Raw genomic sequence first — 144,179 nt, 5'->3', positions numbered from 1 at the left:
TTTAAAGTGTGTGTATAGGATGTGCCTGTATGACTAACCAAGAGAAGTAACTAGTGGTTGGCAGAACTTGGCACCTAGTAAAAGCATATGAGACTTTGATGTTGGAGTTCGGTGTTTCCACAACAGAGAAAATGACAAGGTGTTGTGTCAGTCTTAATATGTGGCATTTCAAACGGTGTTTCCACAACAGAGAAAATGACAAGGTGTTGTGTCAGTCTTAATATGTGGCATTTCAAACAGAACGGTAACAAAACACAACTGGCAACCTGTAGAGCGCAGGAACCACTTCAGAGTCACCTACATGAATGTGTTGACTGGTGTGTTTGCACAAGACTATGCAGGTTCAGTACGAGTCCATGCGTGCATCCCAAATGGCACCCTATTCCCTACATAGTGCACTACTTTGACCAGGGCTCACAGTAACATGTGGCTCCTCTACACAACATAATAATCGCTAAATGTATGAGTGAGGAGCTGTTCACAATACAATATTTATTGTGGGTCTCTTACTCTTCCTGGGGTCCAGCAAAATTGAGGCAGTTCTACAATTTTAAAAACATTAGAATACATTTCACAACACATTAAGTGTGTCCTCAGGCCACTATTCTACTACCACACATCTACAGTGCATTCAGAAAGTACTCAAGACCTGGACTTTTTCTAAATTTTATTACATTGCAGGCTTATTATGAAAATGTTTTTTTTAAACCCATCATTCTGGGCTCCCGAGTGGCGCAGAGGTTTAAGGCACTGCATCATAGTGCTAGAGGTGTCACTACAGACCCTGGTTCGATCCCGGGCTGTATCACAACCGGCCGTGATCGGGAGTCCCATAGGGCGGCACACAATTGGCCCAGCATCGTCCGGGCCAATCATTGTAAATAAGAAATTGTTCTTAACTGACTTGCCTAGTTAAATAAAATACATTTTAAAAATCTACACACAATACCCCATAATGACAAAGTGAAAACAGGTTTTTAGAAATGTTTGCAAATATATTACAAATAAAAAAAATAAAATACAAATTTACAAGTATTCAGACCCTTTGCTATGAGACTCGAAATTGAGCTCAGGTGCATCCGGTTTCCAGTGATCATCCTTGAGATGTTTCTACAACTTGATTGGAGTTCACCTGTGGTAAATTCAATTGATTGGACATGATTTGGAAAAGCACAGACCTGTCTATATAAGGRCCCWCAGTTGACAGTGCCTGTCAGAGCAAAAACCAAGCCATGAGGTTGAAMGAATTGTCCGTAGAGCACCGAGACAGGATTGTGTTGAGGCACAGATCTGGGGAAGGGTACCAAAACATTTCTGCAGCATTGAAGGTCCCCAAGAACACAGTGGCCTCCATCATTCTTAAATGGAAGAAGTTTGGAACCACCAAGACTCTTCCTAGAGCTGGCCGCCCGGTCAAACTGAGCAATCGGGGGAGAAGGGCCTTGGTCAGAGAGGTGACCAAGAACCCGAAGGTTACTCTGACAGAGCTCCAGAGTTCCCCTGTGGAGATGGGAGAACCTTCCAGAAGGACAACCAGCAATCAGCAATCCTGCAGCAATCCACCAATCAGGGCTTTATGGTAGAGTGGCCAGATGGAAGCCCACTTGGAGTTTCCCAAAAGGCACCTAAAGGACTCTGACCATAAGAAACATAATTCTCTGGTCTGATGAAAGGGAGATTGAACTCTTTGGCCTGAATGCCGTCTGGAGGAAACCTGGCACCATCCCTACGGTGAAGCGTGGTGGCAGTATCATGCTGGAGGGAATGTTTTTCAGTGGCAGGGACTGGGGGACTAGTCAGGATAGATGAACGGAGTGCAGTAGAGAGAGATCCTTCCAACAGGACAACGACTCTAAGCACACAGCCAAGACAGGTGTGCCAAGCTTGTAGTGTCATACCGAAGACAAAGCTGTAATTGCTGCCAAAGGTTCTTCGACGAAGTACTGAGTAAAGGGTCTGAATACTTGTGTAAATGTGATATATTGTTTTATTAGTAATACATTTGCTCAAAATTCTAAAAACCTGTTTTTGCTTTGTCGTTATGGGGTATTGTGTGTAGACGAGAAATAATACATTTTAGAATAAGGCTGCAATGTAAAAATGTGGCAAAAGTCAATGGTCTGAATACTTTCCAAATGCACTGTATAACAGAAATCTGTGTGTGCATGCTATAGTGCTATGCTATAGGGTTAACCTTACAGAAACCTTAAGGTCAGTGTCTGAGACAGGATGCAGTTTGACCACTATGTAACTAATATGTGTCATTAATTCAATTGATTAATTCTGCATTAAATAAMTAAGTCATGTAATATCATATGTATTCATATAGAGCAGCATGGTATTTTACACCCTAATCTCTCACCCAGAACGTCATGAGACTATTTTCTCCCTAACATGCAGTAAAATACACACTGCAAACAGATAAATCTGCTGGGATTGGGTTTGTCAGAGGGCCAGTTCTCCATTTCCCTTTGCTCATTAGTGGTTCTGCGTTTTAAGGTGCTTACAGGCACACACACACGCCTGCTTTTTACCTGCAGCGCATCCACCTCACTAGACTTACAGAAAACATTTAAAAGGCACTCAAACACTTAACACACACCTCAGTCCACCCCTCCAACCCAACCCATCATACACAGTCACACACTTGAATAGCTAACTTTTTATTTAACCTTTATTTAACTAGGCAAGTCAGTTAAGAACAAATTCTTATTTACAATGACGGCCTACCGGGAAACAGTGGGTTAACTGCCTTGTTCAGGGMCAGAACGACATATTTTTACCTTGTCAGCTTGGCGATTCGATCCAGCCACCTTTCGGTTACCGAAGTTCATTGGCTGAAACTCYAATTGCTATGGGGCTGGCCCGCGTGGGGGAAAAATGGCGCCACACAGCTACCAGAAAACAGTCGCTGTAAAACTAGGGATTTCGTGGCTAATTGAGGTAAGACACTAATTCTGCTCATACACTATGCATGTATAAACTACACAGACACATCCAGCCCAAAGCAGGAGGTTTACTAGTCGCCAAAGTTCAGGACCATGTCTTTAAAGCCCAATTATACCAGGCCTGGTTGTCCCAGTTGAATTACAGCCACAATTAGAACTGATCGTAGGGTGTGGCGTTACACAATAAGGACAGATGGTTGTTTACTCATGGGCCACAGCTACGGGCAGAGCAGAGGGATGAAGGTCCAGTCCTCAGGGGTAAATCACAGAAAAATGAGTTCCCCTCATTGTGTTTCAGAAAACCCCTGGCTTTGTTACACAATACAAACAAAGGCAGTGTACGTCATCTTTTGGATCGTGTTCTTGTTTGATATAAGAAATTATATTAGATACTACTAGACAGTACTGTACTAGTAGTACACCTCACCCATCTAGTTGCTCTCGGTTCTTGGTCAGAATCACATAGAAAGAAAACATATTCCAGCATACATTTCACTGGTAAACAACTATAGTTTATATGCCAACATTCAGTACCAAGTTTGTACATTGCAGGTTTTATCTTTATTTTGACTATTTTCTACATTGTAGAATAATAGTGAATACATCAAAACTATGAACCAACACATATGGAATCATGTAGTAACCAAATAAAGTGTTAAATCTTATTTTTTGTATTTGAGATTCTTCAAAGTAGCCACCCTTTGCCTTGACTGCTTTGCCCACTCTTGCCATTTTTAATAACATTTTTGGGGGGATTTGTTTAACACTTTTTTGGTTACTACATGATTCCATAGTTGATGTCTTCACTATTATTCTACAATGTAGAAAATAGTCAAAATAAAGAAAAACCCTTGAATGAGTAGGTGTGTCCAAACGTTTGACTGGTGCTGTATATGCGGGAGGGGGTTGTCACGGGTGTAGGCCAAATGTATCCTGAACACTAAGAAAAACAAGCAAGCAGCCCCCACCCTGCAGCACAAACACTGGCCCTATGGCCCCTTTATCCTGTGTTGCGTGTTTAGACACACTGGGGGGCGATTGAAACTAGCCGGAGGGAGACAGGAAAAGTGGTTACTGCCCCTACCCAGGACCCAGCCCATGCACACACTCTGGCACACAACACACACTCTGTGCTCAATAACCCTTCATTTACCTCCAATAAGACTCAACTGGGATTCATTCATTAGGAACTGAAATGGAAAAAAGGTTTTACTACCATGTAGCCTAATGAATACAACCCAACACTAAACAGTCAAACATGTCACCAGACAGCTAATAATCATTCGAAACACTGTCGGTTCATTCACATGGGGAAAACCAAATCTATGGATAACACACACACACACACAAGTCCGACTTCCAGTGAAATCATAAGAGAAACTGAAAACAAACAAGTTTGACATGATAGTTCTGAGGAAGTGGTTTAACGTGTAAATATGCATGCCCCACCCAACCCATCTCTTAACATTTACATTTAAGTCATTTAGCAGACGCTCTTATCCAGAGCGACTTACAAAGAGGGCAACAGGGATACAGCATTACAGTCTTTATCCATCTACATGTGTAGTAGCCCTGGCTTGCCTTGGCTGCAGAATATAAAACCATAACTCAAGTTTTAATACGATTTAATATGCTTGGACCAGGGCTCGACTTGGCCCACTCTGCTTTCGACATACTTGAATAATTGTCTCAATGCAGTCCAGACAACAGATTGGAGCTGAACACAGCGGCTAGCTACATGACATGTAGAATTCCCCCCCCTCGTCTCTAGATGTTCATAGAAGCCTACTGTGTGGTTGGTGAGGTACATGCTTTCGGGTGCCTGTGATGCTCTGGGCAAACCCTACGTAGACAACAAAGGCTAGAAACACACTATTACTCCCATGACAGCTGTTATTAAATAGGGCCATGATATTGACATGGTAATTCTAGGGTGCCCATCTGAAATGGCACACTATTCCCTATATAGTGCACTACTTTTGACCAGGGTCCACATAGGGTGCACTATATAGGGAATAGGGTGCCATTTCAGATGCGGGCCTCCTGTCTCATGCCCAACACTGTGATCCCTTCAAAGTTTGTCTCTCATACTAGGCAAGTCCGATCACTTCAGGACTTCAGAGTAACAGTGTGTCCCCCAAAATGGCACCCCATTCCATCTACAGTGCAATACCTTTGACCAGGGCCCATAGGAATTAGGTGCACCCAGAGTGCTGTGATTCAGGGCATGGCACCACTTCGGTTACGTTTACACAGGCAGCTCAACTCTGATCTTTATTCCACTAATTGGTATTTTGACCAAGCACATCAGATACTTTTCAGAACCGGTCTGATTGATCAAAAAAACAATTATTGAAAAATATATCAGAATTGGGCTGCCTGTGTAAACAAAGCCTTAGTCCCTACTGCTACCATTATACCAAGCAGAAACACCATTACCAGTCCCACAAAACAGATCAAGGCCTACAGAGAGAGGAAAGAGAGCTCTGAAAAGCCATCTTTTCCTGTGTTGATGAGAATTGGGAGGACAATGAGTGAAATGGAGCTAGTGAGAAAGAACACAGACTATTTGAAAGGAAGACCACCCAGGCAGGGCCACACCTGAGCCTGAGTAGGGGACTGTTCCTACCCAAGCAGGGGTAAGAAACAGATAGAGGGGGAATTTGAAAGAGTCTCTTTCAGAGGAGACCCCACCCAGAGAAGCAGGGGTCTGTTCAAACTGGTATTACAGTATTACTTATTTCCCCCAGCACAAGGTGCACCTGTGTAGTGATCATGCTATTTAATCAGCTTCTTGATATGCCACACCTGTCAGGTGGATGGATTATCTTGGCAAATGACAAATGCTCACTAACAGGGATGTAAACACWTTTGTGCACAACATTTGGGAGAAATAGCTTTTTGTGAATATGGAACATTTCTGGGATCTTTTATTTCAGCTCATAAAACCAACACTTTACATTTTTATTCAGTGTTTAACATTAATGTGTGGAAAATTACTAAATTGCTTACACAGTTAACACACAGCACTGACACACACACACTTACCCCACCAGACATGCCACCAACTTGTTACAGTCCCCAAATCCAGAATGAATTGAAGGAAACACAGTATTATATAGAGCCATGATAGCCATGATTGCATGCAACATCTCGTATTGCTCAGGTAACCAGATTATTTTCTTCAGTATTGAGTCAGTACCGAACCTTTGAGTAGTTCTGTCCTTGAGCTGTTCTAGTTTAATGTTCTGTATGATGTCATGTTTCACGTGGACCCCAAGAAGAGAAGCTGCTGCTTATCGCAACAGCTAATGGGGATCCTAATAAAATACCAAATACCCAAGGGGTGAACCAGATCTGGGAGAGATACCGTCAAGCATCCGTAGATCTCTTCGCACGAAAACACGCACTAKCCGCTATTCTTCACGCAAGCTGGAGACAACTCCGGTTGAATTTGCTGGCACACGCTTGGCAGAGGGTGTTGCGTTATACCTTTACTCCCCTCAGCCCCAATCTAGCCAGAGTGAGGGAAGAAGGCTCATCCCTCAACTTGGTAGCCCCTCGATGGCCAGGCAAGCTCTGCATAGCGGAGCTCATTTTCCTGCTGTACGTCGAGCCCTGGCAACTGCCATTACGCAGGGATCTGCTGACCCAAGCAAATTTTACAACCTTACCCAGACACCATGGCCCTCTGGGCCTGGCCCGWMAGAGATTAAATCTGGATGCGACAGGCCTGCCCTCTCAGAGTCATTGAGACTATCCAGAGGGCTCCTTCTACACGCCCTCTGTATGGAATCAAGTGGTGCATTTCTGAGAAGTGGTGTGACCAGAAACACATCATTCCTGACCAATGCTTTGTATTTTTATACTTTTTTGAACGGAGGTAACGCTTTCTCCACTGATAAGGTCTATCTAGCCGCCTTCTCGGCCTGTCACATAGGCTTCGACAATAACACGGTGGGGAAACACCACTTGTTAATGCGTTTCATAAAAKAATTATAAAAAAATAAAATAAAAATTGACCCTTTAACTAGGCAAGTCAGTTAAGAACAAATTTTTATTTACAATGATGGCCTACCCCAGCCAAACCCGGACGACGCCGGGCCAATTGTGTGCCGCCCTATGGGACTCCCAATCACAGCTTGATGTGATATAGCCTGGATTTGAACCAGGGGACTGTAGTGACGTCTCTTGCACTGAGATGCAGTGCCTTAGACCGCTGTACTACTCGAGAGCCATGGAGGGGGCGCGTCGCTTACGGCCAGTTCCAAAGCCTTTAGTCCAGTAATGGGATTTGTCTGTTGTGCTCGAGGCCATTTCACAGCAGCCTTTTGCGCTGCTGGAAAGTGTGGAGATGACATATCCCTGCTTTAAGACTGCTTTATTGGTCGCCCTTATGACCGCAAAGCGAGAGATTCATGCCTACAGTTGGCACAGGGCTTTTCCAAGGTTACCTTATTGCCCAACCCTGRCTTTATGCCTAAAGGTCAGCGGCAATTACAATTCTCGCCTTGGACCTTGTGGCTTTCCATCCGCCGCCTTTCCCTTCTACAGAGGAGTGACTCCACCGTTTTTGTCCAGTATGAGCGGATTGAACGAGAGCTTTGCACAAGAGCGACCAACTCTGTCATGGGTGCCTCCCTGCAAGGGCATAACCCGACAACGGGTATCACATTGGATGGTAGAAGCTATTATATTGGCCTATAATAGTAAAGCGTTCCAGTCTCCGGAAGGCCTCACTCCACCAGAGAGAGGTATGGCTACTTATTGGGCACTGTTCAATTCTCCTGCAAGGAGATGCCCTTGCGATGCAGCTTGTTGGACATTCCCTCATACTTTTAGGAGGTTCTACCAGCTAGACGTCATTGCACATTCTTTGGTGCATATGGTCCTTAGTGTCGGGGCCTCTGAGGGTTGATATGTTGCAGTTACCGGGCTTCGGAGAGCATGTTGCAACACGGGAGTTGGCCATATCCCTCATTTGAGATATTGAAACTAATAATGGAAAGATGACTTTAGGTTACTTGTGTAACCCTGATATTATGAGTGAGATCTCACCGTATTCCCCTACTCACAAGAGTGTGAGGACGTTCGGCATGTTCGAGAATGACCAGAAGGCGGGTGAGTGGCTCTTTAGTTTGAGAGGAGAGGCTGAACTAATTTGCCACTCGACCTGTACGTCTCCGACAGATGTGTGTGATTGGTTCTTTGAGCTTATAAGATTCTTGTGAATCCCTCATGTGAGATACAGTATCTAACTCATATCAGAGAACTGATGTTATGCAAGTAACCTTACGTTTTCTCAGGAGGAGAGTTCAATTCCTCCTTCCATCTGTACTCTCAGAGAAACAGTCAACAAATCCTCAGTAGACAGACAGACCTCAAATACACACCAGCTGCCTGACTCACATCCATCATGGACACTGACCACTCAAGAGGTTTAGCTAAGGCCGTGACTCAACACACCTGCTGTAAGTACTGTATGGTGTTAGCATCACCTATTCACAATACATTCAAATTAAACAAGGTTAACTAAATGTAACTAAGTCCTCAAGGAGGTAGAGCCAGCTCCATAGTGTTCCTCTCACCTGTGGTGGCCCTCCACACATCATGTCCCAGGTGCCGTAGTGTCCCTGAGCCTGCCTGTGGAGCCGCACAGCATCCGTGAAGGCAGGGGTCTGCACCCTGCATTCTTCTGACAGACCTGGAGGGGGCAGGCAAGAGCACACAGTTACGATAGGCTGGAGCTTCTGTGGTGGAAGTGATTGTGACGTTTGAAATGTTTCAGTATGAACACTGAGGTCGAGTCTCAAATGGTACCCTATTCCCTATATAGTGCACTGTTTTTGACCAGGTCCCATAAGGCTCTGGTCATAAGTGCACTATATACGGAATATGATGCCATTTGGGAAGGCCCTGAGAGATACAGTTTGTTTGGAAGACACAAAACAGGCGTATCAACTGTACTGAGTGACCAGCTATCAAACTATTCAGGTAATAGAACAATTTGAAAAATCTATTTGCTCAAGGAAATTGCTAGAACATTATCAACGACCTCTTGGCCCTTCATAAACCAGCCATGTTCCACCACAGCGGCTATTCGTTAATAATAGTAACTTGACCGTGGGACAACAGGAATCACAGCCCTCGTCAGGCAGTGGAGTCATGCCCAAAACAGGAAGTGACAGAGGCGGTGTAGTTACTATGGTAACGGCCCCTCCCAGTAGCAGCAGGGACAATGGTAGGCAGCTGAAGAGGAGTCAGCACACACATGTTCATAGGGCTATTTCACTTTCAGGAAGTCAGCACTCATGTGGGTTTGCATATGTGGTGAAAATACACCAGCCTTCAAGGTCAGGGTATTCTGAAATAAGTCTGAAATCTGTTTCTCTCAAGGTCACTGTATTGAAACACTGTCTAGTAGGTAGTGTGTTAAGAGGTATGGACATTAATTGAATAGCAAGCAAGCAGATGTGCCTGCCAGATGGCTGGATAGGACAGAGCTCCACAGCATGCATACAAAGAACACACAATGTGCCAACATGTGCATACAAATCACTATGCCAGGTAAACAGAATGGTGAGGAGCCATTGATTGCGCCAACGTACAGATGCGACCTAACGACTACAACCCTCCACAGAATCAGTAGAGGACAGCACTCAGCTTAGTCGAAGTCAAGCAACCTACTGAGAAAATACTATGTAGGAGACCCCTGCTAAATATAAATGTTTGGGGGAAAATACTCTTACATAACAGAATCGCATGTCACTTCATGACTCCACAAGAGTTAAGCGTACAGGAAAGACCCACTTGAGTGTGTCTGTGATGTAGTCTAGTCATGTGGAAATGTGTGCGCGTGCTCATGTGTCTATCCTGCATGCCTCGGCTGTGGGTTTGACAAAGAGAGGAAATTAAATGGAGAAGGTTGGGGGAGGGTTAGACAGACAGGAAGCCCTCCCTCTACCCCCATGCCAACTCTGGGCTGATGGGTGAGGGTGAAATGGGGCTAGTCTGTCTTGGCATTCATGAGAACACAGACATACAGGTCAGCTGGCCATGGCTGTATCCAAAATGGCACCCTATTCCATATATATCTATATAGTGTACTTCCCTATATGACGTGATCTTCCTGTCTGGGTTGGCGCCCGCCCTTGGTTTGTGCCGTGGCGGAGATCTTTGTGGGCTATACTCGGCCTTGTCTCAGAATTGTAAGTTGGTGGTTGAAGATATCCCTCTAGTGGTGCGGGGGCTGTGCTTTGGCAAAGTGGGTGGGGTTATATCCTTCCTGTTTGGCCCTGACCGGGGGTATCATCGGATGGGGCCACAGTGTCTCCTGACCCCTCCTGTCTCAGCCTCCAGTATTTATGCTGCAGTAGTTTATGTGTCGGGGGGCTAGGGTCAGTTTGTTATATCTGGAATACTTCTCCTGTCTTATCTGGTGTCCTGTGTGAATTTAAGTATGCTCTCTAATTCTCTCTTTCTCTCGGAGGACCTGAGCCCTAGGACCATGCGTCAGGACTACCGGGCATGATGACTCCTCCCCAGTCCACCTGGCCTTGCTGCTGTTCCAGTTTCAACTGTTCTGCCTGCGGCTATGGAACCCTGACCTGTCCACCGGACGTGCTACCTGTCCCAGACCTGCTGTTTTCAACTCTCTAGAGACCGCAGGAGCGGTAGAGATACTCTTAATGATCGGCTATGAAAAGCCAACTGACATTTACTCCTGAGGTGCTGACTTGCTACACCCTCGATAACTATTGTGATTATTATTATTTGACCATGCTGGTCATTTATGAACATTTGAACATCTTGGCCATGTTCTGTTATAATCTCCACCCGACACAGCCAGAAGAGGACTGGCCACCCCTCATAGCCTGGTTTCTTCCTAGGTTTTGGCCTTTAAGAAGTTTTTCCTAGCCACCGTGCTTCTACATCTGCATTGCTTGCTGTTTGGGGTTTTAGGCTGGGTTTCTGTACAGCACTTCAAGATATTAGCTGATGTACGAAGGGCTATATAAATACATTTGATTTGAAATTTGATTTGGTGCACTCAAAAGTAGTGCACTACATAGGGAGTAGAGCGTCACACAGCAAGAAAAATGTGTCACCAGGGACGGACCCCTTTTAAAACAGGATTGCCCTTCATAAAAATAACAATCTCTGTTATTTCGGTGTGAACTTTTACTAAACTACATGTAAACTCTAAAACTAAAAGCATTGTAAACTCAGCAAAAAAAGAGACATCTTTTTCAGGACTCTGTCACAAATCTTCATTGTAAAGGGTTTAAACACCGTTTCCCACAATTAATGAACATGCACCTGTGGAACTGTCTTTAAGACACTGACAGCTTACAGACGGTAGGCAATTAAGGTCACAGTTATGAAAATGTAGGACACTAAAGAGGCCTTTCTACTGACTCTGAAAAACACCAAAAGAAAGATGACCTGCTCATCTGCGTGAACGTGCCTTATGCATGCTGCAAGGAGGCATGAGGACTGCAGATGTGGCCAGGGCAATAAATTGCAATGTCCATACTGTGAGACGCCTAAGACAGCACTACAGGGAGACAGGACAGACAGCTGATCGTCCTCATAGTGGCAGACCACGTGTAACACCTGCACAGGATCGGTACATGCAAACATCACACCTGCAGGACAGGTACAGTACGGCAACAACAGCTTCTGAGTTACACCAGGAAAGCAGAATCCCTCCATCTGTGCTCAGACTGTCCGCAATAGGCTGAGAGAGAGAGGCTGGACTGGAGGGCTTGTAGGCTTGTTGTAAGGCAGGTCCTCACCAGACATCACCAGCAACAACGTCACCTATGGGCACAACCCCACCGTCGGTGGACCAGACAGGACTGGCAAAAAGTGCTCTTCACTGACGAGTCGCGGTTTTGTCTCACCTTGGTGATGGCCAGATTTGCGTTTATTGTCGAAGGAATGAGCGTTACACTGAGGCCTGTACTTTGGAGCGGCATCGATTTGGAGGGTCCGTCATGGTCTGGGGCAGTGTGTCACAGCATCATCGGACTGAGCTTGTTGTCATTGCAGGCAATCTCAACACTGTGCGTTACAGGGAAGACATCCTCCTCCCTCATGTGGTACCCTTCCTGCAGGTTCATCCTGACATGACCCTCCAGCATGACAATGCCACCAGCCATACTGCTCGTTCTGCATGTGATTTCCTGCAAGACAGGAATGTCAGTGATCTGCCATGGCCAACGAAGAGCCTGGATCTCAATCCCATTGAGCACATCTGGGACCTGTTGGATCGGAGGGTGAGGGCTAGGGCCATATTCCCCAGAAATATCCGGGAACTTGCAGGTGCCTTGGTGGAAGAGTGGGGTAACATCTCACAGCAAGAACTGGCAAATCTGGTGCAGTCAATGAGGAGATGCACTGCAGTACTTAATGCAGCTGGTGGCCACACCAGCTACTGACTAACTTTTGATTTTGACCCCCCGCTTTGTTCAGGGACACATAATTCCATTTGTTAGTCACATGTCTGTGGAACTTGTTCAGTTTGTCTCAGTTGTTGAATCTTATGTTCATACAAATATTTACACATGTTAAGTTTGCTGAAAATAAACACAGTTGACAGTGAGAGGACATTTATATACCCCCCTTTGCCTCCAGAACAGCCCAAATTCTTCAGGGCGTGGAAACGTTGTTCAATCGGTATAAAAAGGACCTAACTGGACCTCATTTTTCGTGAACAGGGTGGTGTACCTATTAAACTGGCCACTAAGTATCTCTCAACACAAATGAACTCCCACACATGGGAAGCATATCTTAGTGCTTGGAGGCAATACCCTGGAAAAGGGAATAATGTTTAATTCACAAAAAGGCTTGTTGGAAACCTTTACTTATACCAAGATAAGGGAACAGATTGCATCCAGAGTAGCAGCAGACATGAGAAAGTGTGTGTTTTGTAAAAATAGAACATGTGGTAGCATTTACCAATGTCTCTTTATTTGAGGCATTTCCGTCTCCCTCTCTGCACTACTGTGGTTGGCGTGACTCCCGAGTCCTACCACAGCCAGATCCCAGTTCCCAGGCCTTCACATCCAGCCTGTCTCTCTCTCTGTGTGTATGCACAATTGTAAACAGACCCCACCATGGCAGAAATATGGCCCACTCAGTCTGCTCAAGGTTAAAGCTGTGAAGTGGTGGTGTGGTGATCAGGCCAGGAGGGCTATACTACAACACTAGATATTTTCTGGATTTTATCAAGTTAGCCAGTGTCAGCTAGCGTCACATTCCAGCTCAGGCTTTATCCATGATATGAAGGGGGATATTGATCCTGTACCTGTCGCTCAATCAAGCCGGGCTCGTAACTGTGGGCATGTTGCTTGTCGAACACCGAACTCTTCATTGAGACAACGCTGAAACAGCAATTCATGGGGGAGTCAGTGGGGTACTGTGTGTATGTGTTAGTGATGAAAAAAAATAACACATCGATATACACACCGTTCAAAACTTTGGGGTCACTTAGAAATGTTGTTTTTTGAAAGAAAAGCACATTTTGTTCATTAAAATAACATCACATTGATCAGAAATACAGTGTAGACATTGTTAATGTTGTAAATGACTATTGTAGCTGGAAACAGCTGATTTTTTATGGAATATCTACATAGGCATCCAGAGGCCCATTATCAGCAACCATCACTCCTGTGTTCCAATGGCACGTTGTGTTAGCTAATCCAAGTTTATCATTTTAAACGGCTAATTGATCATTAGAAAACCCTTTTGCAATTATGTTAGCACAGCTGAAAACTGTTGTTCTGATTAAAGAATCAATAAAACTGGCTTTCTTTAGACTAGTTGAGTATCTGGAGCGTCAGTATTTGTGGGTTTGATTATAGGAGCAAAATGTCCAGAAACAAAGAACTTTCTTCTGAAACTCGTCAGTCTATTCTTGTTCTGAGAAATGAAGGATATTCCTTGCGAGAAATTGCCAAGAAACTGAATCTCGTACAATGCTGTGTACAACTCCCTTCACAGAACAGCTCAAACTGGCTTTAACCAGAATAGAAAAAGGAGTGGGAGGCCCCGGTGCACAACTGAGCAAGAGGACAAGTATATTAGAGTGTCTAGTTTGAGAAACAGACGCCTCACAAGTCCTCAACTGGCAGCTTCATTAAATAGTCCCCGCAAAACACCAGTCTCAACGTCAACAGCGAAGAGGCAACAGAAATGCAAAGAAAAGCCATCTCAGACTGGCCAATAAAAATCGAATATTAAGATGGGCAAAACAGACACTGGACAGAGTAGCTGCCTAGAAGTCCAGCATCCCTGAGTCACCTCTTCACTGTTGACGTGGAGACTGGTGTTTTGTGGATACTATTTTATGAAACTGCCAATGGGCCTCTGTTTTAATGGAATATCTGCATAGGTGTACAATCTGCCGTTTCCAGCTACAATAGTCATTTACAACATTAACAATGTCTACACTGTATTTCTGATCTATTTTAAATGGACAACATTTTTTGCTTTTCTTAAAAAAAAAAAGACATTTCTAAGCGACCCCAAACTTTTGAACGGTTGTATAAATGTATGTATCAATGCATGTGTATTAGTGCAGTCGGAAAGTATTCAGACCTTCCCTTTTTCCACATTTTATTACGTTACAGGCTTATTTCAACAACAAAAATCCCCCTCAATCTACACCCAATACCCTTTAAATGACAATGCGAAAACAGGTTATACATTTTTGCAAATGTATTACAAATAAAAAAACTGATGTCAAAGCTAGCAGTATTCAGACCCTTTGCTATGAGTCTCGAAATTAAGCTCAAGTGCATCCTGTTTCCATTGATCATCCCTGAGATGTTTCTACAACTTGAGTGGAGTCCACCTTCGGTAAATTCAATTGATTGGACATGATTTGGAAAGGCACACACACACACACACACACACACACACACACACACACCTGTCTATATAATGTCCCACAGCTGACAGTGCAATCAGATCAAAAACCAAGCAGTTCGGTCAAAAGAAATGTCCGTAGAGCTCCTAGACAGGATTGTGTCGAGGCACAGAAACGGGGAAAGGTACCAAAACATTTCTGCAGATTGAAGGTCCAAGAACAGAGGTCTCCATCATTCGTAACCTCTCTGGTACAAGTCCCACCTCGACAACAGGGCACCAAATTCAAAATAAAAATTCCTCAGACAAGAATTATCCACCATTTTAAAGATAAACTTCTTGTAAATCCAACCAGTGTCCGATTTCAAAAAGGCTTTACTGCGAAAGCACACCATGCGATTATGTTAGGTCAGCACTTAGTCACAGAAAACCATACAGCCATTTTTCCAGCCAAAGAGTGTCACAAAAGTCAGAAATAGCATCAAAATGAATCACTTAATTGTATTCAGATGACTCATAGGACTTCATGTTACACAATACATGTATGTTTTGTTCGATAAAGTTCATACTTATATCCAAACATCTGTTTACATTGGCGCGTTATGGTCAGAAATGCATTGTCTCAAACAAACATCCGGTGAAAGTGCAGAGAGCCACATCAAATTACAGAAATACTCATCATAAACGATACAAGTGTTAAAAATACAACTTCTCCTTAATGCAACCGCTGTGTCCGATTTCAAAAAAGGCTTTACTGCGAAAGCACACCATGCGATTATGTTAGGTCTGCACCTAGCCACAGAAACCCATACAGCCATTTTCCAGCCAAGGAGAGTGTCGCAAAAGTCAGAAATAGCATTAAAATTATTCACTTACCTTTGATGATCTTCATCTGGTGGCACTCCCAGGTCTCCATGTTAGACAATAAATGTTTGTTTTGTTCGATAATGTCCCTCTTTATGACCAAAAACCTCCTTTTTGTTTGCGTGTTTTGTCCAGTAATCCAAATGCTTACACACTACTTTACTGTTTTCTATCCAAATCTACTAATTATATGCACATCCTATCTTCTGGGCCTGAGTAGCAGGCAGTTTAATTTGGGCACGCTTTTCATCCAAAATTGCAAATGCTGCCCCCTACCCTAGTGACGTTAAATGGAAGAAGTTTGGAACCACCAAGAAACTCTAGCTTGAGCCGGCCGCCTGGCCAAACTGAGCAATCTGGGGGGGGCTTGTTTAGGGAGGTGACCAGGAACCTGATGGTCACTCTCCAGAGTTCCTCTGTGGAGATGGGAGAACTTTCCAGAAGGACAACCATCTCTGCAGCACTCCACCAAGCAGGCCTTTATGATACAGAGGCCAGACGGAAGCCACTCCATAAAAAGGCACGACAGCTCGCTTGAAGTTCGCCAAAAAGGCACCTAAAAAGGACTCAGACCATGAGAAACAAGATTCTCTGGTCTGATGAAACCAAGATTAAACTCTTTGGCCTGAATGCCAAGCTGCACATCTGGAGGAAACCTGGCACCATCCCTAAGGTAAAGCAGGTTGGTGGCAGCATCATGCTGTTGGGATGTTTTTCAGTGGCAGGTACTGGCAGACTAGTCAGGATCGAGGGAAAGCAAAAGTACAGAGAAATACTTGATGAAAACCTGCTCCAGAATGCTCAGGAACCTTGGAAGGTGAACCACAGCCAAGACAATGCAGGAGAGGCTTCGGGACAAGTCTCTGAATGTCCTTGAGTGTCACAGCCAGAGCCCGGACTGGAACCCGATTGAACATCTCCGGAGAGACCTGAAAATAGCTGTGCAGCAACGCTCTCCATCCATCCTGACAGAGCTTGAGAGGATCTGCAGAGAAGAATGGGAGAAACTCCCAAAATGCAGATGTGCCAAGCTTGTAGCGTCATACCCAAGAAGACTCGACTGAAGCACCTTTTGGCAGTGATTTACAGAGTCCTGAATAAATACTTATGAATACTTAAGTAAATGTATTATGTTTATTTTTAATACATTTGCTTTGTTAATAGGGGGTATTGTGTGTAGACGATTAATGCCCATGATCCTCTCAAGCTCAGTCATGGGCATTAATATAGAGTTGGTCCTCTCTTTGCTGCTATAACAGCCTCCACTCTTCAGGGAAGGCTTTTCAACATTGCTGCGTGGACTTGCTTCCATTCAACCACAAGAGCATTAGCGAGGTCGAGCACTGATGTTGGGGGATTAGGCCTGGCTCTCAGTTGGCGTTCCAATTTATCCCAAAGGTGTTTGATGGGGTTCAGGTAAGGGCTGTGTGCAGGCCAGGCAAGTTCTTTCACACCGATCTCGACAAACCATTTCTGTATGGACCTCGCTTTGTACACAGGGTCTTCCCTAAACTGATGCCACAAAGTTGGAAGCACAGATTTGTCATGAATGTATACTGTAGTGTTAAGATTTCCCTTCACTGGAACGAAGGGGCCTAACCCAAACCAGAAAAAAAAAATTGGTCCGTCAGATTGCCAGATGGTGAAGTGTGATTCATCACTCCAGAGAAATCGTTTCCACTGCTCCAGTGTCCAATGGCGGTGAGCAGCAAAGGAGCGACCAACTCCATATTAATGCTCATGATTTTGGAATGAGATGTTTGACGAGCAGGTGTCCACATACTTTAGGTCATGTAGTGTACTTCCCTAAACCTTTAGGTGTATGGGTAATGAAGATGTCATCAAGTGATAATACCATCACCTGCCACAGGTGAAGCCACAGGAACAAGTGGTTGTCATGGACACCAGGTATAACAGCCAAGAACAGCAACAAAGCCACAGTGACAACTGCCTGTGACTACTCTATAACTCTACGAAAGGGAAAAATAGAGAACTCAGCCATTTTCTTCAAATTCACACCATGGCACCCTATTCCCTATATAGTGCACTACTTTTGAAAAAGCAGAGCACTATAAATAAGGGAATAGGGTGCCATTTCAGATGAAGCCTTAGAAGTCAGTCCTACCCCAGCAAACAATCCATCCTCTGAATGTGATGCAAATCACTTTTATTGGACTGCACTTTATGATAACCAATTCCCCTGCGAGCCCAGAATATGCAGCAAGCCACACAATGTGTTTGTATCTGTGGTTAGAGACTTATGAGGGAAGACTAAATGGCGTTTCTGTACTGGTCAGACTATATCGTCTTGCAGCATCTTCACTGTGTAAATGCTCTGGTTAGCACTTAACCACTATTCAAAGCAGTTCTTTGAGCGCAGGCATTATGCTCCCTGCAACTTATCTTTAGTGATATTCTAAGTAACAAGAGGCACTATACACTGAACCATACAGTCCTAGAAAGAAAGAGTGAAATACTAAAGGAGAATTCTGACCAACACAATTCCTCTAACGACTACTTCCAGTTCTGCTAACTACTACTTCTCAAATACAGTTGAGCACACCTGCAGGAAATGACATGCATGACAACATGCACATGACTCATGTTATGTTGCCCTTCTAGTTACGTACATGAGTACTGTCCTAAATGTGTTATATTTACTCACATGCACGGATGCATAGAAACAGACACACCCCATCTAAACACGGAGGGCCTATAAGAGGAGTGAAACCTCACCTAGTACACTACAGACCCAAGAGAAAGGGGCTGAGGACAAACCGAATAGGCCAATAATTTTTTTCTTTTCTTTTTTTAAACACACCATCCCAGCATTTCCCCTTCAATTCAATTACTATCAGTTGTAACTATTTCCAGCTCAGCGTTCTTAACAGCCATGAGCAGAAGAGAAGACAGTTAAACTGCTAATGAGCACTGTCACTGCTCCTTCACTGCAGTGGAAGGAAGCGCACAGCAGGAATGTTGTGTCTTTAGAGGAGTGACTGGAGGGCTAGCAGGCCTGGACAGGTAGGGGCTGTACCATGGCTCTGCTTGGCTCCAGAGAGCGGTGAAGATTCTGGAGCTTTTTCATGTTTGTAAAGAAAGTTGAAGACACTAGTCAATGTGCAGCTGGGTGTGTTAAGCCCACCCAATGTGGTGTGTACGTGTTACTCATAAATAGACTATAAATAGGCAAATGATGGGTCTGAGAGAGAAATGTGCTTGTACTTCTGGTAACGATACACTGTATGGCTCTAATACAACCAACTTGAGAATGCTTTACATCAAATCAGCGGAATAATTATGAGAAGACCTCTTCAAAGGAGTTAGTCTAAAATGGACACAAACATTGTCAGAACCATTGTGTGTGTGTGTGTGTGTCTGTGTCTGTCTGTGTGTGAGCGCGCTTTGATCCCAAGTAAACACGGGTCAGATCCTCCCAGGAGGTGGGTTGTTAATGGTCCAGACTCAAGAGTGTGTTTATTTAAAAAGGGCATTATGAGAAGGTGCTGAGGTAAAATCTGAGGACCATCAGTTGATGATAACAGTGCAGTGATCACCATGTTATTGTTTAGCTGCTTCGGCCACCTGTGGAACCAAACATGTCTGTTCATGTGATTTCATCGGCGTGCTCTACTTCACTCAATAAATAATCACTGTTATTGTTTCACCTTTCTGTGAAAGTGACCAAACCAGCCCCGTGCGTGCGTCCACCATCGTGCGCATGTTGAGTTTGTCTATCCTCACCAGACGCAAATCAGGACACACAAGTTGAAATATCAAAACAAACTCAACCAAATATATTAATTTGGAGAAAGGTCAAAACAAGAAAACATTCACGAACATTTAGCTAGCTAGCTGTTGCGAGCTAATTTGTCCTGGGATAAACATTGCTGTTATTTTACCTGAAATGCACAAGGTCCTCTACTAGAAACTAACTAGCTTTCCCCTTTTTATCTGTGGATTAATTGTCGGAGTAATCTCTCCTTGTTCAGTCTTCTTCGGACTTCATATGGTGGTTGACAACCAACTTTAAAGGTGCATTACTGCCACCAACTGGACTGGAGTCTGGACCTCAGTTCATCATTCAAATCTCCCACGCCCCGAAGCTACCCTTGAGCCAGGCCGATCTCCCGGCCTGCTCAGTGGACCCTATGATCACTCGGCTACACAGCTGATGCCTCCCGGACTCTTCACTAACACGACTAGAAGAAACTACGTCACCGGATTCCTGCCGTAAGCTCTGGACCTTTGCACAGGACGCACCGAAGTGGCTATAGTGGCTAACGCCCTTGTCCCGAAGCTAGCACCAGTTAGCCTCGAGCCAGGCGCATCTCCCGGCTAGCAAACAAAATTACTCCAGCTACAATACCGCTTTTGCTAATTTGGCCTGGACCCTTTGTCGACAAGGAGCCCCGCCGATCCATCACGACTGGTCTGCCGACGTAATTAAGTCTGATGTCCGGTTGAGGGCACGTCGGTAACACCCTTGTCCCAGAGCAAGCACCAGTTAGCCTCGAGCCAGGCGCATCTCCCAGCTAGGGTAGTAACAACTACATTACGGCTGCCCCGTTTCATCTATTGCTGTTCACTGAACCCTATGATCACTTGGCTACATAGCTGATGCCTGCTGGACTGTTCATTAATCACGGTACTCCATTTTGTTCATCTGTCGGTCCCCAGCCTCGAACTCAGGCCCTGTGTGTAGTTAACTGACCCTCTCTGCCCATTCATCGCCATTTTACCTGTTGTCTTAGCTGATTAGCTGTTGTCTTACCCATTGTGGTCTTAGCTAGCTCTCCCAATCAACACCTGTGATTGCTTTATGCCTCGCTTGGTCTCTCTCTAATGTCAATATGCCTTGTATACTGTTGTTTAGGGTAGTTATCATTGTTTTATTTTACTGCGGCGCCCCTAGTCCCACTCAATATGCCTTAAATAGCTCTTTTGTCCCACCCACACACGCGGTGACCTCACCTAGCATAACTAGTGCCTCTAGATGCAACCTCTTATCGTCAGTCAATGCCTAGGTTTACCTCCACTCTACCTGCACCCTACCAAACCCTGTCTGTACATTATGCACTGAATCTATCCTACCACGCCCAGAAATCTGCTCCTTTTATTCTCTGTTCCCAACGCACTAGACGACCAGTTCTGATAGCCTTTAGCTGTACCCTCATCCTACTCCTCTGTTCCTCGCGTGATGTAGAGGTTAACCCAGGCCCTGTGTGTCCCCAGGTACTCATTTGTTGACTTCTGTAACCGTAAAAGCCTTGGTTTCATGCATGTTAACATCAGAAGCCTCCTCCCTAAGTTTGTTTTACTCACTGCTTTAGCACACTCCCCCAACCCTGATGTCCTTGCTGTGTTTGAATCCTGGCTTAGGAAGGCCATCAACAATTCTGAAATGTATCCCCAAATACAACATTGTCCGTCAAGATAGAACTGCCAAAGGGGGAGGAGTTGCAATCTATTGCAGAGATAAACTTTGCAGGCTGTCATACATTCCAGGTCTATGCCCAAACAGTTCGAGCTTCTAATTTAAAAAAATGAAACCCTCAGCTCCCAGCTGTGCCCTGGACACCATATGTGAATTGATTGCCCCCCATCTATCGTCAGAGTTCGTTCTATTAGGTGACCTAAACTGGGATATGCTTAACACCCAGGCCGTCCTACAATTTAAGCTAGATGCCCTCAATCTCACCAGGTGGGTTCCTAATCCCTAAATCCGTAAACATGGGCACCCTCATATTATCCTGACCAACTTGCCCTCCAAATACACCTCTGCTGTTTTCAAATCAGGATCTCTGATCACTGCCTCATTGCCTGCATCCGTTACGGGTCCGCGGTCAAACAACCACCCCTCATCACTGTCAAACGCTCCCTAAAAAACACTTGAGCAAGCAGGCCTTTCTAATCGACCTGGCCTGAGTATCCTGGAAGGATATTGACCTCATCCCGTCAGTACAGGATGTCTGGTTGTTCTTTAAAAGTAATTTCCTCACCATCTTAAATAAGCATGCCCCTTTCAAAAAATTTAACACTAAGAACAGATATAGCCCTTGGTTCACTCCAGACCTGACCGCCCTCGACCAGCACAAAAACATCCTATGCAACTTTTCAGGGAAGTCAGGAACCAATACACACAGTCACTTAGGAAAGCAAAGGCTAGCTTTTTCAAACAAATTTACATCCTGTAGCTCTAACTCCAAAAAGTTTTGGGACACTAAAGTCCATGGAGAATAAGAGCATCTCCTCCCAGCTGCCCACTGCACTGAGGCTAAGAAACACAGTCACCACTGATAAATCCTCGATAAATTGAGAATTTCAATAAGCAATCTCTACGGCTGGCCATGCTTTCCTCCTGGCTACCCCAATCCCGGCCAACAGCTCTGCACCCACCGCAGCTACTTGCCCAAGCCTCCCCAGTTTCTCCTTCACCCAAATCCAGATGTCTGATGTTCTAAAAGAGCTGCAAAACCTGGACCCATACAAATCAGCTGGGCTAGACAATCTGGACCCTCTCTAAAAGTATCTGCCGCCATTGTTGCAACCCCTATTACTAGTCTGTTCAACCTCTTTCGTATCGTCCGAGATTCCCAAAGATTGGAAAGCCCCCTCTTCAAAAGGGGTGACACTCTAGACCCAAACTGTTACAGACCTATATCCATCCTGCCCTGCCTTTCTAAAAAGTCTTCGAAAGCCAAGTTAAACAGATCACTGACCATTTCAAATTCCACCGTACCTTCTCAGGTGTGCAATCCGGTTTCCGAGCATCACTACTCTGGACGGTTCTGATTTAGGTATTTGTAGTTGGCCACATATTCTAGGTGTCTGGCTAGACTGTAAACTCTCCTTCCAGACTCATTAAGCATCTCCAGTCAAAAATGTTATCTAAAATCGGCTTCCTATTAAGCAACAAAGCCTCCTTCACAAACATACCCTCGTTAAACTGACTATCCTACCGATCCTCAACTTCGGCGATGTCATTTACAAAATAGCCTCAAACACTCTACTCAGACTGCATCCAGTTTGCTATCACAGTGCCATCCATTTTGTCACCAAAGCCCCATATATCCCCCACCACTGAGACCTGTATGCTCTCGTCGGCTGGCCCTCGCTACATATTCGTCACCAAACCCACTGGCTCCAGGTCATCTATAAGTCTTTGCAAGGTAAAGTTCCGCCTTATCTCAGCTCACTGGTCACCATAGCAACACTCTCCCGTAGCACGCGCTCCAGCAGGTATATCTCACTGGTCATCCCCAAAGCCAATACCTGCTTTGGCCGCCTTTCCTTCCAGTTCTCTGCTGCCAATGACTGGAACAAATCGCTGAAGTTGTAGACATATCTCCCTCACTAACTTTAAGCATCAGCTATCTGAGCAGCTTACCGATCGCTGCAGCTATACACAGCCCATCTGTAAATAGCCCATCCAACTACCTACATCATCCCCATATTGTTTTTATTTACTTTTTTTGCACACCAGTATTTCTACTTGCACATCATCTGCACATCTATCACTCGTGTTAATTTGCTAAATTGTAATTACTTGCTACTATGGCCTATTTATTGCCTTACCTCCTTACTCTATTTGCACACACTGTATATAGATATTTCATTTGTGTTGACTGTACGTTTGTTTATCCCATGTGTAACTGTTGTTGTTTTTGTTGCACTGCTTTGCTTTATCTTGGCCAGGTCGCAGTTGTAAATGATTATTTAACCAGGTAGGCCAGTTGAAAACAAGTAAAGGTGAAATAATTTATATTTATTTATTCTTTTAAACGTGGGTATATGCTCATAAAGACCAATGAGGAGATGGGAGACACAGGACTTGTAGCATGTCAAGTGTCTAAAATAGAACCAAGTTCTATTTTAACACCTGACTACGCAGACACTCATTGACGTTTGTATGAAATGATTGCAAAAAATAAATGTACACTTTATTCAACGCTCACGCTCGCAATGCGGCTGGTGTGGTCAGCATGTAATTCAATTTCTCACGTCTCCATGGTTTTGTCTCAAATGGACCCCTATTGCCTATAGAGAGCCCTATGTAGGGAATAGGGTGCCATTTGGTAGGCATCCCATATTGACTACATTCCTGTTCAGGCTCTACGTCTTCATCACGGCAAACTCACTCAGTAATTCTGATGTCACAAAGGACAATCAACCGACTAGAGTTATTTTGACATGGAATGTCAGAATTTTTTTAAACGGAACAATGGTAAGAATACAACTCCTGTCAAAGCAAGACCGATGCACGTCTTTTTGTAGCTTATATTAGCACTTCATGGAACACACTGCCTAGAAAATGACTTTTTTATTTTAAGCTAGTGCTGCTAGCTGTGGCTTAACATTATCGCTACCGATGGTGATCCAATGGATATCAATGGCCATTGACTGTCCAATGCTACTGCTGTGACATGTTCACTAACCAAAACGGGACAGAGTGGAAGTGCCATTGGTGTGACTGCGTGATATCGGGTGGCTACAGAAGGACGTTTGCCGGCTATCCGATGAGCTGAATAAGAGCCTTATTGATGAGTTCACCAATGTAGCTATAGCCCAGGCTAAAAATAGCTCTGCACATCTCACCCAGGGTGGTGGAGAGTTGGGCGAAGTTGATCTGTCCCACTTCGGAGAAGGTGGCTTGTTCAAATCCACCACAGAGACTGGGCCGAGATGGTTACACGAAAGGGCACAAGCGAGCCGCGACTTGGAGGATCCATTCCACCTGGCAAACAGATTTGCGCCGCTGGAAGTGTATTATCTGACCCCAGGAGCCCACTCTGGTCCTGGAGACCCCGATGCCAGGCAAGTGGCATCGTCAACATCAGTCCCTCCATGTCCACTTTCAGCTGGCAGCCAGAATGTGTCCTCTGTCCCAAACAGGGGACCACCTCACCGCTGGGTTTCCACGACATCGGAGCACCGAATCAACGGAGGCTCTCGTCACCCCCCTTTCTCCCACGGCGCTCCTCGCTGCACCGTGCAGCCCCTCGATTGTTGGGGGAAACCACTTTGGAACAGGATAAATTATATAAAAACTGATTGTAAAAAGCGCTGGAGTACCTTAAATGAAATTCTAGGCTATAAAGCTAACTCGGCTCCATCCTTCATAAGAGCAGATCGCAATGAAAACCCTTTGATATTGCCAACCACTTGAATTGCTTTTTTGTTGACAAGATTAGCGAACTTCGTCTTCATATTCATGCATATCGGACAAAATAATGAAAGGCAAGCACTGTAGTTGAGTTCGGCAATTTGGGTGTGGAAGAGGTGAAAAAATCTGGATGGTCAATTCCTGAGGTCGGTACTGGAATACATTGCAACTCCTGTTTCCAACATCTTGAATTTAAGCCTAGAAGACGGTATATGCCCTCAGGCCTGGAGAAAGGCAATGGTCATTCCACTGCCCAAGAATAACAAAGCACCCTTTAAATAGTTCAAACAGCTGACTATAAAATCGGCCTGTTACCGATACATAGAAAACTTCAATTAAAAGACAAAATACATGTTATTTTACATTAAACAAATTGGCAAAGGACTTTCATCAAGGTTATAGGGAAGGACACAACATTCTCGGTACTTACACAAATGACTGATGATTGGCTGAAATTGATAAGAGGCTTGTGGGAGCTGTTTTGCTAAGACTTCAGTGCAGCTTTTGATATCATTGATCATAACCTATTGCTGAGAAAAAACAACTAGATGTTACGGATTTACATCCTCTGCTTTATCATAAATTGAGAGTTACATACAGTGCCTTTGGAAAGTATTCAGACCCCTTGACTTTAACCACATTTTGTTACGTCACATCCTTATTCTAAAATTTGTAAAAAATACCCCCCCCCCCTCTCAATCTACACACAATACCCCATAATGACAAAGTAAAAACCAGTTTAGACATTTTTGCTATTTTATAAAAAAATCTACTGAAAACGAATTGACATAAGTATTCAGACCCTTTACTCATTGCTGTTAAATGTGCTTTAACAAAGTACTTACAGCCTCGAGTCTTCTTGGGAATGACACCACAAGCTTGGCACACCTGTATTTGGGGCGTTTCTCCATTCTTCTCTGCAGATCTTCTCAAGCTCTGTCAGGTTGGATGGGGAGCGTTGCCGCACAGCTATTTTCAGGTCTCTCCAGAGATGCTCGATCAGGTTTCGTCAGACCAGAGAATCTTGTTTCTCATGGTCTGAGAGTCTTTAGGTGCCTTTTGTTAAACTCCAAGCGGGCTTTCGTCTGGCTACTCTACCATAAAGGCCTGATTGGTGGAGTGCTGCAGAGATAGTTGTCCTTCTGGAAGGTTCTCCTACCTCCACAGAGGAATTCTAGAGCTCTGACAGTGACCATCAGGTTCCTGGTCACCTCCCTGACCAAGGCCCTACTGGCCCTTGTTGCACCTGGACTTGTGTGGTCATGTGCAGCAGAGGAGGATGTAGGCAAATTGCAGTTGCTCCAGAACAGAGTAGCACATACTGCACTTAGATGTACACGGAGCACGAATCTCAATGGCATGCATGTCAATCTCTCCTAGCTCAGAAGTTGAGAGATTAACTGCGTCACTATTGGTCTTTGTGTGAGGTGTCGAAGGTACTGGTCAAACAGCTAGCACACAGTTCGGACACTCATGAGTACCACACAAGACATGCAACCAGAGGTCTCTTCACAGTCCCCAGGTCCAAAACAGAGGCTGGGAAACACACAGTATTAAATAGAGCCATGACTACATGGAACTCTGCCACTCAAGCTAGCAATAAAAAATGATAAAAAAATACATAAATAAATAAAACAAACACACCTTACAGCAGGACGGGAACGAGAGACATTTTTATTAGGGCTGTCAAAGTTAAAACATTTTTTTGACGCCATTAACACATTGTTAGTTTGATCCCCTGAACCATCCATAGTTCAAATTCAAGCCCATGCAGCTGATGTGCTAGTTTGACAACCACTTTACTGGCTAGCCACTTGTATGCCTGAATGATAGGGAATGGTAGTAAGGGGCTTTTAATATGCCAAATTCAATTTGAATCCCTCCCAGGTGGCTCTCTGGATAAAACTCTGTAATTTGCATCTACCGCAAGGCTGAATTTGTTTATCACCGAAATGCATCGAGTCCTCATTATCATTTACAAGCGAAACACACCGTTGATGCTGGCAATACAAGTAACGTTACCAGTAACAATGGAGGACATCTTCGGCAGGCTCAGCTAGAAGAGTGTGAGCGCGGGAGACCGATGGACAAGTCGACGAGCAGCAAGCTAACACAAGCAATAGCACTGGACTTCGGTGAGTAACCACAACTACCCTGGGGTTACTGCGCACCATAAAAATCAGTGAAAAACAGCATTCACACGCGCACAGAAGAGATGCACTATGCTGAAACACGCACCGAGCAGGTCATGGATGTAGCAAAGCAGTTGAACATTGAAAACAAAGTTACCACACTTTGCACAGACCGTGCACAGAACATGACCGCAGCTGAGAGACATCTGCCTTTTGAACACCTGCCCTGCGCAGTCTCCAAAGGTCCATCAGTGTCCCTACAGCACAGCAGGTTCGACAATGCCCTTGCTAGCCAAACGCTGAAAAATTGTTGGCCATTTCAAAACACAGCCCACCAAAAAAGGTGCAGAGCTAGGACATTAGCAAGTTGCAAATGGGCAAAAGGAGTCACTCGCACAAGATGTCAAAACAAGATGGATTTCCACTCTGGAAATGGTAAGCTTGTCCACAGAGATGCTCTGGCCCAACAGAAAACATCATGCCAAACACAGCTCAACTGGAGAAACTGCAGAGGCTGTGGGCACTACTGGGCCCTGCAGGTAATCTGCTCTATCACACCATTAGTGTTATAATACAAGTGTGTGAGTGAGAGAGTAGTGTGTAAATTGTGTATGTGTCTGAGTATAACAAGTCTCTCAATTGACTGAAGTGATTTTGAATGATCTTCCACTGCAGGTACTTGACTGAACTTGCTCAGTGGTGTTGCCTGCTTTGTGCCATCTCCTTCAGGTGATGGAAAGCTCTGATGACCTGCCTATGTGGTAAGATTCAAGCTGAAGTTCAAAACAAATTTTATTGGACACATACACATGGTTAGCAGATGTTAATGCGAGTGTAGCGAAATGCTTGTGCTTCTAGTTCCGACAGTGCAGTAATATCTAACAATTCCCCAACACACAAATCAAAAAAAAAGGGGTGAATGAGAATATGTACATAAACTCAGCAAAACTTCAGCAAACTTAACATGTGTAAATATTTATATGAACATAACAAGATTTAACAACTGAGACATAATCTGAACAAGTTCCACAGACATGTGACTAACATAAATGGAATAATGTGTCCCTGAACAAAGGGTGGGACAAAATCAAAAGTCAGTCAGTATCTGGTGTGGCCACCAGCTGCATTAAGTACTGCAGTGCATCTCCTCCTCGTGGACTGCACCAGATTTGCCAGTTCTTGCTGTGAGATGTTACCACACTTCTCCACCAAGGCACCTGCAAGTTCCCGGACATTTCTGGGGGGAAATGGTCCTAGCCCTCAGCCTTCGATCCAACATGTCCCAGATGTGCTCAATGGGATTGAGATCCGGGCTCTTTGCTGGCCATGGAAGAACACTGCATTCCCGCCTTGTAGGAAATCACACCCAGAACAGGCAGTATGGCTGGTGGCATTGTCATGCTGGAGGGTCATGTCAGAATGACCCTGCAGGAATGGTACCACATGAGGGAGGATGTCTTCCCTGTAATGCACAGCGTTGAGATTGTCATTGCAGGCAACAAGCTCAGTCCGATGATGCTGTGACACACTACCCCAGACCATGACGAACCCTCCACCTCCAAATTGAGTAATGTAAGATATGTAAACATTATTAAATAGACATTGTTTAAAGTGACTAGTGATCCATTTATTAAAGTGGCCAGTGATTGGGTTTCAATGTAGGCAGCAGCCTCAGAGTTAGTGACTGCTGTTTAGGAGTCTGATGGCCTTGAGATAGACACAAGCTGTTTTTCACTCCGTCCCTGCTTTGATGCACCTGGACTGACCTCGCCTTCAGGATGGTAGCGGTGTGAACAGGCAGTGGTTTGGGGGTTGTGGTTTGTTGTCCTTGATCTTTTGGGCCTTCCTGTGACATCGGGTGCTGTAGGTGTCATGGAGGGCAGGTAGTTTGGTGGTGTGTTGGACAGACCACACCACCCTCTGGAGAGCCTTGCAGTTGAGGGCGGTGCAGTTGCCGTACCAGGCTGTGATACAGCCCGACAGGATGCTCTCGATTGAGCATCTGTAAAAGTTTGTCAGGGTTTTGGGTGACAAGACAAATTGTCAGCCTCCTGAGGTTGAAGAGGCCCTGTTGCGCTGCCTTCACCACACTATCTGTGTGGATGAACCATTTTAGTTCATCCACCGTGTACTCCGAGGAAACTATAAACTTTCCACCTTCTCCACTGCTGTCCCACCGATGTGGATAGGGGGGTGCTCCCTCTGCTGTTTCCTGAAGTCCACAATCATCTCCTTTGTTTTGTTGACGTTGAGTGAGAGGTTGTTTTCCTGACACCACACTGAGTGCCCTCACCTCCCTGCAGGCTGTCTTGTCATTGTTGGTAATCAAGCCCACTACTGTTGTGTCATCTGCAAACTTGATGATTGAGTTGGAGGCGTGCATGGCCACACAGACGTGGGTGAACAGGGAGTACAGCAAGGGGCTGAGCACACACTCTTGTGGGGCCCCAGTGTTGAGGGTCAGCGAAGTAGAGATGTTTCCTACCTTCACCACCTGGGGGTGGCCTGTCAGAAAGTTCAGGACCCAATTGCACAGGGCGGGGTTGAGACCCAGGGCCTCCAGCTTGATGAGCACTATGGTGTTGAATGCTGAGCTGTAGTCAATGAACAGCATTCTTACATAGTTATTCCTCTTGTCCAGATGGGATAAGGCAGTGTGCAATGTGATGGTGATTGTGTCATCTGTGGACCTGTTGAGGCGGTATGCAAACTGAAGTGGGTCTAGGGTGGCCGGTAAGGTGGAGGTGATATGATCCTTGACTAGCCTCTCAAAAGCACTTCATGATGACAGAAGTGAGTGTTACAGGGCGGTAGTCATTTAGTTCAGTTGTCTTTGCCTTCTTGGGTACAGGAACAATGGTAACCATCTTCAAGCATGTGGGGACAACAGACTTGGATAGGGAGCGATTGAATATGTCCGTAAACACACCAGCCAGCTGGTCTGCGCATGCTCTGAGGACGTGGTTTGAGATGCTATCTGGGCCAGCAGCCTTGCGAGGGTTGACACATTTAAATGTTTTACTCACGTCAGCCACTGTTGAGGTGGGGGGGGGGTGCGCAGTCCTTGTTAGCGAGCCGCGACGGTGGCACTGTATTATCCTCAAAGCGGGCAAAGGTGTTTAGTTTGTCTGGAAGAGTGATGTCGGTGTCTGACGTGGCTGGTTCTTTTTGTTGTCCATTATTTCCTGTAGATCCTGCCACATACGCCTTATGTCTGAGCCGTTGAAATGCAACTCCACCTTGTCCCTGTACCGGCATTTTGCTTGTTTGATTGCCTTGGAGGGAATAACTACACTGTTTATATTCAGCCATATTTCCAGGCCTCTTTTCATGATTAAATGCGGTGGTTCGCGCTTTCAGTTTTGCACGAATGCTGCCATCCATCCACGGTTTCTGGTTAGGGTAGGTTTTAGTCACAGTGGGTACAACATCTCCAAAGCACTTCTTTATAAACTCATTCACAGAGTCAGCGTATAGGTCGATGTTCTGAGGCTGGCCGGAACATATTCCAGTCCTCGTGATCAAAACAATCTTGAACCGTGGCTTCCGATTGGTCAGACCAGATGCCTATAAGACGGTAGGAGCAAGATGGCGTCGTGGTCGGATTAGCCGAAGGGAAGGCGAGAGGGCTTTGTATGCATCGCGGAAGTTAGAGTAGCAGTGGTCAAGAGTATTACCCCTGCGCATGGTGCAATCAATATGCTGATAGAATGTAGGTAGCCTTGTTCTCAAATTTGCTTTGGTAAAATCCCCAGCTACAATAAATGCAGCCTCAGGATATATGGTTTCCAGTTTACATCGAGTCCAGTGAAGTTCCTTGAGGGCCGTACTGGTGTCTGCTTGAGGAGGATTGTACACAACTGACGAGAATTATCTTGGTAGGTAAAATGGCCGACATTTGATTGTAAGGAATTCTAGGTCAGTTTAGCAGAAGAACTTGAGTTCCTGTACGCTGTTATGATTACACCATGAGTTGTTAGTCAAAGCATACACCCCCGCCCTTCCTCTTCCCAGAGAGGTGTTTATCTCGGTCAGCGCGATGCATGGAGAAGCCCGGTGGCTGAACCAATTCCGACAACATATCCCGAGAGAGCCATGTTTCCATGAAACAGAGAATGCTACAATCTCTGATGTCTCTCTGGAAGGCAACCCTTGCTCGAATTTCATCTACCTTGTTGTCAAGAGACTGGACATTGGCTAGTAGTATACGTGGGAGCGGTGGGTGATGTGCACGTCTACGGAGCCTGACCAAGTAGCCGCTCCGTCTGCGGCATCGTTGTTGTGGGTCGGCTACTGTGATTAGATCCATTGTCCTGGGTGGTGGTCTGAACAGAGGATCCGCTTTGGGAAAGTTGTATTCCTGGTCGTAATGTTGGCAAGTTGACGTTGCTCTTATATCCAATAGTTCTTCCCGGCTGTATGTAATAAGACTTAAAATTTCCTGGGGTAGCAATGTAAGAAATAATACATGAAAATAAAAACTGCATAGTTTCCTAAGAACTCAAAGTGAGGCGACCATCTCTCATCTTATAGACCTGGAGAAACCAAAGGAAAACACCAACCTCACATGGCTGAAGATCGCCACAGCATTCGACCCAAGGTTTAATTAAAACTTCAGGATTAGTGGGTCCCCTGCGGGACGGTTGAGCTAATGTAGGCTAATGCGATCAGCATGAGGTTGTAAGTAACAAGAACATTTCCCAGGACATAGACATATCTGATATTGGCAGAAAGCTTAAATTCTTGTTAATCTAACTGCACTGTCCAATTTACAGTAGCTATTAGTGAATACCATGATATTGTTTGAGGGGAGTGCACAGTTTTGAACATGAAGTTATTAATAAACAAATTAGGCACATTTGGGCAGTCTTGATACAACATAAATGCAATGGTTCATTGGATCAGTCTAACTTTGCACATACACTACTGCCGTCTAGTGGCCAAAATCTAAATTGTACCTTGGCTGGAATGATACATTATGGCCTCTCTTGCATTTCAAACATAGTACAATTTGTTTTTTCTTTGTATCATCTTTTACCAGATCTAATGTGTTATATTCTCCTACATTCCTTTCACATTTCCACAAACTTCAAAGTGTTTCCTTTCAAATGGTAACAAGAATATGCATATCCGTGCTTCAGGGCCTGAGCTACAGGCAGTTAGATTTGGGTATGTCATTTTAGGCAAAAATTGAAAAAGAAAAAGGGGCCAATCCTTAAGGACCTGAAGTGCTTTCCCAGACCTGAGAGGGGTGAGGTGTGGGCTTTGGTTAGCAACTTGCTGAAGAAAGAGAGGCCTGCACAGCAACCTGATAAAGCAACCTGTCAGAGCCACCAAAGAAAGCCGCCCTCTTGTTGAGTTCTTCTGAGTCTGATGAAGAGGAGTCCATTGAGAAAATGTGTGTTACAAATCAGAGCCCAGCATCAACATGGAGGACTGTCCACTACATTGGTGGTCACAGCATGCAGGGGCACACACACACCAGGCTGGCCTGCATTGCACAAATCTACCTGGCGACGCCTGCCTGAGAGGTTGTTTTCACTCTCTGGGCATATCATACAGAAGAAAAGAGCAGCTTCATTATCTGAAAATGACAACAGGCTTGTTTGTCTTAGCAACTGGCTCAGTGAAAAGAAATGAGAATGACTGATGTCTATGGTCATAGGCTTATGTGTGGAATTCATGACATTGTTGGACAGGTTTATGCCCTTTGTTCTTTGTATCCATAGAGACAGTTATTTTTTTTCTTATAGCCAACCCTCCAATTAGTAATTGATAGAACAATCATTTGGAATGGCTGAAACTTTAACTGTGTGTGTGTGTGTGTGTGTGTGTGTGTGTGTGAACTTCAAGAAAATGTATGAGGGAGTAGCCCTACTGTGTGCATTAGTAACTTACAGGACTTTTGTATTGCTTGTTGTTTATGGTGAATATGCCATTAAAAACATGCTTATAACTCAATACATAAAGATTTGTCCATAAAAATAAAAGTTACTTAGCACCATATTCATCAGAATTATTTTAATTGTTTGACAGCCCTCATTTTTATATATTCTGTATAGTATTATGCATTTCATTGTATTCTGTATTACATTTGTTATATTTTGTTCCCTGCAGCAGCTAATTGGAGATCCTAATGAAATACTAAACAAATATAAAAGTCTCTTTATATGCTCCGCAAGGTAGGGGAATACACAAACACACTCCACATTTACTACTGTCATTGTGGGGAGGGGAGTTTCACCTCATCCAACACCAATGTTTACTGTGTAGCACCCTGCACTCACCACACCAGGCTGTATTCATCTGGTGTGTGTGTGCCAGTACAGATCAAATGGCTGATTGGTTAATGGAGCCTCCTGTCTGGGCGGTTTACTTGTAGATGCATCGAGCTAGAGAAAAAAAGAAGATAGGTTCCTGCACTATGGCTGGTTCTGGATAAAGAATTAGGCCACACCCTGCCACTCACATGCCCTCCAGGACTCAGAGTAGAGGAACACCACTCCAGACTATCATAACCAAGTCATAACTTTTAAAAAACATTCCTGCCTGGCTGCATTTCACTCTCACTGATAGACCAGCTCATTGAGATGGTATGCAAACACTCACATAGCGACACATACACACCCTGGTCTGTGTTGTGAACAATGGCAGTAAGGCAGAAGAGCAATAATTGGCCAGGGTGGAGCTGAGGGAGAGTCTCTGTGTTGTTCCCTACCTGTCATCCCCTTCCTGTCATCCAGAACCACCAAATGGCTGTGTGTGTACACTGTGTGTGTTAACTGTGTCATGTTCACACAGCTCCTCACCATTGTTGCTGTGCCTGACACAGTCCTGGAGCACAGCGTGCCACTTCGTCTGCTCCTTCTCTGTCAGCACACAGAAGTAGTGGTGGCGGGCGTACGGGTGCCACAGGATCAGGGGGAACTGGGTGGCACCCTTGACAAACGGACCGCTGCCCACCTTAGCCTTTACACCTGAAAACACACACATTTATAGTGTTCATAGCTTCTTCATCAGGGTTGTATTCACTAGTCACTAAATGGAAGAAAACAGACTGATTGCTAAATTTTTGCTACAGTGTGCCCTAGGGCTCTATTCAAAATCGGTATCACGGAAGTTCAGAGTTACAGCGCGATTGAAATTCAAAGGCAATGTCCCCGCATTAGCCGAGAACGCATTTAGGGAAACGTAACGCTTTAGCAAACCAGATTGAATAGAGCCCCTAATGAATACGACCCAGCGAGCCACTGAGGACTTGATCTCACATTGGATGAAGTCCTGGTTCAACGACAATCCAACAGTGTTTCTCATGATCGGCCGTTTATTATACACAATCAGCGGCCGTTACCAAATCGCCTCTCTCACCTGGCAGGCTGGTGTTGACCAGATCCAGGTACTCTTCCATGGAGGTCAGAGCTTTGTATCCGGCACAGTTGATGGTTCCTTTAGGGTGCAAGCCCCTCTCGTGAGCCTATCAGAGAGCACGGAGTGAGAAGGGGGTAGTTAAGGAGAGGGTGAAAGAAAAATGAAAAAGTACAAGCCGTTCAGAACCATCAGCCCACAGCTAAAGTTGTGACCCAAATGATTCAGACTAGCTGACATTGAAGTTTGGTTATGAAGGTAAACGTAAAACAAGCAGAAAATATATATAGTTTCAGTTTTTCCGACTGCCCTCACCACTTTGTTCTCGTAGAAGCTAACGTCGTATGTGTCGGCCACGAAGACAAAGCGGTTTCTCCATTTCTTGTTCCCCTCCAAGTACTGGAACAGACTCCCAGAGAAGATAGAGTGGTCTTCTAGAGGATTCTACCACAACACAACAGACACAGTTAGCGATAGGGCTATAGGGCTTTTGGTCAAAAGCAGTGCACTATATAGGGACTAGGGTGCTATTTGAGAGTCATCCATACAGTAATGTCAGGCCTAATTCTATTTTACACGCTGGAGGCGATTGAGACCGGAGGGCTAAAGTGAGAGCACACAAGTTTCGGATAGTGTTTACACAACCACACTTCGTTTTTACATTTCCTGTTGTAGATCAAATACTGGAACTCAAACAGCTTAATGCCAGCAGAGGAAGGCCAGAAATAAGGGGATGGAGAGAAGCTGGAGAAGAGAGGTTGTGTGTGCTTGGAAGGTACTGACTGGCAGTGCTCTGTAAAATGTGGTGCCTGTGTGTTATTCAGAAATATTTTTTGGAGTGTAAATAAAATGGTGTGTTTCGGTGTGTGTGACTACCCGGGGCATCACTCAGGGAGTGAGGAGAAGAGACGAGGGAGACAACATTCTTAGCACCATCCCCTTTTGTTCATGTGTGAATTCTGCTCCACTTTCCCTCCAGTGACTCGATGGCGGAGACTAACACAGAACTCCCCAAGCACTGAAGTGGAGATGGCTACAGTAAGCGTTTCCTATCTGTGTCCATCGCTTTTGACTGTCGAGTTTAAACACACACGGCCTTGCACTCAGAGATAAAACCTTGAGACTCAGAGGAGGATAGTGAGGAAGAGATAAAAAAGGGGGGATAAAGAGGTAAGGAGGTTGAGAAGGAGATAGTTGCAGATGGTGTGGGAATACAGTGAGAGAGAGGAACTGAATAAAATGAAGAGAGCTGGAGCGAGAAAAGAGAGAATGGGGGGGGGGGTGGCAACCCCCCCCGGCAAAACAGAGGGGGGAACGAGTGCAACAGACAGTCGTCCCCAGGCCGGCCTGGCCGCTTGCCTTGCGGTGCAGGAGCTGTGACTGGGGCCCTCCTCCCCCCTCGATCTCAAAGCGGACACTGTTAAAGAGGGCCACAGCATACTGCTCCTTGTACACATGGCCAAACTCCTCCATCACCTGCCTGGCACGAGCTGTGGGAAGAAAGACAGAATATACAGTTGGAGTCTAACACAGTCACAGGATAGACAACACAATTGAAGAGCACAAACACAACTGGCAACAGACCGTAAACACAGCTGGCAACACCGATAGAATAAATTCATGAGAAGGAAATATCCTGCCTGTTTGGCCCTGTCCGGGGGTATCGTCGGACGGGGCCAGTGTCTCCTTGACCCCTCCTGTCTCAGCCTCCAGTATTTGTGCTGCAGTAGTTTGTGTCGGGGGGCTAGGGTCAGTCTGTTGTATCTGGACTATTTCTCCTGTCTTATCCGGTGTCCTGTGTCAATTTAAGTATGCTCTCTAATTCTATTGCTCTCTCTCGGAGGACCTGAGCCCTAGGACCATGCCTCAGGACTACCTGGCCTGATGACTCCTTGCTGTCCCCAGTCCACCTGGCCGTGATGCTGCTACAGTTTCAACTGTTCTGCCTGCGGCTATGGAACCCTGACCTGTTCACCGGACGTGCTACCTGTCCCAGACCTGCTGTTTTCAACTCTCTAGAGACAGCAGGAGCAGTAGAGATACTCTGAATGATCGGCTATGAAAAGGCAACTGACCTGTTGCACCTTCGACAACCATTAGCCCTGCTGGTCATCTATGAACATCTTGGCTATGTTCTGTTATAATCTCCACCCGGCACAGCCAGAAGAGGACTGGCCACCCCTCATAGCCTGGTTCCCCTCTAGGTTTATTCATAGGTTCTGGCCTCTAGGGAGTTTTTCCTAGCCACCGTGCTTCTACACCTGCATTGCTTGCTGTTTGGGGTTTTAGGCTGGGTTTCTGTACAGCACTTTGTGACATCAGCTGATGTAAGAAGGGCTTTATAAATACATTTGATTTATAACCCATTATGTAAATCGGAAATGACAACAGGTTACCCAAACGTCACAGTCAAAACATGAACACAGTCAACAGTCACAGAAAAACAGCCACAGAGACAGCGAGAGCACAGCTAGGCCAGTCCCAGAAACAGTCTCAGCTGGCAGCAGAGCCAGAAAAGCGTGACACGTCAGTAATGTGACTCGGTAGATCAGAGGATTTAGCTAAGAGCTTGGTGTAGAAGAGAAGCCGTTAGTATGAGACTACCGAGGCGGGCATTGAGAACAGGCGTGTGGAGGGCTATAAGGTGATTTAACTAGGCTTGGACTCAGACAGGAAAAGCAGAGAGAGGCTGGAAGAGAGGGCATTAACCCTCCAGTATCTTTACCACCTTTCTATCTGCCTTATATGAAAAGGTCCAAGCAGTAAAATAAAAATTGCTCACCATGTCTTTATAAGGAAAGTTAGCAAGTCAGGAGCTACATCAGATTTCACTGAGAAAACACTACATAATGGTGGTACAATAACTTCATTCTCAATTGGAACAGATATTGAAGATTACTTTTGCATACCTTTTGTTACAGTCAAGGCGCATAAGAGCCTAGAATAGGATTGTGCCAAATGTATTGTATTTGTAGCAGGCGACAGACACCCTATCTGGAGTAAGGTTGCAAAACTCCAGTTATTTCCGCCCAAATTCTCATAAAACCTGGACATTTAAAAGCTACCAGAATTTTACAACCCTAATACGGACAATAAGCATCATGATGTTGAATGGTAACATACCATGGTCTAACCAGAGTCATTCTTGAAAGGACTTCCTCAACAACAACAAAATTGCTCACAGTCCATTTAGGCTTGGCTTGTGGTGGTTCAGTGTTCTCAGCCCAACGTGACACCAGTCTATGAGATGTTTATGGCAAAGGCGCCACAGGAAAGAGAAAGGAGCCTTTGCGTAGGAGGGCAGGAAGGAAAGACCTGACAACAAGATAAGAACCAGTGGAATAGCCAAGGAGGGAACAGAGACAAGTAATCAGGGTTTATCCTGTAAACTCAAACACACATTTAGTCACTTTCTGAAATGCACTGTATAAAAAAACATGAGGGATCTAAACAGAATAGATACTGAAAAAGTTTAACAGATGTTTCATGCTGGTCTAGGGTTGCAAAATTCAGCGAACTCTCAAAACTCCCAGAAATTCTGGTTGAACGATTCCCAGATTTCTGGCTTATACCCTTCAGATTCCAGGAATCTTCCAACCTGGAAAGTTAGTGAAATTTTGCAAACATAAAATCTAGACAGTTCCATCAACATAATCAATTCTTGCTGGTCTAACAGAGGATTTACATTTTGCGTTTTAGTCATTTAGTAGACGCTCTTATCCAGAGCAACTTATAGGAGCAATTAGGGTTAAGTGAGTTGTTCAGAGGCACAGACCTATTTTTCACCTAGTCGGCTCTGGGAATTCAAACCAGCGACCTTTCGGTTACTGACCCAACACACTTATCCACTAGGCTACCTGACGCCCCAATGATAGCCTCGGTGCGTCTTCATTCAAGAGAGTCTCCAATCAGGTACTTGGAAAGCTGAAATATTATATGGCTAAGCAGAGACATGGCTGGATGACTATCTAAGTAGGACTCAGTGGTTTCCTCCGTGCAACGGCACGATCGGACAAAGGAGGGCTCGGGCAAGTCCAAAGGGGGAGGGGTGTGTCTTCATAAACAACCAGCGCAATGCTTCCAGTGTGAAGGAAATGTCAAACTTTTGCTCATCTGATATAGAACACCTCATGGTATGCTGCAGACACTATTCTACAAAGAGAAGTTCTCATCCGTAATCATCAGGGCTGTATACATCTCTCCACAAGGCAACACCACTTTTGCACTGAACAAACTGTATAAACAAGAAATCACTCACCCAGCGGCAGCGTTTCTGGTGGGTGTTGACTAATGCGGGGAGACTTAAAACCGTTCTACCTCACTTTTACCAAACACGTGTTCTGCGCCACTAGGGGCGCTAAAACTAGACCACATATAAGGCCCTCCCTCATGCTCCCTGTGGGAAATCTGACCATGACCCTTTCTCCTGCTTACAAACAAAAGCTCAAAAGAGTAAGTACCAGTGGCCCGCGCAATACGGAAATGGTCCGATGAAGCAGACTCAATGCTAAAAGACTTTTGCTAACACAGACTGGGATATGTTCCGGGATTCATCCGATAACATTGAGGAGTTTACCACATCAGTCACGGGCTTCATCATATGTGCATATATGATGTCTCCAGAGTAACTATACGAACGTATCCGAACTAAAAACCAGAGCAACCACTTACAAGAAACAGGACACATACAAGAAAGCCTGCTACGAGACATTGCACATGCAAAAGGACAATATAGCAGTAAGGTGGAATCCTATAACACCGGCTCATATGCTCATCGTATGTGGCTGGGCTTGCAGACGACAACTGATTACAAAGGGAAACCCAGCCATGAGATACCCAGCCATGCCTTTTATTCTCACTGAGGAATATAGAGTCTTGCATGAAAGCACTTGTTGTTCCGGGTGACTGTGTGAGCTCGGTCTGAACAATGTGAGTAAAACTTTTAAAACAGTTTAACACTCACAAGGCCGCCGGGCCAGAGGGAATACCAGGGTGCATTCTCAAAGCTTGTGCTGACCAGCTGGCAAGTGTCTTCATGGACATTTTCAATCTCTGTGTCCCAGTATGTTTCAAGCTGACCACCATTGTCCCTGTTCCCAATTCCAAAATAACCTGCCTAAATTACTAGCGCCATGTAGCACTCACATATGTAATTATGAAGTGTTTGTCCTCTCCCAGCTGGACAAGAGGGGAAATAACTATGTGAGAATGATGTTCAGACTACAGTTCAGCGTTCAACATCATAGTGCCCTCCAAGCTCATCAAGCTGGGGAACCGGCGACTGAACACCTTGCTCTGCAACTAGATCCTGGACTTCCTGACGGGGCGGCCCCAGGTGGTGAGGGTAGGCAACAATATTTCCGCCACACTGACCGTCAACACGGGGGCCCCTCACGTAGGCTTGGGTGGTATACTGAAGTTTAATAAAATGTGAATATTTGTAGCTACTTAAGTAAATACCAACTTGTACAATACGCTAGGAGATAAAGCAGATTGCGTTCTTAATTTCACCGGTCACATTATGAAGCTTAACAGTAGTCCCCATTCACGTTGTTTTGTTTACAAGCACACAACGACGAGAGACCGGAAGCCTTGTAAGTCACACTCACTGTTGTGCAGCATGCGCCAGAAGATTTAGTTACACTATGGAATTCCAAACGTTATTTTTTTTTATTTATTTTTTACATTTGCCAGCTAGATAGCTTAACTATTAAGATAACCGTATAAAATGTGCTAAATGCTCTGCAGATGTGCATTTGGTTTGCTAACTTAGTAGCTAGTTACCTAGCTAGCTAAGTGGTTAGCTTCTCTTGGTAACAGCAGAGAATCCCCTACTGGATCAAGCACCTTGCTGTCTAATATTGTATTTGTGGGTGCAGCAAACTGTGCAGCATTTTATAACTTTATGAGCTGGGATGTCTGTCCTGCAAATAGTTTATGTCAAATACTGCACTCGTTAGCATTTACTATAGCAATTTACATGTACTTGTTAGCATTGCTAACCTGATTAGAGAGGTTCTGTGGAGTTTGGGATGGCACAAGGTCAAAATCAAGATATGCAAAACGCAGCATCATGATGCATTATGAAAGTTTCTGTATTTTGAAACTTACACATCTTGAAAACTTGAATGATGACATTCAAAACATTTTTGGGAATATCTCAACAATGGACTAATGAAACAAATACCAAAAGATAGTTTGTGTGGAGTTTTCCTTTAAGTTTGCTGATGTCATGATGGTGGTAGGCCTAATCACTGATGGCGATGAGACCGCCTACAGGGAGGAGGTCAGAGACTTGGCAGTGTGGTGCCATGACAACAACCTCTCCCTCAACGTCAGTAAGAACAAGGAGCTGATCATGCAATACAGGAGAAATAGGGGAGAGCACGCCCCCATCCGCAGGGGGGCTGTAGTGGAGCGGGTCGAGAGCTTCAAGTTCCTTGGAGTCACATCACTAAGGTCTTAACGTGATCCACACACATCCGCAGTCATGGAAAGGGCACGACAGCACCTCTTTCCCCTCAAGAGGCTGAAAAGATTTGGCATGGCCCTCAGATCCTCAAAAAGTTCTACAGCTACACCATTGAGAGCATCACCGCTTGGTATGGCAAATGCACCACCATCGACCACAAAGCGCAACAGAGGGTGGTGCGGACAGCCCAGTACATTACTGGGGCCGAGCTCCCTGCCATCCTGGACCTCTAGATCAGGCGTCAGAGGAAGGCCCAAAAAATTGCCAAAGACTCCCATCACCCAAGCCATAGACTGTCCAACCAGCTACCGTCCGGCAAACAATACTGGAGCATCGGCTCTCGGACCATCAGGCTCCAAGACAGCTTCTACCCCCAAGTCATAAAACTGATAAATAGCCATAAGATTGCTAAATAGTCCAGGTAACCATTAGTTAACTATCTTGCACTGACTCTATGCATACACACAGTACCAGTCAAAAGTTGACCCACCTACTCATGCAAGTTTTTCCTTTTTTCTACATTGTAGAAGAATAGTTAAGACATTAACACTATGAACACATGGAACCATGTAATCAAAAGTGTAAAACACATTTTTTTATAATTTAGATTCAAAGTAGCCACTTTTGCCTTGATGACAACTTTGCACACTCTTGGCATTCTCTCAAACACCTTCACATGGAATGCTTCTCCAACAGCTGCTTTCCTTCACTCTGCGGTCCAACTCATCCCAAACCATCTCCATTGGGTTGAGGTCAGGTCATGTCATCTGATGCAGCACTGCATCACTCTCCTTCTTGGTCAAATAGCTCTTACACAGCCTGGAGGTGTGTTAGGTCATTGTCCTGTTGAAAAATAAATGATAGTGGGACTAAGCCCACTGGGGCGACAGGTAGCCTAGTGGTTAGAGCGTTGGGCCAGTAACTTAAAAGTTGCTCAATCGAATCACTGAGCTGACAAGGTAAAAATCTGTCGTTCTGCCCCTGAACAAGGCAGTTAACCCACTGTTCCCCGGTAGGCCGTCATTGTAAAGAGTTTGTTCTTAACTGACTTGCCTAGTTAAATAAAAGGTTAAATAAATAAAAAATCTAAATGAAAAATAAGCCCAAACCAGATGGGATGGCATATCCCTGCAGAATACTGTGGTAGCCATGCAGCCTAAGTGTGCCCTGAATTCTAAATAAATCACAGACAGTGTCACCAGCAAAGCACCCACACATCACCACAACCTCCTCCTCCATGCTTCACGGTGGGAACCACACATGCGGAGTTCATCCGTTCACCTACTCAACGTCTCACAAAGACACAGCGGTTGGAACTAAACATCTCAAATTTGGACTCATCAGACCAAAGGACAGCTTTCCACCGGTCTAATGTCCATTGCTCATGTTTCTTGGCCCAAGCATCTCTCTTCTTATTGGTGTCCTTTAGTAGTGGTTTCTTTGCAGAAATTCGACCATGAAGGCCTGATTCATGCAGTCTCCTCTGAATAGTTGAGATGCGTCTGTAACTTGAACTCTGTGAAGCATTTTTTGGGGGCTGCAATCTGAGGTGCAGTTAATTCCCGACTTCTGAGGCTGGTAACTCTAATGAACTTATCCTCTGCAGCTGAAGTAACTCTGGGTCTTCCTTCCCTGTGGCGGTCCTCATGAGAGCCAGTTTCATCATAGCGCTTGATGGTTTTTGCGACTGCACTTGAAGACACTTTCAAAGTCCTTGAACTGCTCCGGATTGACTGACCTTCATTTCTTAAAGTAATGATGGACTGTCATTTCTCATTGCTTATTTGAGCTGTTCTTGCCATAATATGGACTTGGCCTTTTACCAAATAGAGCTATATTCTGCATACCACCCCTACCTTGTCACAACACAACTGAATGGCTCAAATGCATTAAGGAAATAAATTCCACAAATGAACTTAACGCACACCCATTAATTGAAATGCATTCCATTCCAACACCTCATGAAGCTGGTTGAGAGAATGCCAAGCGTGTGCAAAGTGGGGATCAAGCCAAAGGGCGGCTACTTTGAATACATTTTGATTTGATTAACACTTTTTGGTTACTACATGACTCCATGTGTTATTTAATAGTTTATATGTCTTCACTATTATTTAAAATGTAGAAAATAGTACAAATGAAACAAAACACTTGAATGAGTAGGTGTTCAAACTTTTGACTGGTACTGTACACACACCACGCATACCGACAACAAACACGCACATGCTTCTGCTACTCTGTTCTTTATTTTACTCTTATTATCTATCCTGATGCCTAGTCACTTTGCCTTGCCTTCATGTACACATCTACCTCAAACACACACACAATAGTAAGTTTACACCCCTTCAAATTAGTAGATTCGGCTATTTCACCCACAGGATGGCACCGAAGAACCTGGCTGACGTTTTGCATTCTCCCAACCAAATTGTGCATTTCCTTTTTTTGGTGTGTTTCGTGTAACATTTTATTTAAATTGTTTTACTTATTGTCTACATTCCAACTAGTCAGTAGGTCAAATTTATGCCCTGGTAGAGCTGCCACGATCAAATGCAAGTGCTGTTACTGTAAAGTGGAAACGTCTAGAAGTAACAACGGCTCAGCCGCGAAGTTGTAGGCCCACGCAAGCTCACAGAACGGGACCGCCGAGTGCTGAATGGGCAGCACGTAAAAATCATCTGTCCTTGGTTGCAACACTCACTAACGTTAGCACAAGAATGGATCGTCTGGAATTTCATGAAATGGGTTTCCATGGCCGAGCAGCCGAACACAAGCTAAAGATTACTATGCACAATGCCAAGCGATGGCTGGAGTGGTGTAAAGCTTGCCTCCATTGGACTCTGGAGCAGTGGAAACGCATTCTCTGGAGTGATGAATCACGCTTCCCCATCTGGCAGTCCGACGGACGAATCTGAGTTTGGCGGATGCCAGGAGAATGCTACATGCCCAAATGCATAGTGCCAACTGTAAAGCTTGGTGGAGGCGGAATAATGGTCTAGGGCTATTTTTCATGGTTTGGGCTAGGTGACTTAATTCCTGTTTAAGCGTAATAATGCCCTGTGCACAAAAGCAAGGTCTATACAGAAATGGTTTGTCGAGATCGGTGTGGAAGAACTTGACTGGTCTGCACAGAGCCCTGACCTCAACCCCATCAAACACCATGATCATTACATATGTGCACCTTGTGCTGGTGACAAAAGGCCACTAAAATGTGCAGTTGTCACAACACAATGCCACAGATGTCTCAAGTTGAGGGAGCATGCAATTGGCATGCTGACTGCAGGAATGTCCACAAGAGCTGTTGCCAGAGAAGTTAATGTTAATTTCTCCACCATAAGCCACCACCAATGTTGTTTTAGAGAATGTAGTAAGTAGTACGTCCAACTGGCCTCACAAATGCAGACCACGTATGGCGTTGTTTGAGCAAACGGTTTGCTGATGTCAACGTTGTGAACAGAGTGCCCTATGATGGTGGTAGGGTTATGGTATGGGCAGGCATAAGCTACGGACAACGAACACAATTGCATTTTAAATTGATGGCAATTTGAATGCCATTCATCCGCCGCCGCCACCACCACCTCACATTTCAGCATAATGCCCCAGCTCTTCCTAAAAGTCGAGTCATACGTCCTCCAAAACATGACCCCTTCATGTGAAATCCGTTGATTAGGGCCTAATTAATTCATTTAAAATGGACTGATTTCCTCATATGAACTATAACAGTAAAATCTTTTAAATTGTTGCGTTTATATTTTGTTCAGTATATTTCATTCACGTACTGCACTTCCGACAGGCTGGGTTAGTGTGCCAAAGCCACTCTCACAAGGAGTAAGGTCAAATTACACACTTCCCCACTGGAATGAAGGCATGTCTTGACGGACAGTCTGCAGCAGACTAAACTGATGGAGATTTGATTACACTCAAGGCCTAAGTTATGAAACTGTGTGCCCTGTCATCTAGAGTCCAATTCAAACCTGGCTTTGATTGTATCAGATCAAAGGAGCCGTCTGGGGGTTAGATGGACAGCACCCCCACCTACCTCCAGCATACTGGTCTGCAGAGCCCTGACCTCAACCCCATCAAACACCATGACAGCATGGGGGTACTGTACTTCTCATATGTATATATATGAGAGCGAGAAGTACAGTAGTCAGAATGCATTGAACAGTAGCCTCCCTGTTTCTGTTGGTTGCAGACTGTTGAACTCTTTACAGACGGAAAACTAGACTGACTGAAACACTCCTGCAGCTTGAATGGTATGTACTGTCACTGGGTAGGTCTACTGTATTGTATGCATTAGGGGATGAGGGAGTGATGGACTAGGGTCAAGCAGTTCACTGACAACTGATTAACACACGTCTAGGAGTAGGAAAGAAAACAGAAGTGTGTGTGTGTGTGTTGGTGAGAATGTACCTTGACAGCAAATGTGGAGACATCCCCCAGTACAGCTAACTATTCCAAACAGTATACTCCCCATGGACAAGAGCTGACTAACCACTCCTCCCACCCACACAGGACTGTCACCTTTAGCAGTTGGTTGGGTCGTGTTTGTGAAATAGACAAAAGATATAAAATGAAACAGAGATATGAATTAAAAGGCATGTAGAAAGAAAGCCATATAGACAGAATGGGGGGGGGGGGGGGGGGGTTACTTCCCATTCTACTGTGTGAGAACCAGACTGACTTTCTGTTCATTAATACCAAGGCATGTTCCTACCTGCTTTTTCTTTTGTACTTACTTTCCTTCTGAAGCTTTGGACATCTTTAGAAGCTACAGCTACTGTCTGGTTTCTGCCCTCGCTCTTTACCAGACTAAAATACAGTCAGGCTTATCAGTGGAGGAAGGGTTCACTATTATATCAACTGGCTAGGCTTGATTTTTTTAGTATTAGGTAGTGTGTATATTACTATGAACAGTGACGTACTATACTCTTGCAGTAGTAGGAAAATAATTGGCCTACTCTAGCCCGGTTTATACCTGGTGCTAACTAGCATCCTTTGTCCTGATCTTGTCCACGTTGTTAGACATGGAGATCATTAAAAGATGCATTATAATGTGATTGTGATCCGTTCTTCCAGACCACCTCTGGAGGTAGTCAGAGACCTATTGTATCTGGATATCGATCAAGTGTAAAACGATCTGGATGGTCAAACCATTTAAATTCATCATTATACCCGCCTCTAACATCATTGACAGGAGGCACCAATGACTTATGGCATTAATAATTGTCTTAAAACAAATAAATTCATGTTAGTTTGAAATAATATATATCATATTTATATACAGGGAGGTACCTGGAAATCTGGTCACAATGCAGACAAAGTGGACGGATAAGAGACATTTTAATACCATGATCAGATAGTGATTTGATCATATTGATCAGATCAAAAAACCTACATGTTACTGCAAGGTGTAAACGAGGCTCCTTTTGCTTGTGATGACATTCTGATAGCCTCGCTAGAAGTTGCTTGCCGTTTGCGACAGATCTGACTGAAGTAGTAGTGTGAACAGCCCACTTTCACGTCCTCAAGAAGCAGCAGTGTTAGAGTTGATACCTCATGTTACCGGGAAGGACTCCCCTAGGAGAGGTTCCATCCCACATGGAACACTATTTCCTATATAGGGCACTACTTTTGACCAGAGCCCTATGGGTCCTGGTCAAAAGTAGTGAACTGGAGAATAGGGTGCCAATTGGGATTAATCCATTCCATGTGGAGAGACCACAGATATCTGTAAATCTGCCTATTCTCTGGATGACAAGTCTTATAGAAGGCACAAACACTCATGGTGGAGAGAATCAATTGTAATCAGGAATGAGGGTGAGTCTGGGGGGAAAGTGGCATACATTGTTTCCAGCCACAACCAGACACATCCTGGATTCTGAGGTCAGAACCCCAGACTGAGTGGTTAGCTATGGAAAATACAAGATTGGAGTAGCCTGATCAGACCTCACTTCACCCAAGCAAATGTATATCAACAGGATTGAATTGTGGACTGGTTCAGTGAATCACAAGTAGCCCAAATAGGCCTACCCTCATTCCAGCTCTCACCCCTGTTTATCTTTCAGAAGGACACATTTCAACATGAGAAGTTAGCAGACCAATGCTCAAGCAATAGTACATAACTTCTACAAGAGGGAGTGCATTCCTCAAACCTAAATAGTTCAGTCCATGTGCCAGTTTAGCCTACTCTGCTCCCTAAATTGACATAAGAATAATCTGTGGGAGTGAGAGGCTGGGCAATACATGCTTTAAATAGACTTCTTTCTGGATGGGCCAAACTAGTGTACTAACATTATGATCAAGCCGCCTGTCATTGGGAAAGCAGTTATTATCTCTGAGAAATTAGGACTTTCACATTGGGCTTGCTTCAAGCAGGGGGAGGGAGACTGACTGTTCGAAATGTACTTCAGCTGAGGGTTATGCGAGGCAATTTGACATTCTGTAACATTCTGTAACATTCTGTAATTTATTTAAACAATGTAGCCTAACTTTCGAGGGACGCTGACTGTCGAGTACGTTTCCTGTGAGTGTGGAAGGACGTATCGTTTTTAATCAATTGTCTTGTACCCCTCTTCACATTTTACGCAAATTAGGCAGCAACTCAAGAGGGAAATAAGTGGGAAATTCAATTTTATTTCCACGAGTTCAGTTGTCATGAGAAGGGAGAGCTTACCTGTAATCATCTCTCGCTTGCCCTCGTCCAGGTGAGTGGAAATAACATCCCCCATGGCTACACCCCCTTGGTGAACTAACAACAATCCCCGACGAAAGCGACCCCAAGAGAAGGGGCAAGAGAGCCGCGTTGGCCAATATCAAGGACAATATCTGAAACTAGGTGATGAAGAAAAACACTAGCCTACTGCGTAACACTTTGCACTTCCCCGAAACGACCCCACATTCAATGTTTAAAAGCAAGTTGGTCGCTTATCCTCCAGAAAACCTGGGTCGACAGAAAGTTGTGGAAGAGCGTTTCGTGTTGTACCTCGTCTGGATTAAATGTAAAATTAGAGTGTGCTCGTTCATTCTGACAAGACACACCCTCTGAAATGTATAATTGTTCAACGTGTTCAGCCTCCATTCATGGGTGTGGCTTTCAAATTAATCTTCTGGGCCCAGTTTTGTTTTTATTATCTGGATTTCGTCTATCGGATCAGATTAAATGCATAGAAAACTAATGAATAGAACGGATGAATCATTGTCTTGATTAATTATATTTCTATGCGTTTAATCCGATAGTATTACATTTTAGAATTGGGTTTTTCAAAACTGAAATTAGATTCTGATCCTCCGGATAGGTATTTGTGTAACAGTATAACTTTAAACCGTCCCCTCGCCCATACCCGGGCGCGAACCAGGGACCCTCTGCACACATCAACAACTGACACCCACGAAGCATCGTTACCCATCGCTCCATAAAGGCCACGGCCCTTGCAGAGCAAGGGGCAACACTACTAATAGGTTTCAGAGCAAGTGACGTAACTGATTGAAACGCTACTAGCGCGTACTCGCTAACTAGCTAGCCATTTCACATCCGTTACATTTGGATTTAGTAATCCAATCTGATTTCAAATCAAGATTAAATGCTGTTTTTGCGTTTTTCAAATGTGATAAGTATAGTTTTGGTGCCGAAAATCAGGATTATTTTATTCCACTGGAAAGGTGGATTTAGAAAGGTGAAAGGCTCTACAACCAATAACTGTCAATGTAATTAAGGTGACAAGGCATAGAGAACTTTCTTACATCTGAAAACTAAAGGTTAATTATGTTAAATTGACCGCAGTATAGGCATGTGGTCAGTTGTTATATTGAGAAGTGTTAAATAAATGTGTGTACTTACTTATAAATTATATGCAGGCTCTATTACTTTTAATCTAGGTACCTTTATTCATGTAGTTTCGTAATTTCATTTTCCCTATGACAGTGTAGTAGTACCCTAACCTGTCCAGTAGATGGCAAGGTGCAGCCCTGTTCAAAGCACTGAAAATCTGGATTCTGTGATATTGATATGATACAATATAATATTGTTTACACAGGCAACCCAATTCTGATATTTTTTCCACTAATTGGTATTTTGACCAATCACATAAGCTCTTTTTAAGACTTAATATGATTGGTCAAAAGAGCAATTAGTGGAAAAATATCAAAATTGTGTAAACACAACCATATTGTGATATCTTTATCAGAATTATCCTCTCCGATTCTTTGCTCAAAAACTGTCTCAAAGGCAGACAGATCGATCTGATCATGAATTGCAAAAAAAAGGCTGTGTTTCGACAGACAGGCCAATTTGAATATTTTTTTTCACTAAATCAGATCAGCTCTGAAAACGATCTGATGTGAACAGATCTGATGTGATTGGTCAAAAGACAAATTAGTGGGGAAAATACCAGAATTGGGCTGCTTGTCTAAACACAGCCAAAAAGGATTACAGAATCTGGATCATTCTGATTTTGTGTGGTGTTCATAGAATAACCTTTTCTTATTTACAGAAATTATATCTGGCCCAAATTTCAACTTCATTATTGACGTAAGGAAATGTTGCTTTTAGCTTTGGAAAAAAATGTAGGCTAATAATCGTTTTTTAACACTAGTCTAGGATAGACTACAGCCATCTATCATGTTTGATGATGACATGTCATTCTGTTAAATTCGTGTCAATTGTTTGACTTCTGTTTTGGTAAGAAAGTCATCTTTGACACTGACAGTTAACAATGCCATTTTTAGGAAGAGGATGATGAGTGAAAGAGATGGGGATGAGACTGGCCAAAAGAGGTGCACTGCGCCCCCGTGTGGAACGTCGACATTGGCAAACGTTAAAAGGACCAGCACGGACGATTTTCATCCAGTTTTGGCTGAAGAATTTTGGCAAATTCTAAAAAAGGTACAGCCAATTAAAACGCGTCAGTGATTCGTATAGGTTACACAACATATTTGCACTAGAAATGTATTCGACTATTCAAAAGTTAATATGGGCCTATCAATAAAACACATACAGGTGCAAATTGCAAATTAAAATAGAGTTGTGTTTTTTTTTCACATTAAGAGAAAAAACGAAAAAAATATGAACTACTTAATGAATGAAAAAGTAAATATGTAAAACATTATAAACCGTATAATAATGAAATTGGCAAATGTATAAATTAATTGGCTAATGTAGCCACTGATGTGGGGGCGGAGGGATACGGAGTGACGTCTCTATTCGAAGCTCTGCAGTCAGCTGCGATGTGAGGCATGCACATTCGGTCGAGCAGAGAAACGAGAGGAATACTGCAAGGGAGGAAGAGGGAGTCAAAGGGAGAGAATACGGTCAAACACACAATAGCATCATGGCACCCATAGGACTCAAGGCGGTGGTCGGTGAAAGTAAGAATACCTTATTATATTTATACATCCCTTTTGACTATTTGATATGGAATAAACATCAATGGAAACGCATCGATGGGATGCACTGTGCATTTGTCTCGGATGGGGTGGTGAATGTGTGGGTGCGTGTTTTTCCCCAGGATGCGGCAGGTTGTTGTGCGCTGATTTACCATTGTGCAACAGTGGTTATCAGCATGCGTCAGGGACCTATACCTGTGTCATTTGTCCCAGAGGTCCAGCGATGCTGATGCGTATTAATATAAACTGCACATGGTTATTCTTCGCGCGCTGCGGCCAATGATCAATGATAAAAATCGAACTCTGCATGAGAAGGTCGAGAAAGACAGATACACCCATAATATACTTCCAATCGGAAATTAAAATACAAACAGTGCGTCATTGGGGTGACATTAGGACACATCGTCTAAAATCATAGGCTGTTCCAGGCCCATGACTTTTATTTAGGCACAATGTTAACCGCACAATGGAACGTTGTTGGCCTATAACAATTATATAGATGGATTGTAAATTAATATTCTCCATCCGGGAGCGCTGCGTCTACGGGATTCCGCTGTTTCAGCAATGCCTCACCCCTATGATGGATCACCAGTAGCCTACAACACGCTGCGTAGAACGTCATCTTTCAGGTTGAACGGTTCAAACAAGGAAATGTAGGTTGAACAGTCTGATGATAGTCTTGGTCTGCAGTATTAGATGGATAATGGCGGAGGGTGTGTTCTGTCCTCTGTATGGAGCACATAAACCCGGAGATAAATCCGCAGTCGGTATGGTAACACCTTTTAGAAATCGGGTTTTACTGTGCTTTCATCCGCATATACAGGAGGCAATGCGCATAGACCCACTTGGCCCACGATGAAGGCTACAAGCATATTTTATGCAGCATGAGTAGCAGTTGTAAAACAGCATCGGTGTATGGTTTAAAAATAACCATCGGTGGTTGTTTTTAGACGGACCTGCTACTAGGCCTATTGCCCAATCCCCTGAGGTTGAGGTCCGTGGATGTTGTAGGCCATGTAGGGGCTTTTGGACATCTCTCCCTAACTGTTCAAACGAAATAGCAGTAGGCTATTCAGTAGCATCACAAATCACTGGGAAATGGGTGCGCAGCTTAAACATATACCAGATTTATGACGGGGTGAGGAATTTTCCTCGTCCTGAAGGCTCACTAAATATCGGTCATCATATTGTAAGATAAAACATGTTCTTCTCGGATAATGGCAAGTATGCAGCTACCCCCTTGTCGATAACTCCGTTGCTGTTGATTGCACATTTATCTCCAGATGTTATGGATGTATAGGCCTAGGCATAGCCTAGCCGTCAGACCAGTGATAAACGAAGCTTTGGAATACCCATGTCCAGTGGGGGTTCTAGCTTGTATGGCTCCCTGGGCGAGCCCCCCCCCACCCCCAACAAAATAGCACCATTCCGCACTTACTGTTTTTTTTATTCAGACATTTGGAACAACACAAATTATAATCATAACATTTAAAACTATATAAATATATGCAAAAATAAGTAACAAAGACAAATAGAAACAAATGTGTGTTGATTTGGCACTCGAGCATCAATACGTTACCCATCCCCCAACACTGTCAACCAGGAGTCAAGACTAAACCAATTCACCTTGGAGGTTTGCAGACTGGTTTTATATTATAAACGATTTCGCACAAACCAGAAAAAAATGCCACATTATGTCTGTGAAACTATATATTCACAGTATTATGAATGAATTGTGGATTATTTGGTAGCATTTCGCAGTGTGACTGATTTTACTAATTGCATTAGTTCTGTACAAAGTTAGAGGTGCACTATGTGATAGATTCCCCCAGCTCCCCCTACCTCGGGCTTCCAGTGGGGAGACCTGAGGTCAACTTATCCCCGCCCCATCTCGTACTTCTGTGTGGGAGACCTTCCCAGGCAGTAGCCTGCCTAGCTCACAAACTAGAATCAGGGCACCACCCACTCCGACAAGGTTAATTGACCCATAGTCCCACACGGTGACATGATATCATTGACGTGACGTGCAAATGAGCGATAGAAAACCGATTGCGCAAATGTCACCATTCCCAAAAAATGTGTGCAGACGCCCCGTGCCGTCCACGGCAAGATGACATCCTGGGCGGCTGCCCATGTCACCTATACCTAAATCCACTGCCCATGTCACTGATGAACAAGGTATACAAATCGATTACTTCAGTAATGGTAGCGCAATTAGATATGCAAATATTATAAAATAAATTAACCCAACAGCTTGATTCTCAAGAGATCAGGTTAGCCTACGCATTCCAAATATGCAAGTAGGTGTGTATGACCATTACAACCCAAAAGGCCTACCTTGGTTTGGAGTGTGACTATAGTGAGGACAGCTGAGTCATACGTTTTCAATTTATAGTGGTTTTTAAATTGATGTCATAAAGCTGTAATATGTATAGTATGAATGATATCAGCTCAGTAGTAGATCTGGGTAATTTGGCTGCGGATTAGACCTCACCAAAACAAAATCCTTTGTAACATTCCATGAGCTAATGACAGTTATGCAATATGGCTTGTTTAAATACACTACGTTAAATAATAATACACTGGCACATTATGGAACGCCGTTTGGGTCTTTGCGTGTCAAAAAGATACACGTCAAATAACACTATTTGACGCACTTGGCTTGCAAAAACTTAAAAAGCGGTCTCATGTTTTCAAGGTTCGACATGACTTAGTCGTTTGTTGGTGACGAATGAGAAGTTTTTCATATAGTGATTGGCCAACATTTGCATATACATTTACATTTAAGTCATTTAGCAGACGCTCTTATCCAGAGCGACTTACAAATTACATATTGTTATTTGACGCGTCACATAGTGTTATTTGATGTGTATCTTTTTGATGCACATCCCCAAATTAATGTAATTGGTTCAGAGTTTGTTTTGATATTTTAACCTGCGTGTCGTGATCGCGTTTGGTGTGGGGACAAAACAAATTTATGCACGATGGCGCACGCGCGCAGCCGGTTTGGGACAAGAGGGATGTCACACATCCTGTACACACATCATTCAGTTCTCACCCCAGTTATGAGGCTGTATTAATAAAGAGACCGATTTCTTATTTACATGTTGGAAATATGTTGCCTAAAACATCCATTTTAATATTATCACAATGGCGCGGAATTATATGAGAGCCTTTCTGTCAGACTGCGTCTACAGGGTAAGATGTGAGTATTGTATAGTGAGCCTGACACAGCAGAGGAGGGAACAGGGAGTAGGCTAGTCTGTGATCATGACTGTTCATCTAGTGACACGTGCCAGGGAGAGGAACAGCAGACAAACTGGGCCAAGAGTCTGCATCTTACCCGATGATTCATGGTGTTTCTCCTGCTTTGTTATTCCTGCTGCTTGATTGTGTATTTTTAAATCACACAACGTTTTTTTATTGTTTGAATCGCCATGACAGTTCTTCATTCAACTTATTTGACTGGAATCAGTCTTGATTTACAAGATATTAATTCCAGAAGCCAAGGAAATGATGTGTGTGTGTCAGCAAACCACTTTCATTCCATTTCATTCAAACATTCCATGAAATTAACATTTGAAAGCAAAGGGGATTCACGACACATAGCCTAGTAAAAGTATCGCTATTAGACCTTTAAAAGGCACTTATATGAGTAATAAAGTATGTACCTGTTGGTAAAGTGTTGTCCTAGTTTCTTTTCATCTATTTCTGACATCTAGTTCATAAGTCCAGTGAATTCTCTAATGTTTTTCGCACACTAGATTGCCCCTTGCCAGACCAATTTTCTTAATTGCACTAATGGCAACCTCTCAGGATTTGGTATCTAATCAAATTAACAGTTTGATGTCATAAGCAGTATTTCACCAGTATAAAATACATTGATGGTTCATAAAAACATTACTAAATATGTCTAACACTTTACCTAAAGTGACAAGTATAATGACTTACTACTTGTTGTAGTGACTCGTGGTCTACAGTGAGAAATAGCTCAAGAGCACCCCACATCCCCATTGGAACTATGACTCCTGCTAAGATCTTGTTGGGCCATCCTTCCAAATCTCCAACAGAACGTAAAGAAGCCTTGGTTTTCCGAGGCTTGCTAAGCTGTTATTTCAAAGTGAATCAGAAGGACAGATAGGTGACTAGGCAGGGAGAGGAGAGGGATGGAAGGAGGCTGGAAAGGAAGAGAGACACCTCTCCCTGTAGGACTTCAGGGTTGACCAGACTGCAGTATAGTGAGAGAGAGGCAGTTACTGAACATTTCATTAGCCCACCCCCAGCCCAAGCACTCACCAGCTCCACAGCCCAACACCAGGACACACACATGACCGTGCGCGCAAACTTCTCCACTGACCTTGGGAGAGATACTCAGCCTACCTCACACACACTCATCTGAGCTCATTGTGTGACGCAGTGTCTGCAGCCTGCCACTGTAAACACACACAGACAGACCCAACATTTAATCTGTATTCTAATGGCTGACTACACAAGGACTAGCCCACTTGAATGCTAGATTAGAATAGTAATGATTATGAGAATTAATGAGCAGTCATAAAATGTCATTCTCCCTGATTAAGAAGCAGTGCTGCACTCTTGGCATTCTCTCAACCAGCTTCACCTGGAATGACTTTTCCAGCAGTCTTGAAGGAGTTCACACATATGCTGAGCACTTGTTGGCTGCTTTCCCTTCACTCTGCGGTCCAACTCATCTTAAATCATAGCGATGGTTTTTGCAACTGCACTTGAAGAAACTTTAAAAGTTTCCGAATTGACTGACCTTCATGTCTTAAAGTAATGATGGACTGTCTTTTCTCATTGCTTATTTGAGCTGTTCTTGCCATAATATGGACTTGGTCTTTTACCAAATAGGGCTATCTTCTGTATACCAACTCTACCTTGTCACAACACAACTGATTGGCTCAAACGCATTAAGAAGGAAAGAAATTACACAAATTATCTTTTAGCAAGGCACACCTGTTAATTGAAATGCATTCCAGGTGACTACCTCATGAAGCTGGTTGAGAGAATGTGCAAAGCTGTCATCAAGGCAAAGGGTGGCTACTTTGAAAAATCTCAAATATAAAATATATTTTGATTTGTTTAAAACTTTTTTGGGTTAATACATGATTCCATATGTGTTACTTTATAGTTTTGATGTCTTCACTATTATTCTACAATGTATAAAATTGTATAAAATAAAGAAAAACCCTTGAATGAGTAGGTGTGTCCAAACTTTTGACCGGTACTGAATATATGTATGTTTTTTTACACACATTTTCTCCTCTCCTTTGCTCCTGACTACATGTGTTGCTATATCAATCAATCAAATTTATTTATAAAGCCCTTCTTACATCAGCTGATGTCACAAAGTACTGTACAGAAACCCAGCCTAAAACTCCAAACAAACTGCACCTATGTGTACAGAAATACACATGGGTGCATTCATTCTATAGAAATAGAATGAATAGAACGGCCACCCCCATTCAAGTCAATGATGGCATAATGGGTGGGCTGGCAGCCATTGCAAGTGTACACATAGGTGCAGTATATTTTATATTTTGACCCTAGGAGCAAAGCAGGAAGTAAAAGCAGGAAGCAAAAGTAGGAAGATTAGGCATACCTACCATCAATATGTTCTGTGATTTGTTGATTCAACTCAACTGACATAACAAAAAATACATTCCATAATCCCAGTCAGTACTGGATAGAACTTCAAGGCACCCTCCGCTTGTGTGGAAAACAACCGGTGTTTATCTAGGTTAACCCATTGTCTCACAGCAAAAACGTCACCTTTTTCAAACGCAATTTTCTTGTTGTCTGCTTGTTTTAGTCAATTACAAAACAACATTTAAGTAAATACAACATGTCTAAACATGACTTTTCAACATTGCCTGCTACCGAGCGTTCTCACTACTTAGAAAAACATCATATTTTAGGGCTTCCCTCATGCCCCTTTTCATGATGGTGCTAGCAGCTACTTGAGTGAGTGATTGCTAGCTAGCTACCGACCAGAACATTAAGCTAGCCACGACCAACAACACAAGCAACCGAACTATACAGCAGAGGTGTGGACTCGAGTCACATGACTTGGACTCGAGTCAGACTCGAGTCACAAATATAATGACTTGCAACTCGACTTTGACTTTAACACCAATGACTCGTGACTTGAGCCTTATGACTCGACCTGACTTGATACCCTCTCCAAGCCCAAATATTAAAAATGATGCTATTTAAAAAAGTGTGCTGCGCATCAACTCTTCATTTAACAGATTACATTTTGAATCGGACCGGAGCCAATCAAATTGTGCCAGCTGAGAAAAAGTTGTGCGTGGCAGTGCAGATGAACGTCGGCGGGTGAATTCAGATGGAGCCCTTGGAAAGATGATACCCCCCCAAAAAAATGTGGATACAAAGACGACGCTGTATCAACAAAAAACAGATTGCAACGTGCAAAACATGCAGGAAGAAAATTACAGACGGAGGCGCAACAATTTCCAACTTTGTTCGACATTTGAAGCTGCACAAAGAACAGAAAGAACGGTAAGTCGTGGCTAATATAGCCAACAGCTATATATTTTATTACTTTACTAGTGTAGCATGTAGGCTAACGTAATGTTAAATCAATGAGCCTCCACACAGTCCGTGCGGGAACATGATCATTGCAACCAAGATTGAGCTACAACTGGCTAGGCAGTTGGACACCTACACCACCCGATGTCACAGGAAGGCCATAAAGATCATCAAGGACAACAACKACCCGAGCCACTGCCTGTTCACCCCGCTATCATCCAGAAGGCGAGGTCAGTACAGGTGCATCAAAGCTGGGACCAAGAGACTGAAAAACAGATTAAATCTCAGGGCCATCAGACTGTTAAACAGCCACCACTAACATTGCGTGGCTGCTGCCAACATACTGACTCAACTCCAGCCACTTTAATAATGTAAAAAGGTATGTAAAAAATGTATCACTAGCACCTTTAAACAATGCCACTTCATATAATGTTTACATACCCTACATTACTCATCTCATATGTATATACTTACTCTATACCATCACTGCATCTTGCCATCTTGATGTAATACATGTATCACTAGCCACTTTAAACAATGCCACTTTTATATGTTTACATACCCTACATTACTCATCTCATATGTATATGCTGTACTCGATACCATCTACTGCATCTTGCCTATGCTGTTCTGTACCATCACTCATTCATTTACATTACATTTAAGTCATTTAGCAGACGCTCTTATCCAGAGCGACTTACAAATTGGTGCATTCACCTTATGACATCCAGTGGAACGGCCACTACAATAGTGCATCTAAATTTTAAGGGGGGGGGGGGGTGAGAAGGATTACTTTATCCTATCCTAGGTATTCCTTAAAGAGGTGGGGTTTCAGGTGTCTCCGGAAGGTGGTGATTGACTCCGCTCTCTGGCGTCGTGAGGGAGTTTGTTCCACCATTGGGGGCCAGAGCAGCGAACAGTTTTGACTGGGCTGAGCGGGAACTGTACTTCCTCAGTGTAGGGAGGCGAGCAGGCCAGAGGTGGATGAACGCAGTGCCCTTGTTTGGGTGTAGGGCCTGATCAGAGCCTGGAGGTACTGAGGTGCCGTTCCCCTCACAGCTCCGTAGGCAAGCACCATGGTCTTGTAGCGGATGCGAGCTTCAACTGGAAGCCAGTGGAGAGAGCGGAGGAGCGGGGTGACGTGAGAGAACTTGGGAAGGTTGAACACCAGACGGGCTGCGGCGTTCTGGATGAGTTGTAGGGGTTTAATGGCACAGCAGGGAGCCCAGCCAACAGCGAGTTGCAGTAATCCAGACGGGAGATGACAAGTGCCTGGATTAGGACCTGCGCCGCTTCCTGTGTGAGGCAGGGTCGTACTCTGCGGATGTTGTAGAGCATGAACCTACAGGAACGGGCCACCGCCCTTGATGTTAGTTGAGAACGACAGGGTGTTGTCCAGGATCACGCCAAGGTTCTTAGCGCTCTGGGAGGAGGACACAATGGAGTTGTCAACCGTGATGGCGAGATCATGGAACGGGCAGTCCTTCCCCGGGAGGAAGAGCAGCTCCGTCTTGCCGAGGTTCAGCTTGAGGTGGTGATCCGTCATCCACACTGATATGTCTGCCAGACAGCAGAGATGCGATTCGCCACCTGGTCATCAGAAGGGGGAAAGGAGAAGATTAGTTGTGTGTCGTCTGCATAGCAATGATAGGAGAGACCATGTGAGGTTATGACAGAGCCAAGTGACTTGTGTTATAGCGAGAATAGGAGAGGCCTAGAACAGAGCCCTGGGGGACACCAGTGGTGAGAGCACGTGGTGAGGAGACAGATTCTCGCCACGCCACCTGGTAGGAGCGACCTGTCAGGTAGGACGCAATCCAAGCGTGGGCCGCGCCGGAGATGCCCAACTCGGAGAGGGGTGAGAGGAGGATCTGATGGTTCACAGTATCGAAGGCAGCCGATAGGTCATAAGGATGAGAGCAGAGGAGAGAGAGTTAGCTTTAGCAGTGCGGAGCGCCTCCGTGATACAGAGAAGAGCAGTCTCAGTTGAATGACTAGTCTTGAAACCTGACTGATTTGGATCAAGAAGGTCATTCTGAGAGAGATAGGAGAGCTGGCCAAGGACGGCACGTTCAAGAGTTTTGGAGAGAAAAGAAAGAAGGGATACTGGTCTGTAGTTGTTGACATCGGAGGGATCGAGTGTAGGTTTTTTCAGAAGGGTGCAACTCTCGCTCTCTTGAAGACGGAAGGGACGTAGCCAGCGGTCAGGGATGAGTTGATGAGCGAGGTGAGTAAGGGAGAAGGTCTCCGAAATGGTCTGGAGAAGAGAGGAGGGGATAGGGTCAAGCGGGCAGGTTGTTGGGCGGCCGGCCGTCACGAGACGCAAGATTTCATCTGGAGAGAGGGGAGAAAGAGTCAGAGCACAGGGTAGGCAGTGTGAGAGAACCAGCGGTGTCGTTTGACTTAGCAAACGAGGATCGGATGTCGTCGACCTTCTTTTCAAAATGGTTGACGAAGTCATCTGCAGAGAGGGAGGGGGGGGAGGGGGAGGAGGATTCAGGAGGGAGGAGAAGGTGGCAAAGAGCTTCCTGGGTTAGAGGCAGATGCTTGGAATTTAGAGTGGTAGAAAGTGGCTTTAGCAGCAGAGACAGAAGAGGAAAATGTAGAGAGGAGGGAGTGAAAGGATGCCAGGTCCGCAGGGAGGCGAGTTTTCCTCCATTTCCGCTCGGCTGCCCGGAGCCCTGTTCTGTGAGCTCGCAATGAGTCGTCGAGCCACGGAGCGGGAGGGAGGACCGAAGCCGGCCTGGAGGATAGGGGACATAGAGAGTCAAAGGATGCAGAAAGGGAGGAGAGGAGGGTTGAGGAGGCAGAATCAGGAGATAGGTTGGAGAAGGTTTGAGCAGAGGAAAGATGATAGGATGGAAGAGGAGAGGGTAGCGGGGGAGAGAGAGCGAAGGTTGGGACGCGCGATACCATCCGAGTAGGGGCAGTGTGGGAAGTGTTGGATGAGAGCGAGAGGGAAAAGGATACAAGGTAGTGGTCGGAGACTTGGAGGGGAGTTGCAATGAGGTTAGTGGAAGAACAGCATCTAGTAAAGATGAGGTCGAGCGTATTGCCTGCCTTGTGAGTAGGGGGGAAGGTGAAGAGTGAGGTCAAAAGAGGAGAGAGGAGTGGAAAGAAGGAGGCAGAGAGGAATGAGTCAAAGGTAGACGTGGGAGGTTAAAGTCGCCCAGAACTGTGAGAGGTGAGCCGTCCTCAGGAAAGGAGCTAATCAAGGCATCGAGCTCATTGATGAACTCTCCGAGGGAACCTGGAGGCGATAAATGATAAGGATGTTAAGCTTGAAAGGGCTGGTAACTGTGACAGCATGGAATTCAAAGGAGGCGATAGACAGATGGGTAAGGGGAGAAAGAGAGAATGTCCACTTGGGAGAGATGAGGATCCCGGTGCCACCACCCCGCTGACCAGAAGCTCTCGGGGTGTGCGAGAACACGTGGGGCGACGAAGAGAGCAGTAGGAGTAGCAGTGTTATCTGTGGTGATCCATGTTTCCGTCAGTGCCAGGAAGTCGAGGGACTGGAGGGAGGCATAGGCTGAGATGAACTCTGCCTTGTTGGCCGCAGATCGGCAGTTCCAGAGGCTACCGGAGACCTGGAACTCCACGTGGGTCGTGCGCGCTGGGACCACCAGATTAGGGTGGCCGATGCCACGCGGTGTGGAGCGTTTGTATGGTCTATGCAAGAGAGAGAGAACAGGGATAGACAGACACATAGTTGACAGGCTACAGAAGAGACTACGCTAATGCAAAGGAGATTGGAGTGGCAAGTGGACTACGCGTCTCGAATGTTCAGAAAGTTAAGCTTACGTAGCAAGAATCTTATTGACTAAAATGATTAAGATGATACAGTACTGCTGAAGTAGGCTAGCTGGCAGTGGCTGCGTTGTTGACTTTGTAGGCTAGCTGGCAGTTGTTGACTTGTAGGCTAGCTGGCAGTGGCTGCGTTGTTGACACTACACTAATCAAGTCGTTCCGTTAGAGTGAATAGTATCTACAGTGCTGCTATTCGGGGGCTAGCTGGCTAGCTAGCAGTGTTGTACGTTACGTCGCGTTAAAAGAACGACAATAGCTGGCTAGCTAACCTAGAAAATCGCTCTAGACTACACAATTATCTTTGATACAAAGACGGCTATGTAGCTAGCTATGTAGGTAGCTACGATCAAACAAATCAAACCGTTGTACTGTAATGAAATGAAATGAAAATGTGATACTACCTGTGGAGCGAAGCGGAATGCGACCGGGTTGTTGAGTGCGGAAGTTCTATTCGGTAGACGTTGGCTAGCTGTTGGCTAGCTAGCAGTGTCTCCTACGTAAGGACGACAGGTAGCTGGCTAGCTAACCTCGGTAAATTAAGATAATCACTCTAAAACTACACACTCTAAACTACACAATTATCTGGATACGAAGACAGCAAAGACAACTATGTAGCTAGCTAACACTACACTAATCAAGTCGTTCAGTTGGGTGTAATAGTTGCTACAGTGCTGCTATTCGGTAGACGGTGGACGTTTGCTAGCTGGCTAGCTGCTGGGCAGATGGCAGATAGCAGTGTAGACTGCGTTAGGACGACGAAATACGATAATTACGCAATTATATTGATACAAAGACGCTATGTAGCTAGCTAAGAAGAAATTGCTAAGATTAGACAAATTAAACCGTTGTACTATAATGAAATGTAATGAAATGTAATGAAAAGTTATACTACCTGCGGACGAAAGTGCGAAGTGCGACCGCTCGCTCCAACCCGGAAACATATATTTTTATGTACATATTCTTTAATACATTACACTGTGTGTATAAGGTAGTTGTTGTGGAATTGTTAGGTTAGATTACTCGTTGGTTATTACTGCATTGTCAGAACTAGAAGCACAAGCATTTCGCTACACTCGCATTAACATCTGCTAACCATCAGTATGTGACAAATAACATTTGATTTGATTTGGTAGCCTAAAGCCTGATGTTACTGCTGTTCCTAAAACCATTGACATATGTTAGCCTACTGTAACCACACAGTGTGTGTGTGTGTTAAGGCTGGGCGATTGTGTACAAGCCTACATCGCCCGATTGCGCTCCATAGCCATCCTCGATAGTCGATCACTATTGCCGGGGGGGGGGGGGGGGGTCTTTCTCATGGCTACCCATGTATTTCCATAGAAATATAAAGTTTATTTGGAAATAAATATATATTTTTAAAAGCATTCATGATTTGAGTAAATGTAATATACTAACTATTACTCTTGTTAAAAATATGAAATGGTATTACATTTGGTGAGAGCACATTGTGACTTGTTTAGGACTCGAAACTCAAAGTTTAGAACTTGAGACTTGACTTGGGACTTGAGTGCTAAGACTTGAGACTTACTTGTGACTTGTAAAACAATGACTTGGTTCCACCTCTGGTATACAGCTACAAGTAGTGAGTGGAGTTACAAATGGACTATACTAAACAAGTTAAATGTCTTACCTGTGATGAAATGTTTTCCACACATAGCTACGTGTAGCCTCCTTGGACACCGGGTCCCCACATTTCCCACGCCGAATAGCCTGAAGCCACAGGACTCTTCTCGCAGGCTCTATTTTCCTACGTGGGAGCATTGCTAACCATAGGTCAGGATTTTTGACCTGGTTACATGTGCATTGAACAACACAGCAGATTTTCGGCACGCTTTGTTATTTCTGTGACGACAAAGTTGGCTCTTTTACTCTGGGGGTTAATGGAAAATAATCGTTGTTTTCCCCAATTTGTGGGCGTGGTCGAGGGGAATTCCTTATTATTACATGAATATCGACTCAGAGTATTACATGAGCCACATCAGTTAACATAAATTGAATGAACATTCTACATTACCATGGACATTATTTTATCACAATACCAGACAGCCATTGTGAGTATACCCATGAGTTTACCAGCCAGGGTTAGAAGTTCCAAGCCCGTTCTATTCATTCTATTTCTATTCATTCTATTTCGATGTGTGCTGCTGCTGCATTGTGGGGGGCGTTGCCTAGGCAACCACCGACTTGTTTGCTAGTTTCTTGTTTCAGCAAGGAGGAGCAAAGGTTAATCACATTAAGGGTCCATGTTACCACAGAAACTAACTCAACTGTATGAATGCCTGGCCGTCAGCTGTTTGTAAAAAAAAAATAATCTAATAATAATAACGGTTATGACAGTTATTTTATTTCCATGATGGTCTACATCCATAACTGTTGGTTACACGGTTATACGGTAATTGTGCCAGCCCCAGTTGCATGCCTTTAAAATAAATGTCTAATGCCAACATTTATATGTTTTTCATGCCAATTGCATAATACATTATACCAGCTATCATTACATAACACTGTGTTGTAGGAAAATGGAAAATAGATGGAATATAACACCCAGACACACCAAGAGATTGTGGCAGAAAAATACTTCTCAGGTTACCTCAACATACTAAGAATAAGATACTTTCGTGAGGGATTGTTCAGGGTCTTTATCTTGTCTGCGCTTGTTAGAATTAAACCTCTCTATATATTATTTTTCCTCTCACAGTGCCTTGCCCCTTTCCCACTGGTCGTGGCTACAGCAAAGGGTCACACTCACATCCATCCATTTCCTGCTCTGAGAGTCAGCATGACCTACAGTCAGACTCTGACAACACAACCTTTGACCCCAGCTGAGATGTGGACGGGAGTTGTTTCTGCTTGCTTGTTATTCCTGTTCAGTTCTCCTGAGATGTCTCTTAGCTGATCTGGGATCTGTTTGTGTTGTCAGAGTCTGGCTGCAGGTCATGCCCACTCGCTCAGAGCAGGAAATGGATGGATGTGAGTGTGACCCTTTGCTGTAGCCACGACCAGTGGGAAAGGGGCAAGGCATTGTGCAAGTTTGCGTAACGGCAGACTGGGCTCACAGAGCTGACTGACTCGTGGGTGTCTGTAAACGGCAAAGTCTGTGGAAGGGCACTCTGAGACACTCTACTCCTTCTGTTACTGACGATCACGCCAAGGAGAGCAGTAGTCAATATTTATATCTCTAATCGATTTTCCTCTGTTTTTTAAATATTTGTTTTGTATACATGTTATAACTGTGTTTAGTATGCTTAATGAAATATGACCAGGGCATAATTTAACCAAATAATTTAACCAAATGTGTCTATTCTCTTCTTGTATTTTCAAGAGCCATCCAAAATGTCAGCCAGGACCAAACCAGTCGAGTTGCTAATTGTTTTGACTGAGACAATTATGAGTGAATGTGGCTCCTGCTGTGTGCCCTCCAGGACTAGAAGCATAGGTACTCCATGGTCCAGAAGATGAGAGGGAAAATAATATGGGAGGGGCTGTTTCCTGCTTAAAATGGCCGCCTGACTCTTTAAGAGCAGGGGTGTTACATTCCCTGGGACGGATGCTGAGATCTAGAGAAAATGGATCATGCAATCGTAGTCGCCGACCCCCAAGGCAGAACCGGAAGGTAAAGGGTTAAATTCACAGTCTTGAGTAGCTAGGGCTAGGCATTGTTTGTTGGGGTCAAGGTTGAGGATTCTTCAGGAGCGGAAGACATAATACACAACCATTACATAACCAATACACATCAATCAGCCAGCCAGCCTCTCAATGAGACTAATTGTTCCGGTGTGGATAAAAGGCTGACAAACCCTGTGCTAAGCATACTCATACTTAATGATAATGTTTGATACCAAAGCATATTGAAGTGGAAAGGATAATGGTCTCTGATATCCTGTTGTGTTGGTTATCTGTATGAAGAGCGTGTTGAATGACTCCTGCTGGAGCCTAGCATTGTGGTATGGGTTGATGTTAATCCTAGCCTAGCATTGTGGTATGGGTTGATGTTAATGCTAGCCTAGCATTGAGGTATGGGTTGATGCTAATGCTAGCCTAGCATTGTGGTATGGGTTGATGTTAATGCTAAAGCTAGGCTGCTAAAGCGACAGCTGTTCATTATGCTGTGATCTTAGAACACCGCCTCCCTGTGAGGTGAATGGTTGGGGAACATCTGCATATGTCTCAGCCGTTCCAATTCTCTCTGCTGTACTCTGGATGACAAAGTCAGCATCAGGTGAAGGTGACGTGTCCACCTAATTTGAACATATGAGACGTGATGTTTAATATATCTATAAGATGTCAAATTAATTTAGTATTTACAGTGACACATGGCTCAGGCTGAGGACAGCTATGCCTGATTCACCTACAGTTGAAAGAGCTCTGGGTCTAACCCATCCCAGAGCTTACACTGGTCTGGTCAGAGCCACAGACTGACACAAGCACTTAGACGTGCATACTGTATTACTATAGTCGACTATTTATGTTTAGTAGCATATGCCAGACTGACCAAATCAAATAACATTTTATTGGTCACATACACATATTTAGCAGATGTTATTGCGGGTGTAGCGAAATGCTTGTGTTCCTAGCTCCAACAGTGCAGTAGTATCTAACAATTCACAACAATACACACACATCTCAAAGTAAAAGAATGGAATTAAGAAATATATAAATATTAGGACGAGCAATGTCGTAGTGGCATTGAATAAACTACAGTATATGGAGTGCATTCGGAAAGTATTCAGACCCTTTGACTTTTCCACATTTTGTTACGTGACAGCCTTATTCTAAGTGCTGTGGGGATGTTTTTCCGCGGCAGGGACTGGGATACTAGTCAGGATCGAGGGAAAGACAAACGGAGCAAAGTACAGAGAGATCCTTGATGAAAACCTGATCCAGAATGCTCAGGACCTCAGACTGGGGCGAAGGTTCACCTTCCAACAGGACAACGACCTTAAGAACACAGCCAAGACAATACAGGAGTGGCTTCGGGACAAGTCTCTGAATGTCCTTGAGCGGCCCAGCCAGAGCCAGGCCTTGAACCCGATCGAACATCTCTGGAGAGACCTGAAAATAGCTTTGCAGCGACTCTCCCCATCCAACCTGACAGAGCTTGAGAGGATCTGCAGAGAAAAATGGGAGAAACTCCCAAATTACAGGTTTGCCAAGCTTGTATCGTCATACCCAAGAAGACTCGAGGCTGTAATCCCTGCCAAAGGGGCTTCGCAAAGTACTGAGTAAAGGGTCTGAATACATATGTAAATGTTAGATTTCAGTGTTTTTGTTTTTAATACATTTGCAAAGATTTCAAAAAAACAGTTTTTGCTATGTCATTATCTATTGTCTATGTCAATCTATTGTGTGTAGATTGATGAGGGGGAAAAACTATTTATTCAATTTTAGAATAAGGCTATAATGTAAATTTTTGGGGAAAAAGTCAAGGGGTCTGAATACTTTCCGAATGCACTGTACATATGAAATGAGTAAAACAGTATGTAAACATTATTAAAGTGACCACTGTTCCATTATTAAAGTGACCAGTGATTCCATATCTATGTACATAGGGCAGCAGCCTCTAATGTGCAGGGTTGAGTAACTGGGTGGTAGCCGGGTAGTGACAGTGACTAAGTTCAGGGCAGGGTACTGGGTAGAGGCCAGTTTAAGTCTAAATGCATTGATATAGAAGCTGTTTTTCAGTCTCTCGGTCCCACCTTTGATGTACCTGTACTGACCTCGCCTTCTTGATGTTAGCGGGGTGAACAGGCCGTGGCTCGGGTGGTTGGTGCCCTTGATGATCTTTTTGGCTTTCTTGTGACATCGGGTGCTGTAGGTGTCCTGGAGGGCAGGCAGTGTACCCCCGGCGATGCGTTGGGCAGACCGCACAACCCTCTGAAGAGCCCTGCGGTTGAGGGCGGTGCAGTTACTGTACCAGGTGGTGATACAGCCCGACAGGATGCTCTCAATGGTGCATATGCAAAAGTTTGTGAGGGTCTTAGAGGCCAATTTCTTCTGCCTCCTGAGGTTGAAGAGGCGCTGTTGTGCTTTCTTCACACTGTCTGTGTGGTTGGACCATTTCAGATTGTCAGGGATTTGTACCCAGAGGAACTTGAAGCTTTTCACGTTCTCCACTGTGGTCCCATCGATGTGAATGGGGGCGTGTTCCCTCTGATGTCTCCTTAAGTCTACGATCAGCTCCTTTATTTTGTTGACGTTGAGGGAGAAGTTATTTTCCTGACACCACTCCACCAGGGCCCTCACCTCCTCCCTGTAGGCTGTCTCGTCATTGTTAATAATCAGGCCTACTACTGTTGTGTTGTCTGCAAACTTGATGATTGAGTTGGAGGCGTGCGTGGCCACGCAGTCATGGGTGAACAGGGAGTACAGGAAGGGGCTGAGCATGCACCCTTCTGGGGCCCCTGTGTTGAGGATCAGCATAGTGGAGGTGTTGTTTCTTACCTTCACCACCTGGGGGGGCGGCCCGTCAGGAAGTCCAGGACCCAGTTGCACAGGGCAGGGTTCAGACCCAGGGCCCCGAGCTTAATGATGAGCTTGGAGGGTACTATGGTGTTGAAGGCGGAGCTGTAGTCAATGAACAGCATACTGTACATAGGTATTCCTCTTGTCCAGATGGGATAGGGCAGTGTGCTGTGCGATGGTGATTGCATCGTCTGTGAATCTATTGGGGCAGAAAGCAAATTTCAGTGGATCTAGGGTGTCAGGTAAGGTAGAGGTGATATGATCCTTAACTAGCCTCTCAAAGCACTTTGTGTTGACAGAAGTGAGTGCTACAGGGCGATAGTCATTTAGTTCAGTTACCTTTGCTTTCTTGGGTACAGGAACAATGGTGGACATCTTGAAGCAAGTAGGGACAGCAGACTGGGATAGGGAGAGATTGAATATGTCCGTAAACACTCCAGCCAGCTGGTCTGCGCATGCTCTGAGGACACAGCTAGGGATGCAGTCTGGGCCGGCAGCCTTGCGAGGGTTAACACACTTAAATGTCTTACTTACGCTGGCCACGAGAACGATAGCTCACAGTCCTTGGAGACTCCTGTCTGTGACTGTGTGAGGCTGTTAGCCTCTACTCTGCTGGTTAGCCTCTCTACTCTACTCTGTGTTTGTTAAACTAAAGTGACTGTCCAGTGAAAATCTCACTTTTAAAAGTTAATATTCTGTTAACTCATACATCATACCCAAATAATGTTGTTGACTCATCCTATAATAGTATTTGTGGCCAAAGCATAAATTGGAGAAAAAACAGATAAAAAACCCAACTTCAAACTTGTATCTCAAACAGACCGTTTCAAAAATTTGAAGGATGAGCCGGCCAATTAGCTGTTTACTCGCATGAATATTTTTAATGACTGCTGTACGCCCACACCATTCTGTTGTTGGGGTACGCCATCACCATTCCAACACAGAAAACCTGCTTTTATCATACTTAATTAAAACATATTGTAATCAATTACACTCAATTACACTGTACAATTACATATTTCATAGAAATCTGGAAACACTGGACAGTTGCTTTAAGTTTCCTTCCCTCCTCTCAGACTGCCTGCTATGTGACTGTACTGTTATGCCACACAGGGGGGTCAAGGGAGAGCCAGAACAATCCCAGAACAGCATCCTGTCTGCTGAAATGGTTTCCTGTGGCATAGCCTAGAAAGAGCTGGAAATAGACAAGAGCTGAATAAGCGATTCACTCTCAGCTATTCCCCACAAAGACTACAACTAAATGAGCATGTCTATTCCAAGGTTGTCCTCTTTCCCTATGGAGCTCAGATAAGTTTCCTCTTTCGAAGATCATCTACATCATGGTCACATCAGGGCAGCTACGTCTAGAGTGCTGCTTTCCTGTACCTAACCCCCTGGCTTTGAGTGGTCTGTGCTTAAAGGGATAGTCCACCTAAATGGCCCTGTACATAGACTGCTTACAGGGTAAGAAAACAAATGTCATTTTGTAATTTAACCATGAGGTGAATGTTGTCTACACAAATGACTATTGGCAGCATTTACCCAACAAATCCACTTCATTCTCTGAAAGGCCCTGCAGTCTCCACACAGCCCATTCACACACACATCCTTTTTAATCTGTGATAATCCGTCTGTATCTCTGTGTACACCTAGATGTTGGGCACTGCTGATCCAAAGGGCTTAGCAGTTTAATACCGTTTTATATGGTGATACTGCAAAACATTAAAGAGAGTCATCCTAAATGGATTTCTCCCAACACTGCAGCCAGATGGCCAACAACAGTGATCGGGCTAATAGTGGCATCGCCACACAAACATGGCCGTCTGCCTTGGCCTGATCCACAGACAACCTATGGGATTAGTCCATTCGTACTGCAGCAGAGGAGAACTGGAGCCAATGGCAGTCAACCAAAAAGAATTGATTTGTTGTTGTTTTCGTTCAGAGAATCAATTGCATCTGGCAAGAATTTGTCTTCTCTGCGTATTGGATAATACATTTGATTTTTTAGTTCTGTTATGGAAGCCATTCTGGAATGTAACTGCATAAGAAGGCATCATCTGTGTTTCAAGATGCATTTGACTCATGTGTAGCAGCAGCACTCCATTTTGCTAGCTACAGTGTAAGCACAGGAGCCTGCTGAGGGGCGGACGGCTCATAATAATGGCTGGAACGTAGAAAATTGAATGGCATCTGTGACAGTATTGCGTTTAGAGGAAGGGGAAGGGGTCAGGCGCAGGAGAGCAGAGATGTCCGAGATGCGTAATTTTAATGGGCAAGTCCACCAAATACAGGTAAGGCACACACAAAAATAAAACGCCCTCGACAACAGAGAAACCCGTTACTCACGAAAGGAGGAACAAACAAAGCTCCTAAATGTATACACACTCAGTATAAACGCGTGAAACAAAAATGGGCACAACCTAACCGAGCAACATCACAATAAATAATCCCGCACAAACCTAGGCAGGCAACAGAGTAAATTATACACACAGAAATTAAGGCAAATGAAACCAGGTGTGAAAGAACCAAAGACAAAACAAACAGAAAAGGATGGAAGAATATTGGAAGCCTATTTTAGAAGCATATTTTTGGAAGCATATTTTAGTGTCCGCGTGCTCTGTGGTTGATAGAGGGGCGGCAGGTAGCCTAGTGGTTAACTGACTTACCTAGTAAAATAAAAAAAATAGAAGCATATTTCAGTGTGCTCTGATGTTGATAGAAGCATATTTTAGTGTTAATGTGCTCTGTGGTTGATCTGGAAGTGAATACTTGTGTAGATCCTCCATAGCGGAATAACTCTTCTTCAGCCTTGTTCCCAGAGGCATGATTATAAGTGTGAGAGAGTCCTCATTTGTGTCCTGTGCTCGACTGTCACTCATCACTATATGGAAACAATCTGATTCCTGTCAATGAATCAAATCAGAGAAAATTACTGTATATTATTAACCAGTACTGTACGCTCAAATCTTCATGTGAGTGGTTTTGACATTGAAAATGACTCAAAGAAAAGCATATCAACTGACATTGGAAGGTTGCACACGGTGAAGAAGCATGTGACGTAAAGAATGTTCTGAGCTGTTCGTCTCCTCTCTTCTCCTTCACAGAGATTATGAACGATGTCATCAAGAAGGTGAAGAAGAAGGGGGAATGGAAGGTGAGAGGCCCATTAGTATTACTATTTGTCTTTGTTATACTGCAGTTTAACCTTTTTTTCTATTCTGTTAATCAGGATTTCTCAGGCTTTGTTGACCGAAAACACTTGACAGAGTTCATTCCCACGATGGAAAGATAAAAGTGAAATTGTTCAGTGAAACATAGAGCCTTTGGTCTAATTGTGACCATTTCGTTGTGTATTCTCGTAAATATTACCTGGAGTTATTATTTGGTGTCACCAGGCACCTAGAAAGATATTCACCCAGATAATACATTGAATGGCAAAATGATATTTGTGCCGTCCGGCTGTTGTTACATTGTATCGTTATTTGAGCAACATACATCACAAGCAAAGAGGATAGATTGTATGATTTCACCTCACCTGTGAGAGTGAAGAGGAAATTCAGCAACTTTTTGAGGAGAGTGGAAGTTGATAAAATCCCTCTTTATTGTTAAAAGTAAAACCTACAGGTCCATACTTGAGAACATTGAGAAAAAGTTTAACTTTAAACTTTTTCTAGTCTCAAAATCCACACCAGACAATTAAAATTGTCAACGTAGTTGCACATGATAGACCGTTACGTTAGTTTTTCCCATCAGATAACCCAGCACACTCAGGTCTTGCTAACAAGACCAGCTGGACATATTTTGCATCAGCCAATTACAACTGTTGATGTAGTTAGTTTTTGAACACAGTCATGAAAGTGTCCTTAACAGGCACAAAAACAGCATGAATAGCTCACAGTGTAGCAAGCCTGGCTCCTGGTAATTTTCACAGTTTGTGGCAACTTCGAATCCCAGGTGAGATATAGTTTTTTCCTTTGAAGTATAGAATTACATTTATTGTGATTAGTGTGTTGCGAAGGGAAGTGCACCAAGATTACAAATATGTCACCCACCGCCTGGATTTGGTCCTATGTAGAAAAATTTGAAATGGTGTTTTTTACATTGGACAAAAGTAGAGAGCTAGGAAATGGTATATAATACACTGCAGTTGAGGAACAATGAGAAAGTAATTCTGCTTTGAAGTTGATAAACTTGTAACCCCACTTTTGAGAAAATGGCCCGTGAATGTTTTGGTACACTTACCGGAGAGCTCTTCCTTGTCTAAACCATTCAGTATTGTTCACATCCTCTTAAGCCATAGCCCCACCCATCTCTTTAAGGATTCACATGTGAGGCCATGTGCTAAACAGAGTGAATAAGGTAGTGTAGTAAACAACCAAAGCTTTCAGGACTAAAAGTGGTGAAAGTAGTAGAAAAAAGTAGTAGTAAAAATACACTTTATCTAGTCCTTGGCCTATATCCTAATCTGACTTTGTTGCAGGTCATGTTGTTCTTCACATTACTGTCTCTGGTAAACACATACTATAAGTTTATTGGTCACATGCACAGGATACAGGATGTGTAAACGGTACAGTGAAATGGTTACTTGCATAATGGAGTCTTTTGTTTAGACATGTAGCTAGCTAAACAATTAACCATAATCCTAACTCATGATACTATGCATGCACCATGCATGAATCTGCAGGTAGCTAAAGCTAACCAACTAGGTTCAATGTTAGCTAGCTAGCTAACATTAGGTTATAACTAGCAATGCAAATGGCTTTCTGAGATATAAAACATTTATATTACTACACAGATCATTCACATAACGTTAGCTAGTGAGCCAGCCAGCTAATGTTAGCTAGCTAACAGTATGCTTTAACTTGCAATGAAAACAACTTTCTGACAAAATTAGAAATGTATAATATCTGAAAATGCTTATCCGTATACATGGATGAACGCTTCTCCCTCTGTCACAGATGCCATGGTTGCCCTTAGTTGATCCGGAGTAATCCGGAGACAGGTGTTTTATACAACAGCCTCCTGTGTTCTCTTTTCAACTCCCTCTGTATTTCATCTCTCTGCTTCCAATGGGTGTTCCAGGGATTTCAAAACTCAGTCAACTTCTTCCGTGACAACAACACTGTTGATCACCATTTTTTTATGACGACAGTGATGGGGAAGACTCTAAATCAGGGATTTCTTCATCATCTGATTAGTTTTCAGAGTCAGAGAGAGTCAGCATTAGACCATCGCTATTAACCTCAGCGCTATTAACCTCAGCGCTATTAACCTCAGCGCTATTAACCTCAGCGCTATTAACTTCAGTGCAGCAATGCAACACTTTTTCACTTCTTCATGATATCTTTCAAAAAAAGCTGCGGTAGAAAGGATTATCCACATATTCTGACCAGCTCATGTTATAGACAGAAACATGCTACATGTTATCATCCATTATCTCAGCCAATCATGGCTAGCGGGAAGGTTCCTGTATTTTTCCATGGCTAAAGCAACTAGACTCCTAATTTAACAATTTTTGTATTTAAAGATTTGTATTTAAAGATGGCATACAAGTTTGTTATTAAGGCACATGAATGTTCACATGTTCCAGAAGTCATTTCTGTCAAAATGTATTTTGATTAAAAACAATATTTATATATTTTTTAAAACGCTCACGTTCCTCTCCCATGAAGTAGTGACATGCGACATACGCCTAGCTTCTTGAAACGGGATACATATATTTAATGAGGAGCTTCTTGGAGTCTCTTGGGTAGTGTAGTGCTGCCGGAGCGCACCAGAGCGACACCACTTTTCAGAATGGTGGTCGTCTAATAAAGTTCAGATCAAAGCTGAATCAATGTCTCGCAATATATTTGAATGATTCATTAGTATTCGACACAGGCCTAGCATACTGACTATAATATCATATTAAAAGGTTGCTGTTAGACCAAAAACACCACTTAATTTCTTATTTAGGCGACACTCACATATACAACATTTGATATGCATTATTATAATAATCCCCTCACGTATGCGTTATTTGAATTCAGCATAGACGACCAGGAGTGAACATTATTTTTTTCCTTAATAAAAAAGCTTGATGCGAAGGTACCTTGAACCCATGATTACTGTACCCTGAACATTCACTGTTAACCACCATAGTGGTATACACCACATGACAGCTATTTGACAAGACCATAGGGCTCTTCGACTTACACTACCGTTCAAAAGTTTGGGGTCACTTAGAAATGTCCTTGTTTTTGAAAGAAAAGCACTTTTTTTTGGTCCATTTAAAATAACAAAAAAATATATGACTACTTCTGATCAAATTGATCAGAAATACAGTAGACATTGTTAATGTTGTATAATGACTAGGAAAGGGCTTCTGGATAGCTACATCAAAAGTAGTCATATAGGCTATCTAAATTAATTTAAATCAATCTCTTTTTCTGGTGCTCCTCAATACTGTGTGATGCTGTCACGGTTGGTTGGCGAAAGGTTGGCGAAAGAACCAGACGCAGAGAGAGAGAGAGCCGCTTGGGAAAAAATATTCCTTATATTTATTCTTAAGGAAAAACTGAAATAAGCCCGAACATCCAGGGCGTAAAGAGCAACACTTGCCAAACACCCAAAATACACACACGTAACAAAAACAATCCCGCACAAAACAAGGGCGGGTCAAACTCCTAATTATAGGGAAGCTCATTACGAAACAAAAAACAGGTGCAACTAATAAGACAAAACAAACAGACAAACGAAAAAGGGATCGGTGGCGGCTAGTAGGACGGTGACGACGACCGCCGAGCACCGCCCGAACAGGCAGGGGAGTCAACTTCGGCGGAAGTCGTGACAGATGCTCCTGACATTTTTAAGTTGGGTGCACTGCACCAGTGCTACCAATGAAACATTTGAATATGATTAGAGTCCTAACCTTGTTTTCCAAAACCTCTGTCTTACTCCTTCCTCTATCTCACTCTCCCTGGTTTCTCATTGTTTTCTCTTCGCGGGCTCAGGCGTTGATTGTGGACCAGCTGAGCATGAGGATGCTATCCTCCTGCTGCAAGATGACAGACATCATGTCAGAGGGCATCACCAGTAAGCACTCTGCTCTATTTAAACCTCATCAGCCTCTATTGTTATACTGTATGTCTGACCGGTGTAGATTGCCTCTGCGTTGTGTTTTGATTGGCTTACATACGACCAAAAGATCAGGGTTGGTGTAGGTCTTTTATTCTCTGATAATGACAGGAAAAACGTCCATGAACAAATGCCGTGCTGCCCTAATACGCCAAACTCCTCTCTTACACATGGGTACAGTAAACAGGGCATATATCAATAAGCTCATGAATGACATAACAATGTAAGACAAATGCAATTTACATTATGAAAGAGAAATGTACTGTATAGCCTACAGGCCTAGACTAGCCAACTTTCTCAATAACAGCCAGGCATTTACGTACAGTACAGTACAGTACATGACATGCACTTGCAAACTAACAGTTAAATATCGTCAACATAACTTGACAAACAAAAACACATGACATACCTGATAATGACAGGAAAAACTTCCATGAACAAATACTTAGCTGCCCTAATACACCAAACTTCTCTGCAAAGTACAAATTAACATGAATATCCCAATATATTGGGGGGAGACCATTATAATGTAAGTGACTCATTATAAGTGTTGTAACATATATGATTGATTATGATTTCACGGGGAAATGTTTCAGTAACCCAAGGGGGGGGGGGCACTTACAAAAACAAAAAGGGCACTTACAACAACAAAAGGAATGTACACTCGTATCAGGCATGGGAACTATTCAGGTATTGTGTAATTATACATGAAATTCAACACTTGTTACATATGCACTGTAGCTACCATTTGGCTACCATGACTCAGTCATCAGCTAACATGATATAACCACCTCTCTCTCTCTCTCTACCTCTCTATCTCCCCCCTAGTTGTGGAGGACATAAACAAGCGGCGAGAGCCTCTTCCCACCCTGGAGGCCATTTACCTGATTACCCCCACGGACAAGGTACACACACACACCATCATCTCCCTCTCACAGTCTATATTTAGAACACTGTCTCTGGCAGCTTTCTGTTCTCACTGTACACAGAGACCATATGCCACCATTCTGTATAAGATGGTACCCAAACCCAGGGTTGTTGACTCAGCCTACGCAAACCACACAATACTCACGTGTGTCTGTGGACAGGATCTCTAGCTGACTGCACTCTACCTTCCGTCCTTCTACCACTTTTACTCTCTACCTCTCCCATCCTTATTCAAACACGTACAGTACATGCAGGCACACGCTGACAGGCACACGCTGACAGACACACGCTGACAGACACACACACACACACACACACGACAGACGTCTTACTCTCTTGTGTCCTTCTCTCTCCAGTCTGTGCAGACCCTAATTGGAGACTTCAAAGACCCCCATTCAGCCAAATACAAAGCAGCCCACGTCTTCTTCACTGACTGTGAGTAGCTCCCCGGAGTAGCCTTTCCACTACACCTCAAGCGCTCCGCGGATTCACTACACAGCTCAATGGACATGAGTGTAACCTCAGCCATTCATTCTTGGTGGAGAGGGCTGTGACGTTGGTAAAAGGACTTCATGGAAGGAATAATGTGCAATGAAATAACTTTTTTTTCACTGTTCATTTCATTACAAAACCAGAGTTGATCTAGGCACCCAAAATAGAGCTCATCATTTTCAGCATCATCATCCTTTGAAACAAGGGTTCTTAATATACCAGCCCATGTTTCAATATGTTTTTATCCAAAGTGTCTTACAGTAGTGTGTGCATATATTTTTTATACGTGTGGACCCAGCAGGAATCAAACGCACTCACATCAACCTCTCCCTGTTTCAGCCTGCCCAGACCCACTTTTCAACGAGGTAGTGAAGAGCCGTGCCTCCAAATCCATCAAGACCCTGACCGAGATCAACATCGCCTTCCTGCCCTACGAATCGCAGGTACCAAACGGAGGGAGAGAAACAGAAGGAGAGAGGCAGGGAAATATAGAGATGGAGGGAGATTGAGCGATACATGAAGAGCCAGAGGGAGAGATCCAGAGATAGAGGGATCCTAGAATAGCCAGAGAGTTATGTACATATCAGTTTACTGCCATGCATATTGCCTTCTTCTAATGACCTGTTCTTTTATGCTGCTTATTATTATTGATATTGATTATTGTACTACAATGTTGAGGGAGCTAGCACGTAAATATTTCACTGCACCATTTATAGCTTTTGTAAACTGAGTATGTAACAAATACAATTTTGTTTGGTTTGATTTGAGATCGATTGAGATGGAGAACGGTAGGATGGAGAGAGAAATGTTCAGGTCCGGTTTCAGGTCCGGGCTCTGGCTGGGCCACTCAAGGACATTCAGAGACTTGTCCCGAAGCCACTCCTGCGTTGTCTTGGCTGTGTGCTTACGGTCGTTGTGCTGTTGGAAGGTGAACCTTCGTACCAGTCTGAGGTCCTGAGCGCTCTGGACTTTCAGTACTTTGCTCCATTCCTCTTTCCCTCAAACCTGACTAGTCTCCCTGTAACGGTTTTCTTCCAGGGGTGAAGGAGAGGACCAAAGTGCAGCGCGGCTAGTGTTAAACATGTTTAATAAAGAACAAGTGAAACACTACAAACAACAATACAAAATAACAAARGTGCAAAAACCAAGACAGACCTATCTGGTGCAGACAATCACAGAGACAGGAAACAAACACCCACAAAATCCCAACACAAAACAAGCCTCCTATATATGATTCTCAATCAGGGACAACGATTACCATCTGCCTCTGATTGAGAACCATATTAGGCTGGACATAGAAACAGACAAACTAGACACACAACATAGAATTCCCACCCAGCTCACGTCCTGACCAACACTAAACAAGCAAAACACATAATAACTCTGGTCAGGACGTTACACTCCCAGTCCCTGCCACTGAAAAACATCCCCATTGTATGATGCTACCACCACCATGCTTTATTGTAGGGATGGTGCCAGATGTGACGCTTCGCATTAAGGCCAAAAAGTTCAACCTTGGTTTCATCAGACCGGAGAATCTTGTTTCTCATGGTCTGAGAGTCCTTTAGGTGCCTTTTGGCAAACTCCAAGCGGGCTGTCATGTGCCTTTTTTGCTGATGAGTTGCTTCCGTCTAGCCACTCTACCATAAAGGCCTAATTAGTGGAGTGCTGCAGAGATGGTTGTCCTTCTGGAAGGTTCTCCCATCTCCACAGAGGAACTCTGGAGCTCTGTCACAGTGACCATCTGGTTCTTGGTCACCTCCCTGACCAAGGCCCTTCTCCCCCGATTGCTCAGTTTGGCTGGGTGCCTAGCTCTAGGAAGAGTCTTTGTGGTTCCAAACTTCTTCCATTTAAGACTGATGGAGGCCACTATGTTCTTGGAGATCTTCAATGCTGCAGAAATGTTTTGTTACCCTTCCCCAGATCTGTGCCTCGACACAATACTGTCTCGGAGCTCTACGGACAATTCCTTCGACCTCATTGGTTGGTTTTTGCTCTGACATGCACTGTCAACTGTGGGACCTTATATAGACAGGTGTGTGCCTTTCCAAATCATGTCCAATCAATTGAATTTACCACAGATGGACTCCAAGTTGTAGAAACATCTCAAGGATGATCAGAAACAGGATGCACATTAGCTAAATGTCGAGTCTCAGCAAAGAATATTTATGCAAATAATTCATTTTATTTTATATATATATATACTGTATATATCTATATATATACTGTATATATACATTTGCAAACATTTGTTTTTAAATCGCTTTGTCATTATGGGGTATTGTGTGTAGATTGATTTAAATTAGATTGATGTACATTGTTATTTATTTAATCAATTTTAGAATAAGGCTGTAACGTTACAAAATATGGGAAAGGTCAAGGGGTCTGCATACTTTCCGAATGCCCTGTACATTACCAATAAATACGCCATAAAAACACAACAAGGACACAGACACTAAAAGCAGTAGACGAGAGAGGAATGGCAGAGGAGATAGACTGAGAGCGAGAGTGAATGTGAAAAAGGCTGTGGGGAGCAGAGCACTACAGCAAAGACAAAGGCAGGAAGGAAAGGCCACAGTCACGTCACTGTCCCATCATACACACATACAGGAAGGAAAGGCCACGGTCACGTCACTGTCCCATATCACAACATACAGGAAGCGAAAGGCACAATCACGTCACAAGTCATCCATACACACATACACGAACGAAGCACTCACGTACACCAGATCAGTCACGTTGTCCCATATACACAACATACAGGAAGGAAAGGCCACGGGCACGTCACTGTCCCATCATACACACATACAGGAAGGAAAGGCCACGGTCACGTCACTGTCTCATCATACACACATACAGGAAGGAAAGGCCACGGGCACGTCACTGTCCCATCATGCACACATACAGGAAGGAAAGGAGGCCTGGCTATTGTATGTGCATAACAGGAAACCTAGATAGAACATACTATGCTACTGTGCCCAGCGCTATGCTCTGATACTATTGAATGATAATTTCTAGAATATAGGGTGCAAACTGCCGTGTGTCCTTCAGTTCACTATCACCACCCGGAGAGCATGTGCCTTACCACAAAATAATGAACCAAATATAGCTGTAATGTTATGCTAACATATTTGTTATGTATGCTGTACAATTACAGTTTAACATTTTAGTAGACACTCTTATATAGAGCAACTTACAGTACATTTTCGTACTGGTCCCCTGTGGGAATCGAACCCACAACCCTGGCGATGCAAACGCCATGCACAACCAACTGAACCACACGGGTATGACGTACAGTTAAAGTATTACCGAACATATATACTGTGGGATCTCTCTCATAAAACTGGGTCCTTTCAAGGTTTCTTCCTTCTGTGTAGGGGGGATTTGATTTGCCGCTGTTAGCTCTGCTTACAAATAACATTTGATTGATGAAATGTGTGTGTGTGTGTGTGTGTGTGCAGGTGTACTCTCTGGACAACCCGGATGCCTTCCAAAGTTTCTACAGTCCCCATAAGACCCAGCTTAAGAACCCAGTGATGGAGAGGCTGGCAGACCAGCTTGCCACCCTGTGTGCCACCCTGAAGGAGTACCCTGCTGTCAGATACCGAGGGTGAGCCACAGGGGGCTCCTCTCAGATAATGGGGACATTAGAAACAGCAATATTACTGTGTCCCAAATGGCAGTCTGTTCCCTATGTAAGAACTACTGGGAACGGGTCAGAAGTAATAAAGGGACTATGTTACCATTTGGGAGGCAACCTCTCATTGACAGGGGGTCAGGGCTAATATGTTCAGTAAATGGGATAGAAACATATTGTTAAATCCCATCCTCTCTCTCGCTCCCTGACTCTCTCTCTCAGGGAGTACAAAGACAATGCCACCCTGGCCCAGCTGTTGCAGGACAAACTGGACGCCTACAAGGCAGATGACCCCACCATGGGAGAGGTGAGGGAGGGATGGAACAAGGGAAGGATGCGGGAGCGAGTGTTTATTAGATTAGAGGTAGAAGGAAATATTTTAGCAGTGAACATATGAGAACATAGAAGATATTACCGTGTGCTACTTTAACAAACAACCAGCAAGCTACAAAAGATCACACCTCACTGTAGCACTTTGCAATTGTCTTTCAATGGAAGGGTGTTATAAATTAAATGTATTACTATGATTTATATTTCTGTATACATATTTTATGTAGGAGCTATCAGGACACAGAGTAAATCTGCACCTCTCTCCTCTACCCCTCTATCTCTCCATCCTTCTATCTCTGCAGGGTCCCGATAAGGCTCGTTCTCAGCTGATCATCCTGGACAGGGCTTTTGACCCCGTCTCCCCCGTCCTGCATGAGCTCACCTTCCAGGCCATGGGCTACGACCTGCTGCCCATCGAAAACGACGTCTACAGGTACGTCTGGGTGCATTTGTGTGTGTGTGTGTGTGTGTGTGTGTGTGTGTGTGTGTGTGTGTGCGTGCGTGTGTGTATGTGCGTGTTCCCCTATGTGTGTGTGTGTCTCGGCATTCACATCCCTCCCTTCAGCAGTCTCCAAGGAAAGAGACAGGCTGAGGCCTAGCTAGCTGCTAAGGTTTAGGTGTAACTACTGTAAATAGAAGAAAATAATCCGTTCAGGGAGGGCAGCTGTTGCGCCCACAGAATCTTTCACTACAAGGTAATCATCTGTGGTGTTTTAGATCGCTAGAGACTTCGATCAGAGTACCTTTCCCACACACACTTACATTCAGGGCTGTGCATCTGTGCCAGGTTCGAAGAATGGCTTTGCAGTTTAGCCTGGATTCCGTTTGGTCTTGTGTTGAAATACTTGGCTGTGAATTCTATGTGCTGGAGTTTCTGTATAGTGTAGTGTAGAAAAGTAACACAATGTTGTTGCTGGCTGCTGATGTTGATTACAGTAAATATTTGAGTGCTTTTGCATGTTTGGACCCAATTTATCTTTGCCTCTCCCCCTGTCTCCGTCTAGCTTCCTGTCTCCGTCTAGCTTCCTGTCTCCGTCTATCTACCTGTCAAATTATTTCCCCCTGTCTATCTACCTGACTGTCCATTCACGTGTCTGTCTGTATCAGATATGATTCCCCCGGGATGGGAGACACTTCTCAGAAGGAGGTCCTGCTGCATGAGGACGATGACCTGTGGGTGGGGCTCAGACACAAGCATATCGCTGAGGTGTCCACGTAAGTCACACATCCGTTTCTCTCTCGCTCTCGTCCATATCACTGCCACTGTTTGAAAAAATAAAGCCATAACAAAGTCAAGCTCTCCTACTTACTAGTTCTCTTCTGCTAACTCTATCTATCTTCTCTAACTGCCATCAGGGAGGTGACACGCCAACTGAAGGACTTTTCTGCTAGCAAGAGGATGAACACTGCTGGAGAGAAGGTAAGGAGGTAGAGATTGCATCCCTGTCAGTACGTTTTTATGGCTGAGTGGAGAGAGAACGTGACCATGCTCTGTGTTCTGACAGACCACCATGAGGGACCTCTCTCAGATGCTGAAGAAGATGCCCCAGTACCAGAAGGAGCTGAGCAAGGTTAGTGTCTGTGTTAGTGTGTGTGTTAGTGTGTGTCTGTGTGTGCACATGACGTGTGTGTACTGACCCTGTCAAACTGTGTGTCTCAGTACTCCACTCACCTGCAGCTGGCTGAGGACTGCATGAAGCACTACCAGGGCACAGTGGACAAGTTGTGTCGTGTGGAGCAGGTAACAGGAAGGGGGAGGAAGGGATGGAGGGGAGATGAGGGATAGAAGTGATGGCAGGGAAGAGGTGGGAGGGGATGGAGAGAGGAGGCATAGCAAGGAACAGAGAGGATGAGAGAAGAGGCTCATTCTAGGGCACTATAGCCCAATGCGTCACTGTTTGGCTCAGCATTAAGGAGATAGATTGGGGGTACGACCCTGCGATAGACTAGCGTCCTATCCAAGGGATGTACTTGTACATCAAGCTGCCTCACGCTACAGAAACACGCTATTGGGAACGGGAAAGGGGATATCTAGTCAGTCGCACAACTGAATGCATTCAACCGAAATTTGCCTTCCGCGTTTCACCCAACACAATCTACCATTCCGACTCGCAAGCTTACTTACTTACTTGTACAGTATAGTGCACTACACTGCATTCTGGAAGTATTCAGACCCCTTTACTTTTCCCACATTTTTGTAACATTACAGCCTTATTCTAAAATGTATTATCGTTTTTTCCCTCTACACAATCTACACAACACCCTATAATGACGAAGCAAAAACAGGTTTTTAGACATTTTTGCTAATGCATTAAAAATAAGAAACTGAAATATCACATTTACATAAGTATTCAGACCCTTTACTCAGTACTTTCTTGAAGCACCTTTGGCAGCGATTACAGCCTCGAGTCTTCTTGGGTATGACACAACAAGCTTGGCACAGCTGTATTTGGGGAGTTTCTCCCATTCTTCTCTGCAGATCCTCTCAAGKTCTGTCAGGTTGGATGGGGAGCGTCGCTGCACAGCTATTTTCAGGTCTCTCCAGAGATGTTCGGTCGGGTTCAAGTCTTTTACTGAGGAGTGGCTTCCGTCTGGCCACTCTACCATAAAGGCCTGATTGGTGGAGTGCTGCAGAGATGGTTTTCCTTCTGGAAGATTCTCCCATCTCCACAGAGGAACTCTGGAGCTCTGTCAGAGTGACCATCGGGTTCTTGGTCATCTCCCTGACCAAGGCCCTTCTCCCCTAATTGCTCAGTTTGGCCAGGCAGCCAGCTCTAGGAAGAGTCTTGGTGGTTCCAATCTTCTTCCATTTAAGAATGATGGAGGAGACTGTTCTTGGGGACCTTCAATGCTGCAGAAATGTTTTGTACCCTTCCCCAGATCTGTGCATCGACACAATCCTGTCTCGGAGCTCTACGGACAATTCTTTCGACCTCATGGCTTGGTATTTGCTCTGACATGTACTGTCAACTGTGGGACCTTATATAGACAGGTGTGTGCCTTTCCAAAACATGTCCAATCAATCGAATTTACCTCAGGTGGACTCCAATCAAGTTGTAGAAACATCTCAAAGGTGATCAAAGGAAACAGGATGCACCTGAGCTCAATTTTGAGTCTCATAGAAAAAGGTCTGAATACTTATGTAAATAAGGTATTTCAGTTTTTATTTGTAATAAATTTGCAAAAATGTCTAAAAACCTGTTTGCTTTGTCATTATGGGGTATTGTGTGTAGATTGATGAGGAAAAAATTTAACATTTTAAAATAAGGCTGTAACAAAACAAAATGTGGAAAAAGTCAAGGGGTCTGAGTACTTTCCGAATGCATTGTATATAAGGAATAGGTTGCTATTTGGGATGTATCGCTAATCTCCTGTCTGTGTGGTATGTAGGACTTGGCCATGGGTACAGACGCTGAAGGGGAGAAGATCAAGGACCCCATGAGGGCCATCGTGCCCATCCTGCTGGACGCCAACGTCACCACCCACGACAAGATCCGCATCATCCTCCTCTACATCTTCCTCAAGAACGGTGAAACTGAAAGACGCTCGACTTTTAACCCTAACATTTACCCTAACCCAAGCTTCATATCCACATCCCAGTTCAACCCTAACCTAAACCACAACCTTAATCCTAATGCTAGCTTCATATCCACATCCCAGTTCAACCCTAACCTAAACCCTAACATTTACCCTAACCCAAGCTTCATATCCACATCCCAGTTCAACCCTAACCTAAACCACAACCTTAATCCTAATGCTAGCTTCATATCCACATCCCAGTTCAACCCTAACCTTAATCCTAATGCTAGCTTCATATCCACATCCCAGTTCAACCCTAACCTAAACCACAACCATAATCCTAATGCTAGCTTCATGTCCACATCCCAATTCAACCCTAACCTAAACCACAACCTTAATCCTAATGCTAGCTTCATATCCACATCCCAGTTCAACCCTAACCTAACCTAAATCCTAATGCTAGCTTCATATCCACATCCCAGTTCAACCCTAACCTAACCTAAACCACAACCTTAATCCTAATGCTAGCTTCATATCATTTACATTTTACATTTACATCATTTAGCAGACGCTCTTATCCAGAGCAACTTACAAATTGGAAAGTTCATACATATTCATCCTGGTCCCCCCGTGGGGAATGAACCCACAACCCTGGCGTTGCAAGCGCCATGCTCTACCAACTGAGCCACACGGGACATATATCCACATCCCAGTTCAACCCTAACCTAACCCACAACCTTAATCCTAATGCTAGCTTCATGTCCACATCCCAATTCAACCCTAGCCTCAACCATAAACCTAACCCTAACCTTAACGCTAGCTTCATATTCACATCCCAGTTCAACCCTAACCCTAGCCTCAACCACAACCCTAACCCTAGCCTCAACCACAACCCTAACCCTAGCTTCATGTTCCCGTCCTGCCTCAACCATAACTAACCCTAGCTTCATAACCACATCTTGGTTCAACCCTAACCCTAGCCTCAAACACAACCCTAACTCTAAGAGCTGATCTAGGAACAGTTTTTCCTGTTTATTCCTAAAGCCAATTTTTTCCCTATTTACAAGCTGTGCAAAATGGAAGTAGTTGCGTAGCAATATGCAAATGTATGCAGAGACGCAATTTGTAACTCATCCAACTATGCAGTATCACCATTTTATGTAGCTAATTGCTTTCTTGCATTGTGCACGTACGTAGTGTATAAATTAGGCTTAAAGTTAACCTATAAGAGCTTAACAACCTGTGGGGTGCTGTTGGGTAGGCATCACAGAGGAGAACCTGAACAAGCTCATCCAGCATGCCCAGATCCCTCCCGAGGACAGTGAGATCATCACCAACATGGCCCACCTGGGTGTGCCCATCATCACAGACGTGAGTCAGCACTCCTACTTCCTGTTGTTGGCCACTTTGTGTCTGGCCAGCCTCCTCTTCTGTCCCTCCTGCAGCTGCAGTCAAGGACACAGATGTACCGCCACCTTTTCAACACCTGTTACAAACTCTCTCTTTCTCCTTCATGCCCATACACACTCTCTCTCTCTCTCTCTCTCTCTCTCTCTCTCTCTCTCTCTCTCTCTCTCGCCCATTTTCTCTTCTACGCTCCTACCATATTATTCCTTTCATATGGGTCTCAATTAAACACTTCAATCAGACTGATATTTGCAGTAATTTAACTCTCCCCCTTTGTTATTTTTCACCCCATGTTCCTCCTCCCTCTAGTCCACCCTCCGCAGGGGGAAGAAGCTGGACAGGAAGGAACGTGTGAGTGCGCAGACCTATCAGCTGTCCCGCTGGACACCACTGGTCAAGGACATCATGGAGGTCAGTTACTAGACATACACATAGTCTCTGTCTCGTGTGTGTGTGTGTGTGTGTGTGTGTGTGTGTGTGTGTGTGTGTGTGTGTGTGTGTTGTGTGTGTGTGTGTGTGTGTGTGTGTGTGTGTGTGTGTGTGTGTGTGTGTGTGTGTGTGTGTGTGTGTGTGTGTGTTTAGGCCATCCCAGTTGTCTGTGTTTTATATTTGCTGACCATGCTCTTGTTCTGCCTTTCTTCTTGTCATCCCTGCAGGATGTGATTGAAGATAAGCTGGACACCAAGCACTACCCTTACATATCTACCCGCTCCTCTGCCTCCTTCAGCAGCACTGCAGTCAGGTACACACCACACACACACACACACACACACACACACACACACACACACACACACACACACGAATGTATTGCAGTGTAGTAGCGCTACTGAGATGACAAAGCAAGGAGGGTCATAGATCAATAGTTATTTGGGCTCTGAGGGAGAGGGGGGATGAATACTCTGATTGGCTGTAAAAGAGTGAAGGGCGGAACTAAGCAGTGACAAACAGGAGAAAAGACAACCAGAGGGCTGTGTATTCAGTCAAACATACAGTACTGCAACAGAGGGCTCTGGTCAAAAGTATTGGACAATATAGGGAATAGGGTGCCATTTGGGACAAAGCCAAGGCATCTAACCCTCATACTACTACCACAGTGGTAGGTGTGCGTGCACTGGGGAATGATGAGAGAGTGCTGACACATTGACCCCTGCATATCCCTCCCCCCCCACTAGACCTTCATTGTGTGTGTATTGATTTGACATGGGATCTGTGCTGCTGAGAATGGGAGCCACTTCCACCACCAACCACCATTCATTCCCCAGCCCCAATGTTATTGACTCATTGGGAAATAAGCACATTTCACTAGACGCCTTGCACAGCCATGATGCAGCCAAACACACATTCACACACACTGGTCACATTCCAGACCGACTACATTGGAGACATTACATTGGTCAGCCCATGATTGCATGCCACATCATTAACTGCGCAGTGGAGCATCAGATTGCTGTATCATATGATGTGGTTTGCTGATATGTTATATAGCTAGTTGTCTCCACATGGAGAAAGATCCTTTCTCTCTGCCCATTACTCTGCCCAGTACAGCTGTGGTGAAATAGTGAAGAGGAGTAACACTGTGATATGTCACCCTTGTGATTGTGCTTCTCCCTCCCTGGCAGTGCCCGGTATGGCCAATGGCACAAGAATAAGACCCCAGGCGAGTACCGCACCGGGCCGCGCGTCATGGTCTTCATCATCGGAGGCGCGTCCTTCAGCGAGATGCGCTCTGCCTACGAGGTCACGCAGGCCAACGGGAAGTGGGAGGCCATCATTGGTGAGTCTGACACCGGGGGGCGCCACTGAGCGCAGGCCGAGGTGGTAGGGAGGCACTCCCCCATAGGGAGTGTGACAGAACAGTCCTAAGAGAAAATACACTCACATAGACTGATCTTACTGGTACATTAACACACAGTTGCCTTTCATTTATGCAAGAATGCAGACTCATTTCGAATGGACATATAACCCCTCCCTCTGGGCACTTGTTGTAGGTCTGAACAGTCTGAATAGATAATATGTCCACCATGCCCTCTGATAGGCTAGGTGGAATGGCTTATACCTACCCAATTCTTTTCAGGGTCTACACAAAGTGCCTAGGGATGGGGGACTAGGACGTAGATTGGGAAATGGGTGTACTTCTCTAACTGACTGACTCTCGTACACTGGCTAATTCTGTTATTGGTCTCTATTAGGGCTGTTGTGGTGACCGTATTACCGCCACACCGGCGGTCACAAGTCATGAAGGCAGTCAAATACCACGTGATCGTTTAGTCACGGCAATTAGGCTTCTCCATGCTCTGATGCTGCTGCTGGTCATTAGTAGCCTACCAAACGTACTAACTACCTGGTACTCAGCACTCTATTGTCCCTCTAATCACTCTGGTATCAATGCAAATCTAATCAAAAATCTAATCAAACACTTCATGAGAGCCCATGAGCTCATGTTGCGCAACATTTCTATAGGCTATGCAGTTGCATGAGAAAACAGAGTGATGGCCTCTACTAAAAAGAGGAGGATCCCATCAGCTGTCTATAGGTTAGGCCTACTATATTTATTTATCAACTTTCCTAATGTTAAGCACATTGCTTATATTTACAACAGGAGTATAGCCTGCCTAGCTGGCATGAAAATGAACCACGGGGAAAGTGTCCTCCATTCGCTATTTATGTATTTTTCCCCGCTGCCCCTGTTTCGATACATATTTCACACATATACAAAATAATAAAGATTAAATCAAGAATAGGCTGATGGGTGACAATATTACCCTAGCACTTTTTCAAATCATAGTCACACACCTCATGTAGCCTAGCCCATAGGTCTATATGTTTTGATAAGGTTTGTATCACAAATAAAGTGGCCAAATAACTTCTTAAAATTAAGCACATTAATCCTCTTTACAAGGGGAGTAGAACCTAACTGGCATACAATTTTCACCATTAAACTGCACCTTTATAAGAAAAGCATTACATGCATAATCGCATTTGCGGTCATTTTTGATAATGGTGTTTTCCGTTAATGGAACATTTGCACTTTTAGCCTACTAATGTGTGCATTGTTGCGCTTATAATATGAAGAAATAGACTAATAGTAAAAAATACAAAAAATGTATGCTAGTGGTTGTATTAATTTGGGATCTATTGCATCCCACAACTGTCCCAGACTGTTTGGAATATGTATTTCTCGCACAGAATACAATAGGTCAACTTTTGTACTATGGGGGATAGTAGATTGACATAGGCTAGTGTTTTTGCTGTTCGTTAGACCTATTCATCTTGTTGGCTGACAAAGTAAATGTGGACAGTTCTTCCAATATCTTCAATATGCACCTCGGAATTGGATAAGGACCCGCGCAATAGCGTCCCGGATGTGTCTGTCTTCACTTGTAGCCTGTGAGAAAGACCCGATCACGTGATGGAGAGCCATGTGAGTGAGAGGTGATTCAGAGCGCGCAGCACTCAGGGAGAAAGGCATAACGGCTACTGGCCGCAAAAGGCATGTATTTTTTTAGGGTGCATTACGGCCAAACAAAGGGGATGCCGCTGTAAAATTCTAGGCATTATCGAGTGCTTGTCAAATTGTGAATGAGAGACTGATGAAGTGTGTACAGCCTGCTCAAAAAATAAAGCAGAGCTCATGCGTTTCAAGTGACTTTTTTCAAATCATCATTAGAGTCACATCATGCATCCTTACAATGTATTACAAATGTAAACATATAGCCCAACGTTTGTAGAACAACTACAAAGTTACATTAATAACTGTAAATTAAGCATATAGAATACCTATTTCTTTGTTAACCACTCCACACAGAATAGGTGCATATATGCGCACTCCCTCAAATCGTTTGGAGAAAAGATCCTTTCTATTTTATTCAGCTTTGTTCAATTGTATTCTTCATACTATAAAATAATGCCACGGAATTCTAAGCAAATCTTGTCTGCTTAATGAACTAGTGTAGCCCGCATCCAATTGTCATAGCCAGATCAGGACCTAACATAAGGACAACTCGAGTATGATATTCTGTTCTTCTGAAATAAACTACATTTTCTTCATATCATTCTTCTTTAGACCTGTCTATAATAAATAATGGATTTATTGTGAAGGTGTAGGCTATATTACATGGATTTATTAGACTTTTTAAAACGCAGATGTTCCAAAGGTCTGCATCAGTGGCTTGTAGGCTAGATGTGGTAGCCAGGAGATGCTAAATGTGTTTGTTAATTAACGGTCAATTACCATGAGACCGACAGTTATTTGCTTGACAATCAACGGCTGACGAAATTTCGTGACCGCCACAGCCCTAGTCTCCATTCATTGTGGTCAGCAGGACACAAATGCCAACGTGTCTGCCATCATCAGTGCCAATGCAACTGTATTCTATTCCCACTATGTTGACCACAGGTGAATAAAGAAGGACGAAGGAGAGAATTCATCCAGATAATCTTTCTCTCATTTGAGCGCCAACCGCACTCGACCTCATTAAAACTCTGGCTTATCCACACAACAACATATTTGACCTCAATTAGCTTCCTTACTCCCATATACAGTGGCTTGCGAAAGTCTTCACCCCCCTTGGCATTTTTCCTATTTTATTGCCTTACAACCTGGAATTAAAATGGATTTTTGGGGGGTTTGTATCATTTGATTTACACAACATGCCTACCACTTTGAAGATGCAAAAAACGTTGTTGTGAAACAAACAAGAAATAAGACAAAAAAACTGAAACTTGAGCATGCGTAACTATTCACCCCCCGAAAGTCAATACTTTGTAGAGACACCTTTTGCAGCAATACAGCTGCAAGTCTCTTGGGGTATGTCTCTATAAGCTTGGCACATCTAGCCACTGGGATTTTTGCCCATTCTTCAAGGCAAAACTTCTCCAGCTCCTTCAAGTTGAATGGGTTCTGCTGGTGTACTGCTAACTTTAAGTCGTACCACAGATTCTCAATTGGATTGAGGTCTGGGCTTTGACTAGGCCAAACCAAGACATTTAAATGTTTCCCCTTAAACCACTCAAGTGTTGCTTTAGCAGTATGCTTAGGGTCATTGTCTTGTTGAAAGGTGAACCTCCGTACCAGTCTCAAATCTCTGGAAGACTGAAACAGGTTTCCCTCAAGAATTTCCCTGTATTTGGCGCCATCCATCATTCCTTCAATTCCGACCAGTTTCCCAGTCCCTGCCGATGAAAAACATCCCCACAGCATGATGCTGCCACCACCATGCTTCACTGTCGGGATGGTGTTCTCGGGGTGATGAGAGGTATTGGGTTTGCGCCAGACATAGCGTTTTCCTTGATGGCCAAAAAGCTCAATTTTTGTCTCATCTGACCAGAGTACTTTCTTCTATATGTTTGGGGAGTCTCCCACATGCCTTTTGGCGAACACCAAATGTGTTTTCTTATTTTTTTTCTTTAAGCAATGGCTCTTTCTGGCCACTCTTCCGTAAAGCCCAGCTCTGTGGAGTGTACGGCTTAAAGTGGTCCTATGGACAGATACTCCAATCTCTGCTGTAGAGCTCTGCAGCTCCTTCACTGTTATCTTTGGTCTCTTTGTTGCCTCTCTGATTAATGCCCTCCTTGCCTGGTCCGTGAGTTTTGGTGGGCGGCCCTCTCTTGGCAGGTTTGTTGTGGTGCCATATTCTTTCCATTTTTTAATAATGGATTTAATGGTGCTCCGTGGGATGTTCAAAGTTTCTGATATTTTTTTTATAACCCAACCCTGATCTGTACTTCTGCACAACTTTGTCCCTGACCTGTTTGGAGAGCTCCTTGGTCTTCATGGTGCCACTTGCTTGGTGGTGCCCCTTGCTTAGTGATGTTGCAGACCCTGGGGCCTTTCAGAACAGGTGTGTATATATATATATATACTGAAATCATGTGACACTTAGATTGCACACAGGTGGACTTTATTTAACTAATTATGTGACTTCTGAAGGTAATTGGTTGCACCAGATCTTATTTAGGAGCTTCATAGCAAAGGGGGTGAATACATATGCACGCACCACTTTACCACTTTTCTGAATTTTACATTTTTTTTGAATTTTTTTATACAAGTTATTTTTTTCATTTCACTTCACCAATTTGGACTATTTTGTGTATACCCATTACATGAAATCCAAATAAAAACACATTTAAATTACAGGTTGTAATGCAACAAAATAGGAAAAACGCCAAGGGGGATGAATACTTTTGCAAGGCACTGTACACACACCACGAATTCCAGTCAGTAAAGATTCTTGAAGAGTAAGCTTATGTCATGACACTAGTTTGCCTGTTGAGGCAATCAACACTCATTCTGTTAGTGCTATACTTACTTAAGGATCTAGCTACTTAGCTGGAGGAAAACGCTATGTTTCTGATGAACACTTCTCTAAGATACCCCTTGTGATATGTGTAAACCCCTTTTGGGTGACATGTGTTCCCTGTTTATTGAATGTTGTCTCTGGTCAGCCAGTTCTTGTCATAAGGGAGTGTGTCTTCTCTGTTATTTTTTGCTGTGCTATGCTTTTGGATTCAGTCCTGTTCTGTCTAAAACACTGTTGTCTTTGAATTGCAGCTACGCCCTGTCTTTTTCTGTGCGTCTGGGTTTCGTGTCCGTGTGTTTGCGTGTGGGCGCGTGTATGACTATTCACAGTATGTGGGTAGTGCTGTGCAGTGGTGTGTTTAACCCCTTTTTGTCGAGATGGCAGAGAAAGTGTCAGAAAAGAGAACGTGGCATGGGGGGCGTGGCATGTGATGAGAATTGAGCGTGAAGCGCCCTCTGTTCCTCCACAGGTTCCACCCACACCATCACCCCCATCAAATTCTTAACGGACCTGCAGCACCCTGACTTCCGAGAGTCCACTAGGGTGTCCTTTGAGGAGCCAGACGCAGGCTCAGACGAGTGAGACAGACAGAGAGAGGGAGGGAGGGAGAGAGAAATCACACTCTGACAAAGTAAAGGCAGCCGCGCAAAGAAGCCCTTTCTGAACGCCCACAGCACAAGGGCTTTCTTTCCCTCCGTACTCCTCTTACTACATTCACTACTGCTCGAACTCCGCCCCACCCTCAGGGATGGCCGTCTGGCCCCTGGCTCACTGCATGGCCCAGTCACCTCAGGCTCCACCTCTTGCAGGCCAACACCCAATCACAGCGTAAGACAGTGTGATTGGTGACCCCCACAGCCAATAGTGATTGGCCTTGTCATGCTGACAGATAGAATGGGCATGTGTTGCAGTATCTATCTGTTGGGCCTTCAGGATGTGCAGCCTATGTGGGCTGGCCATGCTACAGGCGTCCTGACCCCATCCCTGCTGCCCTCCTCCACCCCCACATCATCTCAACTGGGTGGATTAAATCGCCCCTCTCAGACTGTTTCGTAACCTGTTTCCCAGAATTGATCATTTTTTGGCGCAGATTTAATCTACCCCCGAGAATCATCTTTATTCCTTTATTATTACTATTATTACTAATTATTTTTGTAAATAACACCTCCAAGACAATCACCTTGATTTAATGTTTTTTTTTCAGGATAGGTCCTTGAGTTGATGTTGGCTTTCAAGGAAGGATTGTCATTTTTTTTCGTAGATGTATTTTTTGCTCCCAATCTTTCAACTTCCTCCACCTCTCCTCCAACTCACGCTCTCTCGGTCCACCAGACATCACATGCATGCTTACATGGCCCAGGAGTCATCTGCAGAGAACACTAATGTTGGTCTCCACACCATTCGGTCAAAGAATAAACTTCAGCTCCCTACTGCTATTTCTGCTCGCTCGGACACAGTGCTTCTCTGCAGACACTGACACTGGGAATGTAGCGATGTTCACTCGATATGCTTTAGCGCCTAGAAAAGATGCGACACATAAAAAGCCTTCACGATTTCCCCCTCACTTTGTTCGCCCCCTCACTTTGTTCGCCATATAGCTCCATATTTTCCCTTTTGCGACACCATATGTGGCCCATACAGCATGGTCAACCAATAGTAGAGCAATATGGGTTTTGGTACACAGAGACAGGATTCTAAAAGCACATAGTCTAGGAAATTTTTCAAACACCAATATTAGCAATTACCGCATCACTGCCTATTTTGGGGATTTTGCAAGTAAGGTGGCTATATTCTGCACAATTTGTTAAATTGAGTGAGTTTCCCTGAACACAGCATTAAAGGGCATCCATCTCATTCTTGCTTATCTGCTAAAGCCATATCTTTTTCAAACAACTTTTGGTTTTATGGTTTTGGTATTTTTTTTGTATCAATCACCACGTGCAGTATGGAGGCTTTACCATATACTGCCGTATTCAACCCGTCCTGAACGAAATGTCCATTGTTAATTTACTCAGACTGTTTGTTTCTGTTATTTGGTGTTTGGATATAATCCTACCCATGTAGTGGGTGTTGGGGAGCAACGTGGCTCACTGTGTTTCTGGCCAGAGCCCTGCAAAGCTGTGTGTTTCAGATGCTGAGAGACAGGAGAGAACCAGGCGCCAGTCCAAAGTTGGTCTGTGACTAGTGCTCACCTACACCCCACTCCACCCTCCCTTACACCCAAGATGCCTGCATCACTATGGTGACCCAACTTAAGATGGACTCGCCTCTTCCTCTCCCGTCTCTGCCTGTACCTATTGATGATGGGATAAACCAGCCCTCCTGATTGGCTGTCAATATCACATCTAGAAAGGCCTAACTGGCATGAGCCATCAGATTTACTGAGCTTTAAAGGAATTGTACCTAGCACAGATAAACCTAAGCGTCTTCCTTGGTGAGCCAAAATGATAGAAACATTCAGCTTTGCTTCAGAAACAAACAGATGAAGAATAACAACAATACTAATCCAACTGCTTAGTAGGTGTGGGGAGTAAATCAAAACTTTGGTCCAGCGGTTCGCTTTATGAATGAAAGCCTTGGTTTGTCCAAGATGGCGGGTAAGCCATCAACACATTCAACGACTTGGTGACAAACTATATGGAGAAAGGTTTGGTTTACTCCAATCGAATACCTCCTGAGTTATACTGTGTCCAAAATGTGTCTTCAGCTATGAAAAAGTCAGCTCATTCATATTTTGGTGGTGCTGTTATGTTTAGCTTTTAATTTCACATTTTATTTACAAGCATAGGCACAATAACTTCCCTGATGTCATCCAATCAGAGAATGGCTGGACAGAAATCTGCTTTTGTCTTTACCTGATTTTACATATTGCTATTAGACTGTTTGCATGCACTGCGATAAAAGCTTCTTAGATCACATGCACACGCTTACACCTGATTTGCTGCTCCCTCCTATAGCTGTGGTCACAGGGTTCCTACCACCAGTGCTTTGCAGCTGGCTCAGAAGCCAGCTCTGTGATGTCAGTACATCACTGTCCAATCACAAGCGATCCAATTGCATGTGACATACAATTTTGTGAATTGTTGGCAGGCACTAGATCACAAGTCACCAATCTTCCTTGATTTTAAAAACGCGTGAATAGCCCACACATCGTTTTATAACCAATAATGATAACCAATACATTCTTTAAATACTGGCTATTGACTATGATTTCAAGTTTTTTGGTTGTACTTATGTTTATCTTATTTCCCCCCCCCCAAAATTCTCAAGAATAGTGCTTCCAGCAAAGCATTCATAGCCAAGAGCTGAAAACACATTTTCCTAGCGAGCTAATGTTTTGGCAACTCTAATACCATGCTCTGTCTGTGTGTGTCCTCTGCTGCGTATCTGTCCACCTCTCTAGGATCGACCCACGTCTTCACCCCCACCGCCCTCCTGGAACAGCTCAAGACCATGAACAAACCAGACGAGGAACCGGCGAGCTAAAATCGCCCAGCCCCATCCATCTCCTTCCAGTCTTCTCACCTTAACCTCCCCCCAGCCACCTTCCCCAGATCCTACCTTCATTCTGTATGTATCTTGCTTGGGCAAAAAAAATTACTACAAACAAAAACAATGACAGCGTTAATGAACAAAATAAATGTTTAAACAGATCTAAATCATGTTACAAGTATTCTCATATTTTACAATGGATGCAAATAACGGAAAGTATTTAAAATAAAATAAAGTTTAAATATCAACTAAGGCCATTTGAAACTGAAAGTACCAAATGTAATATCGTATGCTATGAAACCTGCTAGAAAGTGTAACAGGTAGAGGTTTTCTCTGTTTGTTCCCCTCAGTTTATCTTCTTGGTGTGATTTTTATTGATAGTGGGTAGAGGAGGGATGCCTTACTATAGTTGGTTGGCACTAGGTTAAGTTAATGCAGTAAAATCATATCACTCAACATGCAACATAACTCATCCCTGTCCTATCAGGGGGTAGAATCCTAGCTGGTCAAGATGTTTGTATCAGTAGCATGCCTGAACATTGTCCGTACTGTTACTGTATATCCTTTAGTGTGGCAATACCGTAACCAAGCAACTCGAGAAATCATTCAATCACAGTTCTGTCTTGTGAGTAAGACAGTGACAAAACAGCTAGACTGACCCAAGGTCTGAGGATAGAGAGAAACGGGGCTGTGTAAATAGCTACAGAATGCTAGAAGCATCCCTCCTCCAGCCATAAGACTGTATTTACTCGCCACATCCTTTTCCTTTTTCTCTGGAGAGATTTTACGTTTTAGTGTCAAAAAGGCCATTGCTTGCAGATGTTTACAGAATAATCATGAAGGGCCGCTTGTATTTCAGTATTGTATCCTGTCACATTATACACTGAGTGCACAAAACATTAGGAACGCCTTCCTAATTTTGAGTTGCACCCCTTTTGCCCTCAGAACCGATTCAATTTGTCAGGGCATGGACTCTACAAGGTATTCGAAAGCGTTCCACAGGGATGCTGGTCCATGTTGACTCCAATGCTTCCCACAGTTGTGTCAAGTTGACTGGATGCTCTTGGACCATTCTTGATACACACAGGAAACAGTTGAGCTGAAAAAAATACCTGCAGCGTTGCAGTTCTTGACACTCAAACCGGTGTACCTGGCACCTATTACCATACCCGGTTCAAAAGCACTTAAATCTTCTGTCTTGCCCATTCACCCTCTGAATGGCACACATACACAATCCATGTCTCAAGCATTAAAAATCCTTCTTTAACCTGTCTCCTCCCCTTCATCTACACTGATCTGAAGTGGAAATAACAGGTGACATCAATAAGGGATCATAGCTTTCACCTGGATTCACCGGTCATGGAAAAGTGCAGGTGTTCCTAATGTTTTGTACACTCAGTGTAAGTCATCATTGGTTAGTATCAAAATGTTTAACCGGGTCATGCACTGAGTAGTGTGTTGTGTATATGGCATACGTTGATGTTTTTAGTGTCTCACTGTTGACTGGTGATGTTTCTGACAGTGAAGTAGTAAAAGATTTCCTTTAAAAAAAAATGCGAATGTGAAGCCACGTGTGTCTGTGTTGTTTTATCTGTAGTTGTAGTGGTGAACTGGGAAAATAACTAATATCTATATTTTGTTTGTCTGTCCGTTAGTTTTTCTCTGCTGGTGCAATGTTAACTCTTCCAACGGCGAATGGCTTTGCAAAGAAAATGTAACACCAATATTTCAACGTTTTATATCTATTTTTTATTTCTCTTGCCTGGCCAAACAGGTTGTATATTGCACTATGCGTTTTCTGTGATGCAAACGCTTAATTTAATTTGAATTGTTTCCTATTATCAGTTGCTGTTGTATAGGGTCTCTGTCTATTCAATTCGTGTATATCAAAGTTATTTATCAGAGAAACAAATCTTTAAAAATGTAAGTCTGTCCTAAACCTGTTTAACTCATTGGGATTCTATGTTTGCGAGTGTTGAAGCACAAACAAAACTATACTTCATGTGTACCAATGTACCAAGGCTGTCTAATAAATTGGCTTCCATTACAAGGAGAAAGACTCAGCACGTTCCTACTGTAGCTACATTGTAAGGTACTCTGTTGCAATTCTGCTGTTCTTCACTGTAGTGCATCTGCTGTATCTGTGAGTTAACCCTCTCGTTTTCAGGCTCACAGTTCACATTGTGCAGTAAGACCCTGAAGACCTCTGGCCCCATACACACCCAGGTTGTACGACTGATCTACAGCACATTTTACATGATGGCTGTGATACAAATGTATACATCCATTGTGTAGTGTCTCTACAATGCTTGTGTTATTATTTTTGTGCAGAGAAACGCTGCGTGGTATCAAAATGGTTGTACAACTTCAGTGTGTACAGACGGGCCTCTGACAGTGACCGTCAGGTGACTTATCCATACTGTACCTGCAGTTCATGGCCAAAAGTAACAATCTGGTTATAACCGACATCAGCCTTACTTAATAACAACTATTAGTTGTTTCACCATCTACATTTATTTGGCTTCAAAGCAAAAATAAAAATATTTTGCTGCAAAATATTAGTAAAAAAAAAATCATTTGATAATAAATCATAGTACAAAAGACGTCAGGATCTGTTTTTGTTTTTTTAAATCTACATTTCCGAAATCTTAGAAATGTGTATTTCTAAAGTCTTATTTTTGTGTTCAACACAAACTCTAAGACATCTATAAAAATACGACCAGCACGACCAATTACTAACATTATTACCTCATTATTACACAAATGATGAAGGATAAAATTGAAACAAACCATTTAGAACAGGGATCATCAACTTGATTCAGCCGTGGGACGATTTCTTTTTCGTTGAGCGAACGGTCAGGGGGCCGGAACATAATTCCAAATCATTTGTAGACTGCAAACTGAAACGGATATGTTTGACTAAAACATCATTTCAAATGAAACCACCTGCAGGCCGCCAGCTGGAGAACCCTGATTTAGAATCAATAAATTAGGGTAAAATGTGTGAATGTTTCATCTCATCTGAAGATCCATAGCAGCAATTTAATTTCTTTGTCTCACATCCATTGTACAAATGTAACAAAACAAATTCCAGGTTTCATAGCAAACTAAACATCTGCAGATGTCCATTATTTCGAAACGTAAATCATTAATATGCAGATTCTAGTGCATTTTTATGAGTAAGAGATGAACTGCTGCTGTTGTCCACTTAAGCTGCCAGATCCCACAACGGTTGTTCTATATGATACCTGAGATTGCAACATAGCCACTCCACCTTTCATCTAAAGCTATAACCTGTACTGTATGAAGTAACCTGTAGTAACCTGTATAAAGTACAGTTTGTAGACCCTACTTTCCTATCAGTGCTGAGCCACTGGGTGATGATCAAATACTGATGTCAAGGGTCTGTAGTTCCTCACTCCCTGCAACCAAGAAACCTGCAGCATAAGGACTGGCTTGAGGCCCTAGTATCTGTACCCAGGCACTTGCTTCATGTTACCCCAAATACCAAACTGTTATACTAAAGATTAAGTGCACAGTACAATAACTTCACATTTAGAGATGTCCATGTCAGTACAGAGTGGCTGGTCCAAAGACTTGCCAGGGTCAAATTCACTAGACACGAAACCGAAACGGGTAGGGAGTACCAGTACCTGAACTTCTCCAATAAGAAACGCTTGTTCTCCTTTTAAGTTGCAAAACATTTTGCTACGGTGTACACTAATGAATACAACCCCGGTGTGTGTGTCTGGTCTGGTCCATCAGTACATGCAGGACTGTGACAGCGCCTCCTGGTGGTGCAGTCCGGTGGCGATGGTGCGGGCCATGCGTCGGGAGGCCTCCCTCATCCCCCTGGCCGCCTCGATAGCATGGTTCAGAGAGCTGCTCAGAGAGCGCTGGTCAGCAGACAGGGAACGGCCGGCTCCACCTCTGACCTGCTCATGATGACCCCTAACCCCAGTGGCCACACCCCCACCCAGAGACACGTAGATGGGCTGGGGGTGGGATGGAGCTACATTCATCACAGGGCTGGAGTAGTACCTGCAGGGAACAAGCCAGGTAAATATAACAACAACAGGCCTTCTAACTACACTTACTACTCCTCTTAAAGCTGCAATATGTCCCTTTTGGGCGACCTGACCAAAATCACATAGACATGTGCGTTAAAGGTCTGTCATCGAAAGCAAGTCGAAGACGTGGTAGATCTGTTCTATGTGCACTATTTCTATGCTTCCCGCCCTTATGTTTTGTTTTTGCGTCTTTTACTTTCGGTTTTGTACACCAGCTTCAAACAGCTGAAGATACAATATTTTGGGTTATGGAAAATATATTCCACAGCGGTTTAGATGGTACAATGATTCTCTACACTATACATAAACTGAAATTAGGCAAACTATTAGAATTTTAGCAGCCAGGAAATGGCGGAGCGATTTCTGCATATTGTACCTTTGTGATTAATTCGAAATAATTAGATGATTTATGTCAAATGTAACCACCTACATCTTCAAGTCAGGATTTTGGCCAAAAGATGAACTCCTGCACCATGTGTGCTGTGTTTTACATCATATCATACCGGCTGTATTTCTGTATTTTGAAAGTTCTATATCTTGAAAACTTGATTGCTGACATTCAAAACATTTTGGGACGATATCAACAATCGACTAATGAAACAAATACCAAAAGATTGTGTGTCTCAGCGCAGAGAAATTTCATTAGGGTTGGCAACAGATGGGGTTGTAGCGAAATGACCTAATGGCCACTTCATGTCCAGACAGAGAGAGAGAGCAGGGCACTCACAGAACTGGCGGGCACACTGGCACACACTGGACCAGTGGCACACTGCCCAGCACAGGAGGGGGTGGCGCTGCAAAGAACACGCCTCTCACATCTCCATGGGGGGAGCTCATTGGCCAGCTGCCTCTGTGGGCGGGACCTGAGTCGCTTTCTGTCCGTCGGTCTGCGAATAAAAAAAATCAGCACACGTTTGTTGTCAATTAAAATGGCAAAGCAATACAGCACAACATAAAACAGGAAGTAGATGGTAACTTGGACGTGTCTGTTGCTCACCGTGTTTCGTGCTCCGGTACGTCTGAGACCTTCCACACGTAGGACAGTGACGAGAATGAAGACCAGTGTGACTGTGGATAGGCTCAGTGTCACCACCACCCCCATCTGGTCCCATCAGTCAGAAGAAAAGAGAAAGAAGAATGGAGTGGAGACGGCACAGGACACTGTCACTGTGACACACAAACCACCATTACACCACAGACTGTGGATGTGTCCCAAATCGCACCCGTTTCCCTATGTAGTGTACTACTTTTGACCAGACCCCAATGCGTAGTACACTATTGTGAATAGGATGCCATTTGGGACATAGCCTGAGAGAGAAGCTCTTACGTGTAGAGTGTCCATGGCTGTGTGTCTGTGGGGAACATTGTGGACACACAGGGGCCTGCCTCCCTCTACAGTCAGGTTTATCACCACCATCTCCACCTACAGACATACTGACATGCTGCCCTGCAATCACAATACAGATAAATCACGATTAATCGCAAAATCAGAAATTGCTGAAATTGAGCTGTAATTCAATATTTTGTATACAGAAAGCATTACAAGGATATTGAAGTCTTGATTTTTTCCAAAGTAGCGGTAAGAAAAAAAGCAGGTAAATGGATAAAGCACACTTTCTTTAAGCTCAACGTCAACACGGTTTTACATGGTATTGTTGTTTTTAGCTGTATAGATGATGTATTTGGGATGTTTTCAGTGTATTTTGAACGCTTTCAGACAATGCGATAAATTACAATTAAAAAATGTGTACTAATATTACCAAAAATGTACAGAGTTAACTGATTAACTCGGACAGCCCTAAAATACTATATTTTACGTTTATATCAGAGTTAACTAATCAAATCTGACAGCCCTAAAATACTATATTTTACATTTATATCAGCGTGTAGCATACTGTATATAAAACAGAAGTCTTTCTTACTTGTGTGGGCTCCGCTGTTCCTGACGGTCTCTGCTCTACCACGGCTGCCTCCCCACGTTGCAGGGGACACTGGGATACGCCTGGAGAACCGAAGTCTGGGTGTGGACTGGAAATGCTCCGACTCTGTCGCTGGAGGATAAAACAAACTAAATCCCCCAAAAATCTGATAGCTTATACTTAGGGTACCCAGAAAACATAGCATTCTAGTAAATAAAGAATGAAAGCTATTGTATTGTGAAGTGGATTTTGAAGTGTATGTACAGTGGGTTTCATAAGTACTCACCCCCGTTGGATTTCTTCACATTTTATTGTGCTACAAAGTGGGATCAAAATGTATTTTAATTGTCTTTTTTTTGTCAAAGATCTACAAAAAAAAAAAAAGAACATTTCTTTAAAATGTATGTCAAATGAAACACTAATATATTAGATATATACTACATTGAGTATACCAAAAACTAGGAACACCATCCTAATATGGAATTGGTCTATAAGGGCTTTGCACACCTGGATTGCGCAATATTTGTCTATTATTCTTTTCAAAATTCAAAGCTCTGTCAAGATGTTGGTGGTCATGGCTAGAAAGCCATTTTCAAGTCTTGCCATAGATTTTCAAGCACATTTAAGTCAAAACTGTAACAGTTTCTTTTTATCCTGAAAAACTCCCCAGTCTTTGCCGATGGAAAGCATACCCATACCATGATGCAGCCACCACCATGCTTGAAAATGAAGAGGCAGTTACGATGTGTTGTGTTGGATTCGCCCCAAACACAAGGCTTTGCATTTAGGCCAAAACATTTATGCCTTTGCCATGTCTTCTTGCGGTATAATTTTTGTGCCTTGTTGCATACAAGATGCATGTTTTGAAATATGTTTATTTGCATTCTTCTTTTCACTCCCACTGTCATTTAGGTCAATTTTGCAGAGTAACTACAATGTTGTTGATCCATCCTTCGTTTTCTCCCATCACGTCCATTCAACTCTGTAGTTGTTTTAAAATCACCAATGGCCTAATGGTGACATCGCTGAGCAGTTTCCTTCCTGTCCTGCAGCTCAGTTCAAAAGGAGGACTGTATTATTATTAACTTGACCAGGCTTAAAGACATATTCAATGTCTGATTTGTTATTGTTACCCATCTACCAATCACTGCCTTTCTTTATGAGGCCTTCGAAAAGTTCCCCTGGTCTTTATAGTTTTATCTGTGCTTGAAATTCTATACTTGCCTGAGGGACCTTACAGATGTTGTATTTTAAACAGATATAAATATATAATAAACAGATGTTGTATTCTTATGGAGGTCAGAGGAAGGGGTTGTCATAAAAAAACAACAACATGTAAATCCCTATTATTTCACACAGACTGAGTCCATGTAACTTCTTATGTGATGTGTTGAGCCAAATTTTACTCCTGAACTCATTTAGGCATACCTGAACAAAGGGGTGAATACTTAAGCCACAACTATATTTTAGTTATTTCATTGTTTGTAATTTGTAAACATTTACAGTATTTTATTTTCACAGAGTATTTTGTGTAGATCAATGGCAAAAGAAAATATCAATTGAATCAATTTCAATCCCACTTTGTAATGCAACAAAATCCAAGAGGAGGGTGAATAATTATGATACCCACTGTATGTACTGTGTAATGCAGCATACATGAGGCTCAAATCAAATGTTATTTGTCACATGCGCCAAATACAACAGGTGTAGACTTTACTGTGAATTGCGTACTTACGAGCCCTTTCCCAACAATGCAGTTAAAACGTTTAAAAAACGAATAATTGCAAATTAGAAAAAAAAGTTAATAGTAACACAAAATAACGAGGCTATATACTAAGAGTACCGTTACCGAGTCAATGTGCGAGGTAGTTGAGGTAATATGTACATGTAGGTTGGGGTAGAAGTACTACCCAATCAGGATAGATAATAAACAGAGTTGCAGCAGCGTATGTGAAGAGTGTGTCTATGTGTGAGCGTATGTAGTGTGTGTGTGTGTGTGTGTTGGAGTTTCAGTGTGGTATGTGTGAGTGTGTGGGTAGAGTCCAGTGAAAGAAAGTCAGTGAAAAATAAAAAGGGGTCGATGTAAATATTCCTGCCAGCCATTTGATTAACTGTTCAGCAGTCACATGGCTTGGGGGTAGAAGATGTTCATGAGCCTTTCGGTCCCAGACTTGGCACACCGGTACCGCTTGCTATGCGGTAGCAGAGAGAACAGTCTATGACTTGGGTGGCTGGAGTCTTTGACAATTTTTAGGGCCTTCAAGTTTCAAGTTTTAACATCACACACACAAGTACAGTGAAATGCCTTTCATGCAAACTCAAAACCCTAAAACGCAATAATCAATACCAATGTATTACTAGAAAAACAACAAGAGAAATAAGAAGAAATATGAAGAACACAATAAGTAAGTAAGTTAGTTAGCATACTATATACAGGGTCAGTTCAATACCGTATTTACAATGTGCATGGATACTGGAGTGATGGAGGTAGATATGACTAGGCAACAGAATATAAGATAAACAGAGTAGCAGCAGCTTGTATGTGAGTGTGTGTGTGTGTGTGTGTGTGTGTGTGTGTGTGTGTGTGTGTGTGTGTGTGTGTGTGTGTGTGTGTGAGAGCATAAAAATTTAATAAATGGCAAATAAAGATACAAGGTTAACTCAGATAGTCTGTGTAGCTATTTTGTTAACTATTTATGAGTCTTATTGCTTGGGGATAGAAGCTGTTCAAGAGCCTGCTGGTGTCAGACTTAATGCACCGGTAACGCTTGCCGTGCGGAAGCAGAGATAATAGTCTATGGCTTGGGTGGTTAGAGTCTAATGATTTTACGGGCCTTCCTTCCACACCGCCTGATATACATGTCCTGGATAGCAGGGAGATCAGCCCCAGTGATGTACTGACCTACCTAGAGTTACCAGCCTCAGAAAGTGCAGCCCAAATAAGTGCTTCAGAGTTCAAGTAACAGACACATCTCAACAACAACTGTTCAGAGGAGACTGCGTGAATCAGGCCTTCATGGTCGAATTGCTGCAAAGAAATCACTACTAAAGGACACCAATAATAAGAAGAGACTTGCCAAGAAACACGAGCAATGGACATAAAGAAAATAAAGAAAAACCCTTGAATGAGTAGGTGTTCTAAAACCTTTGACCGGTAGTGTAATTTAGCTCGTCTGGTAGGCTCGTGTCACTGGGCAGCTCACGGCTGTGCTTCCCTTTGTAGTCTGTAATAGTTTGCAAGCCCTGCCACATCCGATGAGCGTCGGAGACGGTGTAGTACGATTCAATTTTAGTCTTGTTGATCAGTCCTGTTGATTCAATCTTAGTTATGGTCAGATTTGCCTAACAGAGGGCGAGGGAGAGCTTTGTATGAGTCCCTGTGTGTGGAGTAAAGGTAACCAAAGTTTTTCCACCTCTAGTTGCACAGGTGACATGCTGGTAGAAATTTGGTCAAACGGATTCCAGTTTTCCTGCATTAAAATCACCGGCCACTAGGTGCACCGCCTCTGGGTGGGCATTTTGTTGTTTGCTTATGGCCCTATAGTGTTAGGGCTTATGGCCCTATAGTGTTAGGGCTTATGGCCCTATAGTGCAGTCTTAGTGCCAGCATTGGTTTGTGGTGGTAAATAGACAGCTACAAAAAATATAGATGAAAACTCTCTTGGTAAATGGTATGGTCTACAGCTTATCATGAGGTATTCTAACTCAGGCGAGCAGAACATGGAGACTTCCTTAATATCAGAGATTATGCACCAGCTGTTGTTAACAAAGAGAAACACACCCCCTCCCCTGAGCTTTCCCGACGCTGCCGTTCTGTCCTGCCGATGTAGAGAAAAAACAGCTAGATTAATATTTTCCATGTCCTTGTTCAGCCACGACTAGGTGAAACATAGGGTATTACAGTTCTTCAGATCACGTTGATAGGATAGTCTCGAACGGAGCTCGTCCAGTTTATTCTCCAGTGATTGCACGTTCGACAATTGAACGGAAGGCAGAGGCGGTTTATCCACTCTCCAACGTAGTCTTGTCAGGAATCCCGCACGACGGCCTCTATAGCACCGCCTCCTCCTTCTCTGAGTGTCGGAGATTTGGGCCTGGCCCAGGATAATCAAAATGTCCTTCGGTAACGACTCACTTAAGCAGAAGTCCTCATCCAAATCGAGAATAGTGATAGCTGTTCTGATGGCCAGAAGCTCATTTTGGTCAAAGGAAACAATGGCGAAAACATTATGTACAACATATTTCCAACTTTTGACCAGGGTCCATAAGGGCTCTGTTCAAAAGTAGTGCATTATTTAGGGAATAGGGTTCCATTTGGGACGCAACGTTTATGTATGCTGCAACAAAAAAACCTCTGCATTACAGTCAGCCCATAACTCACTGATGTCCAGTTCAGGTCTCTGTCTGGGTACAGAGGCTGATCTTCTAGCATTCAACCTGGGAGACCTCTTCTCCACCTGCTCCTCCTCACCCCACCTCCTCTCCTCCCTGCTCTCCTCTCTACCACCATCCCTCCTTCGCTGAGCAGACCTGAGAGAGTAGAGAAATCAAAAGGAACATTACAAATCAGAAACGCTGAAAGAAAGACAACGAGACACTATTCCCTATATAGTGCACTACTTTTGACCAGAGCCCTATGGGCCAGTAAAAATGTCAATAAACCTGTTTCAACAGTAACAAAAGTCTGATGAGATGTCCCTTAAAAAAGGCCAACCTGGTACGAGGTGTTGAGCTGAGAGGGTGTGTGTGGCCATCCTGGGCTGAGGGGGGAGCTCTAACAGGACTGGGAGGGTTTGTCTGTCTCAGACTGCCCTCTAGTCGCTCCTTTAGTCTGCCCACCTCCGCCTGCAGGGACTGGATGGCCTCACTGAGGGACAGACACAGAAACACACAAACATGCACGCACGCACACACACACACAAACACGCGAGAATGAGTACAGAGAGAAGTGTTGACATTTTCTACCTCAATGTTATAGAGTAGACACTGCCATTTCAACTCCATTGGTAACTGTACGGTTACTTGTTCCAAATATTGTAGTTAGAAATATTGTAGTAATATCACGTCTGTTATAGGTGTTAAAACGTACAATTGACCCAGCCAATCAAATCGATTTGACATTCCAAACCATACACAATCTTTTTCTAAACACATTCCTATAATGTGAGTCAATAAATAGGGCCCACTCATGCAGTGTCACACCATGCAAAAGTCAACACTGGGTACAGTATGTACCTCCTGAGTCTCCACATTTACCAGCTTCCATGTCTGTAATGAAATCAAATCATACAGACATACAGAATGTAAAAATAACTCAGGTTGACTGGCATTTCAGTTGATGTATCAGACTCTGCCTGAGCCAGGGAGACGTACACATTAGACACACACTGACACCTGCCAATAAAACGGTGTAGGATCCAGAGATAGATTTTTCAAATACATATTAATGATATAATAAAGATATGGCTCTGGAAGGATCCAATACCAGAACCTCACTTCCCAGATAAAACATAGACACCAGCCAGTCAACACTCTCAGCATAAAAGGAAATCAAATATCAAACGTCTAATAATCCCCCCTCCTAGATTCTACTGGGAGTTGCCAGAAAAAAATGCCTTTGAGCTGAGCTGGTATTTTTGCTGCAGTGAAGCAGCCCTCTTCTCCTCCCAGCCAATACTTTCCAAAGAGACTCATAAATCTGTGCTTGTTTGTGTTACTATCGCCATGGGAGCAATTGTGTAGAGAGAGACTCACTTGCGGTTGGTCAGCTGACCAGAGCTCAGGGCTCGGAGGGGATCGCCATGGTGATAGGGTGCAGTGGGGGAGGGGCTTGGCTGGTAGCGATGCTGGGTCGTTCGGGTGGAACGGTCACTACGTCCCTCATCCTCCCCTGACGCAGAGTGGACTTAGGATAGAAGGAGGAATTAAAGAGGAGAGAGGGGTTTAAAACAGAAGGCAGGGGAGAGGTGGAGGATTAAATTAACTGACACGGGCAAAGAAACATAGCCAAACAGCTAATAGCTGCCTCCCTGCTTCCTCTCAGGAGGGTACATGTTTCTGTCACAGAGTAAACTGTGTACCAGGGTTTCAGGTATGAAAATGTGCCGCTGGACATTTCACCAGCAGCATTTTAAAATTTACCGGACACGTGAGAAATTTACCAGACCCATATGCATTGGGTGCGTAACCGGATTAGGGCGCCCACCCACGGTGTTCAGAATGACCCAACTCACATTTCGATTATGGTAATTCATCTTCACAGAACATGCAAGTGGAGGATGCAACGCTGTGTGTCCTTACCGCTCACATGGAAGATGTTAGAATACCTGTCCACATTTACTTTTCCTCAGCCAACAAGACGAGTAACGAACAGCTAAATCACTAGCCTTTGCAGGCGGAGCGTGAGTTTAAAGTTTGGGGGAGTACATTTTCACCCTAAAAAATATAATAAAGCATTCCATGCGTCATCACATTTGCAGACTCATGTAAAATGGCCTACTATTCGTAATGTGATGAGTAGATTGGATAGTCATAATTCAAGCTAATAATATAACTCAATCACTTCGTAAGAAAAGACTGTTGAAGGCATGGCTGAGGGCGTATAGCGTACAGGCCTGGGTTCAGGCTATATCAGATACGTTTTTCTTTCTTTGAACGGGAAAAATACATTTCATGCCATTCTACTACACTCTATATGACTGAAGACATTAGTAGAATATGTTTAATGCTGCAGTGGGCTAAATCAGGGTCACACAGTGTTTCTTGGTAGTCTTAAACAAATCTACTTTGAAACAAAAGTGTACACCTCACACACATGGTTATGGGCTTAAAAACACAGAAGACTCCTTCCTGTACCATGTCAGATATAGAGTTGAAATGTATTACATTTAGAGTTTGAATCCCAATTTTACACTTTATATTCATCACAGAAGACTGAAATATAACAAAACGAATTATGAAAAATATGAATAACATTCTACCCATAAGGCCACTAGTTAATTTGACTGCAGGAAAGGGCTACTAAGATAAATCACAGGGTATCCCACTGTGCTGACACTGACAAACAGATCAATAAAAACGACCTTGTCCATATAATAGGCTAACGAGTCTAATTAGGCTATATACTGTAATTTTGGCAATTTAATTCAATTTACTTAGGGAAAGCTTAGCTTCCCCTCGTCTTATGGCCGCGTCGTCTGTGAGCCTATGGCAATCTCTATCCCCCATAGTAGAAAAATGTACCTATTCTGTAGGTCAGCTTGTCGGGAAAGAAATAGCCCAAATAGACTCTGGTACAGATCTCCAAATTCATGCAACCAGTAGGTCTACGCTACATTAAAAATAAATAAAAAAAGTTAAAAAGCACTGAATCTGAGGCAGCAGATCAGAACGTTTAGCTTAAAATGTTGATAAACTATTATTTCGAAACATTAGCGCAGAAATGCGCACAGGGCAGTAGATGACGCACGAATCTGCGTTTGGCTACCAGACAATGAAAGGAAGTTGAAAACCAATAGAACATGAGAGAAATAGGCTACTGGTTTCAATGGCATATGGAAGTCTTTATAAAATAGACTACTGGTTTCAATGGCATATGGAAGTCTTTATAAAATAGACTACTGGTTTTCAATGGCAAATGGAAGTGGCAAATGGAAGTCTTTATAAAATAGACTACTGGTTTCAATGGCAAATGGAAGTCTTATAAAATAGACTACTGTTTCAATGGCATTATGGAAGTCTTTATAAAAATAGACTAGCTGTTTCAAGGCAAATGAAGTCTTTATAAAATATGACTACTGGTTTCAATGGCATATGGAAGTCTTTATAAAATAGACTACTGCGCTTTCAAATTGGCATATGGAAGTCTTTATAAAATAGACGACTTGGTTCCAATGGCAAATGGAAGTCTTTATAAAATAGACTACTGGTTTCAATGGCAAATGGAAGTCTTTATAAAATAGACTACTGTTTCAATGGCAAATGGAAGTCTTTATAAAATAGACTACTGGTTTCAATGGCCAAATGGAAGTCTTTATAAAATAGACTACTGGTTTCAATGGCAACATGAAGTATCGTTTATAAAATAGACTACTGTTTCAATGGCAAATGGAAGTCTTTATAAAATAGACTACTGGTTTCAATGGCAAATGGAAGTCTTTTTAAAATAGACTACATGCGTTTCAATGGCAAATGGAAGTCTTTATAAAATAGACTACTGGTTTCAATGGCAAATGGAAGTCTTTATAAAATAGACTACTGGTTTCAATTGCATATGGAAGTCTTTATAAAACAATAGACTATTTAGACCAGTAGACCAATAGACTATTTTCAAAATGCTAATGAAGCCTACCTTCCGTTGCCTGTGCATTTGAATGGCGAATGGGAAGCGCGCTTCAATTAGCAGTTGAAAAACAAATAGCTATTTTTAATCATGGCCCAAAAAAATTTAACACACGATTGCATTTAGAATTGTTGTGCAATGATTGGGCTTATAAAAGCACTGTCTGACAGATTTTCAGCTCAAAGGCTCTGTATCTGTATGCGTGTGATAAATAAGATACATAACGAATATACACACGGGCCAATTTAATTGCACTAAATTATGCAAATTAACCCATAGACCGATAAGTATGACTGGTCAAAATGTATTTCCATCCATGAATAGACTAAAAAGCATTATTCGCAATGGGATTTTCTTTCTTCTCCCGGAAAATCGGCAGGTGCAAATGTCAATTATTGGCGTTTCTATTTTTTTAACTGCCAAAAACCTAACCTAAATAAGACGGTTATAGACAGAACAGCATGGACTCACTGTGGTCACTGTCTGGTCCAAACTCACTGGTCCCACTGCCAGCCCAGGGCTGGGGGGTCCTGCTGGCCCTGTGCTGGGGGGAACTGGAGGCTGAGGTGCCCCTCCTTTCCTCCCCTCTGGTTCTCCCTGAAGACCCCCGTACCTGCCTTGGGGTGCTCAGACGAGAGCCTCCACTGTGCTCCAGCAAGGTTGGCCTCTGTGGTCTGTGTGAGGGGGTGCAGGGAGAGGGGAGAGGCTGCCCTGACACGGGGGCTGTGTGGTGAGGCTTCCCTGAGCTCTGCTCCTCAGGGACTGACAGGCTAAGGCAAAGGAAAGTAAAACAAAGACAGGAACACACACTGATAAGATTACAAGGGAACCCATGACCTGTCAGTCTTGGGCAAACAGCAATAGGAACAAAACAGGGGAAGGTTAAGATCTGTAGGCAACTAGCCAGGGACACTGTGAGGGCACAGTGCGGAGCTGTGTGTAGGTGTGTCAGTAGTGTGTGTGTGTGTGTGAGACACTGGGGAATGTGTTGTCATGTTCTGTGAGATTGACAGCCGAGTCACTGAGGGTAGAGGAAGAGGGAAGGAGGGGGAGATGGCACCAGTAGCTCACCTCGCTATGGCCCTCTGGTGGAGAGGACTAGGTGCTGCAGGAGTCAGACGACTGCTTTCAGAGCCAACAAAACCACTGTCAGTCTCTGGTGAGATGATCCCATCCTGGTCAACACAGTGGGTTTGACAGACAAATTACTCTTTCAGGCTCAGTAGAAATTGCTGAATTGTGGAGATAAATGTGTAACTTAATTATCATTCATTTATTATAACAAATAAAAAAGATACAACTGACCTGGGACGGCACTCTCCTGGTCCCAGGCTGCAGTTTGGAGCCTCGCCTCTCTGAGGCAGCACTGTCCTCCAGACTGGTCAGACTGCTGCCATGAGACTTCCTGACCTCTGACCTCTTGCTGTCATTGGCCAGCAGATCAGGAAATGCAGTGGACTGGCTGAGGTCCTTTGGGGAAGGAGGAACTGATTTGCTGGTCCTTGGTCTCGCCGTTGGAAAGAATGTAGCGGCCTGCTGACCTTGCATTGGCCGTCTGAAAACACATAATATAATTTAGAGTAATATAAATGTTATCCAGTGTTCGTATTCATTAGTACACAGTGCATACTGTAGCAAAACCTTCTGCAACGAAAACAAGGGCTTCTTATTGGATAAGTTCAGGTAGTCACTCCCCATTTCTGTTTTGCTTCCTAGTGAATACAAGCCTGGTGCAGAGTTCAGGCTCACCTTTGAGCGAGACTTGTGTGGCCCTTCTCCCTCCCTGTCCTTGGGTGTGGTCCCTCTCTTGTCCCCTCACTACCTGAATGTGTGGCTTCTTCTCCTGCATCAGAAGAGTCATGGTCTCCCTCTGTCAGATCCAGGTCTAGCAGTCTGGGCAGCTCCCTGAAACTCTGGTAGCTGGAAGGGGCATTTGTAAGCAAACTGATATTTACATGACTGTTAATTGACCAATACCATGATTATGTTTAGAACAAAAGAACAGCCTGCCTTTCATTGGCTGATTTTGAATACTTCTGTTCTACAACGTCATGTAATACAGACTAGACCTTCTTTCAAAGGATAGTTCATCCAAATGACATAATGACATATTTCCTTACACTGTAAGCAGTCTAAAAATGATCCCTGATATTTGAATGTTTTGTATTTCATGTCCAAATCAAAGTGTTTAAAATCGATTGAGACTTACTGGTCCATCAGCATGCTGAAGTCTCTCTCTACGCATTTGTGTTTGTGAGGTAAGGGATGGAGGAGCAGGGACGGCATCCCTCCCTCCTCTCCCTCGCTCTCTCCGCTGGCCGAGCTAACCTCCACCCCCACCCCAGACTCCCCTGGCAGAGGTAACACTGGGCTCTGGAGAGAGAAAGAGCGAGAGAGTGAGAGATGTTAACAATCTTGGAAATGCAGGCCTTTATTCTATGGGATGAATAGTGACCAGTCTACTGTAGTATCTTCAGTAGCTGTGTTGTCACGGTACCTCAGGGAGTGGCATGGGCTCGCTGCCCCCTGCAGACATGGAGTAGGGGGTGGGGTGAGGAGGTGGAGTGGGAGGGGCTTCTGAAGTGGGCCGGTCCTGTTCAGTCTGCTCCACCTGTTCCTTGAGCTCCTCCACACGCATCCCACACTGGAATATACGGCCCTCCAACTCCCTATCACACACGCACAAACACACACAACCAAACACACACTTGATGTCCACCATATTTGTATTTCCTAATGTCCACTTCATCTAACAGTTTAAACACAGTGCTGTAGATAATCCTGCAGTGTGGTCTTACCTGCCGGGGTCAAAGGGGCCCAGCTCGGCCCCTCTCTGCAGTAGAAGTCTGTGTTCGTCTCGTGCTGTTAGATAACCTCTTTCCAGAGAATCCTGCCCCTGCAGCAGCTGGGACAAACCCTGCAAGGACACAACAACACAACATTACTCAAACAACATGGTGGCCAGTGAGCACTGGGAGACGCTCCTCTATACAATATATGCAAGACTCATATTAGATAAATATCAGAACAATACCTTCATCTGCTCAAACGGTTTAAGTTTCCCTCTCCTCAGGAGCTCTTCAAATGTTTGCACCTGCTGGAGGAACCTCTCAGCCTGCTTTGAGAGAGCCCTGGTCAGCTGCTCTCCAACTCCAGGGCCCAGGCTTCTGGGGGATGAGGAGGCCGCTGAGGAGGGACAGACAGAGGAGACTCCACTATGTCCTGTAGTGCGGAGAGAAAATAGGTTTTTAGTAAAAGACAATAGAAATGTGTAAAGAAATGTTGAATGAGAGGCAGAATCAATGTCAATGGAGTGTAAGAACGTATTGAAACAAAGCAATGGCTGTGTCCGAAATGTTACCCCATTCCCATAAGGCTCTGGTCAAAAGTAATGCACTATAAAGGGATTGGGGTGTCATTTGGGAAGCATATATAAGATGGCTGTTAGTACCTTGGTGGGCAGCCTGTCCATTTAGGTAAACAGAGCCTGAGCTGAGCTCCGCCCTCTGAGCGTGGGGAAAAGTTAGGGTCATGACCTTTGACCCTTCATGGAGTACACCTGATTGGACAGCGTGACTGGGCTTGGGAGGGTCGGAGTAGAGGCTCACCTGGAGATAGAGACAACAGGAAAAAACAGGAGTCAAAATGAATAAATTATATGAGCAAAATTACAAATTTTATAAATGATAAGAGTTTCAAATCATTTTTTTATTGTTACATGCTTTGTAAACAACAGGTGTAGACTAACAGTGAAATGCTTATTTACTTCCTAACAATGCAGAGAGAAAAAAAAGACAAAAAAATAACACAATGAGTAACAATAACGTGGCTATATACACAGGGTACCAGTACAGAGTCACTGTGAAGGGCTACAAGGTAATTTAGGTACTGGCAGCTTGATTAAATAGTACCTGCAAAACACCAGTCTCAATGTCAACAGTGAAGAGGCGACTCCGGGATGCTGGCCTTCTAGGCAGAGTTGCAAAGAAAAAGCCATATCTCAGACTAGCCAATAAAAAGAAAAGATGGGCAAAAGAACACAAACACTGGACAGAGGAACTCCCGATGTCGCGTCTTCACTGTTGACTTTGAGACTGGTGTTTTGCAGGTACTATTTAATGAATCTGCCAGTTGAGGACTTGTGAGTCGTCTGCTTCTCAAACTTGACACTAATGTACTTGTCCTCTTGCTCAGTTGTGCACCGGGGCCTCCCACTCCTCTTTCTATTCTGGTTAGAGACAGTTTGCGCTGTTCTGTGAAGGGAATAGTACACAGTGTTGTACGAGGTCTGCAGTTTCTTGGCAATATCTCACATGGAATAGCCTTCATTTCTCAGAACAAGAATAGACCGATGAGTTTCAGAAGAAAGTTCTTTGTTTCTGGCCATTTTGAGCCTGTAATCGAACCCACAAATGCTGATGCTCCAGATACTCAACTAGTCTAAAGAAGGCCAATTTTATTGCTTCTTTAAATCAGCAAAACATTTTTCTGCTGTGCTAACATAATTGCAAAAGGGTTTTCTAATGATGAATTAGCCTTTTAAAATGATAAACTTGGATTAGCTAACACAACGTGCCATTGGAACACAGGAGTGATGGTTGCTGATAATGGGCCTCTGTACGCCTATGTAGATATTCCATTAAAAATCAGCTGTTTCCAGCTACAATAGTCATTTACAACATTAACAATGTCTACACTGTATTTCTGATCAATTTGACATTATTTTAAATAGTCAAAAAAATGTGCTTTTCTTTCAAAAACAAGGACATTTCTAAGTGGCCCCAAACGTTTGAACAGTAGTGTACATATAGGTAGGGATAAAGCGACAAGGCAACAGGATAGATAATAAACAGTAACAGCAGCATATGTGATGAGTAATATTCCCTCCAAGCTGCGCACGTTTGCGGGCATGCAGTACAGGTTAAAACAAGTTAAAATCAAGCCCTGCATGTTTTTTTCAAAAGTCTCATGGAATGTAGGCCTACATTGAACACACCTGCTACTGTAGGCTGAATGATAGAACAGCTATTTCCAGTTTAAAATGTTATGGGATGCATTTTCTCCATTGTTTTTGATGTTAGGCCACTGGTAGGCCCACATGATGATCAAAAAGCCACAGTAGTCTACTTGGCCACTGTTAAAACTGTAACTTAAAGCAGGTACAGCCTCAGTGTTCACAAGAAACGCGCGCTGGAAGTTGCACAGAATTTCCACAACGTTCAAGTTATCTTGGAGGAGAGATGCTTCACAATACAGGAAAGTCTGAGGTATATCGGGTGGCTCTACCGTCTATGTGTGTTTAATGTATACGTATGCATCACATCCTCCATTTTGTGGAGAGGTTTCCATTTCAACCCCTCTCGGCTCTACCTCGGTCTCAGGATGATAGAACTGATATCGGGAAGCATAGAAATAGAGCACATAGAACTGATCTACCGCTTCTTAGACTTGCTTTCAATGACAAATCTACAGTGGGGCAAAAAAGTATTTAGTCACCCACCAATTGTGCAAGTTCTCCCACTTAAAAAGATGAGAGAGGCCTGTAATTTCCAGAAAATCACATTGTAGGATTTTTAATGAATTTATTTGCAAATTATGGTGGAAAATAAGTATTTGGTCACCTACAAACAAGCAAGATTTCTGGCTCTCACAGACCTGTAACTTCTTCTTTAAGAGGCTCCTCTGTCCTCCACTCGTTACCTGTATTAATGYCACCTGTTTGAACTTGTTATCAGTATAAAAGACACCTGTCCACAACCTCAAACAGTCACACTCCAAACTCCACTATGGCCAAGACCAAAGAGCTGTCAAAGGACACCAGAAACAAAATTGTAGACCTGCACCAGGCTGGGAAGACTGAATCTGCAATAGGTAAGCAGCTTGGTTTGAAGAAATCAACTGTGGAAGCAATTATTAGGAAATGGAAGACATACAAGACCACTGATAATCTCCCTCGATCTGGGGCTCCACGCAAGATCTCACCCCGTGGAGTCAAAATGATCACAAGAACGGTGAGCAAAAATCCCAGAACCACACGGGGGGACCTAGTGAATGACCTGCAGAGAGCTGGGACCAAAGTAACAAAGCCTACCATCAGTAACACACTACGCCGCCAGGGACTCAAATCCTGCAGTGCCAGACGTGTCCCCCTGCTTAAGCCAGTACATGTCCAGGCCCGTCTGAAGTTTGCTAGAGAGCATTTGGATGATCCAGAAGAAGATTGGGAGAATGTCATATGGTCAGATGAAACCAAAATATAACTTTTTGGTAAAAACTCAACTCGTCGTGTTTGGAGGACAAAGAATGCTGAGTTGCATCCAAAGAACACCATACCTACTGTGAAGCATGGGGGTGGAAACATCATGCTTTGGGGCTGTTTTTCTGCAAAGGGACCAGGACGACTGATCCGTGTAAAGGAAAGAATGAACGGGGCCATGTATCGTGAGATTTTGAGTGAAAACCTCCTTCCATCAGCAAGGGCATTGAAGATGAAACGTGGCTGGGTCTTTCAGCATGACAATGATCCCAAACACACCGCCCGGGCAACGAAGGAGTGGCTTCGTAAGAAGCATTTCAAGGTCCTGGAGTGGRCTAGCCAGTCTCCAGATCTCAACCCCATAGAAAATCTTTGGAGGGAGTTGAAAGTCCGTGTTGCCCAGCAACAGCCCCAAAACATCACTGCTGTAGAGGAGATCTGCATGGAGGAATGGGCCAAAATACCAGCAACAGTGTGTGAAAACCTTGTGAGGACTTACAGAAAACGTTTGACCTCTGTCATTGCCAACAAAGGGTATATAACAAAGTATTGAGATAAACTTTTGTTATTGACCAAATACTTATTTTCCACCATAATTTGCAAATAAATTCTGGATTTTTCTCTCTCATTTTGTCTGTCATAGTTGAAGTGTACCTATGATGAAAATTACAGGCCTCTCTCATCTTTTTAAGTGGGAGAACTTGCACAATTGGTGGCTGACTAAATACTTTTTTGCCCCACTGTATAACACACATGTATCTGTGCATATCGCAGCTTTAATTGTACATGCAAACCTAGAAGCAGGTATTGGACTGTGCTTGACAAAGGATTGAATTGGCCCTCCCAGCACATCTACACTGTTATGTCTCCAGAGGGAGGAGGAGAGAGACAGATGGTAGTGTGTGTAAGGAGAGGTGGAGGAGGGAGGGGGGTAAGCTAGATTTTAATTAGTATTAAGAGTAGACTGTGGTGCAGATGGAATAGAAGACAGCAGATAGGAATACCTACCTCTCTGTAAATTGCCTTTTAAAATCAACAACTAGGCTATAACCAACAATTACGAGACAAGGTACCGTGAACGGCCAAGACTACGACTACAAACTGTCACTACCCTGTCCATCCGAGCCCCGTCAATGATGACATTTCCTGTTTTCCTCCACTGCATCATGAGGGCCAAAAACAATGCACGCGATTGTCCTAATGTGAACCGCAGGGTCATATGACTGTACCCCACATGACAGGATGGGTCTATTAAGTGTGTGTCTAGTATTGGTGGTCAGAGAGCAATTAAGAACTATCAAGCAAATGGCCAAAAGCTAAGTGGAGTAGTTAACCCTCTTACCAAATAGGACACTGGCATACACAAGCAGCACTGAAAGATGTTCTAGTCAGATTGCAGTAACACAAGTTGTATCTTATTCTTTAGCTGTTCACTACTCTTTCTACAACTCCCTTTCCATAACACACTTTGAGAGTCTAATTCCATCATTTGAATCACAATCTCACTGTGGCTCTTGAGAAGTGATGAGAAAAGTCCGACAGCCACAGAGGCTGGTGTTTTTCCTCAGTAGGTAGTGTATTATACATGCGGTGCGCCCTCTGAAACAAGTAGTGTCCCGGATTGCACCCTATATCCTATATAGTGCACTACTTTTGACCAGAAGCCTATGGGCCCATGTCAAAAGTAGGGCACTACCTAGGGAATAGAGTGCTATTTGGGAGGCAAACACAGGCTATGATCATACAGGTCACCTGAGGGGCCCTCTCCAGCATCTGCTTTGTGTTTGTTGTCTTTCATGTGGCCTGCATGTATTCAGATGCAGAGCAGAGAGGACTAAATAGAACCACACCATCTGCCAGAGACACCAAATACATTTGATATATTGTGATCTCAAAGCCAGAACTGATCCCAAATCAGAGTTTACACTCTTAGACGCTTGATAAATACAGCCCCTGGCCCTTGAAGAGAAGTCTCGGTCTATAGCCAATTACTCAACAGAAGTTGAGTAGCACATACAGCTATCGAGATGACACACTTGTGTGCTGACACAATGTTAAACACACACACACACACACACAGGTACACAAAACATTAGGAACACCTTCCTAATATTCATTTGCACCCCCTTTTGCCCTCAGAACATCCTCAGTTCGTTGGGGAATGGACTCTACAAGGTGTTGAAAGCGTTCCACAGGGATGTTGGCCCATGTTGACTCCAATGCTTCTCACAGTTGTGTCAAGTTGGCTGGATGCCCTTTGGATGGTGGAACATTCTTGATACAGACGGGAAACTGTTGAGCTTGAAAAACCCAGCAGCTTTGCAGTTCTTGAAACAAACCGGTACGCCTGGCACCTAACACCATACCCCATTCAAAGGCACTTACATTTTTTGTCTTGCCCATTCACCCTCTGAATGGCACACATACACAATCCATGTCTCAGTTGTCTCAATTTAACCGGTCTCCTCCCCTTCATCTACACTGATTTAACTTTTGTTTATGTGACAAAACAAGCAAGTATGGTCTAGAGAATCATTGTACCATCTACAACCGCTGTGAAATAAATGTTCTATGACCAAAAATATTGTATCTTCAGCTGTTTGAAGCTGGTGTTCAAAACTGAAAGGACGCCCCCATAAAACGGATCTACCACTTCTTAGACTTGCTTTCAATGACAATGACAGATCTATAAGTTACATTTTAGAGTGAATTCGCTCGGGTCGCCCGGAAAGTGACATATTGCAGCTTTAACAGGTGACGTCAACAAGGGATCATAGCCTTCACCTGGATTCACCTGGTCAGTCTGCCATGGAAAAGAGCAGGTGTTCCTAATGTTTTGCACACTCAGTGGACAGACCATATAGACTACCTTGGCTTCCAGACGCATCCGATCAATAGTGTTCTCTGCCTCAGCATACTTGGTCAGCAGCCTGTTGTAGTCCTCCTAGAGAAAAGAGGGGGAAGGAGAGGGGGAGGGAGGAGAAGAGTGAACACTGTGAGCTGGACAGGAAGTAGAGAAGCACTACCCAGAGATAGTCAATGAGAGAATCATTCAGTGAATTTGTAAGTGAATTGGTGTCAGTGTGTCAGACACTTGAAAAGTCTGAGTATGCCAGAACGCTAAGGAATCAGAGTTAGTCTGAGTGTGTGCCCGTGGTGTGCTCCTAATCTCTGTGTATGTACCTGCAGCTGCTGTACCAGAGTGCTGGCCTGTTGTGGGCATCTGAAATCCTCTGGCACCATAGAGTTTAGGGGCCTGTGGGGCGGCGAGGGGGATTGGGGCCCGTCTGTACTGCTCAGCAGCACCTCTCTCACTATGTCAGCAGGGGACTTGAACACCAGGGGGGGCTCCACTGACAGAGACCTCTTTCTGGGGGAGCCTTTGCTCTTGGGGGGGGTGTAGCCGCTCTTAGGGAAGTGGACCCTGGGCTCTACCTTGGAGAAGTCTGGGGTGGGGTAGGTCAGTGGGCCTCTTCGGCCCTCGTCCATGTCAGGGTCCTGACTCCTGGGTTGGGGTTTGGGGGGGCTCTCCCTGAGGGTCTGCTGGCTCCAGTCCTTGGTGCTGCTGTGAAGGGGGGACTGTGAGGGTACATGCCAGGATTTCTGAGATGAACAAACCATGGCTTGTGGGATGTCAGATAAGCTCTGTCTTATCTTTCTCGGATAGGGGTGTTGCCGATGGTTAACGCCTGCCTCATCCTGTGGGCTCTCTGCACCCCTTTCTTTTCTCTCACCGAGTTGGTAAGATATCCCACAGTCAGGAGAGATAGCTGCTGGGTAAGGGGACGTCCTAGGCTTGAGATCCTCCCCCCCTGACTCAAGCGCCCAATGAGGCCTGGGGGCGTTGCTCATCCGGCTGCTGCGGGATTCCGGAAGGCTCTCTGTGAAGGTGGGATCCTCCGGGAACGTCTCAGCTTCAATCCCTGGAGCATAGGCCAACTCCTCAGAGGAGAAGTGGAGGAGGTGAGGAAAGGTAGAACTCCTGGGAGGGGAGGGGAGAGACTGGGGGGATGAACAGAGCAGGTCGGGAGGGAAAATTAGGTTTCCAGACACACTCTCTCCCAACCGTCCCCCCCCTCTGTTGTCACTCTCTGAGAGTTCACTAGTCTCCTCTATTTGTAGGTCGGCCCTATAACTGCCTATGGCACGGACCTCTCTCTCCTCCTTCTCCCACTCTTCTCCTCTGACACTAAGGCCCTGATCCCAGCCAGACCCAGCCTCGGCTATGACAGGATATGCCATCATGTCAGTGTGTGCGTGTGGCTCGCTGTCCACCTCCTCCTCTCCATCCTCCTCTACCTCCTTCTCGTCCTCCGTCATGTCCAGCTGTCTGTCTCTCTCTGGGAGATGCTCCATCCGCTGCCTGTCGACCACGCAGCTCTGCTCCTCTTCAACCTTCTGCTGCTCCTCTTCCTCACTCCAGATCTCCACACTGTCCTTGTCTTCCAGGAGATCGTCATCTATCAGAGAAAGAGAGGGGCATGGGAGAAGAGTCAGTTCAGATGCATCCATCTCAGCGGTAACCGTGTTCATAAACTAGGTTATTTAATAAAATTTCAATACAACATAGCATGGTCACCCCTGCTTGCAGGCCTTAGGCAGCTTAGGCCTTTGATGCTTTTGGCTCGGTTGAAATGTGATATTTTGCTAAAGAAGTTATTACATTGCCAGTCCCAAATGGCACCCTATTCCCTTCATGGCGCATTACTTTTGACCAGAGCCTTACTGGTCATTGTTAGCAATAACATTGTTGTGACATTGTTAGTACTGTATGTGTGACTCACAGAGTGACAGCGCGTGCCTGTCCTCTCCAGGTGGCTCAGAGTCCTGCAGCTCACTCAGGTTATAACTCAGCTCCTCCAGAGGGTTTACCAGCCCCAGCCCACCTGCCCTACTGGGGGACAAGGACCCCTCCAAGGCTCCAGAGTACCGGGGTGGATTCTCCTCTCCCTCCTCTTCTCCTCCCAGACCCACATCCTCCAAGGCCTCGTCCAGTCCTATGATCCCGTTCTCATCCATCTGGGTATGGAAGCCCTCCTCCTCTTCTGCTTTCCTGTCCCAACCTTCCTCATCCTCCTCTTCCTCTTCCCCCCAGTCCACCTCTGAGCCTATGGAGCTGAAGGGAGAGGGGCGTTGAGGAGCGGGGGTCCAGAACAAAATTCCTGCCCTTGTGCGTTGCCCTCTGGTCTCCATCCTCTCTCAGATCTGACCTCTGACCTCTAGCCAGGTCTGGTGTCGCCCAGTATCCTGATTGGCTGCTCCTCTGAAGACCACCTCCAAAGCCATGGCTTAGAATCTAGCCTACTGGCTGAAGGCCTATGTCCGTCTTATGGAAAGCTTTGTCACTTGGGACACTTGATACCCTGAAACCAAACGCAGCAACAATACAGGAATAGTGAGAGAAATAACTTTGCGCAGTTTCTGATACAACACAATTCAAATGCAAGCTCACATATTCACGGACACACACATTCACTTCAACATCTGGCGATTGGGAAAAGCCAGCTCTCTACCGCATCCCTACCTCTCTGTAAGATGTGACTTCACCACAGCGCAAACTGCACGCCATCTTTCAGGCAGTCTTTCATATGATGCAGAACACAGATCACAGCGCTAATGAACTGTGATTAAAGAGCAAGGAAATGAACAGTCTGTCTCCATCCTCATACACAGCTGCTCCCTACTGTTAACATGGAAGCATCTAAACCAATCAGCAGATAACCATGTGTCGCTCCTTCAGTATGCCCAATCTTTACATTTCATCATATTTACTATACGTATATATATATATAAAAAAATTGTTGCTTCATTCATAGACAGATTACAAAAAGGGGGAGACAAATTGCATGAATGAATTCCTAAATGTACAGTACTCTTAGAAGAAACACATATCCCCGTGACGCAGTATCAGTTAGGCTATGCATATTAGATCACGAGGTTCACATTTTGTAGCTCAGTTTTGAAAAATTGCACATAGCTTATTTAGGCTAACAATGGGACAACATATGGGCTTTTATCAAAAACAGGGAACATCAAGATCAACTATTTCTGGATGTCATGGAATATGGGTGTGTAAAGTCTCTTCAGTCCTACTATAGAGCTCTGGGGTTGCTGTTAACTGTCCCCATAGTAACCGACAACACCAACACGAAGAACAACAGGCCTCAATGCTGCACTTCTCACCCCCACCTTCAGCCAAATAACATTCAGAGCATTGGCTCATGGACAAGGCAACAGGCAGGGAGAGAAGACAAATGAGATACGTTTCTGGGGGTTCGCTGGGGAAGCTGACAAAGCCTTATCTGTACAAGAGACACTTGTTACCTTCTCACCATACTACAGTACTCTTTCATGCACTTCAAAGCACCTCACAAAGGCACGCGGAAATTCTACTTGTAAATGTGTTGTAGGAGGAACCATGGAACAAAAAAAAAAAAAAAAACGGGAAAACAAATCAGTTTTACAGGACACACAGAACCGGAAAGTGAAGCAGCAAGCTTAGACTTGCTCGTTACGAAAAGTGACCACCGTGCATCTTGGTCCTCAACAATATGCCAGATTACCAAAAGCAGATTATTTGGAGAGTGCTGCTTCTAATCTGACACACGAACCCATCAGCAGTGTGTTCTAACATACACACACCAGCTCATCTTTGTTGTGGAGGAAACAAGCAGGACTCTCACTATATGTGGAACAAGCATCAGGCTCATGGCCCCTCTGTCCTCCTTTCATACGCAAATGTATGGAGAGTCTCTCTCCGCGGAGAGGAGGCAGCTGGCCTGACGCACAACCTGAGACAACAGGGAGAACACAAGCTCTTCAGGCAGACAAACAATTTAAGGGCATTTTTCACAGCTAATTTCAGCTCCGGGACTTGGTTCATCGGTGAACATCAAACTTATTTTGATGTAGCCTAGATAGAATGCATTCAACATAAACAATTTAGGCAGTCGATCTTAAAATAGGCCGATGAATTGAAAGCGAAGATCGCATCTTTGATACATTCAGATTATGCACATCTTCACCCGTCATTACAGCCATATCACAGCCATATCACAGCCATTCGGTGGATTGTGAAGCATCAAGAATGGACTCACCTGTTGCTTAAATCCAAGCGGCGTGTGCATACAGTCCATGAGGCACTCCGAGGTTGGTTATGTGGTCAGGCTGGGTTATTAAACCCCGAGGGGCTCACCAACAGCTCACAGCCAGTCAGCCAGTCAGACGGACAGACAGCCAGACAGACAGGGCTGATCTGTTGAGCACACCCAGTAGTAGTCCTGCATCTCCAGAGAGCCCCACTGACAGCTAGGCTAATCCCCGGGGTGCCTGTGGAGCTCTCTCTCTCTCTCTCTTGAGTCTGGGATAACGAGAGCTGCTAGGCTAATTAGCGCACCTGCCAGGCTCTCCTCTCGCAGCCTCCCAGCCCTCCCTCCCAGAGCTGTCAGGACAGACGTCAACAGAGCCAAAAGCAACGTGTTTCAGTTTTGTTAAGGCTGAGGACCAGAGCATTCTGCCCATTCAGAGAATCTATTTGAAGCTTCCGGACACCCACGCTGAGAGAGTCCAGTCCTGTGAAGGTTGGCTAAGATGGCCTACTAACTAACTAAGCAACGTAGGCTAATCTTCTTACAAGGCGAGGGGAGAGATAAGGACATGCAGACAGACACAGAGCTAGGAGAATAACAAACCAACCTGGGCCTAGTGCTGTGAATAGCCTTACGCTCACAGTTATAACTGAGCCAAACCAAAGTCAGGGGACCACGGAAGAGTTGCAAAATTCCAAAGTCTCCCAACTGCCTACTTACAAGACTTTCCATCCTGACAACACGCTATACCAGTTAGCCTACATCTAGTGAGTGGAAGACATAGTCCCACAACGGACTGCAAGTATGGGGAAAATGACAGGGTTTCAGGGGTTCCTTGGGTCCATGATGGGGTAAAGCATCAACACAGAGACAGCCCAAAAACCCATCAGACGTTTAACTTGATCTTAAGTTATACCTGTGTAGTAGGCTAGTAGCATTAGTAATACATAGTAATTACAGTATACATTTTTATGAATAGCTTTGTATGTGCATAGCAATGGAGTTGAGTTTTATTTTGTCATTACTTAAGTGTACTAACACACACACGCGCGCGCACACACACACACAGTACTTTAGTACTTTTGAGTACTTTATATCAATGACTGAATCCACTTTATGACTTTGTTCAAGAATGCTCATTATTTGTGACATGCGAGAACACTACAAATTTACAAATTCTAAACTTACCTTGTGTTTATATCATCCAAGGCAGTTGAAGCAGAAAATCAGAGAGACATCGAGATTGCAGCATTGGCAGACTTCAAAGTAGCAGGCCTTGGTTGCCTTGAGAACCGCGTACAAACTACAAGAAGACCCATCCCAATGTCACCAAGCGATGCATTGCAAACCACGACTTCACTCAATGCCACCCACTTTACCTGAGTAAACAAAACAAACGGAACTATAGCTAGGTTCAGTTTCAATTCAGCCATCGGAGATACTATAGCAAAGAGTATACAGTACATTAAAAAAGTGGGTAATAGTTAGGTAGCTAGCTAGCTTAGCTAGCATCTACTCTGCACTTTCTAGGGATTGAACACACTCTCCAATGTTGTGTTGGCGCGATCCAAGTATTTTGATCTACCTAATCAGTATTCGAATTCCCATCACTTAAACTAAAGGTCATAAATGTGATGAACTGGTTGATAATACCTGTGCAAATGAACTGGTTGATAATACCTGTGATCGTGGGCATTAGCGTCAATCCATCAGGAAAAAGCGAGAGAGTATCGTTGGCTAATAATTCCATTCTCGGAGCGTGGCACTGATTTTGCTGGCGGAAAAGTTATTAAGAAACCAAACTGACACCAAAAGCAAAGTAGCGATTGGTTCGCTGCATCGCTTGGGGGAAGGACTTGGCTTGGACCGACGTTTCCAAAAAATACACTGATATAAACATTGACAGTACATTAATATGAAAATGTAGACAGAATCAAATAAATGCACGTCCAGTGTGTCAGAGATCAACTCTATAGCCTCCCGAATAATTATCAGAATGTAATAAGACTCGACTGATCAAGGGGGAGATAAAACATATTTAGTATAAATTTCATCCACATGAGGGCAGCATTTTCTTAGATTTAAACTCGACTTTAATGCCATCAATTATTGTTCCTCTAGATAGCGCTGTTAGACGATTTACAGCAGAACCTTCATGCATGTATGATTCTACATTTGTGTGAGAACTGTATCTGCAGTTATTTTCCACATGAACGAAAACGCCCATTATTCCCACATATGTTGTAGCGAATTTGGGGGATTTGAACTCCGGTCCAACGACTGTCAAGCTAACACCTTAATATCTGATCCTATATCAGCACTACAACTGAGACGCTTTATGATTATTGGCCCAAGTCTCCCCTATCCATGTGATCTAATATGCAAAACTGATCCTAGATCAGCACTCGGAGTAACAGACAGACAAGCAGACAGATAGAGAATGAATCATAACATAAAGGTTGCAAAAATCCCAGTAACTTTGCCAAAGTTCCCAGCTCTTCCAGAGATCCTGGTTGGAGGATTCCTGATTTCCTGCTTGCTTATTCGCTGATTCTGGGAATTTTCCAACCAGGATTTCTGGAAAACCTGAAAATGTTGGGAAAGCTACGGGAATTTTGCAACCCTAATAAGGTATTCATGAATATGTATGATTCCTGTAACATCACGTGTTTGTGTATTGTCTGACCATATGGAACATTAGTAGCCTTGAATGTGAGTGTGTATGCCAGTATTTCTAATATTTCTATGTCATTGTTGTATTGTCATAAACTCACACAGCACTGCCTAAGCACAAAGGCTTAGCAATAAAAAGACACAAACAGCCAGGCAGTTATTGTGCAGGTATCTTTACTGGAAAATTAAACACACTTTCTGTATAAATAGCATGGCTGTGTACAACACTTCTCCTTAAACTGTACAAGAGGCAGGCAAATAGACAGACTGATAGAGGCAAATAAAGGCGAAAAGGAGGCAATTCAAGAGCTTTACAGGGTAGAAAGCAATACGAACGCTAAAATAAACATTTGCAGTCAATGGGGAGGTACGAGTGAGACAGGGAAAAAACAGTAGTGATTATCAATATATTCCATTGAGTAGTGCAGGTTTATGTGTTTAAGCTATGAGCAGAGGGGGGAGATAAATCAGAATGACCAGTCTACTTTTGCATCCAAAATGGCACCCTATTCCCTATATAGTGCGCTATTTTTGACCAGCACCTTATGGGCCCCAAATGATATGGCTATAATCACATTTCTGCGGTGTAGTTATGTTACTAACAGTGTTTAGGACATTACAGGACAAGGAGGATATCTGTTTCAAGAGTCCCTGTGTGTGGATTCATGCCTGTGTGTGTGTGTGTGTGTGTGTGTGTGTGTGGTGTGTGTGTGTGTGTGTGTGTGTGTGTGTGTGTGTGTGTGTGTGTGTGTGTGTGTGTGTGTGTGTGTGTGTGTGTGTGTGTGTGTGTGTGTGTGTGTGTGTGTGTGTGTGTGTGTGTGTGTGTGTGTGTGTGTGTGTGGTGTGTGTGTGTGTGTGTATTTGCCTTTTCCTTCCACCTGCATCAGGTAACCTATCTTTCTCTCTCTCTCGCCCTCTCTCTCTCTCTTTGTCTCTCTTCCTTGCGCTGCATCCTCTTCCCATCTCCAGCGCAACAAAGTAGAAACAACTTTAGACACGGCACACCCTCCTCCCTCTGAAGGGTCTGTGTCATGAGCACGTTGTAAAGACTAGGCTCAGGGAACAAAGCCATCATCTCTGAAGCTGTGTGATTCCTCCCAGATAGCAGTGTTTAATAGTGACTGCCTTGTGGACAGAAGTAGGACATACTCCCACACACACGCTGAATGATAAGCATTTGAGGTAGCATTGCCGGGGAAAAAGGAGAGTCTTCTCATGATTGTGTCTGATATCCTGAGTATGAATACAGAATAACATTGCATCCCAAATGGCAGATGCTTTGCAGATGATATAGCCAAATACAGACAGAAGCACGAACTATATTCACAAATAAATGTATTCTCAAATATTTTATTTTCTCCGTTACGCTGTGTGGACAGAACTGACATGCATGATTGTTGATGACACTCCAGTGTTTACATGAAGGGAATTAAATAGTCTATAATGCGCACCACAGCAGCGCCCAACTCAGACAGCGGTGTGTAGTCTACTGTAGCTGCTGGCAAAGTAATTCAAAGCCTCTACTTTATCACTCAGGATGTAACTTTCCAGTGCTAGTATTTTTGCCATGTAATGTTGTTATTCAAACCAAATCAGACAACCCCATTGTAAAACAGTTGACCTATTTACCTAGTCAGCTTCTTGTTGTGTGTTCTGTGTTCTGACAAGCAGTCAATGCACAACAATTCTTCATGCAATAGCCCGAAAACAATTTTGAAAGCAGTCTTGGCAAACTGTATTTTGAAAGCAGTTTTGGCCTTTGTTAAAAAAAATGATACATTGCTACCATGTTTATTTCTCTACTCCTTCAATCGCTCATGTGGCATGTTTTACAAATGCAGTTTCAAGCATGGTTCAGGCACAGCTGCTCAACAAAGCTCTTAAAGGGCCAATGTCTTCTTAAAAGGGCAATAGAAACAAACAAAACATTTACAAATAATAATACAAAATAATAATTAATAATAACATTCAGGATGTTGTGTCCAATGGGGTAAATGCAGATGGACAAACCCCATACTTCAGCCTATGTACATGTTACAGTCACTATGCTTCATCAGTAATGATGCTTATTGCTAACAGCACGTCTGACAATATAGGTAGAACATTCATAGGTTATATGCGTGGTCCAATATGTAAAAATAATTTGAACATCATTTTTTACCAATATATTATTGGACCTATTTCTGGAGGTGGAAATTACATTTTAGATGGTGTCAGCATAATTGTATTTTCATTCATTTTAGAGTAGGATGTCCTTTTAAAAAGTCAACAGAACTGAGCTTCTCAGTCCTTCTACATAAACATTCTCCAGGGGAGGACCCCCGGAAACCCTTAGCAAGGGGACTGGATTTTGTCAAACTCGCAGTTTAATACATATAGAAAATTATCCTCTTTCCCTAAAAGCATGATGGTCATTACTTTCTTACATGAAAGGGGAGGTTAATTTGGCCTCAGAAAATCGATCTGAGATCCACTTAAGTTTCAGTCATGAGATATAATTTGGGGGGGCTATAGGAATAGGGTGCCATTTGGGATGCAGAGTAAATATACAACGTATGAAATGACGGAAAACCTCTATCATCTGAAGGGGGTCAAAAAAGCACTTGTACGTAAGTAGACATCAAGAGAAGCCTGACTTACACTTGATGGCTATTGTTGGTACAAAGGATCTAGGCCTACAATACCACAAATCAGCCAAATGTCCTTTGTTGCATTTGCTGTTTTAAGGTGATTCTAGTTTTAATGGTGCGTACCAATGTCGCCAAACTGACACTTTGCTGTGAATTCCCCGAGGGCAATTTGCTCCTCGCAACAAATACTGATGTGCTTAGATGACAGATAACTAGAGCACCACTAGAAACAAATAAGAACAGGCTGCACTCAGTGCAGACCTGCTATGAGAAGGAATGGCCTAACCAATGACTAAATGAACTCACTCTCTCTCTCTCTGTTTCTCTGTCTCTCATCCATATTCTTATATCAAACAATATGAAATATCTCTCAAATAAATCTAGATTATATCTGTAAAATATAGTGTATGTCTACGGTGGCGACTAAGGTGATTTATTAGTTGTAAGGGTGAGTCACTAGAAGGTTTGAAAACGTGTCATAAATCAGGTTAGTGTGTCAAACTTCAGCAACCAGCAGTCCTCCTCCATCAGTATTTTGTCTCACACTCTCACACAGTCTATCTCACCTCACTCACTCTTCCTTATTAGATGTGACCTCTTTTTCTTCTGTTTGTGCCCCTCTGTCCCTTTGCTTCACTTACCCCACCTCTCTCCCCCTCCCTCACTCAACCCCTCTGTCCCACTCCCTTGCACTAGTGATGTGCAGTTCGCGAACGATTCACTTTTTTTGAACAACTCTTTTTACTGACTCGAGACTCATTCATCTTTTTTTCTGAGTGACTCATTCATTTTAGTTATTGATTGAACTGCTAATCGCAATGAGTCCTACTCCCTACAGTAGGATTAAAGGGGAATTTCACCCTGTATCTGAAACGGCATATAGTCATTACTATATAAACACAATCATGTTTTTATCATAAACATCACAATTAGAACTAGCACATGTATTTTTCCACTTGTAGAATCGGGAAGTTACAGCTCCCTGTGTATTCGTCGGCTCATATTGAAACTCAAAAGTCCGGCATTCATAGCGATTGCTGATACCGCCCACGAACTAGAACAACGGCGTTGTTTACTTCGAACTACCAATAAAAAGTAATCTCACAACTTCTCTACGCAAGATTTCTTTTATTTTTTTTTATTTCTCCTTTTGTCATCATGCCCGTGTGGTGTTCTGTGCCTGGTTGTGCTAATTACAAACAAGCGCAAAAATGTGTTATCGTTCCCCATTCTACCTACCAGAGATTAACACCAATTCTTACAGTAATTTGCGGCTATAGAGTGGTTCAGTAACCAAAGATTATCAAAGGGATATTCAGGCAGAACTGACGGGGAATCTATTTCGACAACAGCTGAGAAGTGATGCAATACCATAGATTTTATTATTATTTTTAAACAAAATTTAAGATTCTGAGTTAGAGGTAACCTAACATTAGCTATCATGCTAGCCTAACTGGGTAAGTTAGCTAGCTAGCTAACATAACAGTCCTGTATTGGACTCTGAAAGCCATCAGCTAAATCATATAGCTATATTTTGGTATTGTTAGTAAAACGTTTACTGTTGACAGGAGAACAAGAGGAGACAATAGGACGAGGTGGATAATTTTATAATAAGGCCGTTTAATTACGTGTAAAGATATCTTAGTAAAATCTTGCAGCAAGGCTCTTTCAGTCTGACTCTTAGTGAATCGTCCGGAAAAGAGACCAGTTTCCAGAAATGTACAGTACTATATAGACAACAAGCAAAGTAGGTAGATCTGCGAGTCCGGCCTTCCGATTGGTCGATCTGGGTCTTGGGTAGTCCTGATCAGGCCTGGTGTCCACGTTCCATTGGTTCCTGAGAGTTCTTTGTCCTGAGGTCCAACCATGGGTTGGGTGTGTCTGTGTGATTGTCATGGGGGAGGGGAATTGTGGGTGCCGTGTATATGTCCTATGTGTCCAGCATATGTCCAAGAGAAAGAGGGGATGTGTATGTTGTGTCAACTTATAGGTAATGTTGAGAAGTTGTTAAAACAAGTTACCAATATCTAATACAATTTCTTACAGTATACGCACTGTCAATCAATTTCGCCTATGCCATGGTAGTCACTGCTAGACTGGTAGCTACCTTCAGCAAAGTCAACATGTTTGTTTGTTCGTTCTATCTCTGACTGACGTTAGCTAATGTAAGCTAGCTAATGTTACCAAATAAAGAGTATCTCTATTTGGTAGCCATCTATTCCACCCTTGTCTGGAAAATACTCTGTTTCCAAAAATAGAATTGTTGATGTAGCTAACTCACTCTATGTTTGTGTGTTAGTAGCAATGATGAATGTGTATAAATAGTCTATAGTTGGGTAGGTGGTTCTCAGCCAGTCTCAGTTGGCTAGCAATCTTTCTGCCATTTTTTTTTTACGCTAGTTACTTAACAGCAAGCTGACAATATTGGAATGTTAACATAAGGTATGCTTAGCTAGCCAGTCCAATAGAGATCAATACAATTAGTGGGGTGGTTAAATTGTGTATTGTTTTGTAGTTTGTTGTAGGTGGTACAGAATCTGATTCCACCAAAATTAGCTTCTAACCCCTAGCTCTGCACAAGGTGAAGGTAAATTGGCCAAAATATTTACAAGCTGACGGCTAAGATAGCTACATTTACAGTAAGCATGGTATAAACATGAATTGGGTAGTGTTTGTTTTGGTTTGTGTTTGTGCTATGAGATTATAGGTGGTTGAGGTAGCCTGAGTACCACAGAGTACCTTCCAGACCATGTAATCAATTTAGTCTACCCCGCTTCTCTTTTAACCTTTTATTTTTGTAAAACTCAGGTTGTCTGGAGTCATTCCACAGTGCCCTGCTGAAAAATACCCCAAAGCGGGAGCATTTTGGGTACACAAGCATGACGGAGCGAACACACCTTGTGGTTATGGAGCACGAGAAGATTGTGGGACAGAAACTAGCAAGGGACACTGAAAGGTATAAAATCAAGACAACAACAGTGATGACACAACCACCTCATTCTTCTCTCTGCAAACTCTCAAAACACAATACAAGACATGTCTACAAAATTCCCCTGCAAAGGGCTACTATGGACAAGAATGATTTGTCAAAGTCAATGGGCTGGGGGAGGTTTACAAACAGAACTTTGAGAAGAGGAAGTTTTTTTGGGGTTGTGCAGGGTTATGCTTAGACAGTAAATGTATCGTTATGTTTGAGAGCTATTGAGGTGCCATTTCTCCTCAACAATTCATATTGTGTAACAACTGAATTCCAAAGACTTTTCACACCTTCTTTCGCCACCCAGTCCATTGACTTTGTTGACTGATCTTTCCCCTCAAAACCAGCGCCAACGTCCCGTCATTGTTCCTAAACAATGCTCTAGCCAGTCCCATTTGGTTGATACCTTTACCCATAATGGTGTTTTGCCCTACGTCCCTTCCACAAAAAAGTGTAAAATGCTAAGACCACAACCATGTCTTTCCAGGAGACGTGCAGTACCAGCAAATCTTCTGCAAGAGGTCCAAACAGTTGGTGGTTAAAAAGCCCTATACCACTTTCGGCAGAGTCTTATCCAGCTGGCCGTCCACGGCAGACAGGACAAGCCCATTGCCATAAGTACAAAGCTTACTGAACCCGGACAATTTACACAAGCAGCCCAATACTGATATTTTTTTCACAATCAGATCAGTTCTGAAAAAGATCGGATGTGATTAAGAGCAATTAGTGGAAAAATAACAGAATTGGGTTGCCTGTGTAAAAGCAGCCAGTGTGGCTCAGCATAAGATCATGTAGAACAGGGATCTCCAGTCCTGTTCCTGGAGAGCTACAGTGGATTCGGAAAGTGTTCAGATCCCTTGACTTTTTCCACATTTTGTTACGTTACAGCCATATTCTAAAACAGATTAAATTGTTTTTTTTTCTACACACAATGCCCCATAATGACAAAGCAAAAACAGTAGTAAAAAAAAATCTGCACATTTCTTAAAAATAAAACACGTTAATATTTAATTTACATAAGTGTTCAGACCCTTTACTCAGTACTTTGTTGAAGCACCTTTGGCAGCGATTACAGCCTCGAGTCTTCTTGGGTATGACGCTACAAGCTTGGCACACCTGTATTTGGGGAGTTTCTCCCATTCTTCACTGCAGATCATCTCAAGCTCTGTCAGGTTGGATGGGGAGTGTCGCTGCACAGATATTTTCAGGTCTCTCCAGAGATGTTAGATCAGGGTTCAAGACTGGGTTCTAGTGGTGCCACTCAAGGACATTCAGAATCTTGTCCCGAAGCCACTCCTGCGTTGTCTTGGCTGTGTGCTTAGGATCGTTGTCCTTTTGGAAGGTGAATCTTCACCCCAGTCTTAAGTCCTGAGCGCTCTGGAGCAGGTTTTCATCAAGGATCTCTCTGTACTTTCTCCGTTCATCTTTCCCTTGATCCTGACTAGTCTCCCAGTCCCTGACGCTGAAACACATCCCCACAGCATGATGCAGCCACCACCATGTTTCACCGTAGGGATGGTGCCAGGTTTCCTCCAGACGTGATGCTTGTCATTCAGGCCAAATAATTTAATCTTGGTTTCATCAAACCAGAGAAATTGTTTCTCACTCTGGAGCTCTTTCAGAGTGACAATTGGGTTCTTGGTAACCTCCCTGACCAATGCAATTCTCCCCCGATTGCTTAGTTTGGCCGGGCGTCCAGCTCTAGGAAGAGTCTTGGTGGTTCCAAAATTCTTCCATTTAAGAATGATGAAGGCCACTGTATTCTTGGGGACCCTTAATACTGCAGAAAATGTTTGGTACCCTTGCCTCGACACAATCCTGTCTCGGAGCTCTAGGAACAATTTCTTTGACCATGGTTTTTTCTCTGACATGCACTGTCAACTGTGGGACCTTATATAGACAGGTGTGTGCCTTTCCAAATCATCTTCAATCAATTGAATTTACCACAGGTGAACTCCAATCAAGTTGTAGAAACATCTCAACGATGATCAATGGAAACAGGATGCACCTGAGCTCAATTTTGAGTCTCATAGCAAAGGGTCTGAATACTTACGGAAATAAAATATTTCTGTTTTTTATTTGTAATACATTTGCAAAAAAATAAGCTTTTGCTTTGTCTTTATGTGGTATTGTGTGTAGATTGATGAGGGGAAAAAACAATTAAATTCATTTCAGAATAAACCTGTAACGTAACAAAGTGTGTAAAAAGTCAAGGGGTCTGAATACTTTCCAAATGTACAGTACCCTCCTTTAGGTTTTCACTCCAAACCCAGTTGTCACTAACCTGGTTCAGATTATCAACCAGCTAATTATTAGAATCAGGAATCTATCAATCATCAACATTTGTCTGCCCTTATGGATTCACAGACGATATTAATATAAGCTGTCCAGGGCTCTGTGGTGTCAAACAGATGCTAGACATTCAGATATCCAAAGAATGTTTGTTTATTTGTCAAAATCTAAAATAGAGGAGATTGTACACTATTTAATGCTAACTTAAGAGAACAACAATGTTATATGGTAAAAGTAACATACAAAAAAAATTGTATGAAAAGTGTAGTACAGATCAATGTGTCAGAGTGTTTCTCAGGTGTAGAGACACACAAGTGCCGAGAACTGTAGATACAGATTGTTCCACCAGATAATGTGATTTACCCAAAGATTTTTGCCGACATCTTGTCTATTTCAAGTCTTCTCTCACAGAGCTCTATGTCATGGCGGCGCACATCGTTTGATTACTTGATGGAGCAAAAAAAAGTATTTATTTTAATAACGGAGCATTTTCTAAATTCAAACTGACCCCCTGCAACTGGTCACAAACATTTTGAGAGACTCCTGTTTCCCCGAATCGGGGACAAAGACGGCACCGCTAAGGTTGATTTCTCTGTGCTACACCAAACACTACCTGTCCTGTAAGTCCCAGTAATGGATACCAAACATCTTTGGTTAAATCACTGGTGTTATCTGGTGTAACAATCTGTAGCTAAGAGAACTGGTGAGCAGCAGATGATGGGAGAGGTGGTCATGATAAAATGACCATTCCAAAGAAACACAGTAAGATCTGGGAATGCTTGTAAAACTGTGGGAGGAGTGTTGTCATGATCAAACTGCCATTCAGCTCCTCGTGAGTCATCTTCTTGAAATCCAGCATAATGTCTAATCGCTCGAGAGGGATACAGTTCACAGGATACAGTTCTGCTATAAATGACACACGCAGGCAAATTAATTCTGTTTCTGTATCTAGAATCCACTCCAGGAAGTTGTGCAGGCACCAAACGGTATTGTCTTTAAGACAGAAAAATTATAATTATACTCTATTGAACAGTTTGAGCAACAGTTGAACCGTGCCAGCATAACATCAACATTAGGGTAGACTAGTTGAACATGCAAACATGTGCACATGCAGAGAGATTACATTTACATCATGATCTAGCCTAATAGAAAGAAATATGGCATAACCCTCAACCATTTTACAGTGACCAGACTGTACAAATGTGCCTAGGTAGGTAGGCAGACAGTATCTACCTACAGCCATGTCTATCAAGCATGCTGTGGGAAATATTTTTATAGTAAAACCAGCTTCAGTTTTAGAGATTTACAACAGTAAATTGTTGTATTATTGTTTCTCCTCACTGTTTGCTAGTAAATGTATGTAGCTAGCTGGCTGGAAATGCATTACTTGTTATTTATATCTGTTGGGAATCCTATCTTGCGTCATGCCTATAATTCTGTGAGATTGAAATGCATCCAAGGTCATAATCATAACCAATTTCAACCTTCGTCAATTACGGTACGCACTGTAGCTAGCTAGTCAAATTATCTCAAGTTGCTGATGTTACACGTTTGCTAACAAGTAAAAAATGTGAGGCGTGGCGCATAACAAGTTAGCAGGCGCTAACCTTTGCTGGTCAACCTAGCTTTAGGTGGGTGGGTGTAACATTGTAGCTTGCTGTTTAGTAGCTGGCCACATCTACGACATATCTATCGAGATACAAAAGATCTCTGATTGTAAAACCACTTCTATTTTTAGTCATATACAGTGGGGCAAAAAAGTATTTAGTCAGCCACCAATTGTGCAAGTTCTCCCACTTAAAAAGATGAGAGAGGCCTGTAATTTTCATCATAGGTACACTTCAACTATGACAGACAAAATGAGAAAAAGAAATCCAGAAAATCACATTGTAGGATTTTTTATTTATTTATTTGCAAATTATGGTGGAAAATAAGTATTTGGTCAATAACAAAAGTTTATCTCAATACTTTGTTATATACCCCTTGTTGGCAATGACAGAGGTCAAACGTTTTTCTGTAAGTCTTCACAAGGTTTTCACACACTGTTGCTTGTATTTTGGCCCATTCCTCCATGCAGTTTCTCCTCTGAGCAGTGATGTTTTGGGGCTGTTGCTGGGCAACACGGACTTTCAACTCCCTCCAAAGATTTTCTATGGGGTTGAGATCTGGAGACTGGCTAGGCCACTCCAGGACCTTGAAATGCCTTCTAACGAAGCCACTCCTTCGTTGCCCGGGCGGTGTGTTGGATCATTGTCATGCTGAAAAACCAGCCACGTTTCATCTTCAATGCCCTTGCTGATGGAAGGAGGTTTTCAACTCAAAATCTCACGATACATGGCCCCATTCATTCCTTTCCTTTACACGGATCAGTCGTCCTGGTCCTCTTGGAGAAAAACAGCCCCAAAGCATGATGTTCCACCCCCATGCTTCACAGTAGGTTATGGTGTTCTTCTCTGGATGCAACTCAGCATTCTTTGTCTCCAAACACAACGAGTTGAGTTTTTACACAAAAGTTATATTTTGGTTTCATCTGACTTCTCCCAATCTTCTTCTGGATCATCCAAATGCTCTCTAGCAAACTTCAGACGGGCCTGGACATGAAACTGGCTTAAGCAGGGGGACACGTCTGGTACTGCAGGATTTGAGTCCCTGGCGGCGTAGTGTGTTACTGATGGTAGGCTTGTGTTACTTCTGGTCCCAGCTCTCTGCAGGTCATTCACTAGGTCCCCCGTGTGGTTCTGGATTTTTGCTCACCGTTCTTGTGATCATTTTTGACCCCACGGGGTGAAATCTGCGTGGAGCCCCAGATCGAGGGAGATTATCAGTGGTCTTGTATGTCTTCCATTTCCTAATAATTGCTCCCACAGTTGATTTCTTCAAACCAAACTGCTTACCTATTGCAGATTCAGTCTTCCCAGCCTGGTGCAGGTCTACAATTTTGTTTCTGGTTCCTTTGACAGCCTTTGGTCTTGGCCATAGTGGAGTTTGAGTGTGACTTTTTGAGGTTGTGGACAGGTGTCTTTTATCCTGATAACAAGTTCAAACAGGTGCCATTAATACAAGTAACGAGTGGAGGACAGAGGAGCCTCTTAAAGAAGAAGTATACAGTCTGTGAGAGCCAGAAATCTTGCTTGTTAGTAGGTGACCAAATACTTATTTTCCACCATAATTTGCAAATAAATTCATAAAAAAATCCTACAATGTGATTTTCTGGATTTGTTTGTCTCATTTTGTCTGTCATAGTTGAAGTGTACCTATGATGAAAATTACAGGCCTCTCTCATCTTTTTAAGTGGGAGAACTTGCACAATTGGTGGCTGACTAAATACTTTATTGCCCCACTGTATATGGCTATCGGTAGTTGTTTAGCTAGCTTACTTAGCTAGTTAGTGAGACAGTTAGCTTACTACATAGCTAGCTAAGTTAGCAAAGAGAAAAATAATTAGATTTCCCCCCACTGTAATACAGTAGTATGTTTGCCAGCAATACACAATATGGGTTTCAGTAGATTAACTAAAGTTAGCTAGCTAGCTAGGTGGCTTTCTGGAAAAATAACTTACTTAGCTAGGCACCATATTTGTCATCTGCCCTCTTGGTGCTGGCATCGGCTGTAGCTGGACTTCTAACATTAGCTAAATCCAACTCTTTATTTAGAATCCTCTTCACTATATTCCGGTTGAAACATGTATGGTTGAATGTCACCATGTAGGTAATAGATGCTCCATCGTCAAATTCATGTTGAAATGTGACTGCTTGTATATTTAGAAATGAATCTGCCGATAGGAATATCGCTGAAAGACTTCTTGTTTTTTTATTGAAAAAGGACAACCCCCCCCCCAATACACCGGAAGTCTTCATTGGTTGTATCATTCAGCGTGTGAATCCCTGACCTGCCTTCCTCCAGGGCAATTACATCTCACTGTCCTCGAAATGCCGCAGACATGATGAAAACAAGCCCAGATTCCCCCCAGGGTGAAATTCCCCTTTAATACACGCTCCTCCGGCTCAGCGTCTCTGGCTCCAGAGACGTGCTCCGACCCCCAACTCTCTGTCATGTGCGTAGGGAAATAGATCACGAGTATAGAGAAGAAGAAAAACATATTTAGAACTGATAATTGATTGCAATAATGAATGCAATTAATTGATTATTGAATGTTATGATGGACACAGATTTGTAGAACCAAAACATACACAGCCTCTGCTCAACAAACTCGGACTCGAGAACAAATCGTTGGGGGGGGCTGCAGTTCACGAATGACATTGTGCTTATCACCCTCACGGCAGTCATTTAAGAGTCCTTCACAATCTAGACCGGTTGCGGCCACAACCACACCTCATTTCAAATGTATGAAGAAATAGGCTAATCTTATTTGTATGCCTAATGTACATTGTTTATAGCACACGTTTACATGTCTCAGTCACAAATGACAGCTCCAATAAGCCCGCTATGGTGAACGAGATGTGAACAAGAGACTTGTCGAATTATGACTCTTTCGATTTTTCAGTTAATCGCTCGGTGTTAGAGGGTCCTGTGTGCTCTGGGCATTACTGACTCAAATTAACGAAATGAGTCGAACAATTTGTTCTTTTGACTGAACGAGTTGAAAAAAATCTTAGTCAATAAAAGAGACAAACTTCCCATCACTACCTTGCACACCCCCTTTCCCTATCTCTCTCCCAGAGAGGAAAAAAATAATCCTCTTGTTCCTCCTTCCTCTCTTCTTTCTGATTGGCATGACTCCCTCCTCATTCCCGTATGTATGTATGTGGGTGTGTGTTTGTGTGTGTGTGTGAGAGAGAATGTGTGTGCGTGTGAGAGGAGTATGTGTGTGCGTGTGAGAGAGAGTGTGTGTGTGTGTGTGTGTGTGTGTGTGTGGTGTGTGTGTGTGTGTGTGTGTTGTGTGTGTGTGTGTGTTGGTGTGTGTTGTGTGTGTGGTGTGTGTGTGTGTGTGTGTGTGTGTGTGTGTGGTGTTGTGTGGGTGTGTGTGTGTGTGTGTGTGGTAAGACGGCATGCCTGCCGTGTGTGTTCTGGGAGTGTGTCTCAGGGAGAGCTTCTGTAGCAGTTCCTTTTCCCCAATGCCTCATTACCACTTCTTAGGCATAGTAATTACTAGGTGACACAGGTCCCAGCAAGCCCTCTGCGCAAACACAAACACTAGCGTTGCCAGAGAGGGCAATTAAATCACAATCATCTCCATTACTCTTCACTTGAGGACATGTTTGCAGAAAAGCGGAGCGATTAAGGGACTTAACAGTTACACTTTGAAGTATTCTATTTTTTTAAGCATATAAGATTAGGTTTTTATAATTCATAGATTATCTTTATATATATTTTTTTGTTGTATGTACATTTGTTCATTTGTACATATACAAAAACAAAATGGCATTGGAAAATGGTGTTTCCTCCTGCCTCTTCCTCTCTGCTGGAAGGAAAGCGAGCCTGCGTCCCACCCTGTTCCCTATTTAGTGCACTACTTTTGACCAGGGCCCATAGGGTTCTGGTCAAAGGTAGCGCACTATATCGGAATAGGGTGCCATTTGGGACACAGCCCGTGCCTCTAACGTGTGCGGTTGTCTCTCAGACCGACATGGATTAGTAGACACCGACCGCAGACTGACCACTGTAGGAGCACATCTTCAGCTAGAGCTCTAGTGCCGATGGCCTCACTGTCCAAGTGTCCAATTGAGATCCACAGAATGTAGCCACTAGCCAACACAGAAAGAGTGACAGCACATGAGATATAGATACACACAGGCAAGAGAAGGGACTGCTACAGGGAGTATCCCACAAACCAAGGTCACAAGGACGGTGGAAGTCCATGATCCATGGGAGAAATCTCGGTAACACTTTACTTGACACCCAGCGCCATAACATGTTATGACACGGTCATTACCATGTCATAATATGTCATAACACTGTCATGACACATATATTTAGACCTGTGTTGACATATATTGCGTTATTCTATGGCTGGTTATGACAGCTACATAAGAGTGTCAAAACTCACATAACCTACCACACAAGGCAAACCATTCCATTACACCATAGCCTACGTGTCAACAGTATGTTTATATTGTAAACTCAGCAAAAGAAGAAACATCCCTTTTTCAGAACAGTGTCTTTCAAAACTAATTCGTAAAAATCCAAATAACTTCACAGATCTTCATTGTAAAGGGTTTAAACACTTTTTCCCATATTTGTTCAATGAACCATAAACAATGAATGAACATGCACCTGGGGAACGGTCGTGAAGACACTAACAGCTTACAGACGGTAGGCAATTAAGGTCACAGTTATGAAAACTTAGGACACTAAAGAGGCCTTTCTACTGACTCTGAAAAACACAAAAATAAAGATGCCCAGGGTCCCTGCTCATCTGTGTGAACGTGCCTTAGGCATGCTGCAAGGAGGCATGAGGACTGCAGATGTGGCCAGGGCAATACATTTCAATGTCCGTACTGTGAGACACCTAAGACAGCGCTACAGGGAGACAGGACAGCCAGCTGATCATCCTCGCAGTGGCAGACCACGGGTAACAACACCTTCACAGGACCGGTACATCCGAACATCACACCTGCGGGACAGGTACAGGATGGCAACAGCAACTGCTGAGTTACACCATGAACGCACACTCCCTCCATCAGTGCTCAGACTGTCCGCAATAGGCTGAGAGAGGCTGGACTGAGGGCTTGTAGGCCTGTTGTAAGGCAGGTCCTCACCAGACATCACCGGCAACAACGTCGCCTATGGGCACAAACCCACCGTCACTGGTCCAGACAGGACTGGCAAAAAGTGCTCTTCACTGACGAGTCGCGGTTTTGTCTCACCAGGGGTGATGGTCGGATTTGCGTTTATCATCGAAGGAATGAGCGTTACACCGAGGCCTGTACTCTGGAGTGGGATCGATTTGGAGGTGGAGGGTCCGTCATGGTCTGAGGCGGTGTGTAAAAGCATCATCGGACTGAGCTTGTTGTCATTGCAGGCAATCTCAACGCTGTGTGTTACAGGGAAGATATCTTCCTCCCTCATGTGGTACCCTTCCTGTAGGCTCATCCTGACATGACCCTCCAGCATGGCCACCAGCCATACTGCTCGTTCTGTATGTGATTTTCTGCAAGACAGGAATGTAAGTGTTCTGCCATGGCCAGCGAAGAGCCCGGATCTCAATCCCATTGAGCACGTCTGGGACCTGTTGGATCGGAGGGTGAGGGCTAAGGCCATTCCCCCCAGAAATGTCTGGGAATTGCAGGTGCCTTGGTGGAAGAGTGGGGTAACATCTCACAGCAAGAACTGGCAAATCTGGTGCAGTTGATGAGGAGGAGATGCACTGCATACTTAATGCAGTGGTGGCCACACCAGATACTGACTGTTACTTTTGATTTTGACCCCCCCCCCTTTGTTCAGGGACACATTATTCCATTTCTGTTAGTCACATGTCTGTGGAACTTGTTCAGTTTATAGTCTCAGTTGTTGAATCTTGTTATGTTCATACAAATATTTACACATGTTAAGTTTGCTGAAAATAAACGCAGTTGACAGTGAGAGGACGTTTATTTTTTTGCTGAGTTTATATATTTTGTTTTTAAATTATCATTGTTATTGCAAACATGTTGATGTCAGACATGCACCTACCCCAATGCTCTGTTGCTGATGAATGGGATGAATGAAGGAGCAGGACAAGACACCCTCTTTTTGACTGATGACTGATATAAGGGCATGTACGTGATAGGCCTATCTGGCTTATATGATTATGATGGTCGTAATGCTTCTTGACAGTGTCATAAAGTGTATTTTCTTAGTTCAAGTAAAGTGACACAGGATGGTCATAATGCTTCTTGACAGTGCCATAAAGTTACTTTAAAACAAAGGATTTAAGAAACACACTTTCAAACGAAAGGAAACTTATGGGCAGGGAAAAAACTAAATTGAATAAATGTGGGTTTTGGCACGCTTATAACCAGCCATAAAATAACACAATATATATCACAACATGTGTAAATATATGGGTCATGACAGTGTTATGACCATATTATGACAGGTTATGACACGTTATGTCAGCTGTTATGACATATGACATGGTTATGAATGTGTCATGAAACTGGCTGTCAAGTAAAGTGTTACCGAAATCTCATGGGTGCAACTCAACTTAGAGTGCAACTGTATCCATGTCTAGTTGTGTGGGCTAAAGCTTGAATTAAACTGGAGGATACTAAGGTGGAGGGACCAAGGGTAGTTGGTAGATGAACCCATGTAAAATACAGTATGTAGGCCTATACCACTTTTCCCCAACAGCCCCCCTCTCCTCTCTACCTCTGCCGTGCCTATACCTCATCCCTTCTTTCTCCATGACAAGTCTCTCTCTACCTCCTCTACTTCCTCCTATAGCGCCACGTTGAACTCAGTGACCAGGAAGTCCACGTGGTCCCTCTCGTTGGTCTTGAAGGCCTCTGCGATGAGGCGTGCGGCGTCCCTGTGCTCCCGGCCCCTCAGGGAAATCCCGTTCACCTCCAGGATCACCTGACCCACCCGCAGCTGCCCGCAGTTATGCGCCGAACCGCCCCTCTGAGAGAAAGAAAGAGATTGGGGGAGGAGAGAGAGAGCGAGAGAGAGGAAGACCAACAAAATGAGTGATAAAGAGAGCACAAACAGATGTCAAATGCTCGTTGGCGATTGGTCACCATTACAACTGCTAACGAACCAGGAGGCAAAAGGACCTTTGTGATCTCATCTCTCACCACAGTTCCAGTCCCTTAAATCTCATGCATTATCAGCATGATTATCACTATACGTTCTGTTATTTAGAGCATTATTGGTTCTCTTTTTTTACTGAGCCGGCCACAATTACCCCCGGCCACTGGAGCGACATGGAGATGGCTGTGATAGGGACTGCAGCAGCAGCAGCTCAGGGTGCGTGGTATGGAGTGATAGTGGCCGCAGCGGCGCCTTCACTCTACAGGGCTACTGGCCTGGAACGTTCACCACATCGTGGACTGCGCTGACCTGGGAGACTGAAGCTACAAGAGGAAAACTAACGTTACTACTAAAAGACTATTGTAGTGCTGTACAGGGCCCGGGGAGCACCAGACGGACCTAGATATGATTCCCAAATGTATCATCCTGAATGAAACAAACGTCTTCGGTGTTGTGAACGGGGGTGAACACTCTATATGTGTATATGTGTGAGTAAGCAATCGTTCAGGAATGTTGCTAGGGTATGATGTTAGCCCTGTTTACAGTGATTGATAAGGCTTGTAGCTCTGAGTCCGGGACAAAGTGTGTGTCCCAAGGATGTGCTTTGGTCAAAGGTAGTGCACTACATAGGAAACAAGGAGCCATTCGGGACGCATAGTTCTATAGGTGATTTCGAGCCAATTAACGCCCAGTCCCATATTAACCTCGCTGATAATGGCATGGGTTCTTCACTGGAGCTACAGTGGAATGGGAGAGGTTATGATTGGACCATCCGACCCCCCCCCCCCCCCCCAACTAATATCGATGCTGATGAGGCCGTGTCCCCGGTGACTGATTGTGGACACTGTGATGTCATAGTAGGGGAGCGTGGCAGCGCCACGTTGATATGAAAATCAGCCTGGTTGGCAAGCACGCTCGGATACTTTGTGCCGAATCCCAACTCCTAAGATAGTGAAAAGCGGAAAAAAAGCACATAAATAAAGAGAAAGGAGGATGAGACAAAAGAGAGGAGAGCACGTCCATATATCATGGCTCATGCATTTTGTCTGTGCATTTCCATTACAGCCGTTGATGAGGAGAGCTACGGTCCTGGAATTAAAACCCACTCATGCCTGTCTGTCGCTAGCCCGCCTCTCTCTCTCTCTCTTCCTCCCCTATCTCCCCTTCTCTGCACCCTTTCTCAGTCCGCGTCCCCTTTATTATTAACACAGTATAACATATTCTCTTCTGTCTCTGTATATCTCTCACCCCTCCCTCTCTCCCCCTCCCTCTCTTGCTCTCTTTGATTTTGAATATGCTGATTTCCCAGCAAGAGCCTTTGTCGCTCTCCTCGCAATCAGTGGCTCTTTTATTTTTCATTAGCCTTTCACGCCGGTCTCACCAAAGCATCTTTCGAGCTGGGGCTTTCAGTGGTTCACTGAACTCCAGAGAACAGCACAGCTCCCTCCCCAGCCCTCCTCTCTCCTCAGTCTTTATGCTAATAAATAGAGGCACAGACAAATCAGAGCAGAACAGAGCTACAGCCAGACTCACTGTTATTACCCTCAGCTTCTTATAGCTGTGGCCTTCAGCCAAGGTGGCAACACTTTTATTCCACATAATGGTCAGTGCTCTCAGTGGATGTACTCTTTCAGGTAAAGGGAGAGAACATGCTCAACTTGTATCTTCTTGCGTAAACAAGTGAAAGGGTGCTTGGAACAAGTCAAAAACATTTTTGATGTACTCTTAGAGTAGTCCATTCATGTCAAGCACCTGGCAAGGGTAAAAGGCGAAAGGGTGATTCCAACGCCAGCGTAGCCCGATAACATTTGGGGTATCTCAGATTGTTCTGGCCACTTTCATGTATAAACTTAATTGGGAGGGAGGATGTTTGATCTGCTTTTGATATTTGTACCACTTTTTTTTATCATGATGAAAGTGGCCATTTTAGGCCCTTACCTCCTGTAAGTCCCTATGATCCGAGAACTGTACACGATACAGATAACATCTTGGTGACATTATACTGTTCTAACATATGTAGTATGTCTAGATTCAGAAATAAAAATGTTCACATTAATTTATTCAACATGAAATATATTAATAGTAACATCTCAAGAGTACAATTTTGGATTTTGTCTTTTTAAGACATTATTAGGAACAATATACGTACTCTACAAGTACATCACATTTCCAGAGAGGCTGGAAAGTTCTGATCCATTTTATGAGCACCACCATATTTGAGAGCACATAAGAAGTATAATGTCACCAAGATGGTGTCTGTTTCATGTACAGTTCACAGATCATAGGGTCAAACAGAAGGTATGCATAGGTCTAAAAAGCGCCTAAAATGGCCACTTTCATCATTAAAAAAAAAATGTGTGAAACAAATGTACAAAGCAGATCAAAACATCCTTCCTCCCAATGAAGTTTCTATGTCAGAATTGCCAGAACAATCCGAGATACCTAAAATATCTTCGGGCCATCTTGAACTAGCCCCCAACAGACATCTTACCTTACCTTATGTTCGACCCTGTTGCTATGGCTACTGCAATATTTGAAGCTAAACCCCTCCCTCTTTGCAGCAGTTTCTCGCTAGCATACCAACACAGAACGTGCCATATGTGGAGCGGAAGGTAGCCTAGTGGTTCGAGAGGTTAGAGCATTGGGTCAGTAACCGAAAGGTGGCTAGTTTGAATCCCAGAGCCGACAAGTTGAAACATCTGTCGATGTGCCCTTGAGCAAGGCACTTAACCCTGATTGCTCCAGGATTGCCATTGAATGGCAGACCCTGGCTGTGACCCCACTCTCTGAGGGTGACACATTTGTGTTCTAAAGGTTATAAACCTATAAAAGCTCTCAGTTTGAGTTCTCTACTTCCAGCATGTAAACGCAGACTGATCTCACAGAGGCTGTGCTGCGTAGTCATTTCGAAGAGGAGGCGGCACGGACCAATGAGAGCTCAGAGTCGCAGAACAG

The 144,179-nt window shown here is 43.8% G+C and overlaps 4 protein-coding genes across 9 annotated transcripts in view; 1 reads left to right on the top strand and 3 right to left on the bottom strand.

Annotated features, from left to right (window-relative positions):
* Positions 1–47,841, bottom strand: part of LOC111963951 (protein Niban 2) — a 63,129-nt gene extending 15,288 nt beyond the window's left edge. Inside the window, 6 exon segments of the mRNA XM_023987563.2 lie at positions 8,537–8,652; positions 33,794–33,961; positions 34,353–34,458; positions 34,665–34,793; positions 35,709–35,839; positions 47,492–47,841. Coding sequence (XP_023843331.2) covers positions 8,537–8,652; positions 33,794–33,961; positions 34,353–34,458; positions 34,665–34,793; positions 35,709–35,839; positions 47,492–47,546 — 705 coding nt within the window. The 5' untranslated portion in view covers positions 47,547–47,841.
* Positions 47,842–50,035: 2,194 nt separating this feature from the next.
* stxbp1a (syntaxin binding protein 1a) lies at positions 50,036–96,344 on the top strand. 2 transcript variants are annotated; one of them, XM_023987561.2, is made up of 20 exons: positions 50,036–50,181; positions 70,170–70,219; positions 74,058–74,139; positions 75,010–75,086; positions 75,465–75,543; positions 75,940–76,043; positions 79,062–79,210; positions 79,460–79,544; positions 79,870–80,000; positions 80,675–80,782; positions 80,924–80,987; positions 81,073–81,138; positions 81,228–81,308; positions 82,958–83,096; positions 84,348–84,457; positions 84,803–84,904; positions 85,150–85,235; positions 86,116–86,270; positions 91,265–91,426; positions 94,199–96,344. In XM_023987561.2, the coding sequence occupies exons 1-19, from the start codon at positions 50,145–50,147 to the stop codon at positions 91,375–91,377; spliced, it is 1,818 nt and encodes a 605-aa protein (XP_023843329.1). In that variant the 5' UTR covers positions 50,036–50,144; the 3' UTR covers positions 91,378–91,426; positions 94,199–96,344. The 2 variants fall into 2 exon arrangements, with proteins under 2 accessions (XP_023843329.1, XP_023843330.1); XM_023987562.3 differs by lacking the exon at positions 91,265–91,426.
* Positions 96,345–97,289: 945 nt separating this feature from the next.
* Positions 97,290–123,740, bottom strand: LOC111963949 (microtubule organization protein AKNA-like). 5 transcript variants are annotated; one of them, XM_023987553.2, is made up of 22 exons: positions 123,642–123,730; positions 123,150–123,340; positions 119,658–120,236; positions 118,057–119,333; positions 117,743–117,817; positions 112,069–112,225; positions 111,652–111,839; positions 111,416–111,534; positions 111,115–111,286; positions 110,827–110,990; positions 110,367–110,537; positions 109,923–110,172; positions 109,689–109,792; positions 109,089–109,387; positions 106,031–106,181; positions 104,991–105,143; positions 104,658–104,806; positions 100,280–100,408; positions 99,685–99,804; positions 99,355–99,459; positions 99,085–99,244; positions 97,290–98,328 (listed from the first exon to the last, which is right to left on the bottom strand). In XM_023987553.2, the coding sequence occupies exons 3-22, from the start codon at positions 120,064–120,066 to the stop codon at positions 98,049–98,051; spliced, it is 4,632 nt and encodes a 1,543-aa protein (XP_023843321.1). In that variant the 5' UTR covers positions 120,067–120,236; positions 123,150–123,340; positions 123,642–123,730; the 3' UTR covers positions 97,290–98,048. The 5 variants fall into 5 exon arrangements, with proteins under 5 accessions (XP_023843321.1, XP_023843326.1, XP_023843328.1 ...); XM_023987558.2 differs by having other exon boundaries at positions 100,280–100,402; XM_023987560.2 differs by having other exon boundaries at positions 119,173–119,333; positions 123,642–123,727.
* Positions 123,741–140,061: 16,321 nt separating this feature from the next.
* Positions 140,062–144,179, bottom strand: part of LOC111964506 (whirlin-like) — a 71,613-nt gene continuing 67,495 nt past the window's right edge. The window contains exon 10 of the mRNA XM_070443747.1: positions 140,062–141,095. Coding sequence (XP_070299848.1) covers positions 140,913–141,095 — 183 coding nt within the window. The 3' untranslated portion in view covers positions 140,062–140,912. The remainder of the gene's footprint in view (positions 141,096–144,179) is intronic.

Source organism: Salvelinus sp. IW2-2015, linkage group LG5, assembly GCF_002910315.2.
Source record: "Salvelinus sp. IW2-2015 linkage group LG5, ASM291031v2, whole genome shotgun sequence".
Taxonomy (NCBI): Eukaryota; Metazoa; Chordata; class Actinopteri; order Salmoniformes; family Salmonidae; genus Salvelinus; species Salvelinus sp. IW2-2015.
The sequence above is the reverse complement of the archived record's forward strand: the minus strand, read 5'-3'. Positions and strand labels throughout refer to the sequence as shown.

Bases quoted from the DNA above. Each gene is read 5' to 3' on its own strand.
- stxbp1a (XM_023987561.2), top strand. From the start codon at position 50,145: ATGGCACCCATAGGACTCAAGGCGGTGGTCGGTGAAA. The intron at 76,044-79,061 runs GTACCAAACGGA...GTGTGTGTGCAG, and splicing joins TCCTGCCCTACGAATCGCAG to GTGTACTCTCTGGACAACCC. The intron at 85,236-86,115 runs GTACACACCACA...CCTCCCTGGCAG, and splicing joins TTCAGCAGCACTGCAGTCAG to TGCCCGGTATGGCCAATGGC.
- LOC111963949 (XM_023987553.2), bottom strand. From the start codon at position 120,066: ATGGAGACCAGAGGGCAACGCACAAGGGCAGGAATTTTGTTCTGGACC. The intron at 117,818-118,056 runs GTACATACACAG...TCTTTTCTCTAG, and splicing joins CTCTGGTACAGCAGCTGCAG to GAGGACTACAACAGGCTGCT. The intron at 111,535-111,651 runs GTATTGTTCTGA...GTGTCCTTGCAG, and splicing joins AACCGTTTGAGCAGATGAAG to GGTTTGTCCCAGCTGCTGCA.